This window comes from Alosa alosa, chromosome 3, assembly GCF_017589495.1.
Source record: "Alosa alosa isolate M-15738 ecotype Scorff River chromosome 3, AALO_Geno_1.1, whole genome shotgun sequence".
NCBI lineage: Eukaryota > Metazoa > Chordata > Actinopteri > Clupeiformes > Clupeidae > Alosa > Alosa alosa.
Window position 1 is genome coordinate 26,618,668 of NC_063191.1, and position 144,179 is coordinate 26,762,846.

At 41.1% G+C, this 144,179-nt stretch overlaps 3 protein-coding genes across 6 annotated transcripts; 1 reads left to right on the plus strand and 2 right to left on the minus strand.

Annotated features, from left to right (window-relative positions):
* The first annotated feature begins 28,258 nt into the window (after positions 1-28,258).
* On the plus strand, positions 28,259-100,585 carry uxs1 (UDP-glucuronate decarboxylase 1). The gene is given in 17 exon segments (XM_048239221.1): positions 28,259-29,194; positions 48,626-48,653; positions 50,106-50,154; positions 52,106-52,149; positions 54,787-54,847; positions 55,811-55,991; positions 63,784-63,813; positions 63,816-63,887; positions 68,692-68,751; positions 70,466-70,508; positions 70,598-70,651; positions 79,923-80,046; positions 81,706-81,749; positions 97,131-97,191; positions 97,752-97,809; positions 98,179-98,282; positions 99,564-100,585. Coding segments are annotated over 17 exon segments (1,236 nt in total). The 5' UTR covers positions 28,259-29,103; the 3' UTR covers positions 99,696-100,585.
* Positions 100,586-100,779: 194 nt separating this feature from the next.
* Positions 100,780-111,261, minus strand: ecrg4a (ECRG4 augurin precursor a). Of its 2 annotated transcripts, none has more exons than XM_048239220.1 (4): positions 110,902-111,261; positions 104,072-104,119; positions 103,061-103,224; positions 100,780-101,238 (listed from the first exon to the last, which is right to left on the minus strand). In XM_048239220.1, the coding sequence occupies exons 1-4, from the start codon at positions 110,972-110,974 to the stop codon at positions 101,089-101,091; spliced, it is 435 nt and encodes a 144-aa protein (XP_048095177.1). In that variant the 5' UTR covers positions 110,975-111,261; the 3' UTR covers positions 100,780-101,088. The 2 variants fall into 2 exon arrangements, with proteins under 2 accessions (XP_048095177.1, XP_048095176.1); XM_048239219.1 differs by having other exon boundaries at positions 104,045-104,119; positions 110,902-111,260.
* A 15,421-nt stretch (positions 111,262-126,682) lies between these two features.
* LOC125292531 (otospiralin-like) lies at positions 126,683-131,831 on the minus strand. 3 transcript variants are annotated; one of them, XM_048239883.1, is made up of 5 exons: positions 131,671-131,831; positions 131,418-131,493; positions 130,766-130,842; positions 130,454-130,489; positions 126,683-127,267 (listed from the first exon to the last, which is right to left on the minus strand). In XM_048239883.1, exons 3-5 carry the CDS (start codon positions 130,827-130,829, stop codon positions 127,062-127,064), a joined length of 306 nt encoding a protein of 101 aa, XP_048095840.1. In that variant the 5' UTR covers positions 130,830-130,842; positions 131,418-131,493; positions 131,671-131,831; the 3' UTR covers positions 126,683-127,061. The 3 variants fall into 3 exon arrangements, with proteins under 3 accessions (XP_048095840.1, XP_048095839.1, XP_048095841.1); XM_048239882.1 differs by having other exon boundaries at positions 131,418-131,567; XM_048239884.1 differs by lacking the exon at positions 130,766-130,842 and having other exon boundaries at positions 131,418-131,567.
* Positions 131,832-144,179: the final 12,348 nt, after the last annotated feature.

The following is a 144,179-nucleotide window of genomic DNA, read 5'->3' on the forward strand; positions in this document are numbered from 1 at the left end:
AGGAGACCAATTTAACTGCAAAGGAGTGAAAGATCAGAGAAGTGCAACTACAGAGGCATTGTGTAGCTAATATTATTTCCTGGGCAAAGATGTATTTCTTGAAAGCTCAAGTGAAAGAAAAAGTTCACTCTTCTTCTTGGGAATATCTCACTTGACACAAATGGGATTTGATTTTGGGAGCTTTACTGCCTATGCCTTCTTCCTTTCAGACAGACCGATTATTTTGAAAGGCATGTGAAATGTCAGAGGCTGAATAAATGCAGATGGATAAATTTAAACAGGCTTTCCCCAACATCACAAAATCATTTCCACTGTCCATTAACCACCATCAACCAAATCACCTGATGGTTGAAAAAACCCCATTAGAAATGGAGGATTACTTTGAAAGAAGACACTTTTGGGATACTCTTATGTCCCATCACTAACCTTGGGGCATTTTGGAGGGCAGCGCACAACAGTTGATGAATTGATAGCCTAATGTTAACCGCGAGTTGTAGTAGGTCTAGACCCTTTGCCTGTCTAACAAATTTTATGTACACTATTGACTTTGTTGTGATGATAACAAACTAGTTAATTAGCATTATTGAACTTAATTTGCGGTGTGGTGTTGATAATGCTGCTAACCTTTTGTGAACACTGAGCTGAACTGTCATTATGTGCTCCAACAATCTTGGATTGTTCTGATTCAAGTAGCCTGGAGAGTCTCCGTTGTGTGTGTGTGAGAGTGAGAGTGGGACACGGAGAGGCGGTGTGAGTTTTCTGCTGCTGCATGTAGCCCAACTAATGAAAGAAGACCATCTACTAGCCTAAAAATCTAGACACACCCTAGCAGCAGCAAATTTAATTAGCAGCCAGGGTAGTCTAGCAACTCTCCGTTGGCTTGCGAGCTGGAAAAATTAAACTTTGATCAGGCCAATCACATCGTGTATAGAGTCGGTGAAAGTTCTGCGTGAATTCCCTGCTACTTGAAAACAAAGAAGATGGATGCTGCTGCTGGCGAACAGTGGTCTTTGAATCGCAACTCGAGTTAAGCTTTTTTTAAATTGGCAAAAGTTTGATCGACTAGTCCGCTGGTGGGAAAATGCATGGGACTTATTGCGTGCAGAGGACATTTTAAAGACAACCGTTTATCCCGCTCCTTGGATTGCGCACTGCCAACGGTTCCCAGACCCTACATCTTGATGTGGGTCTGGCTCATCAGGCTACATATCTACGTGAAATAGCAACAAAATAGAAACGTAATAGCCTATGTGGTGGTCACACTATAGGGGGCACAGATTTTATTTTAGGGGGCACCGCCCCCTGTTATCCCCCCCGCGCGCCGTTCATGCAGTGGTCCATGTCTCTTCCGGATACAGGAAGTAGGTCGTTGGTGCCATCTGTCCAGATCTGCCTTTGACCCTTTACTGATGAAAGACAGTTTGTAAACTGCCTCAGCAAGTATGGCTAAAATCCTAGTGTCTTTCTTTGCCAGAGCAATTGGATCATTGTCATTCAGCTACACAGATTAATTGACTTGACTTTCCTTTTTGATCTCTGTTTGTATCAGGCGCATTATTTGCATTGCTTTTGTTCTTTGTGTGCATATGAGGACACAGTCTAATCTTTGATTCTCTTTGACCTGGCCTCATCAACTATTAATTTGTTCCAGACACTGAACACTTTGTTGTGATTTGACAAAACAATATTCAGCGAACTTGACAGAAACAAAACAGAAACAAGCCAGAGTGGACTCAACAAAACACAGTCACCTCTTGCATCCATGGATACAAGAATGTATGAGTTTGTGACACCTTATTTTCTCAATGTCTCTTCGGTTGTTGTTGCCCCCCCCTTTGTCCTTGTCTTTTAATGCTACGTGTGAGGGTTTTCCAATTTATTATTAAAGACATATTTCTGCATTCAAGTGAATAAAGAACACAAAGCTCTGAATGCATATTATGCAATATTTCAGTGCTGCTGTTTGTGCATCTATAACAACAGTGCCTTTAAAGTATAACTCCGGAGTTAAAACAAGCTAGGGTCTATTTACAGTATTTAACAACTTCAAACTTTTGATTAAGAGCAAAATTGAGTTAATTGGTGGCGTTTTGAACAAGACTGTTTATTTGTGTTATCACTGAATGGGCTTACAGTAGGCCCTTTCACACTGGCGAAATCGCCGCGATTTTATGTACCAGAATCGCGGAACGACTGTCCCTTTCACATAGACCGAGGCGGAACGGCGGGACAAAGTGTCTCGCCAAATTTACTACCAAGCCCCCTAGACATTTTGCCGAGTTTTTTCGTTCCGGCACCAGTGTGAATGGGTCAAGGCGGAAAGAGGAATCTGGGCGGGCATTTCGATGTCCAGCCCACCACAGGAGATTGCAAATCAATCTGATCAAAAGTGGCAATAGCAGAGACACCACATTATGTCAATCTATAAATTCACAAAGTCTCCAGTCATCTAGAGTTGACTGTAGCTTGGAATGCAATCAGTTGCCATAATAGGCTATCATAAAATCCAGCGAAAAAACAAAGCATGAACTCATGAGCGTCTGTCTGCCCTATATGTATATCCTCTGATTGTAATGCTACAGATATCTAGGCGATATTTGTAACATTTGTTTTGTATTTGGCCTGTTATAAAATCATGTAGACATATTGAACAATTTAAACACATTAGGAACCGCAAAGTTGGAGACATGCATAAAGACATTGCTGCAAATTTAAAACCGGATTACTCTGGAATGGCTAACTGTACAGGGGCATGCTTTACACCTTTGTGTTCGGTAAGGTCTGCTGTTTATTCTGATATATGGTTTGTCATGTGTTGAGGTAAAGTTCGCGAAGTATTCCACCAAGATGAAGACGGGCACAAAAAATATGATTAGATTAAAGTTACTTTTCTCGCGAACCGTTTACTAACCACTAACATTGTTTAAAAGCTGAGAAAAAGCTCTTTCATGTGATACATGTGATGTCTGTGATGAATAGGCTACTTCGCAAGTAGTTCAGCAAATTTGGGTGCGACAGAATACCTTTACAGAGCAGCAGCTCTGGCCATATAGGCTCTGGCTCACATGATGTACTACTTTAAATGCATTATCGCTTCACTACCCAACATGCGAAGAAAGAAAAAAAAAAGAAACAGTGTTTATGTCGCGATTTCCGATAGGCCCAGGCCTAGAGAAAAGACAGCTATGGTAACCTGTTAGGATTTGCTTTGCCTACACTTCTGTTTGGTTGTCCCAAACTTTGAGACGATCCATACTCGCATAAACTGAATCTTATCAACCCGAACTGCGATGTGCCAAACAGAGTGACAGGATGCAATGCCTAATAATCTCACTGCCTTCGGCATAACTGCTACAGTGCGCCTAGGCCTACTGTTAAACACCTGAAAAATATTAAGCTGCTGTTTTCTTTTCATGATATATATACTGAATGGAACGTTGCGTTTTTAAGCGCCAGAACTGCTTATCACGTCGTGTGACAAAGTTTACACCAATCATCATCTTCTAATGTATCCTTATGTTGAGATGTCCATTCTCATTGCCCTAGGCTATCATTTGTGCGTGAAGCATGTTTCAATTAAGACAATACACAATGTTGTAATATTGAATGATTTCATGAATAAATTGTATGCACAGAGCGTACAGGATTACGGCTGGCGGCGCCACTGACCAAGGCCACAGTAGCCTGTGAACCTCTGATTTTCAAAGGTGAATCACGACAAACGCAAGGGGCAATTTCCCTTCCAAATGACTTTTTATTGTCTGAAGACATCTATCGCAAGAATCTAACATTCTAACAGCAACAGCAAAGCAAATGCAAGCTAACTAAACACTCTAAAAACTACTGGGTTGGAAACGACCCAAATTGGGTGGTTTCTAACCCAAGTGCTGAGTCAGTATGGGACAGCAAACATGTTGGGTTAGAATGACCCAGCAAGATGGGTTGGTAATTTAACCCAACTTGTGGGTAGCTTAATCAACCCAGATATTGGGTTATTCTGACAGGGATATTTGGGTTACAGTGACCCAGAAAATGGGCATGTCCTTTTGACCCAATAATGGTTTACATTTACCTCTTTAGTTGGGTTCATTTGACCCATCAATTTTGTTGAATTATGTTATGCTCTTTTTTTAGCTTGTGGGTTATAAACATACAAGCCAATTAAAGAAGCAAACAAGTTCAAAGAATATAATACTGACCATTTTGAACAAATGACTACAAATGTACTTAATCATCATTACTCACGCAGTACATCTATCACTAGGCTACTAATTTTTACATGTTTCTTTCCAGGAGCCAAAACATTACACATTTACTCTCTACTAATATAATAAGATGTAATGAAGAGAATCTTGAATCTTCAATCTTAAATTTATTTAAAATGTATCAAAGGTTAAAAACCAGGAAAAAGCAGTCATCATACAAGAACAAATAGATTAAAATAAAAAAACAGAATAAATAGATTAAATAAACAGAAAAATAATAAAACAGAGCGAACATTTAAACTGAACCAACATGGGTGGGGAAAATTAACATCAAAAACCAAAAGCATAGAGGAGACTACTCTTCCAGGGCTTTTCCAAACCAAAATCACAAATGCCTGGGACACTGTCTTCATCTCCGAGGCAAAGGTGGCCAGAGGTCTGAGGGGGCCATGACGGGGGTCATGTCGGTAATAGCCATCATAGGTAGTGCCATCAGGACAGACCGACTTTGCCATGGACGGTTGGTGGAGCCCACTACACAATCAAACAGACACATGAAAAGAGGTGATACACTAAACAGTTACAGACACAAATACATGCACACATATCATAAAGCTATATGTGATTCTACTTGTGCTTTTTTTGTATGTGTGCAGGGCCGGTCCTACAATACGCTATTCTGGGTCGGGGAGCAACATCACGCACAAGGTGTCATTTGTAATTTTTAAATAATGTTCTGGGCCCCCCTCCAGACTGGGCCCGGTGCAGTTGCTCACGTTGCTACCCCTCCAGAACCGGCCCTGTATGTGTGTGTGTGTGTGTCTACCTGGTGAGTGAACTCTTTTGCAGGCTGGGAACTTCTTCCATATGGAAGTGGCACACATTTGAATATTCGACAATGCACTCAGCGTTCTCAGGGCAGCAGTCCTCACAACACAATGCCTGCAAACAGAGGGAGACTACAATTAATAAGTTGCAAAACACACAGAACATAAAAAGACCATCACTGAAGCACTACTACACTCACGCATCTTAAATGAACACATAGTTTGTTGCAAGTCAGGTACATCAAACAAGGGGCAAATATTAAATACAACTCTCATCTTTGTCTGTAACATTAGAAGTAGAAGCTAAGTTAATGCTAGCTTGCATGTGGCCACTTTAAATAACAGTTAACTTACTTGCGCCTGATATTTTATTCAAACTAAAACGACATTCACAATGACATCTCACACAGATGTATTGTTGGATATGATATTAACTACCATTCCGGATATTCAACATAAAGGTTAAGTTAGCTATTGAAAAAGTTAACATTAACTCAGTCAACGCAGAGCCCGGAAGTTTTCCGAGAGTGGCAGTTCTCCCAGAGAATGTCTAATAAGGGGAGAACTGCCACTCTTGGAAAACTTCCGGTTTCTGAACTGGTTGCAGTTCCTTCTGTGGTTCCACATGAGGGCGCTCGTCCACGAGTGCAGAATGCATGGAGGTCTATGGAGCTGTACCCCTCAAAATCCACTTTTCTCGGGATATATTTTTTTTTCAAGTAATTTGAGTATTGTATTCGAAAGGCGAGGCAAAGAAAATACACTTGGTTGAGTATTATATTTTTTAAAGTCACTTAATTGTTCTTAAAAGCCTTTCAAATGTGTCAATGACGTCATTCATTAGCACAATGCTAGCGTGTTATGTGCAACAACGACCCAACCTGTAAGAAATCAAAAGGACATAAGTACTCGTTCATTCAACTTTTGACCTATAACCCATGTTGAAGTTATACAAACTACAATCAAATCTGAGATTTGTCAACGACAATCAGGTGAAAGAGACAATTTTAGCCGTCTAGCTCCATTGACTCTCATTCATTCTGCACTCATGGCGATCGCCCCCAGTAGAACTCTGGTGGAACTGCATCCAAAATTTGGTACCATGGGACTTAATACGGAGTGGCAAGGCTCTCTGTAGACAGGCTCTGGTTCTCCCCTTATTAGACATTCTCTGGTCAACGTTAGCAATTCTTAGCTCGCTAACTTTAGCTCATTGCTAGCTAGTATTAACATGACTGTTGACGGTTTTGGTTAACATTACATTATAAAACCAATATATTTATAATAAATTCGCGTTTTCAATTGGCATACAGACATACTGTAATTCTTACCTTGGATATGATGATGGCAGAGTTTGTACAGCTCACACAAGCAGAAAAGTGATGGTTGAAGTCACTGGTGGATGGTTGGAGTTGAAAGTTAGTTTCGCCCCACAATGCTGTGCGGTTCAAGTCCAATTCAAATTGCTGTCAGAGGGTTAAAGCGGAGCAAACGGTCAACAACTTGTTGAAAGTGTCTTTTTATTAGCAAAAAATTTACCAAATGAAAGCTAGACAAAGCCAAAACTATTTCTTTACAACTAGACACAGTTGCACACACATGCTCATTCCTTAGAATGGTATTTAACTCTCAAAGAATTTGTTCAGTTCACAATTTTCAGTAGGCCTATAGGCTACAAAAGAAAGGTGACTTAATGTGCATGACATTTTTATTTTTCTCTGTCTTGAGATGATGACCTTAAAATGTTCAGTGAGTTAACCGATTACTTAGGCTACTGGTAGTTAAGTGACCCAGACAGTGGGTAGAATACCATGTATCTGTTGGAGATTAAGTTCCAAACCACCAACCCTGTGGCTGGGTTATAGAAAATAACCCAGCATGGGCTAAAATAACCCAATAAATGGTCAAACTGCCACAACCCAGTAATTGGGTGCAGAAATAACCTAGCATTTTTTAGAGTGAAGTGCAGTCGGTTCTCCCGCCATGGTTTTTGAAATCACACACCTGCTGTATCTGAAGCCCCACGCACGCATAATAAGGCCTACGACTATCACTCTACACGCCCCCTGTTGCACGTCACAATTTAATTTACTAGCTGATCCTGCCTCCTGGCTCCCTAAAATGCCGCATCATGTGAACAGATCAGCAGGCCGGCAAATTTTTATCTCGCTTTCAGACACAAAAAGACGGCAAAAAGACATCTCCTCTTCCCGCAAATTTAGCGGGATCTCTGAAAAAAAGGCCTACTGATACTCACAGGGCAAGGTGTGACATTGCTATTTTATACCACTAACAATGCTCAAAATATAATTACACTTCTGTGGTAGCGTGGTAAGGGTTTCTATACTGTAGACAAACCGAAGTATTATAAGCTTTAAAAAATTTACAAAGAGATTATAACAGGACCTGTGTCTGTAGGGAGAAAATTCCTGGCAGGGGCGTAGCACCTGGGTAGATCCTGGGCCCCTGCATAGGCAGTCCTGATGGGCCCCATGTTCCTCAACCCAGGTAAAATAAAATATATTCCAGACTTTCCAAGGGCCGATCTGGCTGAATCTTTCAATACAAACATGACTTACGTTTAGCCAGATCTGCACAGAGCCGTTCGATCGAATGTGCCTGCAGATTTGACACTACCGGACCAGGAAGCATAGGCGTGCATAAATAGACACTAGGTGGTGCTAAAGCACTAGGAAGTTTGTCCTTTATCAACGAAAATGCCCTTTTGAAACTTGAAACTTTTTTTTTTTTATTATTAATATTATTAAGATTTTACTGAGGTCGGTTTTGAAATGATCTTTGGAAAACCTGAGCCATTAAAAATTACTGAAACAATGCCCCGAAATGAGCCACATCCTTGCGCACACCCGACCAGCCTATCGCTCTTCCTTTGTCACATGAACTTCGCGCGGTCACGCCAGATGCGCAGCACCATAGCAGTTCAGTAAGTGTCTTCAGATAGCAGGCATGGTCGCTGACTATGAAGGTATATTGGGAGCAAAAGTGGCGAGCACATTTGACTGCAGATTTTGCATGTGCACACTAAAGTCATAAATGTGTAAAAGTAAAGTTGAAGTTGTACATATTTTTTTATATCTTGTTAACACAAAATAGGGGCTACGGGTTCACAAATCCTTTTTACAGGTACACAAATCCTATCCTGTGAGTCACAACTTTCAAGAATCATGCACTCGACACTTTTGCTCCAATCGTTGCAGCGCAGTTGGTGCGAAACACATTTGCACATCCGTGTTTCATAATCTGAGAACATACGCAACATTCGTGCGTAAATGTGAACTAATGCATCCGAAGTTGTGCATCTGTGAAATAATTTCTCATTAATAATATTCTACAGATTGCTTTGATTTTCTTGCACGACTACAAGTCAATTGATACAAGTGCTTGAATCTGCTTCTACGAGTGACGATACTTTTGCTCCTGGCTAGGTGATATAATAGGAGCAAAAAGATTTGTATGTGTGCACGTCGAGCGAATCGATCGAGAAAACAAGGCGGCCGGATCTGGATCCCGCTCAGACTACCATTGTCTGCTCATAAAGTAAGTAACCTCAGCATGTTTCCTTAATCAATGAAGGACACACGATTTATAGTTTTTCTTTGCACAAAGCGAGGAAAAAATATTTGTTGTGGTGTGTGGTGTTAAGTTTTACGACCTTATTATTCATAATGTCTGCACAGCAAACAATTGCTAACTTGCCTAGAACTATCCAATAGTCTTAGGTGCAAGATACAAGTCAGCTGTTTAAAATTCAAGATTGTGTCAGATTGTGTGTCCTAACGATTTTGGACAGGCAGTGTTATATTTCTGTACTTCTAAACTAGTTATTATGACCGCCGCCCAGCGAAGCGGCGGTCATATAGGTTTAGTCAGATTTATTTATTTATTTATTTATTTTTTTCTTTTTCGATGCCCAAATTTCCGTCAATGATTCCCGGGACACTGAAAGACCGGGTACACGAAACTTGGTGGACATGTAACCCCACATGGATAGCATGGAACCATCGTTTACGTTTTGATCTGTAGCCCCCTCCGCTGAATTGGACCCCCGAAGGAGGGTAGGGCAGACACAGTTTTCTGTGAATATCTCGAAAACCGTAGGGTTTAGGAGGACCATTTTTTTTTTTGTATGTTGATCTCAAGGGGCCATGTCAACCCATTCCATAACCACTCATTTCATGTATAGCGCCACCTAGTTAAACACAAAAAAGTAAAATGAGGTGGTGTAATTGAAGGTATCTGTGACCTAACATAGTCAAACTGCACAAAATTGGAAGTGTAGGATCATTATGACACCCTATGTATGCACGCCAAGTTTTGTGGAATTCCGTTCATGGGGGGCCACACAATAAATTAATTTATGTTACTATACACCAACTGGCCTGTAGGTGGCCGGAGACAGTTTTCTGTGAATATCTCGAGAACCGTAGGGGCCTAGGAGGTCCACCTTTTTTTTTTGTATGTTGGTCTTAAGGGGCATGTCAACCCATCCCATTACCACTTATTTCATGTATAGCGCCACCTAGTTAAAAAATAAAAAAAGCAAAAAAATGAGGTGTTTTCATCTCAATATCTCTGGCTGACAAGGTCAAAACTGCACGAAATTAAAAGAGTAGGATCATTATGACACCCTCTGAATGCATGCCAAGTTTTGTGTACTTTCGTTCATGGGGGCCTTACAATAAAATAATTTATGTGTACATTTAGTGGCGTACACCAACAAGGATTCCCCGACACTGAAAGACCGGGTACACAAAACTTGGTGAGCATGTACCCCCACATGGATAGCATGGAACCGTCATTTTTTTCGTTTTCATCTGCAGCCCCCCGCTGGACTGGACCCCCGAAAGGAGGGTAGGGCAGACACAGTTCTCTGAATCTTTTATGGTATGTTGGTCTCAAGGGCCCACATCAACCTGGCTCATAATCACTCATTTGTGATTTGCCCCCGGTAAAAATGAAAATCAGTAGGATTAAAAAAAGCCAAAATAAATATTCATCATCATCATCATGGCTGCATTTTCAGTATTGGCGAAGTAGTCGTTTGTCCACTAGATGGCGATCGTTGCAGTGAGGCGTAATTTTGTTGGAAGTTAAAAGTGGGTTGGAAAAACAATGGGCGCTTCATACAAGGACTGTAATTTACCGCAGCGAACATCTAATAAGGATAGGGCGATGTTCACATGAAGTGTAATTCCATTTCTTCTTGAAGCCGAAATAAATCTAAGGATGTTTCTCGGACATGTTACTGCAGGTACGTTAATCTTGTAATATCAATAAGGACCTAGGTAATGTTACCGTTAGCGTTGGTTGAGTGATGGAGGCATTTGATTGATTGCATTTGTAGAAAACTATAAATGCGGTTATACCAAAACAAATTGATAGCAGCACTGTTTGTATCTTTCGACTGTCATTTATTGCACGTGCTACAAAAAAATCATTCTGTGCAATGGAAGATTTACCAACGTTACACCGGTCTGATACAGTTTTGCCTATACATCGTGAGACTGAGACGCCTGTTTATTTTGTTTTAGTCGCGCAGGGTGTGAGAGGGGAATCGATGTGCTTTGATTACAGCTTGGTAGTTGTAGTCTGTGAAATTAAAAAAGCACGCGGTGTGAAGTATCCAAACAATGACACCTTCATTTCATTATGGCTGCTTTAGCAAAACACCTTAAGCTACTGTGTAGTGGGTCCCATTTAGAAGTGGCTACTTCATTCGCTTTCCTTGACTCATGGAGCTCGCGTGAATGTTATTACAACTTTTCGCCCGCGATATGACAGTTTAAGTCCGCTTGATACTGTAAAGCGAAGCCATTGGTTTCAAAGGAGATTTTTATTTGTGTAAGCCAGCATAGCCTATTGACAATTTATGTTGTCAATAGGCCTACCTTATAATCCTACCTGTAGCTTAGGGAAGCTAACAACTTTCTATTAGGATCTAGTTTGTTAGTTACCGTTTTGTCATAACTCCCTGATGCATTTTGCATTTAGAATAGCCAGAGCGTGTATATCTCAATCGGAAAATTAAACAATATCGGTTGCCTATGGACTAGGCTGGGTGAACCCAGCCTGATCTGCCCGCTATTTATTTTTTTGATTTCTTAAAAGATTGAGCTTGGTCTGATGAAAGCCAGACTAGCCATGGACCTCAGTTAAACAATGCAAGGGAACATGAATCAGCCTATATTTGCACTAACAATAACGGACAAAAGCTTTTCAACTTTGGCCCGTTAAAATGTGTATGAACAGTCTAGCGAAGCATTTCATCAAGGCCCATTTGGACATGTCAGTTATTTGCACCACTGGTTAGATGTAAAACAGCATTTCGTTTCAGACTAGGCTACTGTTACTTAATTTGTGCATTAACAATAACGTTTCAGACTACTGTTACTTAATTTGTGCATTGACAATAAAGTATTACATGAACTAAAGATGACTAAAATCTTATGTAGAAGAAGAAACATTCACAAAAATCCATCCATCCAAAAATGACCTTTGTTTTTTTGATAGCTGTTGAAAACGGCATGGAACTGACAGAGATGTTTTTGTTTATAAATACATAAAAAATAAATAAATAAATAACATTATGCTGATACCTTTTGCTTTTCCCAAATACAATGTAGCCTACAGGTGTAAGTGACCTTTCATCAATCCAGTTGCAATGGATGAACTGTGATGAACTGCCCTACTTGTGATTGTTTAGAGATTTTAAAGGTTTTATAACAATTCTACATCTTCTTTGGCTATTCTACAATCTATTCACCTTTTCAGCACCAGTAGGGTACTTTCTGTGCAGCCGCACACACTCAGGCATGCCAAACAAGCATACACAAAAGTTTCAAGAGTGGGGGATGGGTAAAATATGGAGACAAATTGAAGTGTGATTTATTTTCGCGGAACGGATGTACAGGACTGAGCGGCGGTCATATTTTGTACCGCTATGCGGTACATCTAGTTTATCTAGCGATAGCTAGCTAGCTTGATCTGGCACTTAGGGTTGCCACCTGTCCAGGATTTTCCTGATTGTCCAGGATTTTCATGGTCTGTCCAGGAAAATAAAAATCCTGGACACTGAATGTCCCGGATTTTTGTACATGATCTCAAAAAAATGTGTATTTCAGTTTAATTGAAGCGGAAACGTATGCACAGCCTTATTGGCTCTACAAAAATGACGTAGCATAACATGGGTGGTGGTGGTGGGGGCATGCACCGTGGAGGTTCATTAGAAATGGTAAGGTGGAGATGGAGAGTGTGTGGGACAAGGAGAGACAGAGAAAGGAAAGTTTATTCCACATAAGCAAAAAAGCAGAACCTAATGATGTATTCCCCCTTTTTTCTCAATACTGCCCCCCAGGTGTCCACAACTAAAAACTGTTGAAAATATAACAAAATAATAAAGGTCTGCTATTAAATAAAGCAATTAACTAAACAAATAACTAGAAATTGTCATTCTTACTATTTTTAGCTATACAATTGTCGCTTTAGAATGACGGTTTTATCTTGGGTTAGATAATGCGAAGGCTCCCTTTTTACAAACAAAAAGGTTGATTGGATGGTCAAAATGTCCAGGATTTTTGTCAGACACAGGTGGCAACCCTACTGGCACTGGAGGATTTAGCAAGCAGGTAAGCTAAGCTAAACATATCTGTCATGATAATGTAAACCAACAAACAAGATAACTTTCTTCATATTATTATCATCTTACTTACCTTATGAGCAGGCAATGGTAGTCTGAGCGCGATCCAGGATCCAGATCCGGCCGCCTTGTTTTCTCGATCGATTCGCTCGACGTGCACACAAATCTTTTTGCTCCTAAAGGGAGGGAAAGTGAAAACCAGCGCCCCAAGTGGTTGCGTTCCTATCGAAGAGCAGCTCCAATGTTAAGTCCCATAGACCTATTTAAAAAAATATTGTGAAGCCAAATCAGCGATGTTATCCACCAAAAATATTTTTCAGTGTCTATACAGTAATAGTGTGAAAATGTCAGACCCTATTTTGCCTTATTTAAGAAAATCGAAATTGCTCCTTTTGTTTCATAAACGAACTACAAAAGAAGTCACGTGGCTTTACCCTTCAACGTTACTCACGGTAACATGGTTTGTTTAATAGCCTGGTTAGCATTGACACTTAACACTTACAGCTACCTCTTCATGTGAGTAGAAGCACAACACCAGTTATCCTGACATAAAGGTTATCACCACGCGGTTTACATCACGTTCTGTTATTACAAAAATATGTTAAGCCAGTTAAGCAAATTGCGCATTGATCAGTTAGAGATTAAGCGCCCAAACATGTGACGTCACATGCAGCTGTAGTTCCTTATCACCGTGTTACACAAAAACTCAAAACAATTCAACTGATCCTAAAAATAAGATATGACCACTTCAACATATGGAAGGCATTAAATTAAGACCCCAATGTGCACCGAGATATATTTTTTCTAAAAAAAAATCCCATCCACTCCGCTAAACTCTAGGAACGCAACCACTAGATGGCGATGAGATTACTTTCCCTCCCTATTATATCACCTAGCCAGGAGCTAAAGTAGTCACTCGTAGAAGCAGATTGGAGCACTTGTATCAATTGACTTGTAGTCGTGCAAGAAAATCAAAGCGATCTGTAGAATTTTATTAATGAGAAATTATTTCACAGATGCACAACGTCGGATGCATTAGTTCACATTTGGGTTTACAAATGCACGAATGTTGTGCATGTTCTCAGATTATGAAACACGGATGTGCAAATGTGTTTCGCACCAATTGCGCTGCAACGATTGGAGCAAAAGTGTCGAGTGCATGACTCTTGAAAGTTGTGACTCACAGGATAGGATTTGTGAACCCGTAGCCCCTATTTTGTGTTAACAAGATATAAAAAATATGTACAACTTCAACTTTACTGTTACACATTTATGACTTTAGTGTGCACATGCAAAATCTGCAGTTAAATGTGCTCGCCACTTTTGCACCCAATATACCTTCATATCTGACAGGCTGCTTCTCCCGTGCCCCATCAGCCAGGTAACATACAGATCCAAGCAAAATCTTACAGTTTGCCCTCGAAGCCCAACATAATTTTGTTGTGCAGTAAAATGTCTCATTCAGCACCAAACAAGCATTTTTGCCGACTGGTCACGTGATAAACTAGTTAGATAAAGCTAGATAAAGTTTTACGCATAGCCCAAATCAATGACAGATAACGTGACGACCATATACAAATAATTTCGGTAGATTTAGCAAATTTATGTGTTAAGAAGAACGTTTTCTGTTGTATATGTTTTGTTAGGCAACATGTATTAACACATTCATTTGTGACAGAAGAAACGGAAGTTCCCCATTACCTGTGAAGATGCATCTGCATTCATGTAATGACAACAGTCAGTAGCCCACTATAACTCCTTCTCGTACTGTTTGGTCTCTTTATTGTCTTACAGATCAAGTAAAATCGTACAGTTTGCCCTCTAAGCCCAACGTGTAATCATTTTGTGCAGTAAAATGTCTCATACAGCATCAAACAACTAAGCATTTTTAGCCGACTGGTCACCTGATAAAGTTTTACGATAATGAAATGTATCAGTTATGAGATATCAGCATTAACTCTGAGCACTGATTACAACATTATTTGCTGGCTGACAAAGAACCACATTTCCATTATATTTCACTGACACTGTCAAAATACCTGTGTTAATTAACAAATCTGAACTCTGTCTTGCACCTTCCTTAAAATCCCTAATAACCTCCTCAATTTACTTTCCTTAAACATTTAGATGATGAATGTGCCTATTAACGTCTAGGCTGTTAGGTTGTAAGGCTCATTGACCAGCAGACACTAATTCACATGTATGTTAAAGTATCCCATTTGTCAGGAAAAAAACCTCAAGTCATTAACAATACAGTTGTGATAAAAATAACTCTTAAGAACTCAAGGCCTTAACCTCAGGAGACTTGGCCAAATTTATAACCTATTCTGTGTACAACTACTTAGCAAAGGCAGGTCCTTTTTTGATAGAGCAGTTCTAAAGCAGGTTTCAGACATAATCACAGATGACAGACCTTGTCAAAGTTGCTGATTACCTGTTTTTTTGCATTTGACAGTGGATGTATCTCAATACTCGCTTGTTTGTTTTGATCTTATTGAAGACTTTGAGCTACAAGTCAGCAGCTTCTACAGCTTATAGACTCAAACATGCTGAGGGAACCGCATGCTAAAGGCTGGCTGTAGTGTTGCCAGAGATGGATTACTGATCCATCCATGAGTGCTATGTGATCTTCCCACAACATATTTCTATCTCCTACACTTTCCTCATGCCTGGGGAAGATGACCTTGACTTATGATATACACAGCTATATACACAGGACAAAACAAAAAGCCCCTGCTTTGAGAATATACACACACACACACCCATACACACACACACACACACACACACATATCTGACTTTCTCCAACTTTTGCACATCTTCATAGAACTTTTTATTTATTATTTTTGATTTCTCCTCCATCTATCTACCCATGTCCTTGATTCCCTTTCTGCCCCCACCCCCCACCCCACCCCCACCCCAACACACACACACACAAAAAACACACACACTTACATCATCACTGTCATCACCTCACATACATACAGCACACTGCTTGCTACAGTAAGCCTCCTCTACTTGCTGCACACTGCCCCCCCTCCCTACATACACAGCACATTGTCTTCAGGACCTTCTCCAACACACATCCTCTACATACTTACAGCACACTGCCTCCACCTACCCACACACACACACACACACACAGTCACTGCTCCACCCCCTCCCCACCCACACACACATCTTCACTGTCATCACTCACATACATCATACATACAGTACTCTGCAATAGTAAGTCCCTTCACCATACTTGCAGTACACTCCCCCCCTCTCCCCTACATACACAGCACATTATTTCATCAGGAAGCTTATCCAACACACATCCCCAACATTCTTACAGCACACTGACCCCCCCCCCCAATACACAGCACATTGTATCATGAGGAAGCTTCTCCAACACACATATTGCACACTGCCCTCTCCCCACATACACAGCACACTATCCCATCTCCCTGTCATCCCCCCAACACACACACCAAGACCCCTGGCAGTTGGGTTAACCCCTTGAGGCTCGAGTTTTTCCTTGCCCCTGTTGCTCTTGGGTGCTCCTTGTTGGTGCCCCCATGAATCCCAATCCTCCCCCACCTTTCTTATGCAGCCCTTGCCACTTAATCTACTAAACCCCCCCTACTGCCCCCCCATAAATGCACAAATAGGCTGACACCAGACATAATTTCACTGCATTTCTTACTTCCAGTAACTATAAACTATATGCATGTGACAATAAACTTCCTTCCTTGTATCCTTGTATCCTTGTATATTAAACCTGATCCCTTAGATTCCAACATGAACATGAAAAGTATCTGTGGATGCAAATGTATATGCATCATGTCCTTAACTGTATTATATGATTATGTTAGGCCTACTGCTAATAGACCTAAACAGGACTATCAAATGGTGTGCATTAATGTTCTTGTGTACACATAATGACATTTCATCTCTGAAATTGTCTCATCTCATAGTATTTATTCAGTAGTTTGAAATACAGGTTAGGTTAGCTGTTTGAATGTTATGCTTACAGCAATGCCTAACTTTCATTTTCTTCCCACTCTATGCCAAGAAGAGTTCAGCTGTAGCAGCAGTTCAGTAAATTAAAACATGGGGTAATTTTCAGCAATCACCTGGCTTGTTCTGTGGATCTGGACCCAAAATCACTCATTTGTTGCTGTGTTGGCTGAGAGTCAGTGAAAAATGCATCAGGGTATCTGCACATGCCAAGATGTCATTAATTTTTATTACTTTGGCAGCATAACTGAAGCTGTCTAGGATCAGAGTTAAGAGGTGCAAGGGCACTCCCTACATTTTTAAAAAATGTCAAGTCCTGAGTTGATTTTTAAAAGTATTCAAGTATCCATTAGGAGTAATCTCTTTAGGTTCCTGTAAAAAGCACTGCCTGAAGTGACCGTGGCTTTAGGGAGAAACATAGTCCTGTGATACATTTCCTTCACTTATGATCCCTGGTGTCTCTGTTTGTTAGAAATAAATATTTTCTGATTTTACACTGGCTGATAAGTTGCTTGTATGGTTACGGTATAAGTGGCAGTGTATGATTGCAGCCTTATGCCCCGGGACGAAGAGGATAAGTAAGTAAGTAAGATAAGTTGCTTATGAAAACTTATGAAACCACTTTCAGGTCAAATGGAAGTGATATGGAATTTAAAACAGGTCTGATAAGCTACAGTACTATCATGTAGAAGAAATTATACATTTTATTCCTCATAGAACTATCCAGACCCAACATTGGTATTTCAAAGGCTATTATAATCTCTGACACATTCAGTTTATCGATTGCATTTGGTCAGCTTTAACGAAAGCTTTCATTAACAATTAAATACATCATCAACAATGAGAGTCAGAGTATAAGTTAAGTATTGTGACAAGGCAAAGAATACTTGCATTCTAGGCAGAATATTTCCAGCATTTACTGTACAGAGATCAATACACACAACTTGGAATGGGTCAGCTTATACCCAGTGGCTATACTACACAACCTGGGTGGCATCCCGTAACATAAACACTTTCATCCCGACAACACAACAGCCAGCTAGTTTACACACATACATAACAAGTCACTCACCGGTGATTAACACATAACATTAGGAAGCTTACCCAGTATCTTAGCTGTACATTTCTCATTCTCAGCAAAAATAAATCACACTTGTCACATTTGTCTCCATCTCCTACTCCATCCCCTCTTGCATCTTTTGTGTATGTCCAGTAAATGAGTGTATTTAATCAGTGGAATCAGTGTCAAGGGAATCGTTGACACAAAATTACTGAAGAAAAAAAGAAAAAGAAAAAACTCTGACTAAACCTATATGACGATTCGCTGTGCGGCAGTCATAATAAAATGTACCATAAACAACATTGGATGGCAAGACTTGACAATTTAATTTCATAAACATGCTTGGCTTCAAGAGGAATTATTGATTCTAATAATATGACAGAACTTAGTAAACATGAAATCTGTCTTAAGATAAATAAATTATTACCACTGACTTTATCAAAGAGAGTGCCAGTCAAAGTTTAGATCAGAGGCAGATGGGGGATTTTCAATGATATTACATCAGATTTTCAAAGGACAAGCTAGTCAACAGTTGTGTTGTTTTAAGCTACACATGCCAATAAAAACACACCTTCTGTCCATGTCTTTACCAAATACTGCATGTATTAAGGTAACATCTCAAGAATGTGAAGTGTTATTAAGACTTTTAAAAGAATCATAAATATGTATCACTGGTGCTTTTCTGATTTGGAGAACTTTCTCTTTGGAGCATTATGTGTGATATATGTGTGTATGACATGCTGCCATTTTTCCATCAGTCATTTGTGTTGCTACACAACACATAAATAATTATCTTCAGTAAACATATAAATATACAGAGTAGCCTCTCACAAATAGTCATTGAACAAGACTGTTTTCCAGAATAACGCCAAAACACAGAAAATATTTGTATTTCGTGAATAAGACCATGGATCCAGTTACAGTTGGAATGGTTTGTCTAATCCTACAAATGCAAAGGCATAGTCACTTGTCCAGAACAGACTTGATTCTTTTAACCGGTTCGTAAGCAGGTAAAAGTGTGGCCTGAGGGAGCCTCCGATGCTCTTCAAGACTGCTTTGACACAACAGACTGGGAAATGTTTAAGCAGGCAGCCACTTACAACAACAACAGACATAGAGGAGTATACAGACACTGTAACCTCTTACATCACCAAGTGCATCGATGATGTGACCCACACAAAATACATCATCACTCGGGCTAACTGGAAGCCATGGTTGACAGGGGATGTCCTCAGGCTGCTGAGGGCCAGAGACAAAGCCTACAGAGCTGGGGATGAAGCTGGCATGAGAACAGCGAGAGCCAACCTGTCCCGTGGCATCAAGGAAGCAAAAAAGGAATACACTCACAAGATAACCACCCACTTCAAAGACAGCAGGAACGCACAAAGCCTATGGCAGGGCATTCAGGCCCTCACGGACTACAAGCCCAGCCCAGAGCTGTGAGAGCAACATCCCTCTGCTCAACAACCTGAACCGCTTCTTTGCTCGCTTTGAAGCACAAAACAGCACCTGCCCACAGAAAACCCATCCCCCTCTACATGAGCAGCCCCTGTGCCTCTCTGCCGACAGCGTGAAGAGGACACTTGCTGCTATCAACACCCGTAAGGCAACAGGTCCAGACAACATCCCAGGTCGTGCGCTGAAGGACTGCGCAGGGGAGCTTAAGGATGTCTTCACAGACATCTTTAACACTTCCCTGAAGCAAGCCATCGTCCCATCATGTTTCAAAGCTGCCACCATCATACCTGTGCCGAAGAAAACTGTTCCATCCTGCTTCAATGACTACCGCCCTGTGGCACTGACACCCATCATCATGAAGTGCTTTGAGCGGCTTGTCATGTCACATATCAAATCCATTCTCCCCCCCACCCTGGACCCCTTCCAGTTTGCATACCGAGCCAAGCGGTCTACAGAGGATGCAATCTGCTCTGCCCTCCACCCAGCCCTCAAAAAAAAAAGAGACTCATATGTGAGATTGCTGTTTATAGACTTCAGTTCTGCATTCAACACCATAATACCACAACAACTCATCTGCAAACTTGACAAACTGGGACTCAGTACCTACCTCTGCAACTGGCTACTGGACTTCCTCTGTCAGAGGCCTCAAGTAGTACGCGGTTGGCAACAATACCTCAAGCAGCATCACACTGAGCACAGGGGCCCCCAAGGCTGGCGTGCTCAGTCCGCTGCTCTTCACCCTGCTGACGATGACTGCACTGCAACCTACAGCAACAATCACATAGTGAAATTTGCTGACGACACAACTCTGGTGGGTCTCATCACCAAGGGCGACGAGACTCAATACAGGTTGGAGGTCGACCATCTGACCACGTGGTGCAGGGACAACAACCTCCTGCTGAACGTCAGCAAGACCAAAGAGATTGTTGTTGACTTCCGGAGAGGTCACACCCAACACCTGCCACTGACCATCGACGGTGCTGTGGTGGTGGAGAGAGCGAGCAGCACCAAATTCCTGGGGTGCACATCAGCCAAGACCTCTCCTGGACCACCAACACTGCATCACTGGCGAAGAGAGCTCAGGCGCCGCCTGTACTTCCCTCTGAAACTCAGGCGCAGCAAGTGCTCCACCAGCCATCATGACCACATTCTACCGAGGCACCATTGAGAGCATCCTCTCCAGCTGTATCGCTGTGTGGGGCGGAAGCTGCACTGAATACAACAGGAAAGCCCTGCAGCGCATAGTGAATACAGCTGGAAGGATTATTGATGCTTCACTCCCCTCCTGAAGGACATTTACACCACCCACCTCACCCGCAAGGCGACCAAAATTGTGAGTGATGCAAGTCACCCCGCTCACAATCTGTTCGATCTACTGCCCTCTGGGAAGAGGTACAGAAGCCTGTGCTCCCGCACTACCAGACTCACCAACAGCTTCATACACCAAGCTGTAAGGATGCTGAACTCTCCCTCCTCCCCCCACCCCTCAGCTACATAACATCCTGGACATTGGACCCACAATGGCCGCGTGCACTCTCCACTTGCACACTTGCACACTTGTACACTTTACAACTTGTTGTTGTTGTCCTGAAAACACAACACTTCTGCTGCTCTTACATAACTTGCACCACTATGTCACTTTCTTTCTTACTTAGGTCAAACAGAACTACCCAAGCCTTTTATTGGCCTGACTTTGCACTAGTATTTTATTGACTGTCTATGCACAATTTCAACCAAATTTTGCTGCTTATTTTTTCATTATTATATGTGCCCTCTTATTTACTTACTTTTTTGTTTACTTGAATGTTATGTTTGTCTGTGGACTTAAATTGGTAAAATATGTCTTGTCTTCACCGTGGGATAGTGAGAAACGTAATTTCGATCTCTTTGTATGTCTGGAACATGTGAAGAAATTGAAAATAAAGCTGACCTTGACTTTGACTTTTGACTTTGATAAAATATTAAATACAAAATGCACAAATGTATTCATACCTGTCAACACTCCCGTTTTTCAAGTATTTCAAGGTCATCTCCCAGCACCCTCCCGTTTTGTTATTTGTCCCGGAAAACTCCTGTAATTTGCATGGCCATCAAACTTCATTTTAAAATCATTGATCCATTCAGGTTGCCAGATTGTGTATGAAATACACCCTACACATACACGATCACTTAGTTTCAATTTCAACCGTTTTGTCATAGGCTAAAACCTGGCAACCCAAAACCCAACTAGATGTACCGCAGAGCGGTACAAAACATGACCGCTGCCCAGTCCAGCACATGTTTTCCACAAAAATTAGTCACGCTGAAAGGCATATACGATTCTAACTGTCTCACTGAATTGCATTATGCACACTCAATTCTCACTGGTATCTGCTAGACAACAAGTACCAAAACATGATTAGTTCATAGATTTCACATTTAATAGACATTTTATACAACCCCACCCCCATCTTGCCTGTTCATAATTCAGAGAAATTCTTGAATTGTGTGCATGTGTGCGTTTACATGTTTATGTTTATGTGTGTGTGGGTGGGTGTGTGTGCGTGCATGTGCATGTGCTTGTGTGTTTACCTGTTTATGTGCCTGTGTGTGTGCATGTGCATGCATGCGTATATATGTCTACTGTGTGAGTATGTGTCATCACATTAGGATTACTGTGAATGTATGTGTGTGCGTGTGTATCTGTTTATGCACATGTGTGCATATGGAATGGGTTTACATGACCCTGGAGGCAAACATATCATAAAAAAATTGGTCATCCTAGGCCCCTACGGTTCTCAAGATATTCACAGAAAACTGTGTCTGCCCTACCCTCCTTTCAGGAGGTCCTGTCCAGCGGGGGCTACAGATCAAAACAAAAAAGGAATGGTTCCATGCTATCCATGTGGGGTTACATGCCCACCAAGTTTTGTGTACCCCGGTCTTTCAGTGTCCCGGGAATCCTTGTTGGTGTACGGTCACTAAATGTACACATAAATTATTTTATTGTAAGGCCCCTGTTGGATTCTCTGGTTGTTGCGTTGTGTTTTAGTTCTAATGTCTGTATTGAAGATGGTCAATAAAGCTTGACGGCGGGATCAGGATCGGCGATTAGATGATGATTTATTGTAGATGGTACAACAATGAATAACAGAACACAGGCTAAGTCTCAAACAGTAAAACTGTGCAGAGTCTAACAGTTGTGGTTGTTATTAGAAGCGGCTGCTGAGCCTTCCGACAGAAGATGCTCCTTGGGTTGCTTCCTCGATCCGTCTCCGTGTCAAAACCTAAGACAAACCCTGTTATACTAAAACATACAAACGTCAATCATGCCAACGTGGCAGGTGCCAACCAGTGTACAAAACCCGGCCCTGGCCAGATGGAGATACTAGCCCAATAGGCAGACATGCTGTCTCCCTCGCCCATGTTATCACGGATGTTCCTCGGATGTTCCTAAACATCGGCCTGTATGACCTTCCTGCTGGTACACAGGCCTAAGGCACAGTTATGTACAATAATATGGACCTCTCCCTGTTGTATACTACACACAGAAGTAACATATGAACACATCAGAATACAGTAAGAATACCCCAGAATTCTACACCCCCCATGAACGAAAGTCCACGAAACTTGGCATGCATTCGGAGGGTGTCATAATGATCCTACACTTTCAATTTCATGCAGTTTTGACCATGTCAGCCAGAGATGTGATAAAAACACCTAATGTTTTGCTTTTTAATTTTTAACTAGGTGGAACTATACATGAAATAAGTGGTAATGGGATAAGTTGACATGCCCCCTTAAGACCAACATACATAAAAAATGTGGACCTCCTAGGCCCTACGGTTCTCGAGATATTCACAGAAAACTGTCTCCGGGCCACCTACTGGCCAGTTGGTGTATAGTAACATAAATTAATTTATTGTGTGGTCCCCCATGAACGGAATTCCACAAAACTTTGTGTGCATACAGAGGGTGTCATAATGATCCTACACTTCCAATTTCGTGCAGTTTTGACTATGTTAGGTCACAGATACCTTCGATTACAACACCTCATTTTTACTTTTTTGTGTTTAACTAGGTGGCGCTATACATGAAATGAGTGGTTATGGAATGGGTTGACATGGCCCCTTGAGATCAACATACAAAAAAAAAATGGTCCTCCTAAACCCTCACGGTTTTGAGATATTCACAGAAAACAGTGTCTGCCCTACCCCCTCCTTTCGGGGTCCAGTCCAGCGGGGGCTACAGATCAAAACGAAAAAACGATGGTTCCATGCTATCCATGTGGGGTTACATGCCCACCAAGTTTCGTGTACCCCGGTCTTTCAGTGTCCCGGGAATCATTGACGGAAATTTGGGCATGCGGAAAAATAAAATATAAAATAAATAAATAAATAAATAAAAAAGTAATAAAACAAATCTGACTAAACCTATATGACCGCCGCTTCGCGGTCATAATTTGAAAGAGAAGTGATGAGAAAATTGTCAAAATAGGGGCTTGGTAGAATTCATGAAGCTATGAGTTATGAGTTAAGACTCATCAGAGAACACTACCTTAGCACTGACATCCTGACTTTCACAGGACTTTACAGGCAGGCTCATCTCATTATAGCTTGACTGGCAAATACAGCATCAAAACCAACAGTAGTGCAGTCTGTCGAACATAAAAAAAACCCAGATGAATTCTATAATGATGACACAGTTCTGAAACTGGAAAGAGTGATTAAGACTAGCAGAATTGTCCCAACAGTGCATGGGTTCTAATATCCATACAGTAGCCTATCTGGGTGTAATAGCATTATTGCTCTTACCAGGTGCTTGTCTCTGTGGTCCCATGCATCTGGGGAAAATGGCAACATTATTGGCTATTTTCACTTGGTAAAAATATCACTGTGGCTCAACAAATATATTATATAATATATATAATAGCGTTGTTTGCCTTTTTACTGCTCTAAGAATTACAGTACATAATTGTATTTTAAGGATTTGACAACAAAAAATAAAAGCCATCTTTTGAATGGTATTTATCATAGATATACTCTTTTGATCCTGTGAGGGAAAATTGGTCTCAATTGGTGAATTAGTGAAACATTGCACACTCAGCACACATTGAACACACACTAATCCCGACGCAGTGAGCTGCCTGCTACAGCGGCGCTCGGGGAGCAGTGAGGTTGGGTGCCTTGCTCAAGGGCACTTCAGCCGTTCCTACTGGTCGGGGTTCAAACCGGCAACCCTCCGGTTACAAGTCCGAAGCGCTAACCAGTAGGCCACGGCTGCCCCAAATAGGGCATTAGAGCTTTCTACAATAGTGTAAAAATATGACCAAAGCAAGGTTATACGTCCTCTATCTGCAGAAAATGTGATTGTGCCTTGCATCATACAGTAAACAGATACATGTAATCAGGGTAGGAATTTCACGGCGGCCACGACGGCCATGGCCGTCGTAGCCCCTTGCATTGGCCGTGAGGCCCCTTTGAAAATCAGAGGTTTACAGGCCACGGTGGCCTTGGTGCCCCCTTCTTTCAATAGTCTGCTTTGCGTCCTACTAATAGCGATTTTTATTTAGCCTGTGGCCTGTCAAAATAATCTTAGCATTCACAGCGCCAAATTAATTTAGTCTTTTACGCGGTGGAGAAAGTGACAGCAGAAAGAAAGAAAGTCGTCCAAATTCACCCTTTTTCAGTTGAACTACTGCGAAGTAGCCTATTCATCACACAGACATCACAAGTATCACACGAAAGAGCTTTTCTCACCTTTTAAACGATGTTAGCCGATAATTGCTGTGTTGAATGGCTTCATGAAAAAAAGTAAATAATATAATTCAATTTAATCATACATTCTACTGAAGGTTTTATGTCTCATGATCTCCCTACCCATTCATCTCGGTAGAATACTTTACGAACCCTTCTTTTTAACACATGACAAACCATATATCAGAATAAACAGGAGACCTTACCGAACACAAAGGTGTAAAGCAGTCCCCTGTACAGTTAGCCGTTCCAGAGTAATCCAGTTTTGAATTTGCAGTAAAGTTCGACATACATGGATGTCTCCAAATTTTGGCTTTTACACTGTTCCACATGATTTCATAACGGGCCAAATACAAAATAAATGTTACAAATATCGCCTAGATATTGGTAAATCAGAGGACAGCTGACTAAGAGTTTGTGAAAGTAGCCTTAATGATCACAAAATGCTAAGCATGCATCTAGGCTATTTGAGTTTCTTAAAGCTGTTCAAGCTGCTTCAAGCTTAAATTGTTCAATACATGTATAGTTAACTTTGGCCTTGGGGCCCTGACATGTGGCCTTTGTGCCCCCCACCAAATATGCCCAACTGAAGGCCAAGTGGCTTTGCCCCCAGAATGGTGAAATTCCAAGCCTGCATGTAATACAGGTGACTTCAAGTGTGATCCCAACAAGTGCTAATGAGAGTTCACAGTGTTTTGTGCATTCAGACTCACAGAATTACATCTACTCTGATCCATTTGGGGTTACATGCAAGTGAACTTGACATACTCTTTTCTTGGCTGTGGCTTTGCTATTTTGAGTTTCATTACACTTGACCTTTGTTGTGCCACTTGCGTCATTCTAGTAGGCCCTGTCATGCTAATCAACTTTAATGTCAAAGATGTATCGAAAAGCAATACAAAATATGACCGCCGCTCAGCCCTGCACATTTTCTCCGCAAAAGTAAATCATGCTTGTCAATTTGTCTCCATCTCCTACTCTAGCCCCTACTTTTGCAACTTTTGTGTATGTAAATGAGTATGTGCATAGTGTGTGTTTGCTTTTGTGTATATGTGTGCTTCTCTGTTTGTGTGTGTGTGTGTGTGTATGTGTGTTCGCTTGTGAGTCTGTACAGTATGTGGGGGTAATGGGGTGTGCGTGTTTGTGTGTGTGCGTGTACCTGCCTGATGTGTGTATGTTTTTATGTGTGTGCGCATGTGGGTGTGTGTGTGTGTGTGTGTGTGCGTGTGTGTGTGAGTGTGTTTATGTGTGTGTGTGCCTGTGTGTACGTGCATGTGTACTGTGCGCATGCTTGTGTCTTTAAGTGTGTGTGTGTGTGTGTGTGAAAAACGAAAAACAATGGTTCCGTGTTATCCTTGTGGGGCAACATGTCCACCAAGTTTCGTGCAGCCCGGTCTTTCAGTGTCCTAGGAATTGTTGTCAAAATTACTGAAGAAAAACTCTGACTAAACCTATATGACCGCTACACTAGCTATATCATAATTACCACTAGCTATATCATAATTACCACTAGCTATATCATAATTACCTATTATCCTTGAAAAGTTTAGTTTCTACTCAACTGCAAAACACAACAAAAAAAGAAAAAGCAACAAATAACAAAACACTATGGCAAATCACAAAACACAACATCAAATCAAAAATCACAATGGCAAATAACAACTGTTACTGTTAACTCTGGCAAAGGCACAAATATGGTACATGTCCACGCTCTCTGCAGGATGCAGAGTCAAACCCTCTGTTTATCTTTGCCCACTTTATTTTCTGCCTTATTTGATTAGCGTAGAGATACTGCAAAGCAGCTACTGGCAAAACTGAGGAAATGGCAAGATGTGCCTCAACTCATGATATGTCCCCACAATATTCAATCTCCACCCTCTTACTGGCATCCCATATGCCATATAACTGATGGGTTATCACTGTCTAATCTTGACTTAGGCAAGAGGTTAGATCACTGCCTTTTTATCTCACCATATTAGTCTGGTGCTTTCCCAAAGGTAGTACATCTTGTTACTTTACCCTTGTGACTATACCTGTGTGAGAGATGAGAGGGATGCAACTGCCTATCATGGACAGACGAGGTGTTCAGTAATTCTATTTTACAGAGCTCATATACAAATGACTTAAATAGCTGCATACACCAATCTGTTAGGATCAGACTTTGTGTAACACACTAAGCTCTGCAAAAATATGTGAAGCAGCCAAATAATATACAGCCTCCCTGTGTCAGAAAGGATAACATACAGCTAGTAAATACATTAATTTGTGAACTCTCTATGACTGGCCGTCACATTTTTTTCCCAACTCAGCACAGCCAACAGAGGGTATAATGATTTGCTCATGCAGTAGGCTACACAAATCCCCCCGTACCATGTCTGAGCAATGTTAGGCCTACTGTCTGTGTTTCAGAATATCCCTCAAGGAGTTCTCAATGGTCTCTCCTCTCCTGTCTACTTGTTCGTTAATACTGAATAGAATAATGTATGGAATGTTCAGAAGACGTTCTGAAGTGTTTATCCATGCTGATAAAACCATATATATACAGTCTATGGATGAAACAGCCATATACCATTCTCTTTTTTGGCTTTGCAACATCAAAATTCCATGTCAGCCAGGTTGTTGCTGACAAGAATTGATGCATAGTAGGCAGGCTAGTAGACCTACTGAGAAATAAAACACTATGGATATATGCCAAAAATCAAGCACTGGCCAGAGAGAGAGAGAGAGAGAGAGAGAGAGAGAGAGAGAGAGAGAGAGAGAGAGAGAGAGAGAGAGAGAGAGAAAGAGAGAGCATATAGCATTGACATCTTGCAGGTATTTTTAATGGAAGGCAAATGAGATTAATCCTTATGGTAGCTTTAGCCTGGTGCTGTTCCAGATACTGGGCAATATTTCACTGAAGTTTCCAATTGACAGTGACTAAGTTTCTACTAAGAAAAGACAGAAACAGACTGTGTACAAAGGAGACCACTCTGCCAGAGAATTCAGACTTATTAGCAAGGGCAATGATGTTGTCCAGTGGAAATTCACAGCATTACCACATAGTGCAAGCTCTGTTCTGCTTTCCCAAAGAGGAATGAATGACTGTCTGTTCTAATGGTTAACGTATCTGGTATTGATTAACGTAGTCTTAACAGATTGGCTTCAGGATAAAGTGTTTTATTGACCCCCTTTCATTTTTATTAGAGTTTAAGCAACTCTTAAAACATCATTAATCATCATCTTAAAATATCATTATCAAACATCATTAATTTACTTTCTGAGTAGCCTAGGTTATGGATCGGATTTTTCTGCAATCGCGGCAGGCTTCTCAGTCGATACAAGATATACTCGCTTTTGTTTTCTATTGAGGGGAATGGAACTCGGTCGAGTCTTTGCTTGTATTTTATTTTGTCTTATAGGTGAATGTGACAAAAGCCTAGGGTGAATTTCGCGCAATTATTTTTTTGACGGCCGGTAGCTTATGAAAGACTGAGCATAATGTTGACGATGAACAGGAATGATTGTGCCTGATCATTTTTCAGCTAACGTAAGCTGTTCACGTTAGTTAGCTAGCTAGCTAGCTAGCTAGGTAACGTTGCCTTTAGAAAGATGATACGCATGACTTGTCCACCGCTACAGTCTATTAATGCATTCATTTGTTTCTAATGCGCTAAGAGGGTGTTTTTAGCCAATAGGATAACGTTAAACGATAAGCGTTGTTTAGAAGAAAACGGGGACCTGACGTTGAAAACGTATATTTTAGCCCTATTGCTAGCGTTAACTAGCTGAGTTTTGGAATCCACCGGCACTATTGCAACCTCGGCACGTTTGCCTATTCTAAGTTACCCAGCTGACATACACTGGAACTTTTCCTGATGTCTACCTGCAGCTCGTTTGTAACCTAACGTAATGTGTTAATGCGTCAAAGTTAACTTATTCCAATCTTACATTAGCTAATACTGAACTGCCAGATATTGTATACTTTGATCGGGCACCTTTAACTTCAGACAGTTTATTTTGATGTGCTGTAGGGATTTCTTTTCTATGTCCACACACAAGCTGATGTTAAAACTCTAAAGTGCCAAAATCACTTCCGAAAGTTGCACATTGATTTGTATTAATGATGTGGCTATAACGGAGCACATGTGCTTCCGGGTTCGATGTTGCTGTTCTGTGGATGATGATGCGGATGACCTGGCTGATATCAGGAATCAATCGACGAATGATGAAGCTCCTTGTCGCCCTTGCCTTGATTGCCTACATTGCCTGTGAGTACAAACATAGCCTCTGATGTAAAGGCTGAAATTTCAAATACCCTGTGTATCATGTTGTGGTTGACCAGCCAACATTTTCTTGATACCCATCTTTAAATAGAACACATCTTGCACACTCCCACCTCCATGTCACGCCAAGCAATCTCTTCTAATAAACATTGTTGCTCAGGACAAGGCAAGTTGCAGTCCATCACTGAAATACAATTAAATAAGCAACTTTGTCTAGACTTACTGGGATATGGCAAATTGTGGACATTGTTAAAAATGGTTTAGCCTAATCTGAATGACTTTAATGCTACCTTTAATTTTTGGTGCCCAGAAAATATTAGAATATGAGTGTTATAAAAGGTCCTGGGTGTGTAGGTCCTTAGTGTGGCTAATTCTGGATTTCATGAAAATGTGTGTTCCTCTGCATCATCAGGGTAGTCTGAAGTACCTTTCATTCGGGGCTGATGTTTTGATTCATTGACCTATTTCCAGTAACTATTTGGATCTAGCCAAATTAGCCTAACCAGCAGTGATATCAATTAGGCTACATATCAACCAGACTCTAGCATACCTTTAAAGTAGGCTAAAAACTGCATTGTAGGAACTCTGCTACAATCTTCAGACTAATTACAATATTAGTTAGGAATAGGCCTAATAATAATAAAATGTATTTATATAGCACTTTTCAAGCACAAAGCACAAAGTGCTCTACAGACAAACAAACAAACAAAACAAAGCAAAAAACAAAACAATAGTAATGATAACAATAATAATAATAATAGTAATAATAATGATAAAATAGTAAACTACCAAACTACAAACTATCAAACACAAACTTAACTAAATATATATATATATATAAAAAAACAAAATAGGAAAAGTATACAGTATAGTACCCAAGACAAAATAAACAAACATAAATTATAATAATGATAATAAATTAGCAGAGACATGAGTGTGATCATTAACTATTTAAGGAAAGCAATTTTATATAAGTGGGTCTTTAGACTAGATTTGAAAACAGCCACTGATGGTGCAGATTTGATGTTATAAGGGAGGCTGTTCCAAAGCTTGGGTGCTCTAACTGCAAATGATCACAGTTTACTTTCTGGAACAACTAAAAGTCCCAGGCTGGAGGATCTGAGGGGCCGAGCCGGACAGTAGGTGGTTAATAAATCTTTTAAATAGTCAGGTGCCAAACCATGTATGCTTTATAGGTAATAAGGAGGATTTTATTTTAATACCCACTGTAAGGAAAAAAATAGAGAGAGGGAGGGAGAATTACCTCAAGAAAACAGGCTAGTGGTCTCTGGTGCAGTATAAGAAAATTCATTTAGGCTGTTTAGTGCTTGTGAAGTCCATAATAAGACCAAAGCATCATATTTCTTATGTCATGGTGTTAATTTCTAATTAAGTGAGTCAGTTTTAGTGCTTGTCAATAAGAGACAATTTTTACCACAGGAAAATGGCTGCAGACTCTAAACTATTGTAGAAACCAATCACAATGTATCACAGAATCACGGGACTTGTAAGAGTGGTGACCATCAACAACCATGTGTTGAAGAGCAGAGTTTGTATTGGACGGGGCTTGATTGACTGTCATCACAACGTCTGCTCCATCTGATTAGGCTGTTGCCATTTTCCAGAGTAAAGTAAAGTAAAGTAAAGTCATATAGCCTAAATGGAAAAAAAGACCAATATTAAGAATAGACTGAAGTTTAAAAGAATAATAACACTAACCCTAAATATATACAAACTGCTATTCTGTTAGGTGAATTAATTAGTTAGTTATGCAAGGTTAACAGCATTAAGTAAATTATAAGTATAGTATAAGTGTATATATACTCTTTTGATCCCGTGAGGGAAATTTGGTCTCTGCATTTATCCCAATCCGTGAATTAGTGAAACACACACAGCACACAGTGAGGTGAAGCAAACACTAATCCCGGCGCAGTGAGCTGCCTGCATCAACAGCGGCGCTCGGGGAGCAGTGAGGGGTTAGGTGCCTTGCTCAAGGGTAACCCTCCGGTTACAGGTCCGAATTAATATAGCAAGGTGCAGATCCAGCAAGTGTCTTGTAGGCCAGATTGAGGGATTTCAATGCTATAGGAAGCCAATGAAGAGTAATAGAGGAGTTACATGTGTCTTCTTTGGCTGATTAAGACTGTAAGGGTCTCACTACACAAGCAGGTCAGCAAAGAATGCATTGCAGTAGTCCAGTTTGGAAAGAACCGTGGCCTGCACAAGAAGTTGTGTAGCATTGTTAGATAATGTCTTCGGAAAATTCTATAGGATAAACTGTAAACTTTGACTGTTTTAGTCAACAGCCTTTTGCTGAGGGTTTTTGTCTACCAGTATAATAACCCTAATTTCAACCATTGTAAAAAATGATTAGGCTAACTCAATAAAAGCATATTAGAGTATGATATTAACATATCCCAGTGAAGAACACAAAAGCTCATTATTTGGCCTGTTTTAACAGACACATTATAATCCAGATATTATGGTAGTGTGACAATAGGCTATTTTAGCTCATTTTGGCACAATTAGCTTGTTTGTGTAATGTCAAGTAAACTATTTGAATCATCATATGTGCTAAAAAGGGGAAAAGTTCATTGTTAGTAAACATATTCCAGTAATCAAATTTGAAGGTTTATCTTTCATGTTATGAGGAACATTTCAGTATAGCATATGTGTTGTAGTGGCCCAATACAGTGGAATCTAATTTTAGACAAAATTGTACATACTTTTTAAATTTTTCCAATAAATAAGCTTAGCTAGGTTGAAGAAGGTACAATGTAAGTGATATTAATAAGTTGAAGTTAATGTAAATTTCCTCTGTTCAGTGTAGCTTGTCTCGATGTGGCTGTCTATATTAACAAATATAACTGTTAGTGTAAGCTATGGCTTGTATGCCCTCTTTTTCAGTAAAGCAACTCAGATTTTCAGAACAACCCAACTGTAGTCATCAATATAATCAGGAAATTGTTAAAGGGACAAGATTTTTTTAGACCAAAATGATATAGCCTAGCACTCAGATGGCATAATCATGGATGCTACCGAGCTACTTAGTTACACAGAGCTCACTATCCTCAAGGTCTGGATTCTGAATCCCCAGTCACTTTAATTAAATGTTGAAAGTCAGATTTGTGACTGTCTCCTTCTTGTGTGTAATTAGCACCGCTCTTAGCAGTCCAAACACTTACATCTGGTGGTGTACCCTGTATTAGTTTCACCCATCTGGTTGTGATATAATTTAAATATACCCAGCCAATTTGAATAGAAAACACAGATATTCACCTGCCAGTTTATTTTGTGGCACATTCTGTTCTGATGTTGCCTGGAAACCAACCCAAAGTTACGTCGCCCATAAAATGTGAGGTGGGGGGTGGGTGTGGTATTCAGTCTGGAGTCCATCCATTGAGAAGTCTGTATGCCCGGTTAAAATGTTTTCGGCCAGTTCAAATAATTTGGGTGGGTTTTATACAATGATGGACAGTATTTGCAACAGTAAAGCAGTCATCCACGTCACTTGAGCACACTAGAGTTTGTTTACATAAAAAAAATGCTGCTTTTAGAGAAGTGATATGTTTAGATTCCACTATTGTGTCTGTTAGGGCTATACGAGGTACTGACTGAGCAATAACTTTGAAAGATGAACAGAAAATAGTGATTAAGGCATTTGACCTCAGATTTTGTTGGCAGGGTAAATTAGGGTTGAATTCCGGGCTAGGTTCAAACATGCCCCATAATCAAACTCAAATGGTGTGTTACCAGACTTAGGCTAGTTTAGCTGGTCTTTAGAAATGAAAACAGTGAGCAACCAAGAAAAGCCCACAGAGCTACAGAGTGGAGGTGTTCACAATGACCGCAGCAAGGTTGAAATGAGGAGCAGCTCAGTGACAGTCAATCATGCTAATAGCTGCAGAGAGAGAGAGAGAGAGAGAGAGAGAGAGAGAGGCAGGCAGAGGCAGGCAGAGGCAGGCAGAGGCAGGCAGAGATAGACATCCTCTAGAGGTTTCTGCACAGGCCAATTAGACTGCAGTGTCTTGTTTGGATACAACTTGAAGCGTGTTGCCAATGCTTTGCAAAAGATCAAAGATTGAAGTGGTGTTGAGATCAATAAATTGCCATGGCTGGTGCTTTAAAAATAAATATATAAATATATATATATGAACGCCTGAATCATGTTGATCATCCAAATATACTCAATAAAATTCTCTCCATAGAGGTAAGAAAGGTCTTCAGAAAGGTCTCCTTTTCATGTAGCTTATGCACTGGTGCAGCACGATTCTCTAATTATGTAATTTATCTATTGAATTATTTCAAAGGTACCAGCAATGACATGCAAATCTCAGCTTATTCTCTCTCAGAATGCCATGGCCTTTGGCTAGCAGTGTCCAGGCCCCTCTGTCTTTCCCCAGATAATCCTCTCTGATGTGGGCCGCAACGGTGCCACGTAGCAATACCTACTAATTACAGTGAGTGTTGGGCTTAATTACCAAATGGACCATCACAAGCAGCCAAAGCCGATTGCAGCTCATTTCCGACCATCGATGCCATGGCCCTCATGGGGACCATGGCATCAAACTCTTCCCTCGTGGATTAACAAATCAGACAATGCATTTATCTAAGCAAGTTGTCATGAAACTAGGTGCTAAGGCTAGCAATGAATAGAGCCATGGGTGTTGTCAACCAAGGTGTTACATTTGTGTTGATCCACTGATGTTGCCATCTTGCTGCTTGCTTATCTGTGGGGTGGTAAATCGCTTTTAAAAGCTCCAACTTTTAATCTAGAGTATAGATACACAAGGCTACTTGGCCTAGTTGACGTCAGTCACCAGAGTTTTAGCCTTTGGAGAGCTGAGAACATGCATACACACACACCCACACACACAACCACACATACATTCTGTACAAAGCTGTGCCAGGGTGATAAGGGGATGAAGAATTGGGGCGACATTGAGGAGTGGCATTGCTAGATCCAGCAAACAAAAGATTTTATGTGAGCAAAGGGGTGGTTACGGTTAGATAAAGGGGCATCCCATTCTGTTGGTGGTCCCCATTGCCCCCTTAGGCTTTAAGAATGAGAACATGTTGAGCGGACGACCTTGCTGGTGGACTCCCAAGCCGCTCCAGAGCAAAAGACCAGACATAGATTTTTCTTTTTTTGGTCCCCCATCTATATGTTTTACAAAGACTCTCTGTTATATTTTTGTGTGTCAGAAGTGATATGGAAGATTGGTGAGTTGGAATATCACCTGTCGGTTGTGTTTTGGACATATAAAATAGCTCTGGATAATTTGCAGACCTGCCAACCTGTATGCATTTTGCATAGCAACCACGCATTTTCACATCAAAGTACGTACGCCGGTACGATTTTTTACTTAAAACTACGCAACAACGAGCAGACATCCAACTTCTCCAGAAAGCTCTCTGGAGCATGTGAATTAGAATCCCCATAAAATCTATTCCATGCGAGGATGAGATACAGAAAGTGAGAATGACAGGCAAAGCATAGTGGCCTCTCATATTTGTTTTTCAGCCAACGGTGGGTTAAATTACAAACTTGATGAGGTGAGCTTAACAAGTGTTCATTCGTGTTCACCCAGATGCCGTTTTGCAAAACTACAACATTTTGATTGATGTTATCTTGGAAAGTTATAACTTGTTCAATGTGTCGCTGATGGTTAAAGTTTTCATAACTAAAAGGCATTCAGGGATAGGGTTGCAAAGGGGCGGAAAATTTCCGGTAAATTTCCGGAAATTTACCATGGGAAGTTAAGTTGGGGAATTTTGGAAATATTCCAAATTGGAAACTTTCATGGAATTAAAGGAAATTATGGGAATTTACGGGAATTAACTGGGGATTTTGGGTAATTCATATAAACTGTTTCATGCAAACTCCTCACCTTTCGGCGAAATTCGCCGTTTTGAATCCAAAATGACTGACTTAAGTGGTTTGTGCAGAACCGATGAGAAAATATTTAGGGGGGGTCAACGTGAGCTGAGTTTACTATTGTGCAGACGCAAACACATCTTGGTGTTGCCAGAGCGCCATTAAAAATTTCCGCATTTCAGCAACGAATGTTAGGCTATGTGCGTTTACTAAACATCAGTGGAAGCTTGTTGCTGCAGAGGCAACGTGAACAGAACGCTCGCGCAAGTATAGCCTCCTTTTGTGAGCGCAGATAGGCCTAGATGCGTCTGAAATGTCAGCTGGAATGTGAGCACGGCGAGGAGAGGTGCCTAGAGATGTCACAGGTGGGCTAGTTGAAACTTTCAACTTCTGTTAGCAAAAGACGTTGAGATTAGTGTAGCAACGTAGCATTGGCGGTTTTGTTATAATGTTGTTAAAGTTAGCGATATGAGACAGAAATATAGACACAACGAGTTAATTTGATGAATAGGTTACGTGCTGTATTTGGTCTAGATCGGCAAAATGTGAAGCAAATACACAGACCTTATCAGTATAGCAAAGGCTAATGTGAATAACCTAAAGAATTAAATGTCTCCTAAACTGGGCTGTGCAAAACGTTTAACTCTTTAATTATTCACATTTAACTCTTTAATTATTCACATTAGCCTTTGCTATACTGATCTTTGCTATACTGATCTTGCTCAGAGACAAAATCAGTGTTGATTGACATGTCTTTAAGAAACGTTCAGTGACCTGATCAGAAGTAGCCTGTGCCTATAGGGTAGGCTACAGTTTAACAATGTAGTGTGAACACTATTCACACAACACAACTTTATTGGTTGGTTAAACAAACTAACTAGCACAATGCCACAATCTGTAAGTAACCTAGGCTGCAGGATAACACTTGTTATGAAACAGTGTGCCCTCCACAACACACCCACCCCCTCTCCCCCAACATTATAAATCAATTACACCATATTGCTATGTAGCTTAGTAATGTTATACACCATTTGAAAGCTTGGACACTTGGGAATCCATATATGACAACCTTTTTCATGTACAATCTGTATAGTGCTTTACATTGTCAGATTAATCTTACTATGTCTCAATTAAATTGTATCAAATTGCCCTCCTCCCCCTCCGGTGCTTCCCTACCTTCTAGCTGCAGTGTGTATCCTTATCAATAAGATAGATGCAGCAAATTGGGTATTGAAATAGGCACAGGAATCCATATTTTTATCCATTGTTTTATCCAATATTTGTTGTGCAGATGTATAATCCATCTTATCCACACCCATTGAACCAACAAAGAAAATGCAAAGACATTTCTGTAATTATTCCATAGTGTAGTCATTCCATCAGAACCTCTGACAAAGAATCCAAATAGTCCAGAAACCACACAGTAAGGCTTTTATTGTCAGTATGCAATTTGGGTAACCAAAAGTCCTATGGGGAGTTTCCATTGGGCATTTTACAAAACACATGAGCATATCTTAGCAAATAATGGTCTAAATGACTCATTTTTCTTTTTTTTTTATCTACTTTTGCACACGGCTTCACAAGACCTGGTTTAGACACAAAAATGCCCATTCCATAGGAAGTTAAAACATTTCAAATCGATTTTACAAATTAGTCTAGTCTACTCTATTTTATATAATGTTAGTCTGAAATAGTGTGTGTCTCAAGCAAGTTTCACCTGGTTTGGTTCAACAAATATTCAAACTTATCATCTTTATTCTAATACTATGCCTACTATGTCTTCATGTTCAATAGGCCTGAAATCTTCAGAAATGTCTGAACTTCAGGCACAGAGAAAAAAGAAAGAAAGAAAACTCATGTAGATTGCTTAGGAGGAGAGGAGGGCCATGCTGAAGCATGCTGCCAAACAGTGCAACGGGCCCCTCACACTTGAGAAATAGGAGAAGAAGACACTTTTTTTATATTCACTTATTTTTATCATACATATGATATTTTTGGCCACAACAAATTTTTTAGTGATTTTATAGTTTGTTTTCTTTGTAAATCTCTGGTTTTGGGCCATTTCATACTCCGTCGAATCTATGCACTATTGTCACTTCGCGTGCCCTTCTCACCTTTTTCACCCCTGACCAGTTTGCATGCCTGCATTAACATTTACAAACATTAACATTTTGTTTTGCAATAAGCAATATGATTTGTATGTTGCTATTTCCGCTTAGCTTAGCATACAAAGCTAGCTAGCATGCTAGCGGGAATCCAATTTTCTGCCTATGGTTTACTAGCGTGCTAAACTAGCAACACTGAACTGCCCAAGATACACCACACCACACCACACCACTCCACAACAAAAAAATCCGATTGATTGGAACATTTTTTCCCCATGCATATGAACGCACCATAGGTTTCCTTTATGTCTAGCAGCCTATGCCGATTGCTGTGTGCATGTGATTGACATATGTGCAGGGTAGAAATTTGACTGAAATTGTATTAAATCAGGTTGTTTTAACTAATATTAGACTGCAAGATGCGGTTTTGTCCACTACATTTAAGTTCCCTATAGACTAACTTGCCATATTAAAAATTCCCAGTTTATTCCCATTAATTCCCATTAATTCCCGTTTATTCCTGTTAATTCCCATATATTCCCATGGAAAGTTTTCCAACTTCCAACAAAATTCCTGGAATTTTGCAATCCTATTCAGGGAGTGAAGGCCTTTCCAAGGCCAAATGCAGCCATTTACAATTGAGTCCACTTTTGAGTCTAAAAGTGGACTTGCGCTTCTCATTGATTGTTCAATTTGTTTTTTCTTTGCAGCATATAAGTTATTGTTCTTGTTTATTAGCGTGAAAACAAGCGAGAACAAATAAGAGATTGCGCACAACTTTAGTTGGGATAATGTTATCATTGCAGCCTCACAGATGGCAGAAAGACACCATCTGAAAGAAACTGAGTGCATGTGCAATCAGTAATTTGCATTAATCAGCAGGTAATAATTGAATGTATTAAAAAAAAAAGACAACAAAACATGTAGGCTATTGTGAGTTAAGGGATAGACCGCACACTGACAAGAGCAGATGTCCAGGAGTCTCTATCTACTGTAGCCTATATTCAGAATATTGAATTAAATATGTTGGCATAACATGAGGGATAGATGTATTTCTTTACAAAAGAAATAACTAATAATAATGGATTGAAAAGAGGTAATAATAGACCAGACATGATTGAATAGAGACCACATATAAGAAAATGGACAGCATATCCACATCAGTCCCTATCAACACAAGTATTTTTCATAGGTCAGGATTATTGGGCTCTGGAACAGATTTTCAACATTGTAGAGCTGCTGTAAAATATTCAGTTTGCACTCATTGGATCAAATTTAGATAGGTATCCAACATTAAAGATAGGTTGCTATCCAAAATGTATCTTGTGTGCATGGCTACAGTATGTCTGTTTTTGGCTGCATGCATAAAGGCCGACGTGAGCATTTTTGTTCTCGACTCGGGGTGCTATTCAAAAAATTTCTTTGAGGTTGGCAGGTTTGACTTTGTTCACAAATCATGCATTAATGCAACAATAAAAGGCCTGATTTTGAAATCAAATGAATTGGCTGTACTCATTAGAAGAATTGTATAAGTGGTGGTTAGCAAGTCACTCATGGTTTGTGACTGTGTGTGTTGCTTTTTGCAGACAGCATCAGTATGTTTGGTTGTTCAGACCCAATTGGAAATGCCAAAAGATAAAGTTGCCCTTGGTTTCCTCCAGAGATTATCTACTACATGGAAAGTGCCTTCAGAACAGAATGCATCTCCCAGCACAGGAATCCATTTACAGATGGAAAGGGCTGCCTCTCAGGTGCAGGGATAGTCTGCTTATTCTGTAACACATCTCAACACCACCTGTGGAGGAGATAGACAGATTGGGAACAAGCTGATTTGCATAACCACACACACACACGCACACACACTCACTCACTCACTCACTCACACACACACACACACGGACAGAGAAAGAGAGAGAGAGGCTTCCTTTTAGTGCTTTCATTTACATCAGCGAGAGTTCAGGGAACACTCAGTGTTGACCTCTTTCTGCCTCTTGTCCTCAGGGAATACCTACCTTACTTTCCACCTGCTCATTTGCTTGCTCCCTATCTCCCTATCTATTGAGCTATTTTTTTTATTCAGTGCGCAATTATAAGATGAGATTTCAGGGAGTATGTGTGTGAAGGGTGGATTTGGTCGTTTTCACCTTCATCTCTAACCTTGACATTTTTAGGCTAACACCGACTTCCTTATAGTTACAGCTATGTGCAGAATAATAGCAGTGTGTTTTAAAAAAACAGATGTGAAACAATTCTCAGAAATAATGGTAATGCAACTAGATATTAGTGCAGTGATTCAAAGTAAAGCAAAATCTTGAGACATTTTTCAGTTTATATGGTAAATATTTGAGTTTGGAAATTAACAGCTATTCTAAGGATTTTGAGCTTTATTCAATTTTTTTAAAACACAATGCTATTATTCTGCATAACTGTACATGTCTGACAACAAATAAACACAAAGAAAGAAACAAGAAAACGAAGACTGGATTTGTTTAATCATGTGAAGCGCTGATATCAATAGGAAATTTCCAGTATCCCATGGGACACACACTTTTCTATTTCAACAGATAATTGAAATCAGTATGTGGACTGCTTCAGTAAATAGGCTACCCTTGTGTGAAATCACTCTATTATTAAGGCTAGGCTAATAGTCAAATGACTCATTGTTTTGTATTGTATGTAAGTTACAGAGACTCACCTGGGCCAGACACACATCCCTTTGCCATACCTGTTGAGACTAGGGTTGCAAAGGGGCGGAAAATTTCCGGAAACTTACCATGGGAAGTTAAGCCGGGGAATTTTGGAAATATTCCAAATTGGAAACTTTCATGGAATTAAAGGAAATTATGGGAATTAATGAGAATTCACGGGAATTAACTGGGAATTTTGGGTAATTCATACAAACTGTTTCATATACAAACATTAATATTTTGTTTCGTAATAAGCAATATGATTTGTATGTTCGTATTTTCGCTTAGCATACAAAGCTAGCTAGCATGATAGCGGGAATCCCATTCTCTGCCTATGGTTTACTAGTGTGCTAAACTAGCAACACTGAACTGCCCAAGATACACCACACCACTCAACAACAAAATCTGATTGATTGGAACATTTTTCCCCATGCGTATGAACATGGTTTTCTATAGGTTTCCTTTACTGTATGTCTAGCAGCCTATGCCGATTGCTGTGTGCATGTGATTGACATTTGTGCAGGGTAGAAATTCGACTGAAATGGCATTAAATCAGGTTGTTTTATCTAATATTAAACTGCAAGATGGGGTTTTGTCCACTACATTTAAGTTCCCTATTATAGACTAACTTGCCATATAAAAAAATCCCAGTTTATTCCCATTAATTCCCTTTTATTCCTGTTAATTCCGATATATTCCCGTTAATTCCCATGGAAAGTTTCCATCTTTGAAAATTCCAGGAATTTGGCAACCCTAGTTGAGACCAGTCTTTGGCAATTGGACTGATGGTTTGACCGAGATTCAGGATGTCTGTTAGCTGGTAGTATGTGTTGACAGCTGTCCTTGGGAACTGGACTGACTGCTGGACAGCTCTTTAGCCAGGACTATAACAAGAACGAGAGGTTTACATTATACATGCAAAAAAAGCAAATAGAATTGAAAATTGCATCTTTTCTTGCCAGTTTTTCAAGTGCCTATGTCTAATGAGAATTGTGCCTAACTTTTTTCCTAACCATTTTATTCATTATGACCGCCGCTAGCGAAGCGGTCATATAGGGATTGTCAAAGTTTCCCCAAGTCTGTAAAACCTGACAAACGTTGTCGGGTTTGCCCAACACGCTGCCAAGCATACATCCTCTATGGGGAAGCCCTGAAATAAAGCCCATGATGTCGACATTCCTCGAGTGGAATGGGCTCGTAAACCGACTGGGGGTTGTAACCCCTTAGTCGTATAGGCCAGGGCAATAGCCGCCACAATCCATTGTGATAGACGCTGCTTAGTGAGCGGTCTACCCAGATGTGACTTTGCACAAGACACAAACAGCTGTTCCGTTTTCCTTAACTCCGCTGTTTTGTCCACGTACGCACGCAACGCCCTGACCGGACAGAGCGCATTCAGCCACTCCTGCTCTGGGGAGGCGAAGGCGTTAAGCAACGCAAAATAGTTCAATCGGCCCGACCACGACAGTGACGGGTTGAAAACCTTCGGAATGAACGCTGGGTTGGGTTTTAATACAACCCTCGAGTCACCCGGGAAAAATTGCATACAGGCTGTATTCACAGATAGGGCATGAATATCACTTACGCGTTTAGCCGTAGCCAAAGCCACCAACAAAGCCGTCTTGAGTGAGAGCGCTTTAAGATCCAACTGTTGTAATGGCTCGAAGGGAGGGCGAGACAGAACATCCAAAACCATCGGCAGATCCCATGAAGGGGCCAGTGGTTTAGAAACCGGGTGGAGGCGTCGAGCCCCTTTCATAAAAATTGACGTATGAGAGGGTGCTGGCCCGCCTTTTTTTCCCCAAAGCCTACATGGCAGGCCCAGATGGCAACCAGGTAAACTTTGACAGTGGAGAAGGACTTGTTTTTATCCAGTAAGTCTTGCAGAAACGTAAGGATAACGTCCACAGAGCACTGGAAGGCTATCGTCCCTGTTTTAATACACCAGTCATTAAATACACGCCATTTGCTATCATACAACGTCCTAGTTGATGACGCCCTAGCGCTCTGAATGGTCGCTATGACATTGCAGGGCAGTCCTGCAGCTGTCAGATTCAGCCTTTCACGGGCCAGACCCAGAGGGCCAGGCCTCTGGATGAGGGTGAAATATTTCCCCGTTCGCTTGGGACAGCAGGTCCCTGCAGGGGGGCAGCGGCCACGATGGGGAGTGGAGTAACGGGATTATTTCTGCTAGCCAGGGTTTCCCTGGCCAGCGCGGGGCTACGAGAATGAGTGAGAGGCTCTGTTCCCGCACCCTGGCGAGCATTGGAGTGATCAGTTCCAACGGAGGGAAGGCATAGAGCAGGACGTGTGGCCACTGGTGTGCCAAAGCATCTATCCCTAACGGGGCTTTCTGATCGCACAGGGAGAAAAACATCGGACATTGCGCATTCTCCTCTGAGGCGAATAAGTCCACTTTCGCTCGACCCGTTCGCAACCAGATTTGAGCCACCACATTGCTGTGGAGTTTCCAGTCTCCGTAGCGGGGATTGCCCCTGGATAATAAATCTGCACCCAAATTCAATACACCGGGGACGTGTGTGGCTTTCAACGACAGGAGCCGTGTGCTGCTCCATAAGATCAGTCTGTGCCAACGTGTGCATATGACGAGACCTCAGTCCCCCCTGCTTGTTGACATAAGCCACCACAGTGGTGTTGTCTGTTCTGACCAAGACATGATGCCCTCTCAGGATGGGCAGAAAATGTCTGAGTCTTGAGCCAAACCGCCATCAGTTCTAGACGGTTTATGTGCAAAGATTGCCACCACGCCCGCTTATCGACCTGCCCTCGTGGGTAGCTCCCCAGCCGCTCAGCGAGGCATCCGTCGTTACTACTTTCCTGTGTAGGACAGCACCCATCGTAGTTCCCTCTGTGAGGAAGAGTGGGCGTTTCCAGGGCCTTAGCGCAGCAGGCTGCTGAGATTGCGACAGGGCAATGGCAGTGACGCGAGGGATTCAATCCCAGCGACGCCACCCATCGGTGAATAGCCCTCATGTATAAACGGCGAGGGGAATCGACCACCAAGGCTGACGCCATGAGGCACAGGAGTCTGAGGCAGACCCTGAATTTCACAGTAGCCCCTTTATGGAAAAAAAGAGGGCATGCACGGAACGCTATGACTCGTTCCGCTGACAGGCGCGCTCTGAATGAGACGGAGTTTAGAGACAGCCCTATGAAGGCAGGAAGACTCTGGGGCTGAGCGTAAGGCCAAATGGGAGGGCAAGCCACTCGTAGGCCACACCTCGAAAGGCAAACCTGAGGAACTTTCTGTGGGGCGGATAGATCGGGACGTGTAGGAACGCATCGGTCAGATCCACTGAGGTGAACCAATCGCCCGGGCGCCGGTGCGTTAATCGTCCGTTGGTTAGCATCCTGAACCTGTACTTTCTTAGGTATCTGTTCAGTGCACGCAGGTCCAATATCGGGCGCAAGCCCCCCCCCTTCTTTGGGACCAGAAAATACCTCGAGTAAAAACCGTGACGGATTTGCTCGAAGGGGACTACCCTGATCGCTTGTTTGTTTAACAGGGAAATTATTTCCCCCTGTAAAACACGGGCAGATTCCCCTGTAGCGTGGGATTGTACAATCCCATTGAACGGGGTGGGGGTGTAGCTTAACTGTAGGCGGTAGCCTTTAAGCTAGAATCTTTATTATCCAGTCTGACTTCACTTGCATCCGCCAGTACTGGATGCGCTCGGTCAGTGGCGAAATGACGCCATCGAGCTGGCGTGGGCTGCAACGCTAGCGTGCTTATGTTGCCCATTGCCCCCGGTGGAGCTTTGGCTCCGCCTGGTTGCGTTATTAGGGAGTGATTGCACGCCATTGCCACTGAACATGGCTCGTGACTTTTTGTGAGAACTTTTTGTTCATTTGACAATTTTTTGCATTCTTTTGACGGATACGCCCTCGGCCTGGCCTGGCTGCGACCGGCTGTGATTTATTTTTGAAGGGGGCACTGGTGTGTGCTTGTGAGACTCTGTTGGGGCTCGAACTGGCACTCCAGGTCTCTTCTCCGCTTCAGTGGGCTGTGAACTGCGAGCGCCTCTGTGGCCTCTGCATGCCTCTTGGGGGGCAGTGAACATGCCTCTTTGAACAGGCCCAGGAACGGGGCCGGTGTGAGTCGAGGAGGGGGGAACGTCTGGCTGGACCCGCCCCCTGCCCTGCAAGGCTGGCATTACAGGCGGCGCTTCTTCTTCCTCCCCCTGCGCTGGGTGGGGGGTTTTGCTGACCTCCCTGTGTCGCGTTAGGGTTAAAGGGCTTTTTAACCCAGGCACCTTTGAGCTCGGGGGTGTTACCAAGGCTCTGAGTGGCAGTCTGAGTCGGGAGCTGACGTCTCGGTATCCGGTACTGCGGCGGACGTGCCGCTGCCTCGGAGAACATCTGTCTGGGTGCTTTGGGAGCGGGGGCTTGTGCCTTTCTGGGGAGGCACAGCTGCAGCCTTCACCGTCCCCCGCTTTTCCTCACACCGCTTTTGCATAGTGGCCACGGCTGGTCCAAAGAGGCCTTTGGGGTCCACGGGCACATCTAGCAGCTGGGTCTTCTCCATGTGGGAGAGGCTGGAGAGGTTGAGCCAGCGAGCTCTCTCTTGAGAGACCATGAGGGCCATAGCCCGCCCCGCCCGCTTGCACCCCGCACACCTGTGTAGCCCGTGGGCAGAGGTCTGTGACCACACACATTTCGGCCCCACACAGCTGGCTGGTTGGGGGCGGACGAGAAGTCTTCCTCCAGCCTCGGCTTGGTAGGCCATGAGCAGAGATGAGGCATTGAGAGCTCTCACCACCGGGCGCCACTGCTTTGTAGCTTTTTTCAGTCACGGCGGACTGGAAATTGTCGGCTTTGGAGGGGAATGCGGGTCCCGAGGGGGTCATCGCAGACTTCTGGGTGGGGTGGAGATGGGAGGCCAGGAGCGGGTTCGACAGGGGCAGATGGGAGAATCCACTGCTTTCCATGTCTGGCCATTCCAGCCAGCCCTTGAGCCCTTGAGCCGGTTTTTCGCTGAGAATGGGCTGCTCCATGAGCGTGTGGCTTCCTCGAGGCACTCGGGAAGACGGGGAGTAGTTGTCTGGTGGAGCTTTTAGCCTTCGGGATCCTCTTTCCCTTGTAGCGAGAGGACACGGTCTCCTTCTGGGCCTCAGGCCAGGGAACGCCGAGCTTTGCAGCTGCTCTCTTGCAGACGTCGTGAAGGCCCACGCTTGCGGCTTCATCAGCCTCAGTGGCGGTGCTATCACTTCTCACGCCGCTCGGGCGAGCAGCCTGAGTGGCTGGGAGGAATAAGTCGTTCGCCATCCTCATCCCCAGGGATAGTAGGTCGACGGAGTCATCCTCTGAGATGAGTTCAGCTTAGCCAGTCGCACCTAGCATCCCCATTGGGCTGTCTTGATTAGTCGGATATAGGCGATAGAGCCGCCGAGCTGGTCGCCACACTTCCGGGGATGCTTAGCAGCCCCAGACTGTTCTCCAGCCGGTGTCAGCGGCGAAATCTTGTTCCCACACAAACTCCTGGGAAAGGGTTGCTGACTCAACTGTTTGGGAGGGAGGTCATCTACTGTTTGGTGACAGACTAGCTTTGGAGCCTAGCAGACTGGGGGTTTGGAGGCTACTGTTTGAGACAGGCTAGGCATGCTTGGAGACAGGGCTACGCCTGTTTGGCGACAGGCCGAGGGAAAGGCTACGTTTGGCGACAGGCTGTTCAAGTCAAACCAGTGCTCTTCGGGGATGTTAACGCGTGTCTGGGCCGTTGCAGCCCCAGACCACCAAGCCACACACACCTGGTGGGTGTCAGGGGGCGGAAGAAATCTTGTTCCCACACAAACACATCCCCTCCGGGCTTATGTCAGTCGTCCAGCCAATGGTGGCTGGCGTAATGATATAATGGCTTCTGGGAACTCGTGAGGGGGCGTGTCCCATAGTGAGATACTGAATGAATGCTTGAAAGAGAACTGTAAATGCGGTTATACCAAGCAAATTGATAGCAGCACTGTAATTGTATCTTTCGACTGTCATTTGTTGCACGTGCTACAAAAATCATTCTGTGCAATGGAAGATTTACCAACGCTACAATCGCCTGATACAGTTTTGCCTATACATGTGTGAGACTGAGACGCCCGATGTGCTTTGATTCCAGCTTTCCAGTCTGTGAAATTAAAAAGCACATGTGTGTGAAGTATCCAAACAATGACACCTTCATTTCATTATGGCTGCTTTAGCAACACACCTTAAGCTACTGTGTAGTGGGTCCCATTTAGAAGTGGCTACTTTATTAAAGCTTTCCTTGACTCATGGAGCTCGCGTGAATTTTATTACAACTTTTCGCCACGATGTGGCAGTTTAATTCCGCTTGATGCTGTAAAGGCGAAGCCATTGGTTTCAAAGGAGATTTTATTTGTGTCGCCAGCATAGCCTATTGACAATTTATGTTGTAAAAATAGGCCTACCTTATAAGCCTACCTGTAGCTTAGGGAAGCTAACATCGTTTTCTATTAGGATCTAGTTTGTTAGTTACAGTTTTGTCATAACTCCCTGATGCATTTTTGCATTTAGAATAGCCAGAGCGTGGATATCTCAATCGGAAAATTAAAAATATCGGGTGCCTATGGACTTGGCTGGGTGAACCCAGCCTGATCTGCCCGCTATTTATTTTTTGATTTCTTAAAAGATTGAGCTTGGTCTGGTGAAAGCCAGACTAGCCATTGACCTCAGTTACACAATGCAAGGGAACATGAATCAGCCTATATTTGCACTAACAATAACTGACAACAGCTCTTCAACTTTGGCCCGTTAAAATGTGAATGAACAGTCTAGCGACGCATTTCATCAAGGCCCATTTGGACATGTCAGTTATTTGCACCACTGGTTAGATGTAAAACAGCATTTAGTTTCAGACTACTGTTACTTAATTTGTGCATTAACAATAACGTTTCAGACTACTGTTACTTAATTTGTGCATTGACAATAAAGTATTACATGAACTAAAGATGACTAAAATCTTATGTAGAAGAAGAAACATTCACAAAAAATCCATCCATCCAAAAATCACCTTTGTTTTTGATAGCTGTTGAAAACGGCATGGACAGAGATGTTTTTGTTTATAAATTAATAAATAAATAACATTATGCTGATACCTTTTGCTTTTCCCAAATACAATGTAGCCTACAGGTGTAAGTGACCTTTCATCAATCCAGTTGCAATGGATGAACTGTGATTAACTGCCCTACTTGTGATTGTTTAGAGATTTTAAAGGTTTTATAACAATGCTACATCTTCTTTGGCTATTCTACAATCTATTCACCTTTTCAGCACCAGTAGGCTACTTTCTGTGCAGCCGCACACACACACTCAGGCATGCCAAACAAGCATACACAAAAGTTTCAAGAGTGGGGGATGGAGTAAAATATGGAGACAAATTGAAGTGTGATTTATTTTCGCTGGAACGGATGTACAGGACTGAGCGGCGGTCATATTTTGTTCTGCTATGCGGTACATCTAGTTTATATATTTATTTAGTCATTCATGTTCTAATTTTTAACTCTGGGGTATAAAATGAAGTTATAAAAAAATAAGACCAATATGAAAGGAAAAGGAGCAAGATGCCAAACTGGGCATCACTCCAGTTGGGTATGAATTTAAATAAAAAGGTAGTAGCTTTCCCTTTTTTGACATCAGCAAACCCAAGAAAATAATTTATCTTTTTCTGGAGTGCAAATTGTATTTGTGTTTACTCTTGGCACAACCTGAAGAAAGGTTGTGTGTGTCTGTTGTTGTCACTGGAGTATTGTGTGTAACTGCAATGGTGATCACAACAGAAACCTTGCCCAAGCCCTGCAGAAATAAAAGCAATGTGGTGCTTCATTGTGAGTTTCCCTGCAGCTGTTGTTTGGTTGGTGAAGGTTTGTGATCAGTGAGTCAACAGTCAAAAGTTTTTTTTCTTTTGTTGTTGAGTAAATTACCCACAGGCATTCGGCCGTGGCGATGATGATGTCAAGTTTCCAAGGTAACTTTAGAGGGCTACCTTTAGATGATCATTCTAATGACCATAGAATCTCTGAAGCGGACTCGTTCATATTTCAGGACAGAGTGGAACATGTATGCCTAATTCTCTTTTCCACCATAGATTATTTGATGTTGTTTATATAACTCTCCTTCAATTTTTCTCATGCTTATGAATAAAAACATTTCTCCTCTCTCCTTGCATTGGGCTCATCATGGAACACCCATGGAATTAGTCAGTAAGGCCAGGACTATGTATGTGCATATATATGATGGGAGTCTTTTTATGGAACATTGTGAACTAGCAGTGTAGAATAAGGCCAAAGGAATGTTATTCATCCCTCCACCTCCCCACTCCACACTTCCCAAGGGGTGTGTATCGGACATCACACATATAGCTGACAGGAGAAGGACAAGCCCAATTCGTCAGATTTATTTTAAGAAAACACCGCTTGAATCCCACTTTCTGCAGATGCCGTAGGCCTAGCGTGTGACATTGATCTGTACTTGTTGACCCAACGTCTTTGGATTGAGCTGCATCCGTATCCCCAAATCGAGGTATTAACATGAGTCGGGCGTTTCCAGTCCTCTCTTAAAAGGCCATAACCCCATTTGCTTGTTCCCAAAACAAGTTGACGGAGTTACAAGTTTTCATCAGTAAAAGTATGACCCTCTGTTCTGTAGGGACTAAAGTACATTAAGACATTAGAAACTAAATGTATATAAGCTATATGTTGACATTCTCTCATCTCTCTTTCAGCTGTCTGGGGAACCTACACAAATATGAGGTAGGTTATGATTTATTTATAAAGTGCATGTCTTCTTCTTATTCTTCCCACCAAATTTCTGCGTCTAATTCAGCTTCAACCGTTTAACGTAGAAACTTCGTTCAAACTTTGTAACATAGGTCTTGAAAAGGACACTTGAAGAATGTATTTTTCACTTTTGTAAACTTTATACTTTTTGAGATTTTAACAAAAAACAAGCTTATTTTTCCCCATAGACTTTGCATTAGCACTATGACATCACAATTGACTAATTACCTTGCTTTGCACCTGTATCAGCTTCCAGCTTCTCAACTAGGACCCATCAAAGGGCCAGTTAAACTGATTGCACCTGTATCAACTGCTTTCTGCTTAATTAGGCCAACTCTCTCTGTGTCTCTCCATTCTACAAGGATATAAGGCACATTCCATCCAACTTTCTATCCATTCATCCTCTTCAAACCATTCACTCATCCACCCATTAAACTATCCATCAACATCCATTAAACAATCTGTCTATCAACATCCATTCAACTTTCTGTTTATCAACATCCATTACACTATCTACATTTAACTTTTAAACTACCGGTATATACTCTGTCTCAGGGTTTAAGCATACAATCTGTCTCTCTTAAGACTACTATTTCCTCTGCCCACAACTGTTTCAAAATAAATGTCCTCACTACAATATTTCACTATTAAATAATTTAACTATTTAAACTACTCAACTATTTAACTGTTCAGCCATTTAAACTGTCAGTTGTTATCAACTATGACTCCTGCCAACTGTTTCCAAATAAAAGTTTGTTTGGTATTTTATGTTAATATACAGTATGTTTATATTTTCATGCACTGGTAATTTCCTCGAAATTACATTTTCTAGTTCATTTTAATGTTTCTTTTTTTTCAGTTGCATCATTGGCATGTTTAGGACCTTCACACAGATAGACATCTCCATAGGGGTAGTTGTGTTTCAATTGAAAATAATAATTATTCAGACCGTAACACAATTGCAAATGATTTCCATTTGTTTTTTGATTCATGTAGGGTGCCTTTGTGTTTTTCCTTTCAAATTCGTTATCGTCCTGTCAACTTTTTTTTTCTATTGTAACAGATGTATATCAGCTTCGCCTTGCTTACATGTCTGTGCGTGGGTGCATGTGTGGTGTGTGTGTGTGTGTGTGTGTGTGTGTGCACATGTTTGGTGGTTGTCAGTTGGAAGATCAGAACTTGTGCGTGAGCTGGCACCAGGGAGAGGACGCGTGCCTTGACTGCTTCCGCTCCTCTGTCAACATGGCAACATGTGGTGCTTGTTGACTCGCTGTGGAAGCCGTTTTTCTGCCATACTGTTTGCTCTCGGAGTATGTGTACATGCACGCTCTGGCTAAAGCAGTCATCTGTCTCTCTCCATCCTCCTCTTCTCCTCTTCATCTCCTCATACTCATCCCCCTCTTTTTACCTTTTCGCTGCACACAGGTCCATACAGGAGCAAGGAGAGATACGGATAGACCAGAAGATTGATGAGGTTTGTGGACCATGAGTATTGCATCTCTCTTTCACTCTCTCTCTCCCTCCCTTTCATACTCACGCTGTCTCTCTCCCCCCTGCCTCCACCCTCTCTGGTTCTCAGTCACTGGTCATTCAACTGCTCTTTTCTTATCAAGTTAGTTGGCTATTTTTTTCTCCATTTTTTTCTCGCTTCTTTATCTCATCCCAATCTGTCGCTTCTCTCTCACCCCTTCCCTCCCTCCCTCCCACGCTCTCTACACACCTGTCCGCTCGCTTGCTCACTCGTTCACGGTGAGCACACTGCTTTGCTGTCCTAGTCCAGGACCACACAAATCTAATTACACTTTTTTATTATGTAGAATAAAGCTCCTCACTAATTAAGGCTCACGGTCAGGGGACCAGGGCTCTATACTGTTGTGTTTCATGTTGCGTTACAGTCAGCTGAGCAGGGCTCAATGCTGTTGTGTATTATGTTGCATTACATGGTTGTGTTTTACTTTTGGGCAATTGTTGTTGTTTTTCTTCTAGCTCTCTTTTCATGTCAAAACTATTAACAGACATAGCAGGGTGCCTGTAGCGCCACACCAGAAGGAACACTAAACAAAACATGGATTGTGTTCTTTCTTTTTGCGTGTACACAAAGTTAAATTGTCTAGGCAAGGATTCACAGCTGGATTTTTAATTAAGAGATGTCATGTAGTCAAGTTAATGCATATGTTGCATTCCTCAGTTATCTAAACCGTTTGAAACAAATCTATAATGTCCTTTTGCCCAAATGTGTGGTTATTTTTTTCCATATTTTTATTTGAATAGCAGTCACATGCACGGGAACACACATGGATTTACACACACACACACACACACACACACACAACACACACACACAAACATAAACAGTTGGATAAAAAGCCTTATCATTGATGATCATTATCAGCTCATTATCCAGGCCCAAACACCTGCTTATCAGTGGCCATGAAACCTCATTAATTAGCCCCAGCCTTTCCTGCTATCTCCAATCCCTGTGACCTTATGGTTCAAAGTATGCCATAACATGCTGAGGCTCATTTGCTGGTGTCTAAGGAAGGTTAAGGGGAATGTGGTGACATTTTGCCTTCCTCTCCTACCACAAATTTGATAATTCATTAAGAGGTGGCAAAAAACACCAAATGTTTGTTGTCAAGGTACTGCTGCACTAGAGAGAGTAGTGTATTTTTTCTCCTGTTTTTTTGAGTGTGTGTCCGTTCAGGATATCGCTTTTTGTTGAGTCTATTTGTGCAACCAGATTCGGTGACTAAAATATTTGTTTGTGTGCACTGTTGGAAAATATCCATTATAAAATTGAAAGTAGAGCATTCACCCTCAGTGAAGCCTTAATTGTTTTCAGCAAATTTGCTGCTTTTTGGTGAAAGACTGGTTCCATCCTGTTCCCTTGACTGTGCTTCTGTACTGTGGAATTTTCTCTAAGCTCTCGTTTAGGAGGTTTAAAACAGGTGAACTTTGAACTATATATTGTTATTGAATTGGTTTATTGAGAGGAAACCCCACATACCTCCGGGGTCTCATATGGGCCTCTCTAATCTTCTGTAAATTCTGAAATCCCTCATTTCACCGATTGACTTGTCATTCTGTGTTTTTTTTCCCCCCTTTTAACAATATTTCCGAATTGGAATTCAATTTTCCAAAACCTGCTCATGCTTTTCCCACCTCCACATTTGCTCCTTCCTTTTCTGTCTTCCTTTCATTATTTTATTCTCTAAATAATAATATTCTGTAACACACAGTGCTCTGGCCATTAAATAGCCTTAGTTGCGGAAATGGCCTTAAATTAAACAAACGAACAAACAAACTCTAAATAATAATAAACGTTTTTATAACGCCATCAGTTATTGAGTATTAATATGTTATGTCTCTTGTCTCCTGTAGGCAGTTATTGAGTATTAATATGTTCTGTCTCTTGTCTCCTGTAGGCAGTTGCACCCTTAAGGGAGAAGATCCATGATCTGGAGTTGACGTGAGTTGTGTCTGAGTCCTCCTCTTAGCATTCTCTCTATCTCTATCATTTCTCTGTTTTTGCTCTGTTTTTCTCTCACCACCATTTCATTTTGAGTGGATTTTGAAAACACACCACCACAAAAACAGAGCCAGAGCAAGGGTTTATTGGCCACTTTGAAGCATAATCCCATCATCCAGGCCCAAACAAAATAGCAGGAGTGTGGTTGTCAGCTATCAGAGAAATGAGGACAGATCTTTCAGAAGTTGGAGGAAAGCACTTGGCATTAACCAAGATTTCCCTTTAAAAAGTTTTCTTGTAGCGTTGCTTTTCCAACTGATACAATGGTCTTCCTTCTCTAAGGCTTCAATGGAAAATTCATCACTCTCTTACCTAGTTATCATAAGCCCCATCTATTTCAAAATAGCTGTAGGTGGAATAGCTTCCAACAGAGTTACTGCTGACATCAGCTGACACCAGAGCTTGCAATGAAACATTGGTCCTCCACTCTCAACAGAGGAAGCTGGTCATTGGAGTAGGATGCTCTATTTGCTAGTGGGATACTAGATGACACAGGCATTCTTAGGATGGAGGGCAGAAATGGACAAGAAGAAAGCAGGTCTTCCACCATCATATCACCCTATCTTCAGTTAAGGCCAACAGGCTGTCTAACACACACAGGACATACAAAACCAATTAACATACTAAAATGGATGTTGATGACTCTGAGACTAAAAATCAAGACCTGGAGATTAGGAATGAAGCTGAAGAACAACAGACTGAACATGTTGACAATGAACCTTTAGAAGAAGACCATTCAAAGGAAATTGAAGTAAATACAGAGACCAATGGTGCCGCAGAAAAGGAATTAGAGAGAGGTCAGAGAACAAGAAAACTTACTGAAAAGGGTCAAGGACTCCATGATGACAAATTGAAAAGGCTTCAACATCACTTTAGTAAAACATATGAGAAATGGAAGGTTCTTGCTAAGGAGGCTAGGAAGACACTCAAACAACCATCCTCAAGCGATGTTCTACAATACCTCAAGACTAAAATTGATTCTGCTGATACTGAGGTTAAGCAAAGATATGAATAAAGTAGGCACTTATCTTTAAAATCCTATTTCCTGTAGCCTAAATGTTGTCAGTCATTCTTAATATTCACAATTGGTGCACTGGCATGTTTAAGTGTTAGCTGCAGTGTAATGTTAGATTATGTTTAAGTTAAGTACAGAACTGACTGTGCGCCCAAATTTTTGTCTGTGCTCCTAAATGTCTGTGTTGGTGTCTCACCTTGTCTGTCTTTGGCACAGAACAACGCCTCTCCAAGTCCAAGTTGTTGACTGAAATGACAGGTTGGCATCGTGCCACCTTGCGAGACCTTTCAAATGGCTGGTGAAATTGAAAAAGATGATTCGGTTTTTCTACTGAAGGCAGAATAAGAAGGTGGCTAAGGGGAAAAACAGAAAAATACAGGTGACATCACACCTGAGCTTCCTCCTATAGTCATTGGTACAGCTCTGCCATGGCTTCATTTCTCTCCAAATCTTAATTAGGAGGTCCACCAGTCCATTCTCACGGCCATCAGAGAAAATGCTGTCATTGCAGCCTTCAGTTTAGTCAAGATGCCTGTCCACTATTGACCATTTGTCGTAAAAAGCTCCTCTATCATTGCGACACACATGTGTGTACTTACATGAGTATGTGTGCGCGCATGCGTGTGTGTGTGTGTTTGTCCTCAGGTGTTCTTCCGATTAATTTATTTCGGAAGTCCTTGCACATCTCTGCTTGAGCCTCCAGTAATGCGTGTGTAATCTCCTTTCTAATTACTCAGCCCAATCAATTATTGATCCGCACATCTGATTGTTATTTAACTAAGAATTACCAAGTAGATTTGTGCCATGTCTGGAGACATGGGGTTTGCTGGTTGGCCTTTCCTTGCTTTGTTTATGGCTTTGTCTTAGCCTGTTCAGTCCTGGTTAGTACACAACTCAAAAAGCACTTGAACAGATGGACTAGTGAGTAGATACGGACAAGGCTAGTGCATTGACTACTTCACACTCAACTCTTGACCGGAGTCATCCAACTAGCATAATTTAGGTTGTAGTCAGGCTTTCATATGAGCCCCCATATTCATGCCCCCAGAATGCAGCACTGCAGCTGCCGGCTGCTCTAGCTGTTGACAGCATCAACTTGAGCTAGGTAGAACCAATCGTTTTTTGGTACCAACAGTACTCGGCGGAGCTCTCGAGAAACAGAGATCTATGTGATCAGTTTTAGATTGGATTAGATTAGATTCAACTTTATTGTTATTGAATCATAGCTATGGCAGATGGTGGAGGCAATCATAAGACAAACTAAGCCATGCATAAATAACTAAAAGTCAATCTTGCTAATTATAATCGCTATCATACACAAGCGTCATAGACAGAAGAGTAATAATGGCTGTGTTTGCCCGTATCAATGAAGGTGTTCATCTGTTGTGGTTTTGCGACAAACAGCAAGGGAGGGTGACATGAGCTTTCTGTTGGAAGGTTTTGATGCACTCTCCTGGACTTGCTTTTCTTTCCAGTGAGACTGAATTCTTCAGAAGTTTAGGAGTTGATCAAAGCGAATAGGTTATTGATCGCTCATGTTGTTTTTGCCCTTCTCCTCTCAGCGTGTCGCAGAAGTACCCCCCGGTCAAATTCCTGTCTGAGAAGGACCGCAAGAGGATTCTGGTGAGTTGTGAAAACACCACTCTTGAATATAACTGCTACCTTCCCCAAGCAGACACACACACACACACACACACACACACACACACACATACACATAGACAAAAAACACATACACGCAAACACATGCATGCACTAATCTTTACCTGTTGTGTTATCTCTGATCTTTGTCCTCCAAATACGTCATGTGCAAGAATACTACAGTATCATACCATGTTTTATTACATCATGCCTCTTATCATGATTGCTCTCCAGGAAATAACCATACAAAGAAATATTTCCGATTACTTTTTTTTCTTCAGCCAGGCAATCCTTTCTCTTGATTGTTTCCCCAAGATTTCTCAGTCTAAATCAGAGCACCGGTAATGACTGTGTTACCTGTGGCCCTGTTTCGAGACTGGGAAAACAATGAAGAAAAATGACTATGTGTCTAGCAGTGAGCTTTGACTCCTATGCTCTAGGCATATCGCCAGAAGAGATACATAGGTACAGAGACACATAGACAGGCTATGAAAAGGCAAGGTTCTGAACAGCCCATCCAAGTGATTGTACTGCTTTGTTGCTGGGTTGGTTGAGGGGAGGGAGGGGGTTTGTCACAAGAGGCAGCTTTCTCCTCCACTCTTTTACGCTCCGCTGACCATGAAGACGAGCAAGCAGTCGGCAAAGATGAACAAGCAATGGCATGCTGTCACTGTGCTGGCCGCACACCTGCCTTTGTAATAATTTTAAATAGAGCTATTTGTTACATTCCAGCTGATTTAAAAAGGAAAAATCACTTACCTTTCTAGGTCTTCTAAAATGACTTTTTTTTTTGTTGGGAAGATTGACTGCTTTCACTTCAATTCACAATCAAAGCCTTCAAAATTATAGAACATTAGAAACACTATTCAGCCTGAATACCCAGAGCTTTCTGCTTGACTCCCTCCTGTCTTAACTTCTCTACTCTGTCCACCCCATCTCTTCCAGATCACCGGCGGGGCGGGCTTTGTGGGATCCCATCTGACCGACAAGCTGATGATGGATGGCCATGAGGTTACCGTGGTAGATAACTTCTTCACTGGCCGCAAACGCAACGTGGAGCACTGGATCGGCCATGAGAACTTTGAGCTGATCAACCACGATGTAGTCGAGCCACTCTACATTGAGGGTAAGGCTATCTCCATGGCTCGATGTCAATCTGAGGCAATTTGGCGCATGTGTTATGGCAAGAAATGGGAAAGCATGCAGTGATCAGCTATACTATTCAGCCTGACAGAAGGTGGAACTGAATATAAACTGCACATTTATATTCCTTTAAACCATGAAATGACCGTACATACCAGTGACCGTAAGACTTACCAGTAGTGCAGCCAGAGCTTAATTACCCCACTGACAGTTGTGTGTGCAATGTTTCCCAGTTTAACAGGCATCACCAGGCTATAATTGCATTCCAAATTTTTTTTGAAAAAAACATTTAAAGTCATGAAAATTGTGACCATGAGGTGCTTGATTCTGATTCATTGGGCTAGTGGACACTGCAATTAATACATGGTTTTGTCTTAATTTGCATATACAATGTGGTTTGTACACAATAGGGCTGGGACGGTAACCGCAATACCGCAGTCACATGACTCATACCGCGGCAATACCGCTTGTCACCATCATTACCGCAAAAAAAATAAAAAATCTGTGAAACATGCACATGTGTAGTGTGTAATGTTGTGATGTGTTATGTAAGGGACCATCTTGCTTGTGCGTTTCTGAACTTCTGGAATTCTCCTTATACAGTAACTGACTTAACATTTTACTTTTGTTAGAGCCACTTTTGTTATCAGCTGCTTACAGTATCGTTTTCAGTATCTTTTACAACTTCTGGTATAGTTGAATAACAGTATATTGTGTATAAAAACACTTCACGTTCATGTTTTGCGATTGACTTTGCGCGTGCGTTTCTGAACTTCTGGAATTCTCCATCTAAATTTTGAAAATATGACCAATGATTCCAAAATACATACTAACCCCACAATGCAGACTGGTGATTTCACAGTCATACCTACAAAGTAGAGTTTTGGAGAGTATTGAGGCCTCTTTTCTCAGATCTTTCCTAGGAAGCTTGGAGAGCAAGAACATACCCATTTGAGAGTACCAATCCATAATACATGAATGTTAATTACAGGCTTTAGTACTCATGATTGTGTGAAATAAGGACAATATGATCTGTATTAGCAATTTTTCATTAGATGTTGCCTCGGTAATGTAATCACTTGAGGTAGTATGACCATTGATGAAACATGGCAAATTACTTTCTGGGAAAAGTGAGCTGTCATCATGCGCCAGGCGTCCTTCTCTGCAGCTGCACTGATCATATTCATTGAAAATCCCAAATGACATCATTGGACCTCTAAGAGCCAATTATTTGTCCATTTTTTTCACCTCTCGAGCTTTTAAAAAAATGTTTCGCCTCACACCTCTTGGTCTCGCCAAAAAATAGATAGCAGTTCTCTCTCTCTCTCTCTCTCTCTCTCTCTCTCTCTCTCTCTCTCTCTCTCTCTCTCTCTCGCTGTCTCCCCTCCAAAAAGATTGCAACCAGTTCCTGTGAACATTTACAACTTCAGCAGATGACAACCGACTCGTCTTTTGACAGAGTTTTCGTCAGCTCTGTCCTATGGGACTAGTGGGAGAGATAAAGGGAAGGGAAGAAAGGGAAACACACTGGATAGTTTATCTTTGGGAGTTGCTTTTTGTCCAGCAAATGTATGTGTAGACTGTGTATGCTTAATATAAGAGCCTGTAAATAGACGAGAGTCTAGAAGGAAAGGTTGTGGCTTGCCTGAAATTTTGATTTCAGTTCCTTGTTAGATAAACAGCCTTATATTTTCCCTAGGTCTTTATCTACATGAAAGGCCTGTTTTATTAGGCTAAACCTCACAAGTGGAATGAATCAGTGCTTGGATTTCACTTTAGAGGTAGCAGGGTCGGGTTAGCTTACAGTCACTGTATTTTCTTAGAACATGAAAGGCCAGTGTCCCCTTTCTTTTATACAGCTTTCTCATCTTAATACTTCTTGCTCTCCTCCCAGCTTTATGCTTTTGATGTTATTCTTGGTTGGAGAAGGAGTGCATTGGAATGTATGTTTTGTTAAGTCAGTTTATGTCAGTTAAATTCTTGCGATAAGCAGTTTAAATTCAAACCAAATGAACATTCTACATTTACCTAAGAACACTTTTTTAATGCACTGCATTTTATATTTTAACATCTGCTATATCATTCTTCTATATCATTAACATCTGCAAATTTAAATGTTTAAACTTACAGATGGAAAATTCATGGACGAAATTATTATTTCCCAAGTAGCATAGTTGACACACTTGACATTGACAGGAGGATAGGCTACATAGCAAATGTATAATGGCATTCTGGGCTCAAAGGACACCATGAAGAAAGAATATTGTTGGAATTGGCCCTTTTGGGGTTGGGGGATTCAAGGGAAGCACTCTTCAGACACAGGAGATGGGATTACGTCCCCATTGCCTGTCTTCACTAGGGTTGCAAAATTCCAGGAATTTTCAAAGTTGGAAACTTTCCATGGGAATTAACGGGAATATATGGGGAATAAACGGGAATTAATAGGAATAAACTGGGAATTTTTAATATGGCAAGTTAGTCTATAACAGGGGACTTAAATGTAGTGGACAAAACCCCATCTTGCAGTCTAATATTAGTTAAAACAACCTGATTTAATGGAATTTCAGTCAAATTTCTACCCTGCACATATGTCAATTACATGCACACAGCAATCGGCATAGGCTGCTAGACATAAAGGAAACCTATGGTGCGTTCATATGCATGGGGAAAAAATGTTCCAACCAATCAGATTTTGTTGTTGAGTGGTGTGGTGTATCCATGGAGGTATTATATATAACTGGAGAGAGTGACTAAGTCCCGCCCTCCATACAAATTAATGGCAGAGGCTAGTAGACTAGTAGTAGGCAGAGGCAGAGGCAATTCATAGTCAACGCCAAATTGAACACTGGGGATCCAGCGCCAGTCGACTCTGACCATGCGCCAAGTTCTAAAGCTGGAAATGACGCATGAACCAACGTCGATTTTTATTGGATATTCTGTAAAAAGAGAGTCGTCCTCCAGTAAGAGGGTGGCGATAATGCACATACTTTGCTTGCCACGTAACAAGAAGAAGAAAAAGTTGCTCGGGAACGCCGTGGAGTCCAGTGGAGTTAAGCCCTAAAAAACAACTTAATTTCATTGGATAACAGCGGCTCTAACTAAGAGCGGTCTGCCTGACGTCCTGCTGCTGCAAATATGCATTCAAACATGACGTGAAATATCCATTGTCGAACTATAAATAAACTATTCGGCTTTTAGTGCCATATGTAGCGCATTTTTACAGTCTATGATTAGTTTATTTTATTGTTTGCCAGCATGAGCGGACAATTACGTCCGCTGTGCTCTAATGGAAACCTTATTGCGTAGCGAAGTAGCCTAAATTGAGCTATTTTTTTTAATTATGCATGGTTTACTTTTATTAAATTTGTAGGCTGGAATGCCTCGCGGCAATAATTGTGTTTCAATGTAGTAGCCTACTGATTCAGCCTCTGGCAAGCTCAAAAGGGGGCGGCTATGGGTTGACAGCAACGTGTGACCATGGTGTAACGAGACAAGGGCTTTATGCCGCTGTTGTGTAATTTATTGTATTTAATCATGTTTAGGCTATTTTTGTTCGGGACAAACAACAACGAAACAAGATCAATACACTTTCTTTATTTGTCATATGATGCATAAATAACCATAATATACACGTCTTCTCATAGGCTCCTCAAGAAATACGCACTGAATAATGTTTGGCTGTAGCGCCCGGATAGGTACCGCCCACCAACATGTATGCGGCATGAGAGCTCGTGCCCAACGCGGATTTTCGTGCATGGAGCTGGTTCCAAATGCTCCATGCGGCGCCATACTTGAAAATGGCGTATGCTAACATGCCGAAGCTATTCTGCACGCTCTTGACCCCCTGGGTGTATATAGTAAACCATAGGCAGAGAATGGGATTCCCGCTAGCATGCTAGCTAGCTTTTGTATGCTAAGCTAAGCGGAAATAGCAACATACAAATCATATTGCTTATTACGAAACAAAATGTTAATGTTTGTATACGAAACAGTTTGTATGAATTACCCAAAATTCCCAGTTAATTCCCATTAATTCCCATAATTTCCTTTAATTCCATGAAAGTTTCCAATTTGGAATATTTCCAAAATTCCCCAACTTAACTTCCCATGGTAAATTTCCGGAAAGTTTCCTCCCCTTTGCAACCCTAGTCTTCACTCTATGCACTTGGTGTTGATGGACCCCTGTCCCCCCTTAACAACTTGAATAGTGCCAGAGCAATCTCGTGTGTGTGTGTGTGTGGCACTGAAGTGGCAATTACTCATAGCAGCCTTTTGTGTGTTATATGCATAAATAACTGCACAAATAACTGAAAAAATGGATGAAGGTGATCTCAGCATGGATGGTTACTTGAAGCTTGAGGTATAAAGTGTCTGGCTGATTAAACTTAGGGTTGGAGGGAGAGGTTCCACTGTGTTGCAACGCTGTGCATTAGTGATGGGGGGGATATAAATTTGGGAGAAGTGCGAGGCTGCTCCGCACAGCGACTTTAGGGAGGCGTAAAAACATTTCCACTTCCTTCAAGTGTGAATTAAAAAAGGATTAGGCACGATGAAGTAGATTAGATAAAACTGGGCTGTTGAAGAGTTTGTAACCACTGTCAAAGTCAGGTTGGTGTGCTGACAGGTTGGTGGAATAGGGAGTTGGGGGAGATCTGTGACTCAGGTGAGCCTGGAGTCAAGAGGCTCAGCCAAATGTACTCACCAGGTGCTGGAGAAGGAGGCAGGGAGGAAGTGGGACTGTGGGAGAGGCTTGATGTGAGGGGGTAAGGGGGGTTGATGGAAGGAGTTGGACTGCAGAAGTGTCTGTTTTTAGTATGAATATTGTATCTGTCTTTGGTGAGCTGAGGTGTGTGTGTGTGTGTGTGAGACAGAAGGCAACCTGATTATAGTGAGAAAAAAGCCTCTCTTTATGATTACCGATTGAATTAGGTAATTTCTTTTCATCCTAGCCTAATATTTGTGGTGTGCAGTCTGGGTATAAAGATATGAAGTAATGCAGGGCTCTACACTAACATTTATTTCCAGGAGCACTTGTGCGCCCAAGTTAAAAAATTTAGGAGCACAGACAAAATTTTGGGCGCACTGTCAGTTCTTTACTTAACTTAAACATAATCTAACATTACACTGCAGCTAACACTTAAACATGCCAGTGCACCAATTGCGAATATTAAGAATGACTGACAACATTTAGGCTACAGGAAATTTTAAAGATCAGTGCCTACTTTATTTTCAGTCTGTTCTATTTTCCTACATTTTGTTAATGTAAAATAGTATAATACATTGCCATATTTGCATTTAGCCTGTATATCAAGTATTCTGCCAAATGTAGGCTAATTTATTTATTTGTGAATCCATCTGTAGCTAATCCAAATATGCCCATGGTGACCTATCTGACTGCATACTGCCTAATACTACTACTAAAACAGTCAATTTTCTCTTCCACAAAACCTATATAGGCTAATCAAGGATATATATATATTTTATACTTTTACTTTTTATTTGAAATATCTGCATTGATGGGGGCAGTAGGCAAACGTTAGGCCTACTTTCGTTTTGCACTTCAGCTTGTATCCTATTCGGTGTTTAAACAAGCATGCGTGGAAGCCTGGAGTTGTCAGTAGCGTTCTACCTTTGAATAAAATGGGAGTATTACGGGAAGCTACTTTTGTGCCTGTTCGCTACAGCTATATTTTGCATATTGCAGCAAATACGTCAACTGGGCTAAAAGGCATGTTGGGTTACCTTTCCTTCTCTCACTGCATTCTCAGAATCTCATCCTGTTCCTACGATATCCGATGAATTCGGTGGATAGAAGAACTAATTTCTTACATTTTTGCATCTTGGCTGGCTAGTCTAACTTTCCACTTTTTCTGCGTGTTCTTGGATTTGATAGAAGCGACTACTAGCGAGTCACGACGCGAAACTGCTAACGTTGATGGGAGGTGTAGTTTTTATGCTGCATTCGCGACGTGATTCTATGGTTTGCACCAGTAATGTTTCTTGATGTTGCGGTGTATTTTGTAGACAAAGATTGACATGGTTAGAAGTCATTAGCACCAGTGCCCTAAATATTTTTGCACTTTCAAGCGCCATCATTTTTACTCGCATGTGCAAGTAAAATGGGCGCACTGTAGAGCCCTGTAATGCATAAATCATTAATTAATTCATGCATGAATTAATGATAATTCATGTACCCTTACCATAAAGTGTTACTGCAGTCTGCAGTACTTCTGTTAAAACATCACATTTGTGTGTTCTGCCCTTATCATGCACTGTCAGTGATTGCACCCAAATTAAAAGTCAGCTCCAAGAAATAAAGCAGAATTTATCTCGGGTGATGTTTTGAGCACATCGGTTATACACGTAATGAGTCATTCTTTATCAGATTACCCTGTTAAATTAAGAAAATATTTTTTTTTTCTGAAAACCTATACAAAACATATAGAGCTATTCTAAATATTGTTTTCTTTTTTAGTTTTGAATCTACAGCCCTTTGAGATGTAATTATTTTCATGTATTTGTATATTTGTTGATATGTGACTGTGACTGAAGTTAACTCTGCAGCCTTTAGTTTAGACAAAGAGCATTTGTCTTGCTTTTAAACAGACCTTTTGGAGTTTTCCTAGTGACAGCTACCGGATCCCTCAAAATGTATTCATTCATCGAGCTATCGATTTTGTTGAATTAAGTGGCAGTAGCGTTTGTTTGCACCATCAGTAGATTGCTAAGGGAATTGGGCACCGTGTTTATCTGGCTTATCATGGGAGAGTCCACCCCCACCCCACCCCCCAAGACCCCATTGAGTGGGAAATCTCTCATCTTTGGCAAGACGGTAGCAGCCCTGGGCCTGACCGAATTGGTGTCCAATCTGTTGTGTAGTTTGTGGAGGCTCACAATATCCAATTTTGATCCGAGTGTACTTCTGGCATGTCGGAAAGTTTGGTCTCTCAAGTGTGAGCAATCAAGCATAAAGCGTGAGCACAGCAATCTGATTGAAACGGTGAGCTACCATTTCGTATGCGACTGGAAAAGAATACTGTGTTTGTGCCAGTCAAAATACAGGCGAAGAGGTTCGCCCTAGTTTTCATTAGTCAGAATCAACCATGCCTTCAGGTCCTCCGACTGGCAATCTTTTTTTTTATTTATTTATTTATTTTTTTTTTTATTAAAGTATATTTTTTGGGCTTTTTATGCCTTTAATTATAGGACAATGGAGAGTGACAGGAAGTGAATGGGAGAGAGAGCAGGGGTGGGATCCGAAAAGGACCACGGGGCGGGAATCGAACCCGGGTCGCCGGCTTACGGTGTAGGTGCCCCAGCCAGTTGTGCCACAGCTGGGGCCTCCGACCGGCAATCTTGTCATCACTGGATTAAATGGGAATGGCCAGTTCTCTCCATTTTCTATGCTCTTATTTATGAAAGTGTTTTTTCATTATTTATTTATCTCTTACGATGCTCCGTGCTTCCTCTTCCTGTGTGCTGGTTGTGTTAGTTACCAATGCAGCAATCATTTTCCCATCTGGCTCGCACATTGCCTAAATAGCTTATCAGCTTGCACCCATATGTTTATTCATATTTATGATTTTTCCCCCCTATAATGAGCCAATATGACTTTGACCAACAGCTTGTGATGTTCCTATGTTCTCACTCAAGTCAATCACTCAAATTTTGGTTCACATCTGGTTTTACAAAGCTATTTTGTGTTATTCATTTAATTTTAACTTACTGTTTCTCTCTCTCTCTGTCTCTGCCTCCCGTTCCACTATTTCTCACAGTGGACCAGATCTATCACTTGGCCTCTCCTGCCTCCCCCCAAACTACATGTATAACCCCATCAAAACACTGAAGACCAACACCATTGGGACCTTGAATATGTTGGGTGAGTCCACACAGTGTAGTTAATGGATTTCCTTTTTGGAATAATTGAATTGGCAGAAGAATCATAAAGATTGAGACAAATCCAAATGAATGAAGTCATACAATTAGGTATATTTCATTAGCATAATTAACTGACAGTTTGTCCTGGCTGAGTTCTCTATGATTTGTTAGTTTAATGTGCTACAGTACATCAGACTCCAGAACCATTGTGCCTGCATTATGTCTGTTTTTAAATGGGTGCAAGATGTTTTGACTATACCTGCTTACATGTTTGCATAAGTACATACAGTATCTAATCATCATCTGAAAAAAGGCTAACTGCAGCAAAAAACAAGAACAATACTGAACAGAACATTGTTCGTGTACACATAGTTTACTAAAAAGAAATGTTTTGGACAACTCACTCCTTGACTGGCAAGAATGGCGAGCAGAAAAACCAAGTGAGTTGTTCAAAACCACTCTGCGTACAAAAACAATGTTCTCAATGCTCAAGTTCATGTGTAGAGACATTGATGATACTTCGATCAAAGTTTCATGTCTTCAAGCTTTCAAGCTTCGGACGTAATTATGCTTTTAAACGAAAGTTTGACTCGGATACATTCACAAAAACACCCTAGGATGCATTTTGGTGAAAGTTACGCTTTAAGCCTGATTTTGCAGCTGAAATTTTGTTTTGATAGAGAATTTCAGCAGTTGTGTTGTAGAAACCATGTCCTTTTTACCTGTGCTTGATCACGATTTCCTAATGATGGCCATTACAGACAGGGAAGGGAAAAGTCTACTTTGAAAAGCCCAGTACATCGACATATCTAATTTCAAAGCCAACAAGAAAAAATGTCTTCCTGTGGTTATTTAAACAGTTTGTTATGACAGTAGTATAGTGTATATGTCCATATACATGCAGGCATGTAGGCCTCTACAATTATTTATGTCTTGGGAATGACTACTAGAAACGTGTCCAGTGTTTTTACCTGTGTCCAGTGCACCTTTTAGTCATTCAAAAACCCAGACCAGTCATTAGCTGCTATGAATATGAGGTTATGTTTTGCCCAAATTTTCACATTTGCAAATTATCTTTTTAATGGAAAAAGGGCTATAGTTTTATTTCAGACTGCATTATTTTTGATACATGCACTGGTGGTGAAGTGTTTATCATTAATAACAAACAATTGATATCCTACAGTTGTACAGTGATTTTCTCTTGATCGATGTGTTTGTTCTGACTGAAAATGACACTGCCACATGTCAAAAGGTTGTAAGACAATGGTAGAAACATGGAATCAGAAAAAGAAGCATTTTTATCTTTTTGCTTGCAAAGCAGCACACTTATTGTTAAGTATGATTGCTGAAAGCAGCACACTTATTAAGTGTGCTTGCTGAAAGCAGCACACTTATTGTTCTTCTTAAGTTTTCTTATTCCTGTAAGCCCAATTTTTCGTCAGCTCCTGCTCCTAGACCTTTTGAGATATAAGCCACCGGTCCAACTCTAGAACGTCCGGCCGAACCGGACCGTGTGGAAATTGAAAAGGATGTCACTGACCCTTTTCATTCTTCCGCCATATTGGATTGAATAGAAAGCAAAACTAAAGTTTCACAGGTCACAAATTTGGTCCGAACTTCACGAAACTTGACGTACATGATGCTTGGACCAAGCTTCACAAAAGTTACAGAAAGGATTTTTGATTTTCAAAAGCGTTTGCCGTCACAGCCAAACGAAATGTCGGGCGAAAGCTCGAAACAGGAAGTCGTCCATATCTCAGGAACACTCACATATCGATACCAAATTTTGTATATGAACTCGGGACTCCAATGTGAGGGTGCATAAGCTAAAAAAAAAAAAAAAAAGAAATATTCCAAAAGTTTCCAGCATACCACCCACAGGTATTTGGTAACTATCACCTTTCGCCTTTGCAGTTCTATCACAATGCCTTCCAAGTATGCACAATGTCTCAGGGCAACCTTGCCCAATCATGAAATCCTTGCTCTGCCATGGGATAGTATGGACTTACAAACTGAAGTGGTAAGGAGAACATTAGCTATTTATTGCTGACGTAGTACAGTTATTTTCACATTGACGGTATTCAAATTAATTTTTTCATTATTGTTAAATATCATGATGGGAGAGTATTATTAAAAATGTTACAAGTATGCAAATGCATATGTTTACGGGCATTTAGGTTTTACTGTGTTGTTTTGTTATAAAGACATGCAAGGCATTCTGGGCCGTAATGAACAGTGGTCGGCAGCACTCCATAGGCTACGTATTAATATGAATAGGTGTCTCTGTAAACCTAGGGACAATAAACAGCTATCTCTGTTACAAAAACGAGCTGGTAATCGCTCATTGAAGAGGGAACTATGATAAAAAGATTGTTTTCCTAAAAGCATGGAGTTGACGAAAGAATAAGCAAGCAATGACGCTAGGTGGCAACGTTGTATTACATTTCACTAGGTGTGAGCTTCACAAGTAAGGAAGGTGCAAATATTATGTAATTTATCATGGGAAATTATTGGAAATGTTATTTCTTGTTTATTGTAATTGCAAACCACACACATCCCTTCGTAATCACACGTACACTTTTAATACCTTGAAAAGATTCTCATTTCGTTTATTTGATGTTGCCTAGCAACGGAACGTTCAGAGCAAAGATTCTAGAACAGAGCTTCAGAGAGACACGTTTTGAGTTCGTGGCCAAGTACCTAAAATATCGGTTTCCATGTGTATGTGCTGGATGGCGTGCTTCCTTTATGAAAGTAAGTGTTTTATAGAGTTACAGACATAATGAGTCATGTTGTAGTGGTCAACATAAATGTACCCCTTCTGTTATTAGAATGCTAAGCGGAGAAGCATGCTAAGCAGAGATTTAGTATCATTAATTTCTTGTGTGGCTAGCTATAGGGAGGAGATGTATGTTGCTAATTGGGATTTATGTTGTTTAGCGTAATGCCATGGTAATTTGATATGAGATGCTTGCACTCGTAACTTCGTCACTTGTAACTTTAGGACTGCTATTTAGCACTTTAGCCCTAAAAGTAGCACCTAAGTCTGTGACTGCTTAAAAGAAGTGGCGAGGACTCCTAATGCGATGTTTTGAAATGCGTCTCGTAACACCCCCAATTATCACCACTTTTGTTCAGAAATTCTAAAACAACGATGTTTTTTAACACTTCAAAATAGCATTTACTAAATGAACCTTACATTTTTCAGTAGCCATAGTTGTGTAGATTTGAACAAAATCTGGTTTGGTTCTTAACGGGAGCATTTACTGCCTGAAATATCCGATTTTGTTTACCACGCCGGAGTTATAGTGCTGGCCTGATGGGTCGCCTATTTACACCGCTTCAACGGCACATGGACGGTTAGACCGAGAATTCTGTCGTGGAAATTAAAATTCCACTGGAGCTCCAAGCGGTTGTGTACACGCAGCCTTACAACACTGTTTACAGCTCCTCGAGTCCGCGGTAAAATGTCATTTTGGTACATAGCCAATTTAGATACACCTATGTTGTGCGTGGTTGCGTTTCTATAAGAGTCCGCTGTCTTGGTTTGTATAGAAATGGATATTAAGTGACACATACACGCAAGACGGTGGAAATACGGGACCGGTGGAAATAGGGGGAGTTACGATACTATTGTGTAAAGGAGCTTCCAATCGCGAGGGAACTTCCATTGTAGGCATAACTAAGGGATGCAATAACACCACCAACAACCAAAACTAGCCTACTCATTGTCAACATGTACATTAAATGTAACGTTTCATGTGAATCAAATTAAAATGTTTTCATTGCAAACGTAGGCATAGGCATATGGTGACAGATTAATTTAATACTGCTGCTGTGTGAATCACGGTAAGCGCGAATGAAGTGGCCATTTCTTAATGGGACCCACTGTATGGAAGTGGGCTAAGTAAAATAGAGATGTTTTAAATAAGATAAGGTTAATCAGAATTCTACAATATGCCCGCTTGACAACGGCAGAGATAGAACTGGCCTTTGGCCATAGCAACCATCCATTTAGAATGATTGGCCTTCATAGCAACCAAAGATCTGAGCTGTGTTGCAATGTGAGGCAAAGGTGAAGGTGAAGGAAAGGTGATGAAATATACAAAGACAGGTCAAGAAATCTAGTGCAATGTAGACAGTAGTATACAGTTGATTTACAGATGGTGGTTTAGAGTAATATGAAGTATTCCTTTATTCTGAGATACATCTGAGATGGGCTACATCAATAGGCTCTCAAAACAACCCCAGGCTCACAAAACAATCCCAAACAGACATAAGGTCTTTATAGAGTAAATCCATATAGATTATTTGTCAAATAAACCAGTAAAACATAATTTGTGGAACGGAATATATAATATTCACACTCATAGCTCATATTTTTTAAAATAAATCAGTGAAAAAGTATCCTGACAAACAAGCAGCTTTTTAATGCCTTGGTCATATTTCATAACTTCAATTCCAATTTTTCCCTTCTGTACACTTCGGGTGTAATTCATGATTATGGTGAAATAGCATGATAGGTATTTTCTCAAGTGTTTGGATTAATTCATGGGATGCATCTCAGCCACTGTTGCTCAGTTCTGTCTGTTTTCTCTCTCTCTCTCTCTCTCTCTCTCTCTCTCTCTCTCTCTCTGTTTTTTATGTTTTCTGTTTGTCTGTCTCTGTCACTTTCTGTATGTCTCCCTCTCTCCATCCATATTTCACTGCAAGAATATATGTTTTCCTTATCAGCATGCTGTGCTCGGCTTTTGTCTCTTGGTAGAATAAGATGGTTGATTATTCCTCTCCTCCTTGTTTAACAGGGTTGGCCAAACGTGTCGGGGCACGTCTGCTTCTGGCTTCCACATCCGAGGTGTATGGAGGTGAGTTTTAACTCTGCAGGGTGCCTCTCTCTACAGGTAGACCTTTTTTTCATCATGACTTGCTCCCAGTACAAATGCACAGCTCTTCAGCCTTGGGTGTTTTTCTTTGAACACTTTGAATTTTTTAACAACTCACTTTAGGTACATTGGGTGCAGAACTGTCTTGGACTCACTAGTATTTGGACTCAGAATTGTCTTGGTCGCAGCTATTGGTCTTGACCGAGTCCAGTGGGCTTAAAAATATTTTATTTTTCTAAATTATCAGAATTTTAGTCTGGTAACATGCCCTTTGGATTGTAATGTAAAAGACGCCTCAGTATCGAGGGTCTCTCATTTTTTACTTGAAAGTCTTTGGACTCTGTCTAGTCCTGGTCTCAAACCTCTTTTGACTCCGTTTTGACTTGGTCTGGACTAGAACTGGTTCTTGGACTCAACCCTGACATGTTGTGCTAGTCTATCAATAAAAAGTATTTTTAATCATCTTGAAACCTAAACTCTTTTGATGTTTATTATAGTGGAGAGAAATGTGTGTACTTGTCTGAACCTGTTTGGGTGTCTGCAGCACAGGCTTTTTTTTTAATCAGAATTGACCAGGGTTGTTTCCTCAAATCACCACCTCACATCAAGACGGCAGACCTCTGCTCATGTTGTTTAGAGGGTACAGCATCTGCATCGAAATCTTAAGTGGCAAGTTCAAGGTTCAGATTTGAAAATGTGTTTCTGATTGCCTTTCACCCTGTCCATTTTCACAAATATTGTTTGATGCTTGTTTTTTTTCTGTAGTATACTTTCAAAATAAAATACTTCAGATATTAACATCAAACCAACAGCCTACCAACAAAATTTTCACATACCACGTAACATGATAATAACTGATATAGTTGTGAAATTTAACCACTAAGTTTTTCAGTCTAACAATTTTGTCCACTCCCATTTTCCATCACACTTTTTCCATAAATATGCTATAAAAAGTACATTATGTACAAGGATGCAACTTAACCAGTCTCACTTAAGTGATTTTAAGCCAAGGAACCGTATACACTACATACATTCTATGCAAATGTTTAACCTTATACTGATGGTGAAAACTAAATTTCTTTTAGATGTCACACACATTAAATATTGGCACTATACTACACTACACTATTAAAAAAAAACATAAATAATAATATTTCAATAAGGTTTCATTTTTAGGCCTCTTGAAACAATGGGCTTACCCTGGTTGGGAAACTACCCAACCTGAGCTCTGTTATGCTTGCCCTTATATTCGTTGGTGTGAGATGCCTCTTGGAAAAACATTGTCAGTCCACACTGATAACTTCAGGTAGTGTCAATTCCTATGCCTTCTCACCCAAGAGTCTGTCACCTTATACATAGAGCATTACAAAAGCAGGAGGCTTATGTCAGTCAGTGCATGCTACCCATAACCTACACCTAACCCTGCTTCTACGTGACGGGAAATCTTAAAACTCAGACCAACGTATGTGTTGGGCAATAACTCGGCAAGCTGCAGAGACAGGCCAGAATGCAATGAGGTGGGCAGTCGTGGTGTTTATTTAGTAGGTAAGTGACATCATCTGAACTCCACCTGGGGTGGACAGTCATGCAACTTCATTCACTATGTCGAACTCTTCTGTGGATCTCGGTGAAAACAGAACAGGAGCCTCTTGGGAAATGGAGTGGGATGCTACATATCTTTCTCTCTCTCTCTCAGACCCAGAAGTCCACCCTCAAAATGAGGAATACCCCATTGGTCCGCGTATGACGAGGGCCCAGACCATTGCTATGTCCATGAAGCAGGTAAGTTCTCTAAGTCCCTCTATGTGTAACAAGTAGCTAAAAAAAGACAAGGCTGCATGGCTTATAGGGGCGGTGAGACCATGTGCTGGGCCTGCATGAAGCCTGGTTGTAAATTCCGTTCCACCGTTGTGCTAAAGTCCCTTGCTCATGGGACAATGTAACAATATAGCTGACAAAAGACAAGGCTGCATGGCTACATCATAGCAGCAGTTCCCAAGCTTTTTTCCCCACGTACCACCACCTATATCCTGACTCGGCTCCCGTACCCCCACCATCTGACACATAAAAACGTCACGCATTCTATTGATGCATTCCAGGCATCATGTTTAATTAGCCGCCCTACATGATAACAAATAACAAAATTAAAATGTGCAACTGGTCTATGAGCTCTCACTAGAGAAACAGTGTAGAGAACAAAGTTATGAAACACAAAGAACAAAGAGAACATACTGTAGGCTTAAGATTTTCAAAAAAATATTTTTGACACCTTTCTGACATTGCCCTTTTCATCTTGCGTATCCCCTAGTGGAAGCTCACGTACCACAGATGGTACGCGTACAACAGTTTGGGAATCCCTGTACTAGAGAGTTAATTTCAGAAAAGTATAATAGATAATAGTTTATATTTGAATTCAGGTTTTTTTTCATATTCATGATGTTCAAGAATTGGCTCATTGTGACCCACCAATTGCTTCAAACTCTGAAACCATTGTCGCCCCATAAACACCACTGCACAGTTATGAAGGGTAAACGAAAGCTTATGCAAGTCACTAACCTCGCCTTTAAAAACTACAGTCTCTTAGCCAGTGGGTGCAGTTCCTTCTCCTTTGTTATAGTCCAGTTCAATACCAGAAATTGAAATGATTGCTAGGTTCTTGCATTGTCATACATTTACTGTACCACAATATACATTTATGAAGCTAATATTTTTGAAATTACATGTCATTTGTTTGTTTGTTTTTAAAGCAAAGAGATTTACCCTTTGAGCTATTTTACATTGAAGGAGGTATATGGGAAAATAACCCAGTTAGTTTCCCCAAAAAACACATCCATGCAGCCCCTCGACCACTTGTATAAACCGTGGTGAATATATTAGCTATCTAATAAGAAGACATTAACTGCTTATTACAGTTGTTAAATGTAAAAAAAAACAAGGAAAAACATTTGGTTGAATCATCTGCAGTCAGCCGTTCAAAATAATGCAGCAGCTGTAAGGAGAGTGTTCTCCACCAATTTTTAACCATCTGAGGAGTTGTGACCAGCTGTGTGTCTGTGTGTCAATCAGGGATTAACTGGATAAGAGGTACACTACAGTGCTTTGGTTAGCTGAGGAAGCCCTGCTTTGGGGTGCTAATGGTCAATTACTTGTGGCTGCCTTGCAACTACTGTGCATATCCTGTCAGTGCTGTTAACTTAGAGCAGTGTGCAAAGTGTGATACCAAATAGATGAAGCATCAGATGAAGCTGCAATCTGAGGAGCAGGTCAGGGCTTTGTTGAGTTCCTAGCTATTTGTGCAGCTTATGCTAACTTTAGCTGTAGCCTTTACTATTTACTTAGGAATATGTGACTCAACAGCGCACGTGCGCACACACACACACACACACACACACACACACACACACATACATACATACATACAATACATACACACGCGCACACACTCACACGCACAGAGAGATATACATACAAACACACACGCACATTTTGCATACACAGGTGTAAACTTGCGTAAGAGGTTAGTAGCACTTAGGGACTGTTCGTTATTTATTTAAGGGGCCACCGGAGGGATTTTGAGTGCTTCAGTCAGAAGTTGCATGACCCTCCCTCGCCTGCAATAATTTTGTCAATGACCCTGAGTCAGAATTTAAAAAAAAAAAAAACGTGACCCTCCCCTGCCATTTGTCAATGTCTTCCGCCCACGCTGCTTTGCGCAATGAAGACACACTAGGATAACATTCTTAAATCTACCTCTGCTTTCTGATCTTACACATCACACTCCACCAAGATGGTGGCCATTTCAGTAGATTTACTCACTAACATTGTTGTGGAAACACAATAAGCTTGGAAACTAAATGCACACTTCCTGCATAACTGCATTACTTCAAATAAGTTACTCCTCTAGTAAACTAGTATTGACATGAAATAAAAAAAATAAAACATTGAGACCATTCAACAAAGCACACTGGGTAATAACAAATTCAACACATGGTTGCTATGGACTCGTCTCTAGGCTTCCTCAGTCATTGTATATTTTAGCATAGGTAAAGCTGCCGAAGCTGAACATTATCCAAAACTCCATTTCTCAGACAAGCGTCAATTTGGGAGCTTGCATGCTACCACTCTTTCCTTCTCAAATGCCGTGAAAAGTTTCACAAATGTTTTACAAATAGTCACAGAGACCAAAACATACCTAAACATACCTTCCGGGTTTATCGCGTATTTTAACTTTTCCCCAGCTGTCTTGCCGTTTTAATATTTCCTGTAGAATATCCTAGATACTCTCATAACATTGGCCCTGCCATCAGGCCTGTCTCTGTGTTGCCCTGTTGCTACCCCCTTGCCCTTCCAGTGAAACAGATGTCTTCAAATCATCTTTTTGCTTGCTTGAAGGCGAACTTAGAGTGATGTTAACCTATTTAAGTTGCATAGTACCTATAGTGTTCGGCCGTATGTCTACGCGCGCACCTGTATACCATCAAGCTACGAGTAGATAAATAATTTCCCCTGTTTGTATATTCACTCCAAGTTGGTCTACCATAACTTACCAACTCTGCACTGTAGACCATAAACTGGCTATTTATACTTTTCTGTGAAATAACCAAATGTATTTGTTCAACTTTATGAAGCAGAATTACGCACTATAGGCTACTTCGAACGTAACACATTTTTGTTTGCGCAGAAGAGAGAATGACAGCGATTAACAAATTGCACTTGTTGCTGCATGGTTACCAATAAATACTGTATATTTTTTGCAAACAACAAAAACAGTAAGGATGGAGACAGCAAAGCTAGAGATGGGCAGGAACAAGATCATATGCTTGTCAAAACGTTAGGAGCTGGATGTGTGGATGAATGCACAAGTAGCCTAAGCATGCACACTGTTTAAAGTTACACGGTAAACTAGGCTGTATAAAGTTGACCAAATGAATATAGGCTGTTAGGCGTGAATAAAGTAGTCTACTTTGTTGCTATTGCTGCAACGTTAATGGGGACGAATGTTGCCATTTTCCTGTATTTTGGGTGAGAAACCCGGGAAATCTCCCTTATTTTCAATGTTCAATGTTGACAGCTATGGAACAAAAGAGAACGTAGTATGGCGCCAGAAATCACATTTGCTCTAGAATCTTTGCTAGTGCCTAGATGACCCTCAGTCTCCACTGAGTCTCTACGAGAGCCACAGCGCGAGGCCTTTTTTTTTAGTTCCTTGGCTAGGCCTAGGAAACGAGGGGTGGTGTGCAGAGGGGTGCCCGACGTGTGAAGACTGAGACTGGGAGCTACATGGAAAATATGCACCAAACAAGCCACTTTGAAATTTTGCTGTTTTCATGAATACAGAAGTTGGGTGACCCCCCCTCCTAGACTAAAAAAAGTTGGGTGACCCTCCCCTTAACAAAGAATAAAAAGACATGACCCTCCCCTATTTTCCTCCGGTGGTCCATTCCATAAATACTGAACGGTCCCTTAGTTACTTTAACCAAGTGCTGAAAATAATTTAAAAAACTAAAATAGTATTATTTTGATTTTGTTTGACAAGTTAAGATTTATATCTTCTAAGCGTAATATTTGTTAGAGTGCAGGACGTATATAAATAGATATATTTTGTATTACCGGTAAATGGCTCTAGATGTCTTTGCTCTATAGCTAATATTAAGGCTTCTATTGCCTTGAATTAGAAAATTCGGATGTGAAATGCTAGACAGACTTGGCCACAGTAGTACTTTCTTGAACCACAGCCATTTTAAATTCTCAGCCATTCGTGGATCTCTTCGTCTACCCATAAATTGGATCCATTCTCACATTCTCTTCCTTAATAGTGCATGGCCTTTCCCAGGTTGTCTGTCTCTTTCCCATGTATGGCGTCATAACACTACCTCTCTCCTATGACTGATTGACAGCAGCCTTTTGCTGTGTCTGATTGGATCAGTATGTCTGTCATGCCGCTGATGTCATTTCTGCTGCAGCAATCGCCTTATCTCGGTCTGTGCCACGCCCTCTCAATGCAGACACGTCAGCTGTCAACCTTCACCCGTGTGCCTGGGCTCACACCATATTCTTTCTGCCATTAACTGTCCATCACTGATACTGTTGGATTGAAATATCCTCAATTAGGTCTGGCATTTTCTTTTTTTTTTTTATTGAAATACAATGAATGACATTTGAAAAAAGAACCTGAAAAGATGCTTGCGATTTGACAGGAAAGAAAACGATCTCCTTGTTATTATACCTAAATTTTTCCCTCCCATGAGCTCACACATACACATAGAGTTGCTCATTCATTTAATCTTTATTTAGTAATTTTTCTTTCTTTCTGATATGCACCGGAGGTGTTAAATTTATTGGGCTATAGGTAGGGGACAGCGGCCAATCAACAACCAAGCCTATTTAAAATGAAAAACAAAACCTTTGTGGGCAAAACAAAACATCACCAACAGAGCAGCCTTTGTGAGCATTGTACTGGGGTTATCAAGCAGGCATCTCTTTTTGTTGAAATAAGCCTCCAACAACTCCAAAAGGCTTCTGTCCCAGACCCACCCCCCTACACACTCACAATGGTTTCTATACAACAATACCAACACATTCTTCAGTCATTCAATGAATCCTCATTCGTCTTCGTTGCTGTGGCCATTTATGATCCAATAAGCAACATAACCAGACAAACTGTAAGCCCTTGATGTGGCCACCCCCAAATACCAACACATTCTTCACTCAATCCTCTTCGTTGCTGAGGATGTTTATGATCCGGTCAGCTACATACTGTAACCAAACAAAACAAATACCCTGATGAGGGCATCAACACACCAACAAGTACCAGCAAATTCTTCAGTCAATCCTCTTTGTTGCTGTTGCTGTTTATGTTCTGATCAGCAACATAGCCAAGCAAAGCCCATGATGTGCCAACAAATACCAGTTAGTATCGAACTAGCCTGTCGCTATTTGTCACTCTGTTTCCCGTTTGTTTCTGTGTTTTCTCTATCACCATTCTGTTTGTCTGACCTTACCAGTCAGTACCCCAGGCAAGAGCCATGTTGGGATAGATGGACATGTTTATTAATAATAATAATAATAACAATAACCTAAGGTCACTTGACAGATATACAAATACAACAGATTAAAGAAAGCATACACACAAATACAAATCATAAAACATGTCATTGCAAAATAGGCATATTATCAACTAAATTATATGTTAGACATGTCATACTTTCATGTCATACTTTCTTTTTTCTGCTTGTCATCTGGCCCCTCTCCCCCTGGATTTATCTTTCTCCATTATCTTGTCAGACATGTCCATTTTTTTGTTCCTTTTATAACACCATGTTCTCATTCCACAAATCTTTTCTTGTGTCTTTGCCCACTGTATGTATAGGGATCACCTTGTATTGATTGGCAGGGTAGATGGTTGATAACCTCCTGACCTTCTCTATTACTCTGTCAAGTGTATATTCCCATCCAGAAGCACCTCCCTGAAGTTTGTTCCCAACAGATACAGAGACACATTCACATAGACCTTGAATCTAGTGCTGCCATATTCACAAGGGAGCATTAATGAGTTGTTGCCATAGTCATTCATCACCTGGACAATGTTTATTCCATTGCTGCGGGTACTCGTTCCCTGCTGGGTGGCCTGCTGGGTACCTACCTCGCCTGTGCTTGGGCAAATCCACTCGGCAATTATCCAGCCTGCTTCTTTAAGGGTACTTTTTTTCTGAGTGCAGCTCAATATTTGGCACTCCCAGGCAGGGGCGTTATTAGGGGGTGGACAGGGGGTACGTGTCACCCTCAACTTTCAAAATGGTGATGTTTGTAATCGCAAAATGGTGATGTTTGTGATCGCAAAATGGTGATGTTTGTGATCGCAAAAGGAAAGCAGATAGAAAGTACTGAAACAAATCTACAACATGCGTACAGTTTTTATGCGCACGGGAGAGAGAGCAGGCACAGGTCTTACATGATTGTTGGTTTCTGGTGACAGCCTTCTAATCACTGAAGAAACACTTAAAGGAGAATTCCGGTGTGATATTGACCTAAAGTGTATTGAAACATGATACCGAGTGTGAACGTATGTCTCATAGCCCATCTCGACTTGTCCCCTGCACTCCAAAATCTGGCTAGTTAGCCGATGCTACCAACAGCTTTTTCAGTAGTGGTGCTTGCATCGGGCTAACCATGCAAATAAATCACTGTTTTACACCCATTTACGAGGCTCAATGTATCTCCACACTTCATTGGTAGACTTCCGAGGGCCCTGACATTTAAAACGAGACATTGAGAACTTTGAAAAAGCACTGGTAGTTACTTACAAGACGATTTATACAGACAGTATCTTCACGAAGTTTAACGTTTGCAGCCATCTTGAATTTAGTCACGATAAGTCGAAGCAACGAGTAAGAATGAACAGGTATGATAAGGGATCAGATTCCAAAAATAATTCAGTGGAAATGCATGGATTCCAGTTTCTTCCAGTAGCAGCAACTGGAATCCATGCATTTCCACTGAATTATTTTTGGAATCTGATCCCTTATCATCAGTGATTTATTTGCATGGATAGCCCGATGCCGAAGCACCACTATTGAAAAAGCTGTTGGTAGCATCGGCTAACTAGCGCCAGATTTTGGAGTGCAGGGGACAAGCCGAGATGGGCTATGAGACATACGTTCACACTCGGTATCATGTTTCAATATCACACCGGAATTCTCCTTTAAGGTTATGGATATAATAACATTCTGAAAACAAAAGGAACTGCAGTCGCACAGTGCAGGCTACTCGGAAGGTACAGCAAATAAAAATATTCAAACAGCAAAATCATGCGCTTTTTAGCTCCGAGTATTCAGCCTGGCAAAAATTTAAAAATATGACCGCTGTGTAAATCATCATAAATAATACTAACACCAAACACACCTGGCTCTCACTCAAGCACACCACTGTGTGTGATCATGGCAGTAGCAGAACCTCCACGCACTGTTGGCTAATGCACTAGGCTGGGAAGCTGGTCAGATAGCCCTACATTTCTGCTTTTGTTAACACTATGATGTCCACACGAAATGTAATTTTTGTTTATAAAAACATAGTGTTTTGGGCAACCTATGGCCATGTCCATTTCCCTTGTGGGTTAAATGTTTTCCTGCAGATGTCTGGATAATAGGCGAGGTAACAGATCATGCATGCGTGTTTTAGGCATAGTGTAGGTCCTATTCTCTGACGGAAAGTGTGCAGAAATTGTGCATTTACTTAACAGTATTTGCTAAATTTTCCTAGGGGAATTTAATTTAAATTTAATTTATTTTATTTATTTATTTATTTATTTATTTATTTTTGGGGGATTTCTTGCGTGGTATACAATCCAAGGATGTTTTATGCAGGACAATGTTATATTACACTTCATTCTGCATGCACCATATTCCATCACATAATGTGTGTAAGCTAGAGTTGTAAGGTGTCTTAATTTTGTGACACTTTGCTGATAGGAATTAGCAATATTCAGGAACTAATAGCTTTTGTTTGCTTATCTCATTTTACACCTGTTTTGACTAATGGGGTTGATTAATTTCTCACTCAGAGGACATTTTCAACAGTTCTGTTCTTATATGAACATGATTTGTTTCATAGATTAATAATTAGCCACACCAATTTTCCTTCTTATATCTGCTTTCTGTAGGTAATTTTCACTCCTGCCGAAGTTGACTATGCAAATAAATGTACACACAGCACCCACTAACATAAATTCAAGATGTCATAGATGTTTACTCAAGCCATCATCCTAAATCTGTCATCATAACATCAAACGGTCATCAATAAGGATGTTTGCTTATGTCAGTTACTGTGTCCTAAAGTGTCCTGCTGCATATATCTTCATTTTATATGTGTAATGTTGGTTAATTTGTCTTCTGAGGACTTTGAGCTAGGATTTGTACAACAGCAGACATTATAGAAATGGGGTTGAGATGTATATCCTTTGCTGCATTATTAGGAGCGCCGATGGCTTCTTAGTCCACATTGTTGTGTAATTCCAGCGAAAAATTGACCCAAGGGTGTTTTTCTGCATTAAAACACAATAAATTAGCCGTGGAGACAGTCATTTTCATTGATCAACCACTACAGAGCTTGGCCTGGTATATGCTATAGCCCCAAAGTGCAAACAGTGCTATGGGCAGTAGCTATGGGTAGTAAGCTAAACGCTTCCCAAACAGCATTTTTTTCAACCAGTAATATTGTTCAAAACAGCACCAAACCTCATTAGTGGTTTGCTTAGGGTCTCTACACATAAAACGAAACACCAACGTAGTTGGCGAATGCAGTGTTTAGCACTTACCGCAGTCGCGCTATCCGGAGAAATTCTTTGGCCATCTCTATTAACGATTTACGGCTTCCCCATTGTTTACATGTGTTGAATGGATGTCAATGGGAGCTGTAAATCGTTAATAGAGGTGACCAAAGAATTTCTCCGGAAAGTGTGACTGCGGTGCTGGTAGGGAGACAGTTGTAAGTGTTCTTAACAGTCTTCTGTAATAAACTCGGGTTCGTTAACTAGGTTGTTGGTGCTTTGTTTTATGTGTAGAGCAAGCAAGCTACTGACGAGGTTTGGTCTGGACTGGGCTGGAATTACACTTTAATTGCCTTGTTTTGATGTTTGCTCACCTGTGGTGTCCAACCGAGCACTGCACTGCTCCCCTCCTTGTTTTCGCCGGTGTTAAAAGAGGAGAACCATTGCCTGCTTTCTGTGGGAGACTTCTTCATTTTCCAACCATAATTTGTATTCACACATTGGCTCAGATTGATGCTGCTGTTGTTGTTGTCGTCATTGTTGTTGTTGATGTTGTTGTTGTTGTTGCTGCGGTGGCTCGGAGTGCAGTTTCCATGGGGGAAGAATGTTTTTGATCATATCATGGTGGTTATTGAGGTCCCCTCTTCCCTGTGAAGCGCTTTGAGTGTCGAGAAAAACACTATATATAATGTAACGTGTTATCATGAATAGACAGCCAGTGCCCAGATTAATCAATGGCCACTTTTTTTTTTTTTTTTTTTTTTTGAGTAAAAAAATATTAAAGCATTGCTCGCATAGCTTTATCTCTGTCTTTAGCATCATACATTAGCTGTGATTCACGCATCCCTGTTGTCTGTCATCTGATCAATGGCCTGCTCTGTTCTTTTCTGCAGGAGGGTGTGGAGGTGCGAGTGGCCCGCATCTTCAACACGTTTGGGCCGCGCATGCACATGAACGACGGTCGCGTGGTCAGCAACTTCATCCTGCAGGCTCTACAGGGTGAGGGCCTCACGGTGAGCTTTATCTCCCTCCTTTGTTTCTTAGTTTTTTTTGTCATATTTCTCTCTCTCTCTCTCCCCTCTCTCCATCTCTCTCTTCTCTTTTCTTCTTCTGGTCTCCATCTCCCCTTGTCTCCACTGTATCCCCATTGTCTCTGTGATGCGTGATTGATTCTGTGTGGACTTGACAGAAACTTGCCTTACTTTTTCTCCATTCTGATGTGATTGGACATTGTTAGTAGGGTTGGGCACCGAAACACGGTTCTAATATGGCACCGGTGCCGACGCAAACGGTAATAACTGCATTGAATAACAATGTGGATTTTGGTGCCTCATTTCGGTGCTTAAATAGCGTTTTAAAAAAAAAAAAAATTATACGAGGCATCACTGCATGTCATGCGCCATCTCTAACGTCTTGCTCTGATAGCAACACATCCAGATACAGTTAGCTAACATATGATAAACACTGGATGTATAAACCAGAGGGGTGCACCACATAGGTGAGTGGACAGTGTTTGACAGCTTGCGTGAGCTTAAGTAGCTTACTTTAAAGCGATATCGCGAGCTCCTGTCAAAATCTAGCAGTGGGCCTAACTACACACAAGCAAAAGGCTATGAAACAACATCAACAGTAGGCTAGCCTGTACGTTACACAATATCTTTGCTAATGCGCTAACTGACATTTATTTGAAATGTTATCAGCAAAGTTGTAAGGTGAAAACTTTTCTTTTTTACGGTGTCATTCTTTTTTAACGACTTTTTTTTACGGTGTGTTAAACAACATAATGGCATGATATTAATCTTTCATGTGCATGAGGCCCATATAGCATCACAATGAATATGAAGATCATGTTAAAAGTTAGCTGGCAAAAACATAAATATGTAGGTTACATACCCAGATGTCACTGAGCTGTCAAAGAGGCTACGAAACCATCTCCGTACTTAAACTCAGCTAACTGGTGTTAGTGCATAGCCATAGTTGCTGTTAAAATGCCTACTAGGCTAGCGCTGGGAATCTAAACACTTTAACACCGACATGTAGCCTAGCATGTTCAAAACTACTGTGTGTTATGGGTTAAGACATGAAATTTCTTGAAGCATTTGGGAACACACTGAATTAATTGGAAAGTAGAGTCCCTGTTAGATTAGCTTGCTTGCAAATGCCGTTGTCCATGACCTGGCAGTTTTATGGCAAGTGGTTTCAACATACCTTATGGCAAATCGGTACACTGGGTAAACTTGAAAGCAGAGCTTACCATTGTGTGTGCATGCATGGCAAGCTGTTTTAACATTTAAATGTATTATTTGTAGGAGCAATGAGATATTGATAGTAAATTGAATATAACAGTTCAATTTCATGTTCAAATTTGTCTTATCAATAAAAAAAAAGCAGTTCATGCTTTAGACTATTTTAATTTAAAACATTTTAAAAACAAAGTACCGGTTCAGGCATCGTTTCAGCACGGCACCGTTATAAAAGTATCGATTTAGCACCGGTATCGGATAAAACCCAAACGATACCCAACCCTAATTGTTAGGCATCAAAGCAATTATGTGGTCTACAGTTCTCAACATCACCGGTTTAGTTTGTTTGGTAAATTTGAATTATATTCAGCCTTTCATGTTTATTTCATCTCTGTCTTTCTGTCTCTCTATCTCTCTCTGGCCATTCAGGTGTATGGTTCTGGATCTCAGACGAGAGCATTTCAGTATGTGAGGTAAGAGCTACCTTACTGTACATGAAAACTATGATCACACATGTGCGTGCGTGTGCGTGCTTGCGTGTGTGTATGTTCTACGTGCACGCCTCCTCTTCCTCAGAGGTAGGAATTGATCTAATTATCATCCCAGCTGTAGTCATAGCAATAGTGCTGCCCAAAGTAATTCTGTAGAACAGCAAAACTAATTTGACTGTACATAGTGCAGATGCTGCTGTTATTATGATGTCTGCAAGTAAATAAACATGGAATCAGTTCCTGAGTGGGGCGTGGCCAACAACAGCTCGTTTGCCTTTAAGGCAACAGGCCCCAGAAACAGCCTATTCTGAAAGGGACTGAAATTGGCAAGAATGGAGCTGCTGATAATGTGTAATCTGAGAGGAATTTTGCGCAAACAGCTTCAAGGACATGGTTTGTGCAACCCATAGGTCTATTTTGAGGTTTCCTGCTCAACAATAAATGTTGAATATCTTCAACCACAAGGACCATACATAAACATGGTATCAAATGAAAGCTAACACTAATAGGCTGTCTGCAGAAGTGTCAAAATGAAACTGTATTTTACAGTGTTAGTAGTTCAATAGTGAACTAGGTGTCCTGGTTGACAGAGTGGCTCCTTGAAAGACTAAAAAAGGCCCTGTAGCAAACTGACTCCTTGGATGAACGAAAATATCCATGACCTACAAAGATCCTGTAAGAAAGCTGAGAGAACATGGAGAAAAACTATATTACAGGTTCACCATGCCATTCTAAAAGATAAAATAGCAAACTATAATAAAGCTGTTCGGAGTGAGAGAAGGATCCACTTCTCTAAGGTAATTGCTAGTGATTGGGACGAGACTGCCTATGCCGAGTCCGAGTCAAGACCGAGTCTTTGAAGGGTCGAGACCGAGTCCGTTGGTTTTCAAATACAGTCGAGTCCGAGTCAAGACCCCGAGTCTTTGAGGAAGCAAATCCGAGTCGAGACCGAGTCCTTTAGGAGTCGAGACCGAGTCGAGACCAAGACCATAAAAACATGTCAGTTTTCATATTCATGATTTAATATCACCCCAGTTAATAATCAACAGTTAGGCCTACAGACTAAGCTAGATTGGGGTTTATCCGTGGTCCGGGTGCACAAAAGCTGGATAGGGGGCAGTAGGATATGTTATGGCAGCCATCACCACATGGCGGACCGCGGTCCGAGTCCGGACGTGATCCTATCCGGACCCAGACCATAATAGCCTAATTTAGATTTTCACGTAAGATTTCAAAGCTGCGCTAAATATTTCGTTGGTTAGGATAACAGCATTTACTTCTGGAGCTTCAGGAACCATCATTTCGCTTGCTGCTACTCAGCCAGTGAAATCTGTGAATTCTGATAAAGTCGAGTCAGTGAGTAAAGTAGCCTACTATGGAGAACAGACTGATAGCCTGAAACGAGCGAGTAGAGGAGACGGGATGAGAAACAATCAGATGGATATCTAAGTTAACGATAAGTAAATTATTTTCAAATCATCGATTGCTCAAAGAGGAGAAAGCTAGACAGCGAGAACAGAGCTTTATATAACGATACGGGGGCAATACCACGCAAAACTGTCACGTCCGTAACGCCAACTAAATATGGATGTGACAGTTTTGCGCGGAATTGCCCTGGACCTCTTCTATATATTCTGAGACAGGTGATTTTAAGCGCCAATTTGAAGCACCTCTACTAGACAAAGCATATATTTTGAGCAAGCATAGGGTAGGCTAGGCCCATTCAACAGTGAACTGAGACCACAGAATATTTTACGATTTAAGAAGGCAATATGATTGATCCACCACAATCTGGTTAAGCCTACATGCATTCACTGCCCAACGTGATATTCCTGGGTTTCCAGGATTTCGGGTCAACATAAAAAAAACTACAAAAATGAAATTAAACTTGCTGATTAATGGGTTCGAGGAACCAGCTGTGGAATATCCATCCTTGTCTCAGCTCAAATTTTATTTTAAGTTCACGTTAAGATAGCCACGGCTACTCAGTTTTTCTCCTCAATTAGGCTACTCTTATCTTGCCTTATTTCTCCTCATTTCGAATGTTGCCTTTTAGGCTACTTATTTTATTTCACATTAAACATTAGGCCTAGGCCTACAATCTTCTATTTCTTGAATTTCCCCTTGGGGATCAATAAAGTATCTATCTATTTATCTATCTATTTATCTATTTATCTATCTATCTATCTATCTATCTATCTATCTATCTATCTATAACTAGGCTCCATCCATCCATCCTAATATTATATATACATATACATAGCCTAAACACGCACGTTAAACATTATGATGCTCCGGACCTTTGCTTGAGGAAATTTTCCGTAACTGGACCTCGCTGAAGATTAATTGAATACCCCTGTGTTATGGTATAAGTTACCATGGAGATTTATTCTGTGGAGCTAGCCTGCTCCAGACCAGGCTAAGTTCCAGGATCTATTTAATCTCATCCATTATCTCAGTCAGCAGTCACCACAAATGGAAACCAATGGAAAGGGGTGCCTTTCCTTTTAATTATGTCTTTTACATACTCGCCACTCCCGACCTGCAATGCGGCAATGTGACGTCACGGGAGTGCTGTAACCATTTATTCTCGCGAGTCGTGGTCTCGACACTAGTTGCAATATTCTCCTAAACACAGGTGTTGCTGTTGTGAAAAGGCTATGGCTACCTACTTTACACCGTAGAAGAAGCAATGAAGCCGCTCTACTTGCCATGGTGAATCAGTGGATCTGTGATTGGTGGCGGGGTCTATTTGAGGGAGCCGTGAGTGCGCACTTATCCAGGATCGGTTTCACCTGGCTTGATGAATCCGTGTCTGCTCATCCTGGCTTGGTCTTTGTGCAACCAATTAAGCCTGGACACTCTTGTTTTGGTTTAGTTGGACGCTCAGTTCAGCTCGCGTCGCTCCAGTCCAACGTTGTGCAACGTGAGCTGAATTGTCACGTGGCTGTTTTCCCAAGATGGCGCCAGCCTGTATACGTGAACGGTACTGTTTCTAAACTATCTTTTTAATAAACTGACTGTACATACCGGACTCGAGTACATCACTAGTAATTGCTGAAAACCGTGGAAACTCTAGGATTTTGTTCTCCACCATTGATAGGCTACTACATCAAGCACCCTTTGACACACTCAGTCAGGCATCTTCTCTAAGATGCAAAGAATTTGCAGACTTCTTCAAAAACCAAGTAACTTCTATAAGGGTGGCCATTGGTTAACAAAGGTAATAATTTTGATAGCACACCCAAAAACAGCCCCCCAAAATTCATTTAACCAGTAATATTGTTTAAAACAGCACCAAACCTCATCAGTAGCTTGCTTAGGGTCTCTACACATAAAACGAAGCACCAACAACCTAGTTAGCTAACCCGGAGTTTATTAAAGAAAACTGTTAAGAACACTTGCAAACTGTCCCCCTACCAGCACCGCAGTCATGCTATCCGGAGAAATTCTTTGGTACCCTCTATGAACGATTTATGGCTCCCATTGACTTCCATTCAACACATGTAAACACATGTAGGTGTTCTTGCAGTGAGCAGCGATCTAGCTTTTGAGGCAGTAACGATTCTTTGCCATCACTCTGGCCTTGTGCTCACTTTTTTATGGATAATTGAGGATTGTGACCTGTTATTGCATCCAAATTGCATATGGAAAATCACATCCCACTATGTCCATTGGGATGGTTACTTAAAGAAGCACTTCAAAGTGCATTTGAAGTGCATTCAGTCTGTCTGTGTAAAAGACATGTCTATGAAATATCTATATGTAATGCCTCAATATGCCCTGTCCTGAAGATGAACACTTGATGAAGACACAATGTTTTGTTTGATGTTAACAGTGTTATATATTTCCAGACTGGTGGGAGATATGGGAAAGTGTGTGCCGGGTAGGCATTGTTTACCGGTTTGATCCAAGTCTCAGTGAGAGTCAAGAAGTCCAAAGATAGGTGGTTAGTATAGGCAGAAATGAAATCTGCCTTGTGTAGTACTTGAATGTAGTACTTTGAATTTCCCCTTGGGGTTCAATAAAGTATCTATCTATCTACTGTATCTGTCTATCTATCTATCTATCTGATTATTAATTTTTAATCTCATGCTTGCACATAAATTTGATTATATTGCAAATGTGCTGAAAATTACAGGGGGAGGTTTAGAAGAATAAGGAAGCACTTTGAAAAACAATCCGATTTTACCATTTTGGAGAAAACAGTGATAAAATGGGCAAAAAAATAATTTTTAATATCAGAGATGTTTTTGCATGATGCAGTTGTGTATCGATATAGTGGTCACATGTTTTTGATGGGATTATCAGTGACCCCATTCCCCATTCCTTCATTTGAGGCTATACAATTTGCACATAAACTTGTCTGTCAGGGTTACGGTCATAGCATACAATAAATTCCTGGGGCTGGTTGACTTGGACTTGGTTGACTATTGGGGATGTTAGTCTCCATGGTTACTAATAGTAGATAATAATAATCCAACCTCTTATAATAAGTACTATTTAAGGTAGTGTACTTGGGGGAGATCTTGTTATTATGTGTTATTTTCATTTCATTTTATGGGGTTGGTAATCTGTGCAGTTTTATGCATGACCTATTTATTAGTAGTTTATAACTGGTTAGTTAAACAAAACAGGCAAAAGTAGATTACTATATTTGCTTATGTAAATACATTTTTATCATACTTATATTAAACAGGACCACATAACTAAATGGCACACGTATGATGATTCCTTCCCTTTTTAACGTTTTGTCTTTTAACTTTTGAGAATATAATTTACAGTATATAGCATAACACACAAGGAGGAAGAACTATTGAGTTGCCTCCTGGTGGTTTTAGTTCTAACACTTGAAATGATTTTCAGGAAAAAAAATAATATCCACGTCAGAAAGTGAGCGCAATGGTTTCCATGTTACAGGCTTTTAGACTTTATTGATTCTGCTGATTTTCATAAATATGTTGTAGAGATGACTACACTGGATTGCATGCCTCAGAGTCTGTTCATCATTAAGAATCAAAGCAGGTTGACAAAACAATTTTTCTATCTCTCTCTACTTTCTATCTTCCTTTTTGTCTTCTGTATAATTGGATTGCAATAAAAAAATGTATTTATAAAATACCTAATAAAGGTATTCAGCAAGGTTTGCGCTCTCAGCAGAGCCGGCATAAATATTCACATTTGTGTTCTGTCAACACACCTTGTCTCTCCATATGCTCCTTTCAATTTCCTTCCTATCTTGCTTTGTGTAATTTGTTTCTAGTCATGGTCCAACAGGGCTTCCATGACTGCACTAGTGGACATGCGGATACACAATTTGCAGTTATGTATTGATCTGCTTAAAAACTCTTGATTGCAGTCCCCATCCTCATCTACAATCAGTGTCTGATTCAGTGGGCTGCAATTGGTGAGACACTATCACAGTTTGAAGCATCTATGCACCTGTCAAATCTTCACAGTAGCCAGGTTAAATGCAGCTTGATAGGAAATGCTACTCAACTATCCCGCTTGCTTGTGAGACTCAGTGGCTGTGTAGTGTGCACCCGCTTCCTTATTTGGTTTTGGGTTGCCAGGTTTTATGACAAAAGGATTGAAATTGAAAGTAAGTGATTGTGTAGCCTATGTGGATGTCACAGGAGGAGAATAACGAAGGATGGCATTTGGTAAGGAGGCTACTTTGTGTTCAACAGATTTAGCTCTCTGCCTACTCTGCAGGTTGATGAGGTAGGGAGTTTAGAGACAAGGACTCTAAACTTCTATATCATTTTTCAGAATGATTTAACAGGATTTTACTTTCAGACACTGAACCTCTTTTACTGCAGATGCTGCATGTATATTTACAATCACCATTTCCTGTTTAGTCGTTTTATCACCACCGATCAGCTATGCACAGTTGACGGTCACGAACTTGCCTGGAAGGCTTAGGGCCAGGACACACCAAGCCGACGGCCGACCATCGGCAGAAAAGCAGTCGGACTGATCAGTCGGCTCCTGTCTCCAGGAGTCGTTCAGAAAAGTGCCTAGAAACTAGAGATGCGCGGATGGGCTATTATTTCAACCGTAACTGCATAGCAAAATTATCATCGCTGGTTGTTTTAATGTATATGGGTGATGCGGCGCTGCTGACGTGAGGCTAGAAAGCTCTTGCCTGTTCTAGAAAGACTGATCCAATGCAGAAAATATATTAAAAGGCTAAAGTCCTACATTGGCTATGTTGTAGCCTATCCCCAGAATATCAGCAGCAAACTCGGTCTCTGTCTCACAAAATAGTCTCCAAATAAAACGCACATCGGCCTGTAGCCTACAACTTTATCATTGTAATAAAAAACGCAATTTGGCACATAATTTTAACATGCTGCTATTTAGCCTACTAATTAATGCCTATTGTACTTTCTTTTTTGCAAAAAGAAAGAAATCCTTAATAAAATAATAAGTCATTCACATTATAGGCTACTTTACACACTGTCATGTCAGGGTGACACTGACAAGCATGCTCTGTGAGACTCCCATTCATTTTGACTGCATGGGAAGATTCATTTTATACCAGCAGGCCGATCGGACAAACTATGGCGCCTCGATATTAAAGAAACGCGACTCTATTCATTCCGAAAGTCCACCGCACAACAGTGCAATGTGCATGTTCACATTTTTAGTAACAACCGCCAAACTTGCTTGCTTGCCTTACACATCTAAGTTTTCCGACTATTTTTCTTACCTTCTTTTTTCCGCTGTGGATGTTATTGAGCCTGTAAAAGTTTTAACTCTTGCGTTCAGAACATCTCACACGGCCATTGCCCGATGTCATTTCTAAGTCATATCACTCCATAATCTGTCTCTCTTTTAAATGCCTATTCCCTGAATGGTAGGCTACAATGACTATGTGTTTTATATATAATATCGAAACAAAATAACCCAGGCAGTCTCATCTACGAAATGTTTAGGCCTCCTCCAATACTGGCAGAGGCTCATAGGTTGCAGATTTGCTTAGTGGCCTACCAAGGCTCTGCAACGAGACGAGACATGGGAGATGAATCATCGGTCAACTTGCACTGTAGCCTATTCTACTTTCTTATTGCACACTGGAGAGGAAAAAATGCTGGTAGGCTACGATAGGCTACTTAATTTACACTTTTTGTTACCTTTAGTGTGTGTGTGTGTGTGTGTGTGTGTGTGTGTGTGTGTGTGCGTGAGAGGGGTTGCTCAGTGAAACATCGCAATACACCAATTCCGCAACACCATCCTAGGCCTAGACAAAGCAGCATGCATAGAAGCAACTAGGCCAAATTACTGCGTGAGGAAAATTTGACTATTTCAAAGTGTGCTCGTTTTTTTTTCGGATGTAGGTAATACAATTTAACAACTTACAGGCTATATTTTTTTTCATTTGATTGGTTCAACCACCACCCGCCCGAATTTAATTAAAATATCATATTTCTTCATGTCATCCGCCCGATCCGCGGTTTAACCGACGGAGTCCGCGGCTGCAACCGCGAACCGCGCATCTCTACTAGGAACACACCAACGCGACGCCAACAGCGAGCTTACATTCTGCCCGTGCGTGAGACGTAATACATTTCCGTAACAGCAGGCAGCGCTAAAAGACTCAGAGCCGAAAAAATTGTCTAGTTACCAAGATTAATCAAAGGATTCACCAATGGAATGAAATGCCACTAGTTCTAGCCCATAATGACTTCTCTGATTAAGCAATAAGAAAATATAAATATATATTGTGTACTATTTTATTGTTATTGCTTCTGTGTGATGCCAATGAAACACTCATTCGGACACGGAATAAATAAGCTATTTTTGCCAGTTAACCTAGCTAGCTAGCTAACATTAGCACAGTAAATGAAAAGTGAATGCTAGCTGGGTAGCAACTAAGGACTTGGGTTAAACTTGTATGTTGTTGCAAATTAACCTGAAATAGCATACGTTCAACAACTGTGTGGTAGTCTACTAGTTCTAGCAAAAATATATTAGGATAGTTTATCAAAATGGGTTCATAACTCACATCGCTGAATGTAGGATTAATGGTCATACTAATCCGAGATAATGTTTATAGTGCCTTCATGCCACATCGGATATTCGGAAATTCCGACCTCCGATAGAGGAAAAATGACTTGAACGCAAAGTTGGGTCGGATTTTTTGCTCAGAGACTCATGCGGAAGTCTTGTGCCCCGAGGTATCCGACTTGACGTCATTATCATATTCTTCAACCACTACAAATAGGCAAGATAATTTATTGCTAAATTAACACTACAGATAGAAACACTCACCCGAGACATTTTCCTTTTTTATGCATTTCCTGAATTTGTTTTCCAAGCTGATGAACACTATTTTTTCAGAGGTCGGGATTTTTAATATCGGGTCCTCCAAGTTTACAGTCGGCATGAAGGCAGTATTAGTCAAGGGCTAGCACTCCACCAATCAGGTTGGTCATTGAGGCTGACTGCCAATGGCTGATTCGACATGTCAAATCGGCTAAAATGAACGCCGACGGCTCCTCTGACGATGGCACGGGACACACCAAACAGACTCGAGTCCCCGACCTCGCCCGACTGTCCGACGACTGCCGATAATCGGCTTGGTGTGTCCCGGCCCTAGACAGAAATGTGCCACTTTGTTTAAAGACCACATTAATGGTAATCACTTTCAGGGCGTATTCACACTAGACTGTTTGGTCCAGACCCGAGTGTGTTTGGACCAATGGTTCTGTGATTTTATCTAATGTGAGCCAATCCAGGGTCTGTGAGGAAACAGTGGTCTGGGGTACAGTTTGTTAGAACTACGGTGCAGTTCGAATGCTATCTGTTCCAAAACCAGGAAATAACTGCCGTTTTGTGACGTTGGCAAGCGATATTGGTAAATAGAAACTATTGTTTATGACATAAACGGACCTGGTTCCTCAAACAATTTTTTTTTAAACGAAAAAGGGCTGGGTGGGGAGTAATTGCACTCGGGTACAGTCCAGTTAAACAGACCCAGTGTGAAGGCAACCTCAGTCACTTTAGATTTTGAGTTTTGTAAAGCTAAACTTTGTCATCTAATTGCTTGTACTCAAAGGTTCCTGTTTGTGCTGTACCTTGTGCAACTAAGGTCTGTTTCACACTGAGAGTAGAGAAAGTACTGTGTTTGAGAAAAATACAAAATGTCTTAATTTTCATTTCGGCACCCATGTTTACCGGTTAGAGTATTCAGACTGCCTGTGTAAGATGAGTATCTCAGGCGTGGCTCGAGCTGTTCCTGAAAATTAATGAAAAACTGAGACTTTCCACAGGCGTCACAGCATAGAAACAGTGGTCTTTTCTGAATTTTTTTTTTTTTTAACAAATGTGAATCGGTAGCCTATAGAGAAGAAAAGAACAGAAGTAGGAGCACCCCATACCGTCGTATAAAGGATATGTCTGCTTCATTTCCCTCTCAATGAGAAAATCCGCAAGAGGAGAACACTTTGTTGTGCATTCTTTGTCAACCTGACAGGAACTTGCTGCAGTTTTGAGTTTTGACATGTGACTTCAATATGAAGCATAGTGCCATGTGTATCACTTTAGAAAAGAGAGTTCTGTTAAGGACACCACTGTTTGACCTCAATGGAATGATATTTGTCCACCTCGTCATTTTCTTTGTGATTTAAAAATTAGGCTAATTGCCCCCCAGCCCCTGTGTGTGTGTGTGTGTGTGTGTGTGTCTTTTCTTTTTCTTTTTTTTTTGGAAATACACACACAATGACTGACCATCTTGCCTGTACATTTTTGGCACTTTCTTTATCATCTGTTAGCAGAAATGCACTTTTGTACCTCCAAAATGTCATCCAGAGACTCCAGAGAGTATTCATTTCAGGTGCAGTCTCCTCCTCTTCTTTTTTGTTTTCATTGTTGTTGGCCTCCTCGGGGTTTGGTAGCAGATAACTCCCCTAATCTCTCTTTGCCAGGGTCACCAGTCATCACCCAGTTCCCCTTTGGCTTCAGAGACGCACCAGACAAATTTCACAATAAAAAAGAAAAAAAATAAACTTTTATTTCTGTGTTCCTCTTAGTGCATCTCTACTCTGTCTGCCTCCCGCTGGTCTGTTCTGTCCAAACTCACTGCTCCACAGCTGTGAGCCCTCTCCGTCTTTCTATGCACGCAGGAGCGTTTTTAATGTGATGCTGGCTTGATTGAGCCTTCAGGCAGGAATTGTTTTGTTTTATTTATTTAGGAGGTTGTGTTTTTAGGGAGTCACTGCAGTGATTAGGTTTGTGAATGCTACCCCTTGAGATGTGGACGCTGTAGTGGAGATGAGATTAAAGCAGCCTGCGAGGAGGATGCAAGGCAGCTTAGTCGTGTCCCACTGAGTAGCGAGGTTCACGCCGGGAATGATGGATTACAAGGTGTTAGTGTTTAGATAATGGAATGGCCGCTCTAACAGCAGCCGGTCACATCACAGAGTGCCTGACTGTCTTCCTGAAGTGCCCCAGAGTTATGTCATCTTTGGTCCGAGTCTGTCTGTCTGTCTGTCTGTCTGTCTGAGTTGTTGTTAGCCAGAGTTTAGTCTTCTCCCCTATTTTGTAAGTGAAAAAAGGATAATGGTGCCTCTTTGTGCAAGACTGTAGTGATCATTACGTCAATCTCCTCTTTTGTGCTTCATAATGTAGTCATTATTTGAACAGGTCATTGTGAATTGCAATTAGCAGTTGACCTTGCACTAGTGGAGAAAATCCATTGTTATTTCATACACGGCTTGAGTAAAGTTCTGTGTCATCTGAGATTGTGAGTAAGGACCCTCAGCGGTTAGTGCATTCCATCAGCCTTACCTCATGTCATTGACATATTTCTTTGCATTTACTCCAAGCAAAGTACAGCACTTTAGCTTACGTCTTGCACCCTAGACTTTGGAGGCCTGATGACTGACGGATGAAAGTCTGCTTTTTATGTGCTTTTGTAAATGTACTTGGAAAAAGAGATGCTTTCCCAGCCGCTACACCATGCAAAAAAAGTATGCTTGCATGCTGTTGTATCAAGGTCTGAAAGGCCCCATTATATTAGGTTAGACTTGAGCTTTTCTACTCCTTCATTATGACCGCCGCTAGCGAAGCGGTCATATAGGGATTGTCAATGGTTTTTATCCTTCCCCCGTCATCTACTTCCTGAAATTTTGGTCAACGATACCCGGGACACCGAAACACCAGGGTACATGAAATTTGGTTGGTATGTAGCCCCACTAGACTTTTAAGGATGAAGAAATGTGTGTGGTATGTTGGTCTCACACACAGACAGAAACACACACACACACACACATCCACACAGACACGCGCACACACACACACACACACGACGCACACATATACACACGCACACACACAGACACAGGCACGCACATACTATCGGTATCTGCAATTAGAACGGCCAATACATAATTAAAAAATTCAGTAGGATTAATGGAAAACCAAATATTCATCATCATTTGGCTGCATTTCCAGTATTGGCGTTACGTAGTAGTTTGTCCACCAGATGGCGCATCGTTGCAGTGAGACATCGTTGCAGTGAGATTCCAAAAATAATTCCGTAAAAATGCATGGATTCCTGTTGCTGCTACTGGAAGCAACTGAATCCATGCATTTCCACTGACTTATTTTTGGAATCTGATTCCTTATCATACCTGTTCGTTTCAGACTTTCCGCCGAATTTATTATCGTGACTAAATTCAAGATGGCGTTGAACGGTAAAATTCCTTAAGGTACTGTCTGTATAAATCGTCTTGTAAATAAACTACCAGTGCTTTTTCAAAGTTCTCCATGTCTCGCTTTTAAATGTCAAGGCCCCCTCGAAGTCTACAAATGAAGTATGGAGCTACTTTCAGCCTCAAGAAATGGTGTAAAACAGTGATTTATTTGCATGGCTAGGCCGATGCCCGAGGCACCACAACGAAACACTGTGTTGGTAGCATTGGCTAACTAGTGCCAGATTTCTGAGTGCAGGGGACAAGCCGAGGTGAGCAATAAGACATACGTTCACACTCGGTATCATGTTTCAACACACTTTAGGTCAATATCACACCGGAATTCTCCTTTAAGACCACAAAAACTCTCAAAAAGCATCTGAGCTAACGTTCATTCCCAAACACCGCTACTTCAATCCTCTATTTTCAAAGGTGTTTCAAGTAAGGAAGAGCATGGCTCAAAGTAAAGTAACTAAGGCTGAGACGACGTAATTGACTACACTACATAAATTCGTCAAAGTGAATCATTTTTGTCAACTTGTCACAATGTAGATTTATTAACGCGCACCAGTGATGATCTACATCTCCATTTAAACCAAATGTTTTAGAGCGCACTTTGAGAGATGTATTCAGGGCAGGGCTGTAGGCCTACCAGTTGCACGTGCTACAAAAATCATTCTGTGCGATGGATGATTTACCAACGTTACGTCTGATACAGTTTTGCCTATGGCATGCGTGAGACTGAGACGCTTGTTTGTTTGTTTGAAGTGCGTGTTTTTGGTGTGAGAGGGGAATCGATGTGTTTTGATTCCAGCTTGGTAGTTGTAGTCTATGCGATTAAAAAGCATGTGTGTGTGAAGTATCCAAACAATGATAACACTTTCATTATGGCTGCTTTAGCCACAGACCTTCAGCTACTGTAGCCTACAGTGGTTTAGAAGTGGCTACTTCATTCGCGCTTTCTGTGATTCACGCAGCTGTGTGAAATGTATTACAACTTTTCGCCAAGAGGTGGCAGCTTAAGTCCGCTTGATACTGAAAGCCAGGGGTTTTCGACCAGTGGTCTGCGAGGACATTGCTGGTGGTCCCTGACCATGGATTCAGTAGTTACAATGTGGGAATCAGTGTTTTTCCCACAAACAATAACGATCGCAGCTCTCAACTTGGCCCATTAAAATGTGAACAGTCTAGCAACGCATTTCATGAAGGACATGTTAGTTATTTGTACCACTGGTTAGATGTAAAACTGCATTTCAAGAAGTAAAACTGATACCTTCTGCTTTCCCCAAATACAATGTAGCCTACAGGTGTACATGACCTTTCATCAGTCCAGTTGCAATGGATGAACTGTGATGAACTTCCCTACTTGTGATTGTTTAGAGATTTTAAAGGTTTTATAACAATGCTACAAATCTATTCACCTTGCAGCGCCAGTAGGCTACTTGCTGTGCGGCACACACACACACACAGGCATGCCAAACAAGTTTCAAGAGTGGGGGATGGAGTAGAAGATGGATACAAATTGATTAGTGTGATTTATGTTCACGGAACAGATGTACAGGACTGAGCGGTGGTCATATTTTGTACCGCTATGTGGTACATCTAGTTTTGAATGTGGTTGCTTTCCATACCTTAAATAAAAATTTAAAGAACACCAGTTACATAGCTGCACCTCAGATGTCCACATTCAGAGATTGAACTACATGCTGAAATGCAACATACTTTTGAATCCATGGCACATCTATGCACTTCTTCACTAACAACCATCCATTTGGTGCCATTCTGCCATTCTGCTTTTCATGTTTCATGCCCCAGAGATGCTGTGAAAGGATAAATGTCCACAAGCTGTCATGTAGTGTTTGTCCGACACTGCAGCTTTGCTTCCAAAGCATTTCATGTGCAATGTTTCAACACCCCAGGTCTAAATCTTCCTTATTATCTTTGCCAAATGAAGACATCATTTGTTGAAATGATATGGATATTAGATATTTTGGGGAGCAAGAATCCTTAGACTTCTGTGGAGAGGTTACTACAACCTATCCGACTCAACAGAAGTCAATCAAAAATAATTGAAGTGGGCCGAGGACATAAAAAATATCCTCATGCTGTTGTCTTCAGAGACCAGGAGGATCTATAGTCCCTGTCATTATATTTTTTTAATGACTGAGAAGTTTATATATGCACCCTGACTGGCTCATTAGCTGTTGATTAAAAAAAAAACATGAGTACCGGTATCACCATGGGTTTTAACTGTGCATCTGCACCTGACTCTGTCCACAAGGTCAAAGTTTTTCGAGGAGCGTTGCGCCACATTCCCAGCATGCAACAGTGGGCAACTCTTGATGAAAGACAATACAGGGCCCTAAGAAGAAGTGGCCCTGGATGCATCCTCTCTATACGATGAAAGGTGGAGACCCATGGCTGTCAGAGCTGAGGCCTTCCATTAATCATCAAAGGACCAAACAGCAGGGGACATCAGCCAGGCTATAGGAGGATTGTGTAATAAGGGGCTTGGTAATACTATGTGTGTTGTTATGAATTTGTGTGCATGTGTGTGTTTTCATCTACAACCCACGCACAGCAACAAAGATAAAGAAGAAGGTTGTGGTGTCGGGATTGCTGGGGAATCTCCTGAGGGGATCAGGGACCCTTCTTCCTCTGTGGCGGTCCTAGTGCTGCGTCTCTAAGAGTGTGTGGGTTGGGTGGAGCCCCCCTACTGAGGTGGAGGCTGGTGGTTTGGGCTGCCCCACCCAAATTCTCCACCACCCTCCCACCCCCAGGCCTCACAGCTGCAAACGCTGGTGCTCCAGCCAAACTAACCTGGAGACCAGTTCGTTATTCAGCGGCGAAAATCAAAGGGCCTTGATGAGTTCTGGAATTGTTTTGACAGATTTTGCCGTGATCACTTACACCGTGTGTGCACAAGTTATTGTAATGTCCTTGGATCACAAGTTGTTTTCTGCTTGTATCTCTGACAAAATAATTAAGAAATTATGTAAGTAATCACATGTTGACCACCTAGTGTTGAGCCATTATAGTGTTAATACAAGGCTTAGCACAAATATGGAAATGTGGATCACATTTTCATAGATCTTTCTCAGATGAATGTATTTGTGTCTAACCCACCAGAAAAATTAAGAATAGTTATATGTTTGACTGGAATAAAATTTGTGTACCTGGGACAGGATGTCTTCTTGTGGCAACAGTAATGCCAATTAGCGACACACTAAATTCATATTAATGTTTGGATTTGGTGGCAAAATCAATCCGAATATACTTGTTCACCGCCAGAGATCCCCCAAGGTGAAAATCAAGTTTTTAACCTTTTCACATGTCAATATCAAACATGAGACATGTCAGTTTGTTTCAATATCGGAAGTCAGCATCAAAGAGCTTAAAAGAAACTCCTTTTCTGTTCAGTAGACTGCGTTCACATTAGCAAATATCACCGAACCATTGGTCCAAATGAACTCTGGACCAGACCAAATGGTTTAATGTGAATGCATCCTAAGCCTCAGGGTACCAGTGGAGGTGTGTGTGTGTTGCACATAGTATGGATTGGTTTGAAGTCGATGTTGTGTTCTCTGTTGCCTCTATAGGCAATCAATCGCCTAGTCTCCCTGTCTATAACCTCCCTGACCTAACTGTGTCTGTCCCTCCACAGTGACCTGGTCAATGGGCTGGTGTCCTTAATGAACGGCAACATCAGTAGTCCTGTCAACCTGGTAAGTCTTGCTGTGTGTCATTCTTAATCGTTGACATTTTGGCCTCTAAGATGTACGTCAAGCTTTTAGGAAAAGAACGCTTGGTCACTGTTGGGTTGTTTGATTCCCTCATGGGTCTTGATGTTTTTTAGATGTTGGCCTGTTTACTAGTTTTAGGTTTGCACTCATGAATCTCTCTCTTTTATTTAACTTTTCTTGCATTTCATGCCCTCTATATTTTATAGGTTTTATGTAATTTAGTCTCTTTGCTCTTTTTTATCATTGTAAATTTTCATTGATTTAGAATGGAAAGCATTTTGGTACAACTCCTGTTGTTTTTAAGTACAATATGCTGTGAATATTCTGACCACGATTGTATTAGACTACTGATCTTGCACCCTAAGGTTCCAAAGCTAGCTTACGTTTCAGTAGACTTGGGTAGACGTGTATTGGCTATGTTATTTATGATATTGTTTGTGGTTCAGTGGCCCCGATCCCTTAAGAGGAATCAAATTCAAGAGAGAGACGTTATCGGCATTTTAGCCATTTTGTATTGATTTTGTTCTCTCTTTTTGTGTCAGGGAAATCCTGAAGAGCACACCATACTGGAGTTTGCACAGCTTATAAAGAGTCTGGTTGGTAAGTTGCAGGTGGACCTTGAATATAACTGGGCTGGAATATCTCTCACCCACATTTCTTAAAAGCCATTCACACCAAGAACGATAACTATAACGAAAACAGCAAAAAAACTATCACTCTAGCTAATATGAAAGACAATGTCAACACACAAACTATAACGATAACATCATGAAGAATGTCATTGGGGATCACTTTCAGAGCGATTTTGAATGATAAAAAACTCAGAGCCAATCAGATCCATGCTGGATTCTTTTTTAAAGTTACAGTTATCTTTATAGTTATCGTTCCTGGTGTGAACAGACCTTTGTCATCTCTTTTAAATCCCAATTTAAACATTCCAAACTGTTCCCTTTCTCTGACGTTAACCAGGGAGCCGCAGTCAGATCCAGTTTCTCCCAGAGGCCCAGGACGATCCCCAGAGGAGAAGACCCGACATCCGCAAGGCCAAGATGCTGCTGGGATGGGAGCCAGTGGTACATGCTTTATCTTTTTACTCTTCAATCGGGGGGCACAAACGGTGATCTAATGATGATAAATATTGTTGGGAACATACTCTTGTAGTGTGGCTGCTCGGGTTAAAGAAAAGGTTTGAAAGCTGGACAGTTTTGTTCAGGCACCAGACAGGTTCATACTCCTGCCAAAACGAACTGTTTATCCCTACAGCTATGGGCTGCTACCACATTGCAATGGGGAAAACCATAAGAGACCTTAAGCTTCATAAGATATAAAATAATGTTGTAATTATGTTGTGACTTATAATAGTTGAATAATGATTACAGATCTTCAATATAACATCATTCCACAGTTAAGTAAACATCAACCATCAGACACTGACTACAAGCAAATCTCAGAAAAAACATGAAATGCTCATAGCTCAAAAACACTCAACAGGTCACTTTCAGTAATCAAATTCACAATGAAGCATTAAGAAGAAGTCCACATATTTCCTGTAGTTCATTCATAAATCAACAGTGGACAACAGGTAGGCCCAATAAATTATTAAAACAAAAAGACTGAGATCAAAGAAGTGGTTTGTGGTAGAACTGGAGCCGTGAAGATACAATAATGATTTGGAGAAGTTAGCAAAGTTACAGTACCCATTAGAGTTGCAGTGCAGGGACCAGAAAAGAGAAAAAAGTGTGTGAGCCAGGAACATGGCAATAATCCAGCAAGATTCATGAAGAGAATTTCTTTCAGTTGCTCTAGTATGCACACTGTTTCAAGTTTTTGGACACCATCCACAGGATCCTTCCTCACATTTTGCACTCCTTGCCAAATCCAGAGGAACATTATTTTACTATGTTATTTAACTAAACTTTGATACTCACTTTTAAATACCCACTGCTCTTTCGCCCTTGGCAACACGTCTCCTGACTGAGCAAGTCGAGTCACGCTTCTGTGTGGCGTGTGCCCTGCTCACTCTCCTGACCAGATGCAGATGCGTTTAGTGAAAGTGCTCTCTGTATAAATTATGAAATAAATGTTAAATGGATGCAAAAATGTACAGCATACATGTTTGATTAAATATCAACCTTTTATTAAAAAATGATGTGCTCTGCTACACTGTATAGTGTGCCTATGTGATTTGTGAGTGTTGGCATGTTTATGGTGGAGGTGGACGTATGCGTTTCTTGTGTCTTTCTTTCTTTCTGTTTTTTTTTTCTTTCTTTCTTTCTTTTGTGTCAACTGCTTGTGGACATACTCTGTCTCTCCTGTCTATCTGGTGTTTGACTGTGTTTGTCTGGGTGCCACAGGTACCTTTGGAAGAGGGTCTGAACAAGACGATCCAGTACTTTGCCAGAGAGCTGGAGCACCAGGCCAACAACCAGTACATCCCCAAGCCCAAGGCTGCCCGCATGAAGAAAGGCAGACCCAGACACAACTGAACACGTCTGCACAGTGGAGCAAACCTCTGTCTCTCTCTCTCTCTTTCTCTCAGGGACGCTCTGGGAGACATTTTAAAGCAAAGGAAAACATGTTTCGAGGGACAGTCAAGTAAATATGAACAATGTGTTTCGGTTTCTGTCGGTCTTTTTCAAGTCTCAAGTAATTTTCTGCTTTAAAGTGTGACGTGATCGTCATGGAGCATTTGGCTATCATGCTGAGGCTGGTTTGCCAACAGATAGACAGGACTCAGAGAAGCTACAGACAGAAGACGAGTACGAAAAACAACAGAGCCAACAGACTTTGCCTTGCACTACTGTCGTGTGCGTTGTCCGCTTTATTTAATGATGAACTGAGAACTTCATGAGCCATTTTTATCTTGATGAAATGTCACTGTGCAGTACGTTTTCTTTGTTTTTTGTTTATTTTGTTGTCATGAATCATGCTTATTCATTGCCATAAAAGCTATGGGTGTCTCTTCTTTTGTCCTTTTTTGGGCAGACATCTGTTGTAAATGTAGAGTGTTTATACCATTATGCAGACAAGTGTTGAATGTGCTCCGCTGGATCACCTCTGGTCATCTCACTTGACCTTCGAGGCATCCGCCAGCTCCAGTGAAGGGTCTGAGCAGAGGAAGAGTTTTGAAGCCATTTGTTGTCAATTTTACCTTTGTAAGATGATCACCTGTGTGCATGCAGGCACACACAGACACTCACTCTTACAGATAAGCACACAAATACATACATACACACACACACTCACTCTTACAGACACAGTTTTAAACACATAAAAACCCACACATGCAGTCACAATTTACAGAATTTTAAACCCCGGATTTGATTTCAAAAGGGGGAAAGGCTATTTTAATAAAATATTTACAGTGTTTGTGACATTTGTTGTGTTGTCGCATCATTCTTTCTCTGCCTGGACACTTTGGTTTTAAATGACCCACACATAGCACACAGCAGAACAAAAACATCTATAGAACGGCTGTTAAGCTCCTCACGTCCCTCACTGAAGTTTTCCCTCACATGCTCTTTATATACACACACACACACACACACACACACACAAGAGTTGCAAAAGTCCTCCCAAAGCACTTTACTTTATTCAAACCACTTTGAGGCTGTTAAAAAATGATGTACTTGTGATGCCTAAATGAACAGAAGACTAAAACTGCAGAGTTTTCCCACAGAAATGACTAACAATGTGTACCTGGAGGAGAGAGAGAGGGAGTACAAAGGATAAAGGCAAAGTGATACACTGGTGTTTGCCTGCTGTCTCTTACATCTGACATTGGGATGTAAGTTAATCTTCCCATGTCAGGAGAGCAAAGGGTGAGTCACAGTGAAGAAGGGGCCACTGTGTGTGTGTGTGTGTTCCAGGTCCGACAGGTTAGTAGTAGTCGTAATTGACGTTGGCCCCGTGTCTGTACCCGGTGGCATGGCGTGGACCCAGCGCGGCGTTCTCGTCATAGTGGTGCTGCCGACCCTGGTCATTGGCCTGCGCCTGGTCCTTCCAGTAGGCGAGATCAGCCTCCAGCCTCTGTGGAAATGGGAAGGGGAGAGAGAACACATCAAGAAATGTAAGTGGATTACAAATGCCTGCTTTGAGCTACTTGGAGCTGGTCGAGCATCAGTGCTTCTGAGCTGGGGTATAATATTTGATAAACTAAATATGCCCCAAGAAGTAAAACATAGACTACTCGTTTGTAAGTTGTAGCATAATATTTGATGGGAAAATGAATGTGCCCCTAAAAGTAAACCTTTAAAAAGTATATAAATAATTTATTTATGTAAATGTGCCTTAGATCCATAGCCTACTTGCAAATAGCAACACAGAACAGACATGGCATCTCTTATGGATAATGAATGATTGCTGATTGAAAGGAGTTGCACACACAGGTGTATCAGAGATTCAGACTTGTGCAAGGAATCTCTACCACCTGTGAAAAGATGTTTTCATTTTGTTTAGCATGGGGAAACCAATAGACTTTGGGGACTTTTAATGACATCTGTGTTAACTGTTTTGCAAAAGGGTGTGAGAACTGTGTAAACCAATGAGAATGTGTGAACACATTCGCAAGAGATGACTTCTGCTGTGCAAAGAAAGTGTTCATGAAGACCAAGTGGATCCCAGTTTCCTTACACAACACATTATTTTTCCAGATTGTTTTGACTTCACCAAGGAAAACTACAATTACAGCTTTGACATGGCCAGGTTAAGGGTCCAACTGAATGCTGAATGAAACCTATACAAGACACTGTGGGTTGATCTGAAGAGCGATTCCCACATGATATCATAACAAATTACTGCCATTGTATCTGGCCCACATGTCTGACCAGCAGTCAAAAGAAGATGTTTAGTTAATGTCATTATATCCCAGGCTTCATCCATCTTAGAAAACAGCAGTATACTGTATGTAATAAACTGTATGTATTTGTTAAAGTATTTATGACTAGCCTCCAGAAATAATTCATAACATACATCTTTCACCGGAAGCTAATTCTCATTCCCATTGCATGAATGGACACTAGAGTGTATGATGACAATGTTTGCCAGAACACAAGGATCCATGCATGTTTCAGTGATGAGTTTGGTTGTCCTCACACACACATGTATAGGCATGTGATGTGTATACATGTATATCTCATACTGTAGGTGTGTGTGTGTCTCCTCATCTCCATTTCTTTGCTAAAACCATATACATATTTGTATAGGAACACTTTGCTATTAAAACAAAATCATGACAGTGTGTTGTTTTGTCAGGGCCATTTTGTGAAAAACTCCAATATTAAGCCATTTGCCATTGATTTCACAGTTTGGTGAACATTTTACATTTTATCACTGTGGCCGTCGATCTATTAATATTTCATTACGTTCAGGAAACGAGTGTGTAATCTGGACTCGGAGATAGTGAATGACAAGAGAATGACTCTTCAAATAATATCTTGCAAATTCTATAAAATGAGAGGGTGGGCAAGGGATGCAATTTCAGAAGCGAAGCGCTCAAGTGACATTTTCCGAGAAATATCGCGTTGGTAGGTGTTGTTGCAGTGCCCTTATTGTCTAAATGATTGCAAGGTTGTGCAAACACTACATACAGATATGTTCTAGCTAAGATTTTCTTAAAATTACATTTGTGTTCATCCCTTGAATGACCAGCGTAAAAAAAAGATGTTATATGTCTGCTCTCCTGGGTCAGGCTTTAGTGACAGCAATCTGCATCGTATTATTCTGAGGCTCTTAACAATAGATTTGCCAACACGGCCGGTATCCAGGCAGTCATGCTAATAAAGCAACTTGAACTGAACGGAACTGAAATGAATCCAAATGGAGTGGAGTTGACAGAGAGGAAAGGGCGCACCGCTTCGTCATAGCCCATCTGCATGAACTGCTGGATCCACTGCTGCACATCGGGCCGGCTGCGGTCCCACAGGTTCCTCTTGGGCCTCTTGAGGGAGACCAAGAACTGCATGGCTTTGGAGGAGGACACTACCACGCTGGAGGAGGGCGCCTCACCGCCCACCACTGGAGTATGAGAGAGAGAGAGAGAGAATGTTCTGCTTTTATGAGACACCATAGCTCTTTAATTAAAAACATAGCAAACAAATATGCATGAAGCTCATAAAATCATGGCCAACAAGCTTGAGCAGTGTGTAAAGTACTTACTTAAAAGTGCATTCACATAACAGCAAAGCTGAACTGCAGCTTTGACTCCAATGTGCCACCTACCCATCTACCCACTAAGTAAGAATATTCCCTAGAAATCTATAAAAAGATCACAGAAGTGATATATTGCATGTCTTCTGTGAAGCCCTTCTACTCTTACGTAGCAGTGCATCACTGGGTAATGATTTCAAATGAATGGTTCTGGTGAAATGAATGGTTCTGGTTCTTTGTGCCTTTTATGACCACCACCACATATGCTTACAGACTGGACAGAAAGGGCCGTGTGAGCTCTCTCCACTGAGATGAATGGTGTGGGTCTGGCCATTTATCACTCTCTTTTTCTCTCCACACATATGAATAATGGCACTATGATTTCATAGCCAGCCTGTAATGATCCTCTTCATACTCTCACATGTCTCACATGTGTCCAAGCCGTGGCCTCGATATAATGATCTCCATAATGGCCTCGCTTACTCGATATTATATGCTCTGGTCACGCATATTGTCTCCATACCCAAGCCTTGCTGTAGTCCTTGCCCAAAATGTGTATGAATGGTGTGAGGCATGCACACCAACAGTGACGCATTCAGAGAAGCTCGAACCTCCCTCGTGAAGAGTGTGAAAAATGAGTCCCTTCATTGCAAATGTGTTGTGTGGTGCAGTGACGCTACTACATTACCCATGCTTGGGGACAGAGCTGAATCACCTTCTCTTTTCTTCAGGATTTTTTTCAGACCTCCTTCACCTGAGGTACCTGTGGAAAGTGGGGATTGAGACAGTGGGTTATTTGTCTGCATTCAGCTGCATGTTTACCAATCCCCATAAGGAGCAGTCAGAGACAGTGCTATGCGTCACATGTTCTACATTCCTAATCTCCACTCCCACTGTGGGCCTGTTGCAGCCTCTGTGCTTTCCCTACTAACTCTTGTGTGTTTTGGGAAGGATTTGCAGATCACATGCAGAAAATGTACCCAGATGCACACACACACACACACACACACACACACACACACACACACACACACACACACACACACACACACACGTTGCATTAATAGGGGGTGGGCAGGGGGGACTTCCCACAACCCTCAACTTTCAAAACAGTGGTGTTTGAGCAGTTTTTATTTCATTTTTTTATTTAAACCTTTATTTTACCAGGAAGGTCCCATTGAGACACAATGTCTCTTCTGTCAGGGAGTCCTGGTTTATGCTCACGGGAGAGAGAGCAGGCACAGGTCTTACATGATTGTTGGTTTCTGGTGGTAGCTTGCTAATCACTGAAGAAATAGTCTTAAAGTTATGGATATAATGAACATTCTGAAAATGAAAGGAACTGCAGTCGCACAGTGCAGGCTACTACAGCAAAGAAAAATATTCAAACAGCAATATGCACTTTTTAGCCTGGCCCCAAAATGCCACCGGCCCACCGGGAATTTGTGAATTCTCCCAACTCATTGATCAAGGCATTGAGGAGCAGGATAGCAGTGGAGGACTATCCTGTTGCTGTATCAGCAGATGAGAATGGCCTTAGTGTGCCACTGACGTGACTGGCCAGGCTCATAGTTTGGTGAAGGAGAATGCTTAATCGGTGCCAGCTAGTTGAGCACAGTAATTATATGCTTTTGTGAGAAAGCACACTATTTATGAAAGCAAACATTTCCCTGTCAGATCTTTACAAAATGTGACCGTTGTGTAAATCACCATAAATACCAAACACACCTGGCTCTCACTCAAGCACACCAGTGTGTGTGATCATGGCAGTTGCAGAACCACAGTCTGCACGCACTGTCGGCTAATGCACTGGAAATCTGGTCGGATAGGCCTAAATCTCTTTTTTTTTAACACTTCCCTTGTGAGTTAAATGTTTTCATGCAGATGTCTGGATAATAGGTGAGGTAACAGATGTTTTAGGCATAGTGTAGGCCCTACTCTCTGATGGAAAGTGTGCAGAAATTGTGCATTCACTTAACGGATATTACATCATTTTCATGAGGGTGACACCCCCAAACCCCCACTGAGTTTTAGGCTTTTAGGCTTAAGCCCTGAATGTTTTTTTTTTTTGGGGGGGTATCTCTGAACATGCTGCCAGGCCTGTCAAGCGCACACACACACACACACATACACACATACACACACACACACACACACACACACATGGACACACAAACACGGACACACAAACACACACACACAGTATTTGATTCAGTAATGCAGCAGAATCTAGGTACAGCCTGCGATGCCGTGCCGGTGATGACTGAGGCAAGTCAGCCGCCAAAGAGCTGTGAGAGAAGCAGCCTCAAGCTTATCTGAGCACATGCTTATTTGAGGAAAGCCACGGAGCACAGTGGGGGTTGGTATCCATACAGGGATTGCATCAGAAACTGGCCTTAGCCACACACACACACACACACACACACACACACGGACACCGAACACGAACACACACACACACACACACACACACACACACGGACACACGGACACCCGAACACACACACACACACACATACACACACACACACACACACACGCGCACGCACACACATGGACACACATGGAAGGGAAGGAGCAGTAAGTCATTTAGGCTATGTTGCTGTTCAGGAAATAGTAGAAAGAAGAAATAGTTTTGTGAACATGCATAGATTTTCATATGAAGAAGGCTTTGAAACAAAAACATGGTCTTATCGAAAGACTAGAATTCAGCCATCTTAGGAAGCACAAACAATTGCAGCGAGCATTGGAAGCTACAGAGTGTAAATATTTCCTTATAATGTCAAGGTCTCCCCTGTCCCTGTCTTTCTCTCTCTCCCTCTGTTTCCCTCGCTCTCTCTTTTTACTCGCTTTTCTCACGGTTCAGATCTTGGACCACTTATCAACATGTTGGGACCAGTGGTGAAATGTAACGAAGTACAAATACTTCGTTACTGTACTTAAGTAAATTTTCCACGTATTTGTACTTTACTTAAGTAGAATTTATAGTGCATACTTTTGACTCACTTTTGACGACGTTACATTTTACAGCAATTATCTGTAGGCCTACTTTTACTCCGCTACATTTCTACAACACCATCGTTCTTTTTTACGATACATTTTATTTATTATATTCATTTAATTTATTTATTTATTTATTTTCTCTCTGACAAAAACACTTTTGTTTTACCAGGGGGCGGGGTTGCTAGGCTATAAGATTCTGGAGCGCTACGTGCCCAGCTTCTAAATCTTTGAAACATAAGCTTCTAGTCTAGACCAGGCAAAGCGTGAGCTTGTAGCCATCTGCATTCGTTAGGCCAACAGGGCCTCCTCTCCGATGAGATTGCTATCCGCGGATCAGCGAAGTTACAGACGCCCATGCTTCTCACACGTCTGATCATTTGCGGCACAAATGAATGGTAGACTATTATAGAACCGCTGGCCGAAAAAATCGTAGCATTTTCCAGATTAGGAAATATTTCTTAATTGTGTGTGATCAAATAAAGGGGGTAGAAATGTGAGCGCTCATTCAATGTCTATGTGCGTCTGCGCAAGTGAAACTGAACCTAATCATAAAGACACCTTTCTCAGCAACTTTTCTGTTCAATCAGCAGAATTGGCATACGATCCACCCGACGTTTCCCTTGTCTACCCCATTAAACTTCAGGCTCTCGTGTTTTGCTGAATGATATTTTACTCAGCAGATCACCAGAATTACAGTCTCTAGAATTGTAGGTCAGAATGTAAACTGGGCCAGAGATGGTAAGCACAATTGCATTAGCTTAAAACTATCTAGTCGAGTATAACCTAAAACTAATTAAAATGCCACAGCCCATACTCATTTTTCTTTTAGATATAGATATTAAGAGAATAAATCATTATGCAAATACTTTTACTTTTAATACTTAAAGTACATTTAAAAGTAGGTACTTTTTACTTTTACTTAAGTAGGTTTGTCATTGTGGTACTTTTACTTTTACTAAAGTAAATATTTCTCTGTGTATTTGTACTTTTACTTAAGTACTGAGATTCAGTATTTCCTCCACCACTGGTTGGGACAGGCAAAATAAGAGTGAAAAGTTTATCAAAAATGTTTTTTACTTATGGGTATAACAGGAGCATTCACCAGAAGATGGGTCATGGGCCAAACACTCTGAGAGAATTTAGAATTGCTAGAATTTCTCAGCACAAGATTGAAAATAATGTATTTCTTTCTTTCGCAACCTTCAAGCCCCCAAAAGGTATTACATGATAAACCATCATATTGCCAGGATATTGCCACGTAGGTGTACTTCAGAAAACCTTACAGTAGTCACTTCAAACAAACCAGCACTGTGTCACAAAATGGAACTCTAATATCTATTACGCAAGGAAAAAGCCACACACTCTGTGCAGTAACATCACTAAGCTCATCTCAGATGAAAGTAAAGACAGCAGATGCGTATGCTGTGGTCAGAGGAGTCCATGATTTAGCTGGAGTTGGAACATCGAGGAAACATGAAGTTGCCAAAGACCAATGGACTATTATATCAGCTAAAGGTACAAAACCCAAGACCTGTTATGGAATGGGGTGCATTGCAAATGGATTCACACATGTGTGAAGATACAATTGAAGGTTCCACATATTGTCTATATGTCACCTTGTGTTGTCCTAATAGTCTGATCCTGTCCCACTGTCTTGTCATGTGTCTGTTTTTCTATCACTATGTTTTGTCTTTTGTTTCTGTCCCACACTAGATCTATGTATGTTACCCTTGCACTTTTTACAAATATCGTCTTGCTAAAATATGGTAGGACAAGTATTAATGAGCTGTATTAATAAAGTTGTAAAGGGGGATAAAAAATAAAATTAAAAATATATGGCAATGGCGGCAACCTGTGACATGTCGGAATCCAACAAATCACCGACGTGGTGCGTTTGTGAAATGTACATATTTGATGTGTGTGCTATTTAGGGCCCGAGCACCGAGAGGTCATGTTAGGCATGAAAATTACACATGTGAATATCATCACAATAATGATATCCAATATTTAGCAAAATTTCAGATCAACCAATATAGGCATTACCAATTTCTGGCACATTTTCCTGCTTGGCCAGGTGGTGGTGCTATGCCAGGCAGGCCCATAGGGTCTCTGGATATCAGCATAATTATAATATCTATTAACCTGAGAAGTTTCAGACCATTCATTCAAAGCATAGAGCATTTCTGGCATATTTCCTGTTTGGCCAGATGGTGGCACTATGCTAGGGATGTGAATTATATGTGTGAATATCATCACAATAATGATATCCAATATTTTATAAAGTTTCAGATCAATCACTTAAGGCATTGTCCATTTTTGGCACATTTCCTACTTGGCCAGGTGGTGGCGCTATGCCAGGCAGGCCCATTGGGTGTCTGAATATCATCATAATCATTATATCTATTAACCTGAGAAGTTTCAGACCATTCATTCAATGCACTGTGACTTTATGACACATTTCCTGTTTATATGGTGAGATATTAAAATCATGACATATTACAACATATCAAAAATCCCTTCGCAATTTAACATCAGCAACATCTTGGCATCATATTTGCCAAATTTCACATGAATCTGACAAACTGTCCAGGAGGAGTATATTAAAATTGATCATGTGACATCAGTGTAATTGCCATTCTTTCTGTTGCCAGGTGGTGGCGCTATGCCAAATATCCATAAAGGGCATGTGAATATCATCACTCCCGTGGTATTCAAAGACCTGTGGAATTTAAAACATTTCAAGCCATGCATGGTGAATTAAGACACATTTATAGTTTATGTGGAAGGGTATTAAAATTCATAGTTTCGCCATTTCGTCAAATTACAACATATCAAAAAAAGCTTCACAATTTAGAATCAGAAGCATATTGGCATCATGTATACCAACTTTCACATGAATCGGATCAACTTTCTAGGAGAAGTATGTTAAAATAGATCATGTCCACAATGCACAAAATCCCAATTACCTCACTTCCTGTAGGCGTGGCTAATGGCATGTTAATACAAAAGTTGATTGTTTTTGGGAGTTACATACACCCACCAAATTTGGTGTGTGTATCTAAAACTATATGCCAACCACAAGTCACAGTGACATAAGTGGGCGCTATGGAGTTCCTGGGCCAAGCCCAGTGCCAAGGCTTTTCCCCTGTGTATTCATGGTACCTCTTGATGTGTGTGCCAAATTGCATGCGTTTTCACCGATGGGAAGAACCTCTTTTGGTATCACAATTCATGACATTTTAGTCCGCACAAAATCCCAAATACCTCACTTCCTGTTGGGCGTGGCTAATGCATTGTACATAGTTGTTCATCTTGGGGAGATACACACACCTACCAAATTTGATGCATCTAGCTGAAAGTATGTGCCAACCACTGCCTCAATCACCTAAGGGGGCGCTACTGAGTCCCTGGGCCATGCCCGGGGCCAAGCTCTTGTACCTAACTGCTTTGCGTGACACCTGATGTGTGTGTCAAATTTCAAGACTTTTCGACCATGTTAACCACCTCAAAATATATGCCAACCACAGGATCAGTCACCTAAGGGGGCGCATTTTGAATGTTAACCACTTCAAAAAAGGAAAGCAAAAAAGTAGAATAACAATAATAATAGCCCTTACAAAAACAATAGGGCCTTGCGCCCTTTGAGTGCTCGGGCCCTAAAAAGGTTCCACATATTGGAATTTTTAGTTTTTAGACACATGCTGCCATGAAGGCAACATCTCTTCCTCATGTCATCAAAAGACAATGCTAGGCCTCATCCTGCACTGCACTGTCAACAGTATGACTTCATAGACACTCTGTGTGTGTGTGTGTGTGTGTGTGTGTGTGTGTGTGTGTGTGTGTGTGTGTGTGCACTTGACAGGCCTGGCAGCATGTTCAGATTTGTCTCCTATTAAAAAAAAGCATGAGGAAGGGGAGTATCAGACAATGGCCACTACAGCTGCAGTCCTTAACATCTAGCAAGAATTCCAATTCCAAAACTGCAGCAATCTGCATCCTCAGTTGCTATTAGTAAGCTTTTGCAACAATTAGTAAGTGCAATTACAAGGAAAAGGTGATACACAATGTAAGCATGCCTCTTACCCTACTTTTTGAGTGTGCTGGAAGTATCAAATCCTATATTTGCTTATATTTACAAAACAGTTAATTAAAATTATGGAAATCTTCTTGTGCTCTGCTTGTATCCTTGCATTTCTGACAGACATATAAAGGCTCATCATCAAATAACAGATTTTTATTTTTATTGCACTTAACAAAGTATGCCAACTTTTTAGCATTCAAGCCGTAACTTTTTTTTGTCTTATACAAGAATGAAAGAATACACAAGAATGTGCACGGCATCGTAGGAAAAAAATGCCACTGGAAAAAAGTTTCCCTTATCAGGCCCCTTCTGCTTATTCTGATAGTTTTATAGCCACTGCAAGCTTTCACGGATGATTTCCATTTCTTTTTAGCCTACTTCCAATCATCTGCATATGAGCGATAGAGTGAACAAGGGACAAGAGAGAAAAAAGGAGAAAGAGAGCTCAAAGAGGAGGTTACCTGTGAACTCCAGTGTGGCCATCAAAGTTGTGATTGCTAGCAGTCGCAGACAAAAGCGGAGAGACGCCATCATTATCCTCTCTTTCCTACTTTCCCTTCTCTCACTCACTCTCTCTCTCTTTCACTCCCTGCACTCTTTTGCCTCCGATACAGGACAGTATGTGCAGCTTGACAGAAAGAAAGAGCTGAAGGGTAGAGGGGGAAATGAGGAGGAGGGGGAAGGAATGGGGGGATGGAAAGAGCCCTGGAGGAGAAGAGAACTCATACACTCCCTGTGGAAACTTGTCTGGATGCTGCTGCTACTGCTGGAAGAACAGTAAACTTGGAGCCAGCCTACATACAGCAAGCTGACGAGGCAAAGGCTGTTTTTCTTTTCTTTTCTTTCCCTTCACTCTCTCTCCTGGTCTCCCAGCTTGCCTCCTGAGCCAGCGTTCATCTGCGGTTTGAATAGTTTTCCACGTCTGAGCGCAGACGACTTGCCAAAATGACACTGATTTTCCATGGATTTTTTTTTTTTCCTGAGGGATGAATTCTGTTTGAGGTAGTTTCTTTTTGTGTGTGACTAAAAATGGACAAACCACAGACATCTGCCTTGTTGAGCTGCTTATGAGGCCAACATTGTGAAGTTATGTGATCTTACATTCTGTGTAAATATGTGTTCTTACAACAACATGCTTTTCTTGGCTTTAACTAACATTGTTTCTAAGCACGGTCAATCAGCTGAACGAGGAGATCCAGGTTGTTTGAACAGCCTTCACCTTTGTGCAGTGATTTGACCTGGCATTGATTTTGACACAATGGTAGGTCACATAGAATGTCTTCAGGAACTGAAGAACTGAATAACAAAGCTTAGGTGCGGACAGAAATGGGCAATTCCACGCAAAACTCACATAACGCCAACTAAATACCATGGCATTGTGTTGGCGTTATGGATGTGACAGTTTTGCGTGGAATTACCCAAATGCTACTTTGCTGTCTGCTTTGTTTGGGAGCATTCTAGGTGATGCATTAGGAATTAAGCTTTAGTCTCCAAGTAAAAAAAGAAAGTTACATTATAGACACTGAAGAGAGCTTTCTCCCAAGTGCACCTACCATCCACCCCCTCAAAACACAGGAGAAAACTGTGTACACATGACCAGTAAACCAATAGCCTGAGTGTCATTCTCATCAGGATCAGGCAGCAGCAGCAGCAGCAGCACAGCTAGCTCATCTTTCATCTTTCATCCCATAGCTATTACCATTTTAATTAATGACCATCCTTAGCGGTGGAACCATTTGACCTCAGACTTTTTAAAAGGTGAATATAGTCAAGAATTCTTACAATTAAATAAAAACATGTCCATCTCTACAGTACAAAGAGATAACAATAATAGAGTTACTATTTATGAGCATTAGTAGAGCAGGGGTGTACATAACTGAAAGAATCCCATTTCAGTAATGGTTACATTTCACTTCCTCTCCTCATTTCCTTTCCTTAAGTTTTATCTCCTCCTGCTCAGGAAATGAGAAGGAAGAAGCCAAGACAATTATCAGCTTCTGTATGAAATCCATCAAACCCTTTAGTCCGATGCAGTACTTCATGTGGAGGGATTATCACGTGATTACTTATCACTTATCTGGAGAAATCTTTATCTTTAACTAAGACTAATTAATAGCTTTTGGCTGACTTTAATACTTAATGCCAAACAGTGTTTTATATAGTCTGTGCTCTGTGTTTTATGGAAGTTGCATAAATCCACGTCGTTCTATTAAATGTCGTTTCATAATTAAATAGCCTTCCAATAGGCTGAAGCTTAGCTTTGCTACCAACTTCCCCACGCATGCATTGAATAAAAGCTCATACCACGACTTAATTCTATGCCTCTATGTTTGATGACACCAAACAAGTATTTCCTACTAATTGCAGAAATGTTTGTTTTCTTTTTCTGTCCTTGATCAATTGCGCAGCAAATTATCAGACGATGGCCCGGGAATAATTTCACTCTGCAGACCATTGTCCACATTGCGGACTGTGGCCCATAGTTTGATGCTGCCATATTAAGGCCTTTTTACGGTGTGTTTTAGCCGGGTTTTTGCGTGGAAGGCTCCGTTCATCAGGCAGTAGTAATACAGTACGTTTAGTTCACGTTCGCTCAAAATATGAACGAGTTCATGAACTTTCGTTCAATGAACGCGTTCAGGCACAACACTGGGAAGGGGGGTAGCTGAAAGCTGACATCTGCCCTCATAGACGTAACTGAATACTGATGAATAATGAATCCAAGGTCCACTTGTGGCGCCGCAGTGAGTTCGTGGGCTACCATTGCATTGTGGGGAATGGAGTATTGGTGCGTGCAAAACAGCAGCCGGCGGCTGTGGCCTGCGGGCCGGTTCTAATACTAATCAAATATCATTCCGGGGGCCGTAGATAATTCATTCTTGACTTTGACATGTCTGGCCTATAGCAATGGTTCTTAACTGATCTGGCTTTGGGACCCACAATTTCCCATGTTCTTTTAGTCGCGACACATATATATTTTTTAGCTTTCAAGCCAACGGATATGGTGAACTACATGGTAAGACACGCAAAGTGCCTGTAGGCCTACTTGTTTGGAACATGATGTTTGGCATTGTATTTGTGAAGTCTTCAACTCCTGATGTCACCTTTCAAAGTACTCGACAGGTTTGCTTTTGACAGGGCTACTAAGTTTCCATGTAACATTTTTGTTTTAATGGTTTCATGCTCTCATGTGCCAGCAATTCACTGCACACCACACAGGGGTTTCAGTCCCATTTTGTCCTCAATTTAAGTGAATCTAAACATTGTCTATGTCCATGGCAATGACTGATATAGTCTTAAAGGTCCATTAGATCTGATAAAGTAGCACTTAAAATGGCATTTTTTATTTTTAACCCACAAGCACCGCGAACCATCCAGAACTGTTCCACAACCCACATTTGGGCCCCGAGACTCCCGACCCACCAGTTAAGAAACACTGGCCTATATGTATATATATGACTCTGTAAATTATGCAATTGGTCAATATTACAAAAGGTTTTAGCTTCAGTTTTTACGCAAAAATCCGTGGAGTAATACAAATGAAAAAGGAAAAACACAACAGGTGGATATTCGGATATTCCCCATTTAACCTGTGATTGCAATCCACTATATCCTTGATTGATCCTTAAATCCTTGAACATCTCTTGAAAGGTTACATTTAGACAACAGTAATAACATATGAATCAGTTGATGGACAGGCAAAAGAAATCATGGCATCCTGACAAGCTATTAGTCAATGAGCAGCTTTATTGATTTATTTTGTAATCAACTATCAAGTCTAAATATTTGACCATAAACACAGGGGCAAGACGTCTCCATCAATAACACATTGGCAGATTCAGTTGTGTATTATTCTTGTCAAGGTTGCTGTGGACCATATTCCCTGATCCTCTGTTGGTATAGCTTCTTCTACAGAAAGACAACAGATCAAAGAGGACATGTATGTTTACATTGCAGGTATTGAGCTATTCATCAGTGCTATCGGAAAATCAGTACAATGATGGATGACACTCTGTTCAGAAACCCTGCGCAGGATGTGATTTACATGCCAACATGTTTTTTTCTTTACTTTACAAAAAAGATGTGCTTGACATGCCAAAATGTTTTTTTGCACACAGCTTTTTCCATCAAAAATATTCCATCAACACTTCAAACATTCTTCTTATTAACTTCTTACACAGTAATCATGAAATAACTTGTTTTAATTTAGAGTACACTAAAACACAACCACTCCCACCTTCATCACTTCAGTCAAAACAAAGGGATTCCAGTATGCAACTGTCTAAAATCCATCTATATGGGAAACAATTGTATTTTAAGATGTAACCTACATCAAAACATTCAATAGCTAAAAAAAGCACCATTAACATCGCTCCGCTGAACCTCCGCTTTTACTGCAAGACTCGTCCACCCCCGTGAAGCACCGGATTGTTATCTGAAGCACAGTGGAATTGGACTAGTATTGTGTTTTTGTATGTATTATTGTAGGTTTTTCTCACCTATATTTTTCAAAGGGGCTCATGACAGTGAGAGTTTAAGACTGCACAAACAGCTGAAATCCTCCTCCAACTATATCCATTTCTCTGTGGTTCTCTCAGTCTCCGGATGAAACATATGTTTTATCACTCGGGAGCCAGCGGCAGGGAGTGGGTTGTGATTGATTGTGCTTTCAGGCAGAGGGAGTTGAATGCTGAAGATGTCTTGGCTGAGCTATGTTATGCTGTTACCTGTCCTTGATCATGTATAGAGAGTAGGCCTATTGTAACAGAGTTAACAGATTCTGCTCCAGCTCAAGACAGTTCACACAATACAGAAAAACTGAATTAATAGCGTAGGAGTGAGAGTGGGGAAAGGATAAAGGCATCTGGGCACAATCTGAAAAGCAGCAGATGTGTACAGCAGTCACTGAAAAGACGTTATACTTTATACACTGCTCAAAATAAATAAGGGAACACTTTTTCATAGGAGCATAGCATCAAGTCTATCAAACTTGTAAGCTATTGGTCTGGCCAGTTACATAACAGAGGTGGTTGTGAATCAGTTTCACCTGCTTTGGTGTCATCAAAGTTAACAACAGGTGCACTAGAGGGGCAACAATGAGACGACCCCCAAAACAGGAATGGTTTTACAGGTGGTGGCAACTGATAATTTTTCCATCTTTATCCTTCTTGAGTGATTTTTCACAAGTTTCGCATTTGGGTAGGGTCAGTGTCACTACTGGTAGCATAAGCCAGTACCTGAAGCCTACAAAGGTTGCACAGGTAGTCCAACTCCTCCAGAATGGCACATCTATACGTTCCATTGCCAGGACTTCTGTGTCTCCCAGCGCAGTCTCAAAAGGAGATTCCTGGAGACAAGCAATTGCTCTAAGAGAGCTGTGCAGTGTGGTAGAAGATCCTTTACCCAGCAGCTAGACCAGTGTAGAATTCTGGGGTATTCTCACTGTATTCTGATGTGTTCATATGTTACATCTGTGTGTAGTATACAACGGGGAGAGGTTCATATTATTGTACATAACTGTGCCTTCCTATTACCAGCAGGAAGGTCATACAGGCCGATGTTTAGGAACATCCGAGGAACATCAGTGGGCCAAGGGAGACAGCATGTCTGCCTATTCAGGCTAGGCCCAGGGCGGGTTTTGTACACTGGTTGGCACCTGCCCATGATTGACGTTTGTATGTTTTAGTATAACTTCTTAGGTTTTGACACGGAGGCGGATCGAGGAAGCGACCGAGGAGCATCTTCTGTCAGAAGGCTCAGCAGCCGCTTCTAATAACAACCACAACTGTTAGACTCTGCACAGTTTTACTGTTTGAGACAGCCTGTGTTCTGTTATTCATTGTTGTACCATCTACAATAAATCATCATCTAATCGCCGATCCTGATCCCATCGTCAAGCTTTATTGACCATCTTCAATACAGACATTAGAACTAAAACACAACGCAACAACCAGAGAATCCAACACCAGTATCTGCTCCTTTGTGCAAGGAGGAACAGTAGGAGCCCTGCCAGAGCCCTACAAAATGACCTCCAACAGGCCGCTGGTGTGAATATCTCTGACCACACTGTCAGAAACAGACTTTATGAGGGTGGCCTGAGGGCCCGATGGCCTCTAGAGGGACCTGTGCTCACTGCCCAGCACTGTGGAGCTCCATTGCCATTTGCCATAGAATACAAAATTGGCAGGTCCTCCATTAGCGCCCTGTGCTTTTCACAGATGAGAGCAGGTTCACCCTGAGCACATGTGACAGACGTGAAAGGGTCTGGAGATGTTGTGGAGAACATTTTGCTGCCTGCAACATCATTCAGCATGACCGATTTGGTGGTGGGTCAGTGATGGTCTGGGGAGGCATATGCTTGGAGGGACGCACAGACCTCTATGGGCAAGTCAACGGCACCCTCACTGCTCTAAGGTATCAGGATGAATCTTCAGACCCATTGTTTGACCCTGTACTGGTGCAGAGACCCCTGGGTTGCCCCTGGTGCACAACAATGGCCGGCCACACGTGGCGAGAGTGTGCAGGCAGTTCCTGGAGGATGAAGGAATTGATAGCATTGACTGTCCCCCACACTCCCATGACTTAAATCCAGTGGACATTGTGTTTTGGTCCATCCAACACCGGCAGGTTGCACCACAGACTGTCAAGGAGCTCAATGATGGCCGTGTCCACATCTGGGAGCAGACCCCCAGGACACCATCCGCCGTCTCATTGTCAAGCATGTGGGGTCCATACGAACTACTGAGTACCATTTTGATTTGCTGCAATGAAATTTAGGCAAAATGGACTAGCCTGTGGCATCATTTTTTTCACTTTTTTCATTGATTTTCCTGGGGGTCTTTGAATTCAGCCCTCTGTACTGTAGGTTGATCATTTTCATTACCAAAATAATGTGGCATCCTTTACCCAGTACACATTACCCAGTGCATATCAGTATAGATATCCAGCATGAGTTTTTTTCCCATTGAGATCTGATGTGTTTTCAAAGTGTTCATTTAATTTTTTTGAACAGTGTACTTTGGAAACTCAGTCAGGATGTTGTTTACAGTTTTCTCGATTGCTTTTACCTGCTTAAGTAAACTGGAACCCACATGATCTTCATGACTACATTCTTTGCAGAGCAGAAGTCATCTCTTGCAAATGTGTTCACACATTTTCATTGGGTTCACACATTTCTCACACCCTTTTGCAAAACAGTTAACACAGGTGTCATTCAAAAGCCCTAAACTCTATTGGTTTTCCCATGCTAAACAAAAGGAAAACATCTTTTCACAGGTGGTATAGATTCCATGCATAAGTCTGAATTCCATGCAAATGTCTGTTCTGTGATGCTATTTGCAAGTATGGATCTAATGCACATTTGACAAAGTATTGTATTGCCTATTTGGTGGAGAAAACAGTACAAAAGGTCTTTACTGTAGGTTTATTTCGATGAAAGTTGTAGTTCAAGGAAATTTACAGTATCTATCTATAGTGTTTTGCTGTATGTCTTACATGTCAATGACAGTTACATCTTGGGAGGAATGAATAAATTATTTTTTTATTCAGTACATTTTGTCTTTTCACAGTTTTTTTCTGATACCAGAAAAATGATAAAGTAATGGAACAGACATAGCAAAAATGCTCATTTTGAGAACTAGATTTTGCATTTTGTTGTCAAGTGTGTAATGATTGATTACAGTTTTTCTCGATCGTTTTGATACCTGTGTCAACTGTGACATCACGTTCTCAAAACAGTTAACACCCGTGTCTGAACAAAAGCACTCTGGACAAAATGACACATTTTGCTTGCAAAAGGCTGTTACTCTCTCAAAACACTTAAAACATGCAGCAAAAGCAAATCTTGCCTTCAAACACTACAACTTGTTGCCAATAGTCAAATGGCTTTGTCATGTTTTCATTATGACAGTTCTCTCAGTGTTTCCCAATGCAAAAAAAGGTCAGAACTCGGTGACACTACCTGAACATGCTCAAGACAGCACTATACAGTACTTGTACAGCCATTGCAAAACTACAGTTAAGTTACATTGCTGTAGTTAGGTGAGTAAGTGAGTACAAGACACTGAATAAACACAATATAACAATACTAATATTAAGTTAACACATTGATAACACATTGATAACACATTGATAACACATTGATAACACAATATAACAATACTAATATTAAGTTAACACATTGATAACACAATATAACAATACTAATATTAAGTTAACACATTGATAACACATTGATAACACATTGATAACACATTGATAACACATTGATAACACATTGATAACACAATATAACAATACTAATATTAAGTTAACACATTGATAACACATTGATAACACATTGATAACACATTGATAACACAATATAACAATACTAATATTAAGTTAACACATTGATAACACATTGATAACACATTGATAACACAATATAACAATACTAATATTAAGTTAACACATTGATAACACATTGATAACACATTGATAACACATTGATAACACATTGATAACACATTGATAACACATTGATAACACAATATAACAATACTAATATTAAGTTAACACATTGATAACACATTGATAACACATTGATAACACATTGATAACACATTGATAACACATTGATAACACATTGATAACACATTGATAACACATTGATAACACAATATAACAATACTAATATTAAGTTAACACATTGATAACACAATATAACAATACTAATATTAAGTTAACACATTGATAACACATTGATAACACATTGATAACACATTGATAACACATTGATAACACATTGATAACACATTGATAACACATTGATAACACATTGATAACACATTGATAACACAATATAACAATACTAATATTAAGTTAACACATTGATAACACAATATAACAATACTAATATTAAGTTAACACATTGATAACACATTGATAACACATTGATAACACATTGATAACACATTGATAACACATTGATAACACATTGATAACACAATATAACAATACTAATATTAAGTTAACACATTGATAACACAATATAACAATACTAATATTAAGTTAACACATTGATAACACAATATAACAATACTAATATTAAGTTAACACATTGATAACACATTGATAACACATTGATAACACAATATAACAATACTAATATTAAGTTAACACATTGATAACACATTGATAACACATTGATAACACATTGATAACACAATATAACAATACTAATATTAAGTTAACACATTGATAACACATTGATAACACATTGATAACACATTGATAACACATTGATAACACAATATAACAATACTAATATTAAGTTAACACATTGATAACACAATATAACAATACTAATATTAAGTTAACACATTGATAACACATTGATAACACATTGATAACACATTGATAACACATTGATAACACATTGATAACACATTGATAACACATTGATAACACATTGATAACACAATATAACAATACTAATATTAAGTTAACACATTGATAACACATTGATAACACATTGATAACACATTGATAACACATTGATAACACATTGATAACACATTGATAACACAATAAATTAGATACAGTAATTTTGTGCTTTGCTTTAGCTCCCCCTTTTATCTAGGCTTTTTGCTGTTGTTTTTTTGTTCAGAATGCTTTGTTCATTGTAAGCAATACTGTAAAACCTTTTCTGTTCTATCATACTGTAAACAGTATTTCTACTGTACCTCCTGTAGTAAACAGTAAAGGGAAAAATAAACAGATTTGCTTTTACTGGAATGCTTTTGAATGTGAACATAACATGTGGACATACAGTTCCCAACCAAGAAATGTAGTGTAATTATTGCATGCAAATACCTGTAAAACTGAAACCTAAAAGTCTATGCAGTTTTTGTAATGTCAACAATAGCCAGTATTTTGAAACCTGGTGTACTTTGATTGACTGCATGTACCTTGTGAAGTGAAAACAAGTGTTATTCTTTGACAGAATAATTTCATTTTGAGTCAGATTTCCAGTGTTTTGGTAAAGTTAGTGAGTGCAGAGAAATATGTGTTAGTAATATATTTAACAAAATGTGTTTTTGAGAAGAAAATGATCCGTTTGGCATATTGTGTTTTGTAGGTGTGAGTCTGTGTTAAGAGTTTAGAAAAAGTATCTGAAGTATGGGTAAGCGCTTGTTAGCGATTGAAAAAACTGTAATCAGGAGGACCCCCACTTGCACTTGGCCAAATGTTAGCAGCCATACACAGCAATGGGAAGTCCCCGAGCAGGAATGGGAAAGCCCCCCATTCCTGCTCACCTAGTATCTACAGACAAAGAATCACACCTGGGAGGTCTAGAAAGTCTCCCATTGAATTCTAACCATTCAATTATAAACCAAAGGATATAGGGTTGCCACATTTGAGTTGTGAAAATCCGGGACCCCCAAAAAAAAAAAAAAATGCACAATGTACCATATAGCCTAAGTTCTATATATATATATATATATATATATATATATATATATATATATATATATATATATATATAACAATATATATTAAGTTAACACATTGATAACACAATATTAACAATACTAATCTACTTCTCTCCAGTCTCTCTCTCTCTCTCTGGTGCGCACTCAAGATGCGTTTCCCAATTAAGTACTGTAACATTCAAGTTAGATGCTGCTGCATGATCATCCTTGCATGTAACACAAAGTTGGTGCATTCTGACATCGTAAACATTCTCGAGGAAAGAAAAGCAGTTAGCAGTAAAGCTATTTATTGGCTACATTTTGGTACCCCCTCTGTCCCTTGGTGCCCTTGTGCGTGATGCGCGTGGTGAATACAATGTTTCCTATAGTTTCTTACCTATATTTGCCCTGATGCACTCACACACACACTCGCTTATCCCTTTCTATAGCCTACAGAGCAACTAGGACAGGTGCGTGTAAACAATGAGATAGATAGATAGATAGATAGATAGAAGTACTCTACTCTGCTCCCTTCACTGGCTTCCCGTAACTTACAGGATCCTATTCAAAATTCTCACCATAACCTATAGGGCGCTACATGGTCAGGCCCCTGCTTATCTTGCCATCATAAATCACCTACACACCCCCTCCCGATCTCTCAGGTCTATCACCCAAAATCTGCTATCCATGCCATGCACTCGTCTGAAGACATGATGGGTTAGAGCCTTTGCCGCTATGGTACCCAGACTCTGGAATGCTCTGCCTAATCAAACCTAATGCTGGTTGCATGAGAATATGGACTATGGATGTTTTAAAAGACAAGTGAAGACTCACTTGTTTAGGCTAGCTTTTGGGTAACCTCTGCCTTTTATTTATTGATAATTTTATCTGTTGTATTTTTACTTTTTATATATATATACTATGCTTTATTGTCTATGCACATTGTAAAGCACTTTGTGACCCTGTCGGTGAAAAGCGCTGTATAAATAAATTTGACTTACTTACTTTCTTACTTACTCGTTAGAGTGCATTTAAAGATCACAGTCACAGTCATGGCAGTTGTGTGCATTGTTAAACCCATTAGGCTCATTTTGGTGAGTTAACATGAAAGAGACAACGCAAGGATAGATTCAACAAACAATTAAAACAAAGCAACTATATGCAGTCAGGATCAGTGTGATGGAAGATATAAGAGTGTATTAGCGGTACAAAATATGGTGAATAAATCACGCTTGTCAATTTGTCTCCATCTCCTTCTCCAATCCCTACAACTTTTGTGTGTATGCTTGTGTGTGTGTGCCTGTGTGTGTGTGTGTGTGTATGTGTGGGTGCGTGCCTGTGTGTGTATGCTTGTGTGTGCGTGCCTGTGTGTGTGTATGCTTGTGTGTGTGTGCCTGTGTGTGTATGTGTGTGTGTGCGTGCCTGTGTGTGTATGCTTGTGTGTGCGTGCCTGTGTGTGTGTGTGTGCCTGTGTGTGTATGCTTGTGTGTGCGTGCCTGTGTGTATGCTTGTGTGTGCGTGCCTGTGTGTGTATGCTTGTGTGTGCATGCCTGTGTGTGTATGTGCATGCCTGTGTGTGTATGCTTGTGTGTGCATGCCTGTGTGTGTGCGTATGTGTGGGTGCGTGCCTGTGTGTATGTGTGTTGTGTGTGTGCGTGCCTGTGTGTGTGTGCCTGTGTGTGTATGCTTGTGTGTGTGCGTGCCTGTGTGTGTGTGTGTGGAGTGCGTGCCTGTGTGTGTGCCCGTGCGTGTGTGTTGTGTGTGTGCCTGTGTGTGTATGTGTGTGTGTCGTGTGTGTGTGTGTATGCTTGTGTGTGTGTATGCGTGTGTGTGTGTGTGTGTATGTGTGGGTGCGTGCATGTGTGTGTATGCTTGTATGTGTGTGCCTGTGTGTGTATGCTTGTGTGTGCGTGCCTGTGTGTGTATGCTTGTGTGTGCGTGCCTGTGTGTGTATGTGTGGGTGCGTGCGTGTGTGTGAATGCTTGTATGTGCATGCCTGTGTGTGTATGTGTGGGTGCGTGCGTGTGTGCCTGTGTGTGTGAGTGTGTGCTGACCTGTGTGTGTGTGTGTTTGTGTGTGTGTGTGTGTGTTTGTGTGGATGTGTGTGAATGTGTGTGTGTGCATGCGTGTGTGTCTGTGCATGTGTGATTATGTAAATTTGTCTCCATCTCCTATAGGGCAGCCGTGGCCCACTGGTTAGCACTCTGGACTTGTAACTGGAGAGTTGCCAGTTCGAGCCCCGACCAGTGGGCCACGGCTGAAGTGCCCTTGAGCAAGGCACCTAACCCCTCACTACTCCCCGAGCGCCGCCGTTGTAGCAGGCAGCTCACTGCGCCGGGATTAGTGTGTGCTTCACCTCACTGTGTGTACACTGTGTGCTGTTTGTGTTTCACTAATTCACCGATTGGGTTAAATGCAGAGACCAAATTTCCCTCACGGGATCAAAAAAGTATATATACTTATACTTAGAGCCTGACAAATACGAGATTTTGAAGGCCAACATCTATGTCAATATTTGAGTTTTTCAAAAACTGATAACCGATATATCGGCCGATAGTAATTTTTAACACAATATAAAAATGTTCTCCCTAGTGTTGTCAAACGATTAAAAATTTTAATCGCGATTAATCGCTGAATTCCTTTAATTAATCACGATTAATCACATATTTTATCATATGGTTAAAATTATATTATTTTGCATTTCTGACCTTTCCAGGAGTCCATATTAACAATAAAGCAATCATTGTGTATCTTGATTGGGATTCAAATGAAAGCAAAGCAAGTTACTTTATTAACTGAACTTAAAGACGTAGGTCTATTTGATTATTTCAAATCAAATTTCAAAAGATGTGCAGCAGACCGAGGCAACACAATATTCTTCAGAAATGTAGCTGATATAAAGTGAAATAAATGCTGCCGCAGAAGTGCGTGCACAAAATGTAGGCCTACACACATTATAAAGGACATAACAAACTACTATACTATACTATATTCATTATCTTTGAGTTCAGTTGAAAATAAGAAAGTTTTCAACATGAGTGCATTGCCATTTTATAGGCCTACAGTCTATGGTGCACTGTCACTTGCCACACACATCAGCGCCCGAAGTTTTTTACCGGGCAAACACTGGACTTAACAATGGATTTTTATGGAGCAGCGTCGACCAAATATAACTGAATCGATTTACACGCGGCCAAAGTCGCGATGCTGGTGTGCGGAATCTAATGTAAATGAATGTCGAAAGCAGAGTGCATCGCAAATAGTAGCAGCCAAAGAGAAATGTTGATAACAGAACAAGTGACGGTGAAAGAATCTTTGGCGGCACACATTTAATGCGTCAGCCTAGGCTAGGCTTCTCTTTGGCCGGCTCGTAAGCCCAAACAAGTGTGTGCAGCATGCCTTTAACGTAGCCTACTAACGGGCATCATCATAAAGATACATTTAATCTGCATCACGTCCCATTTTAGAGGAAAACAAGTTAACATTATATCATTGATAGACAGCTAGTAATCACACGTTGACGTTACATCTATTTTTAATTCACAGGATATTCAATCATTTTACTAACACGGCAGTTATGAAGAATTTTATTTTCATAATTTTTAGTTTATGTAACTTACTCATCTCGAAACTATGTACATTATCAACCTAATTCGTTTGCAATACCCCATGTTGAGAACAAATTTAGCATGTACACTTACCATAATATCCCATGCAAAACGGTTAGCTTGCTAGCTAGCTAACTTCAGTATAACATAGCCAATTATCTCACCTACTGTAGTTGTAGGAAATAGGCTACGCTCATATTACAAGTGAATGAATGTGAATGTTTAGTAAGATGTTATGACATTAAAGTTAAGTTTGCTGAACTTGACATAGTCAATGGGCAGTTTGACTGTGCCTATCGATACATTCGTGACACTCCTGCAAACTAGAAAGAGCAAACCATAGGAACATGGTCAAACACACAGATAACTTACACCAACCTTATTTTGTGCCTTTTATTCACGTTTGTTTCAAGATTTAGTAAGTATAAGCCCTTTTCGCTCCCCACTTTGATGCAGCATAGGTTTCCATTATATCAGTCATCTTTTCCCTAAAAGGGGGCGTGTACATGCAGCACATACAACGTTCCATTTCATTCGTCAGTGCGTATTGTTTAGTTTCCAGTCTAGCTAAATCCAGTGTGGTGTTGTAGTTGTTCTAACGTTACTAGTTGTTGCAACAGCATGTGAAAAAACTACAAAGTTTGTTTAACCAAAAAGAACGTTAATCTCGCGTTAAAAAAATTGACGCCATTAAAATAGGTTTACGTTAACGCCGTTAATAACGCGTTTAACAGACAGCACTAGTTCTCCCATAACACGGTTCTAATCAAGGTGGGGCATTATGTATTTGAATAAGCCTGAGTTTACTAATGAAAGGCTTTTCATATACAGTATTTTTTTATTTACATAATGTTTGAATGAAGAGGTAAAGCAGCACAGTGGTAAACATGCCCCCATCCCAAATTTATTTTAAACAAGTTGCTGGCATCAAATTTAAAATTAACATATATTTTCCAGGAAATAGTCAAAATTTTCATTTACAACATATGTTGTTATTATCCTTTTTGCAGCTAAATGTGAGATTTGTATGTTATCACATTCTGTTTTTATTTGCATTTTACACAATGTCCCAACTTTTTTTGATTTGGGGTTGTAGTTTGAGGTGATGTACCTAGTTGATATACCCCTTTCCTTTCACACTCGAAAATCTCTTCATCACGTTCAGTTGCAACGTGGTCTGGTCGTTATTGCAAAGTGCTAAAACATCTAACCAGCGAGTGACATGAAAGAGCAGGACAAAGCAAGCTTTGCTTGGGACTCAGTCCAAGCGCTGTTTGTCTGGCAAAGAACAGTAAATCCATAGGATTTTGAGGGGAGAAATCCTCACGCATTTCAAGATGGCATAGAGTGAAGATTAAATTAGCAAAGGAGCAGTCAGGCTATGGTTGGGGAGGGGGTGTAATCTCCCTATATCTCCCATACTTTTAAAACCTTTCTAGGAATAATGTAAACATTTCGGGTTTATTCTTACAAGAGGACTTATTTTCTCTTTGACTCCCATGTTGTGGTCTAGCGCGGGGTAAAGCCTCAGCTGGAGTGGATGCGGGGGGGGGAATGCTGTGACTTTGTACGGGGGAATAACAGGAAGGCGGCTGTGAGGTTATGGGGAGGGCAGCCAGTCTAAGAGTCCTCGTCTCTCGGTTACGCACTCTCGCCGTGACCCATTGCAACAGCTCGGATGGTGGAGGGAAGGTGGCGTCTCCCACCTGTCACTGCAGCTTTCTTTCAGTCTCACCAACACACTCTCTCCTACTTCCTTTCCTTCTCTTACTCTCATCTCACTCTCTTTTTCTCTTTCTCTTCCTCTCTCTGCATGTCACCTTCTCTTTCAATCTCTGTTTCCCCCGTCTCTCTTTCACAAACACACACACACACACACACCTTCCTTAGTTTCTATTCCACAGAGACACACTGTTTCTCTCTCTCCCTCTCATCATGTTGTCCTCTGTCTCATCCTGTTGCCCTCTGTCGGATTTCACTCACCTGGCTGGCTGAGTGGCAGCCTAGGGGTCTTGACTTTAAAAGGAGGTCACTATTTTTTTTTTTTTTTACACATGCTCACACACATCTCTCTCTCTCTCTCTCTCTCTTTTTTACACACACACATCAGTGCATGTGGAAACGAAACCTCAGAATCCTGAGAAGCAATAAGAAAAGACACCTTTGTGATGCTTGCCGATTTTACTGATAAAAACATATTGATCAATACAACAGAATGAAAAATACACTGAAAATATTTCTACTGGAGTACAGGAATAATACCAGACATCAAACATACTCATGCACTCTGACTTATGAAAGACATTTTGGACCGTATTTTTCTTCGCCAAATGCAGTCTATAAACAAGCAAAGTTGTCATGCATGAATTATAGCTATCATGTGGGAGCATTGGGCTAAATCATTGCTGCTTGCGGTTAAGGTCTTGCCCGTGGTGTTAAATTTCTAATGAGTTATTAAATTCATGTCTATCAGACCTAAGACTTTGCCATTTTCCCAACATTCAAGTTAGGGCCCTATACGTGTTTATTCGCTGGCACTGAAGCTCTGTGCCTGATGGCTTAGTCCTCCTCTGGTTGGCCAGCGTCTGGGGTGGAGTCATAGCCCAGGTAGCTGGCAATGGGGAAGTGGGCCCAGTAGGTGCGGGCCAGATCCTGCAGCGTGTCGTAGCCGGCCTGGGCTCGCAGCTCCTCTACCCAGCCGTAGAAGTCCGACGCCCACAGGTTCCAGTTGGGCATGCTGCGCTTGCCACGCACCAGCTGCTCTCCTGAGGACAAGCCACGGCAAGAGCAGGGAGAGCAGAGGTGTGACCAGGGTGGCAATGTGCAAGAGAAAACATTTAGAGTCTCTGTGGATACAGTAAACTATGGGAAAGGCTACAAATAGAAGGTTCATGGCCAAAGATAAGTAAGGGATAATGTATAACGCCGGTCATTATTGGGAAAACTAGATGTACCGCAGAGCGGTGCAAAATATGACCGCCGCCCAGTCCAGCACATTTTTTCCACAAAAAGAAATCACGCTGAAAGGCCTATATGATTCTAACTGTCTCACTAAATTGCATTATCCACACTCAATTCTCACTGGTATCTGCTAGACAACAAGTACCAAAACATGATTAGTTCATAGATTTCACATGTAAAATTCATTTTATACAACCCCACCTCCATCTTGCCTGTTTATAATTCTGAGAAATTCTTGATTGTTTGTGTTATGTTTATGTTAAGTGTGTGTGTGTGTGTGTGTGTGTGTGTGTGTGTGCGTGTGTGTGTGTGTGTGCGTGCGTGCTTGTGTTTGTGCCTGTGACATTACTGTGAATGTGTGTGTGTGTGTGTATCTGTTTGTGCACATGTGTGCACATGAAATGGGTTAACATGACCCCTGGAGGCAAACATCTGAAAAAATGGTCATCCTAGGCCCTACAGTTCTCAAGATATTCACAGAGAACTGTGTCTGCCCTACCCTCCTTTCGGGGGGTCCAGTCCAGCGGGGGCTACAGATCAAAATGAAAAATGATGGTTCCATGCTATCCATGTAGGGGTCCATGCCCACCAAGTTTAAATGTACCCGGTCTTTCAGTGTCCCGAATCCTTGTTGGTGTCGTCACTAAATGTACACATAAATTATTTTATTGTAAGGCCCCCATGAACGAAAGTACACAAAACTTGGCATGCACTCGGAGGGTGTCATAATGATCCTACACTTTTAATTTCGTGCAGTTTTGACCTTGTCAGCCAGAGATATTGTGATGAAAACACCTAATTTTTTGCTTTTTAATTTTTAACTAGGTGGCGCTATACATGAAATAAGTGGTAATGGGATGGGTTGACATGCCCCTTAAGACCAACATACATAAAAAGGTGGACCTCCTAGGCCCTACGGTTCTCGAGATATTCACAGAAAACTGTCTCCGGCCACCTACAGGCCAGTTGGTGTATAGTAACATAAATTAATTTATTGTGTGGCCCCCCATGAACGGAATTCCACAAAACTTGGCGTGCATACAGAGGGTGTCATAATGATCCTACACTTCCAATTTCGTGCAGTTTTGACTATGTTAGGTCACAGATACCTTCAATTACAACACCTCATTTTTACTTTTTGTGTTTAACTAGGTGGCGCTATACATGAAATGAGTGGTTATGGAATGGGTTGACATGGCCCCTTGAGATCAACATACAAAAAAATGGTCCTCCTAAACCCTACGGTTTTCGAGATATTCACAGAAAACTGTGTCTGCCCTACCCTCCTTTCGGGGGTCCAGTCCAGCGGGGGGGGCTACAGATCAAAACGAAAAACGATGGTTCCATGCTATCCATGTGGGGTTACATGCCCACCAAGTTTCGTGTACCCCGTCTTTCAGTGTCCCGGGAATCATTGGCGGAAATTTGGGCATGCGAAAAAAAAAAAAAAAAAAAAAAAAAAAAAAAAAAAACAAATCTGACTAAACCTATATGACCGCCGCTTCGCTGCGCGGCAGTCATAATAATTTTAAAAGACCCATTGTGTGAAGTTTCTTTTCATGTTTTGGCAAGTAGCCGTATAATAAGTGGGATAATGTATTGTCTGCCGGTCATTATCGGAAAATAAGTCCCTTCAGGAAGAAGCAAGATCCCTCTGCTGCGCATTCAGGGTTCTGTTCGCCCTGTCAGGACTTATTTACTGATAATGACCAGCGGACAATACATTATCCCTTACTAACATAATGGCTGATGACACACAAAATGACAGTGAGAATGGTCTTAAAGGGGAACTTGGTAACTATTTCAACGTAATAAACCCGTGTAGAAATCATTTGGATGGTTAAATGACCTGTTCCAGTGAAAATGGGGACTTTTTCCGCTGCCCCTAGCGTCCCCAGGCGGAAAACCAACCTTGCAACATTGAGACTACCGTCCCGGAAAGAAAGGTGAGAAACAATAAACTCATTTTAAATTGTGTTTCTTACCTTGTAACATCCACATTGTCTGCCGAACTTATGCTAACCGTTTTGCCAGCTTGTAAACAAATCCATGTGCTTTATCGTTACCTTTTTCCACAGTTTGAAATAGCATAATGCACAATTTCTCCAGCAGCGGGGGAAATCCTGCCAAGTTTCCCTTTAAGTAGGCTACTCAGATAATAGTGAACTATGGAATGACAGTTGACAGATATGTGACTCGTGTTGCCTTTTGTTTAGCCTGACCATTTCAACAAGATCCATTATCTCCTGGGCAACAGAATGTGTCAACCTACAAATTTTTCCATACCATAAATTCCATCTATGTGCATTTTCATTTCATACACTTACAAATTTAAAAGGATTATTTTGTTAAATATCATTATCATCATTTTGCATAATAGTCATTTCAGGACTTCTGCCATTATTTCTGTCTTTTCTTCTATTCAGTATACAGTATGGTCTTCTTATCACTAATGTTGCTATAGTAACACATTACCTTGCACAGGACTTGATTCAAGTCATTGGATCAGCACTGAAAATAAAACCATGCACAACATTTCTACCACAAGCCCATTTTCTGGCGATGGATACCAGCGTTAAACAAAGCTGAAATGCACGTCTAAATGGACAGAGACACTAGGTTTAGCGATTTAGCTGTTACACTGCTGAATGCCATTAGTGTGGCCGTGTCCTTGATGTATCTGAGGATGCATCCCATTACTCTGTCACCACCACGAACAAAAGGCCTGTGGCTAAAAAGCCAGAGGGAGGATTTTCCATTTGCCATTGACTCACTTTTACATCTTCTAAACACCACCACCTCCACCTGCTTGCCCCCACCCCCACCCCACCCCCCATAGCCACCATCCTCCCCATCTTATCCTCAGGCACCACGGGGTAAAACCCTCACCCAGCCCCCTCCAGACTGGGCAGCCACATCTATGGGGCAAAAACAGCGCCAGTTGCACTTCAAAGTGCTGGCGTGGATCACACGCAGCGGGCCACGCTCACCTTTCTGCTCCTCTAAGGCAGTCATTTCCTCTGCTCCTGAGGAGAGGGGTGGAGAGAAGAAAGAGGATGGGTTAAAACGGGATGGACAGAGACGCAGGGAGGGACACTCAAGCAGGGAGGAGAAAGAGAGAGAGAGAGAGAGGATAAAGGGTAAAAACGAGGAATAAATGGAGGGTCACAGGAGACTACAGAAAAGCGAAGAGACACACATGCTCTTATGAATACTTCAAATCACACACACACACACACACACTTTTAAGAATCGATGCACCTGTTTGAAAGCTATTACAAACACACAGACATTGAAAATACCTGATAAAAAGACAGATCCAATCAATAACATGCAGGCAACCAGGAGGTTACAGAGACGAGACATGGTGTTATAGTGTCTGCAGAAACGAAAGGGACATTAAGACACCAGATAGGATTGCATCACACTTCAAACACACAGAAATATGTACAGTAAGGGCTACAAGTGCAATTGTTTACTACAAAAGATCATAATATGAAAATCTGGCAATGTAAAAGTATTTTTGCATCAGCAGGACATGGTTTGTGTGGTACATAGCGAGACACCAGCCATAACGGCAATACATCAGATACACAGAAACATGCAAGGACATGCAAGCAATTTCACTTCAGAAGAGAATGTAAGAGAATCTGGGCATGTCAATGGCCTTTTGCAACTGCAAGTAGAGCAAAAGACTGGAAATTCCTTTCTGCTCAAGCCATTAAAACATGCCAATAAAGCAGCTGACAACAGAGATGAAAAAAGACTTTGGGTCCTAATTTCAATGATGGGCAAAGTGCAAAGTCTTAGTCTATCTAAAGCTTACTTGCCGTAAGAGAGCAATAGTTAAATTGCTTGTTTATAGACTTTGCACTTTGCTTGCCTTTAAATTAGTGCCCCTTGTTTGTAGAGATAGAGAACTCAAGTGTTAAAAACCAAGAAGACCAGTCTTACCTGTAAGTGCGACAGCATTGGACAGCAAAGGACACTGACCAGTTGGAGTGACTGGCCTCCTCTTTCTCAGTAACACCTTCCTCCACAACACACACACGCACGCACGCACACACACACACACACACACACACACACACACACACACACAAGCTGTCTGAGACAAGTTCACAAGTCAAAGTTTGTTTGCATTTCATGGGGTTCTCTAAAACCTGGCGTCTTTCCAGGTCCAATTCCTGTATATATTACATCTCACCTCTCTCCAGAAATCAGTCAAGTAACTAAAAAAAACATACACTGAAAACAGGATGAGGAGAGAAGAGCAGACAAGCGCTCTCCAGCCAAAAAACTTGAAAGCATTTGCTTAGCAAGGGAAAAAAGTGACACTCAACAACTAAGTTGCCTCAAGGCCAGAGGCTCCTCTTTTTGCATCAGACGGGAGTGAATGCAGTGACTGTTGGGTCCACTGGACTGGAGGAAGATCACATGGGGGGTGGGGGCGGCCAGACAGCTGGGCTGGCAGATGAGAGCGGTGAGGGCAGGACATCCAACGCCACTTTGGCATCCTCCCTCCAAGCGTCATTTACCCACTCACTCATTCATCTCAGGAGGGTGTCAGTGCACGTCTTTTTTTGGCCACAGGACAGAGAGACAAACACAGACAGACAGAGGCACAAGAAGGGCAGACAGGCATCACAAGCTTGCCTTGCCAAGCTTCCAGGTGAAGGCAGGCACTAAAAAAAAAATAAAATCATCAAAATGAAATGTAATAATCAGACTTTGCCACAGGACAGACAAGACAAACACACACACACACACACACACACACACACATACACACACACACACAAACAAGCTGTCTCTACTGCACTGAGATACAGATTGACAACAGTCACAACTTAAGTCAATACCAAAGAACAGCTGTTACAGTTTTTCTCGATTGTTTTGACCTGCTTAAAGAAACTGGGATCCACTTGGCCTTCATTAACACCTTTTTTGCACAACAGAAGTCATCTTTTGCAAATATGCTGACACATTTTCATTGGGTTCACAAATTTCTCACACCCTTTTGCAAAAAGGTTAACACAGATGTCATTCAAAGACCATTCAAAGTCTATTGGTTTCACTGTGCTAAACAAAAGGAAAACATATATTCACAGGTGGTAGAGATTCCTTGCAGTCTGAATCTCTGATACACCTGTGTGAAACTTTGCACAATTCTTCATTCAGCAATCATTCATTATCCATAAGAGATATCATGTCTGTTATGTGTTGCTATTTGAAAGTATGGATTTAAGACACATTTAGAGAAAGTAGTGTATTGCCTATTTGGTGAAGAAAATAGTACAAAAGGTATTTACTGTAGGTCTATTTCAATGAAAAATGACAAGTTGTAGTTCAATAAAATCGGTCTTGTATAGGTGCTTAATGTAGGTCTTAGATGTCAATGACAGTTACATCTTGGGAGGAATGACTACAGTACCAAAGCCATGACATAGCATTGTCAGGGCAGCAATTTCACTGGATTGTAACACCCACCAACATAATAACTTCCCACCAACGTAATAAACCACCAACGTAATAAAAATCTGCACAAAATCTGCACATTTTAAACGTAATAATCCTGCCAACGTAATAATTTCCCACCAACGTAATAACTTTTGCCTACTGCCAACGTAATAACCAAATTTCCCACCAACGTAATAATTACTACGTTTGCAGGAAGTTATTACGTTGGTGGGAAGTTAAAAAAGTTATTACATTAACTTCCTACCAATGTAATAAATCACTGATTTAGTGATATTATATCTGTTTTATCAGATGTAAGTGTAGTTGTCAACAATTGTCACCATGTAAACCATCTCATGACCATAAAACATGGAACCCCCTCCCCCTTTACTTTACTTATACCTTTACTTATTATTCATCGCCTTTACCAGGAGCCAAGCAAAGCTACATAGACACCCCTTGTGTTTTTAGGGGTCCAAGTAGCGAAGCTTTGTTCTGATGTTTAACCCATTCATGAAATTATGTTTCTGCAGCAAACCGTATCTGCAGCCATAACTGTAATAGGTACAGACACCAAATGTTCACCTTAAGTCCCAAATCAGCGCATGATCTCACAAAGAAGAAATGACCGAATTCCGTCCATAGGGGGCGCTATAATAAGCAAATTTACGCTTTTGTTCGTATTTCAGGAACGGTACAGAATGGACAATGGAATAGTTGCATGAAAGGCTCTCGTGAGCTAGTTTGTTTCCTGTGGAGCCAGGTGTGTTTGAACCTGCCGCTAATCCTTCTTTATGGTAACGTGCTGATTCACTTGGTGCCACACCCAACCGGGTCCGTGTAGACAGTAATTACATTCAGAATAGCGGCATGTTCAAACACACCTGGCTCCACATGAAACAAAGGAGCTCACTGAGAGCCTTTCGTGCAACTAGTCCATTGGACAAATGTCCCTCCATTTTCAAAAATATACAAAGTGAAACTATTCTATCTCCTCCTAGACCGTTGTTCCGATTCCCACGGAATTCGGTACATGTCATCCTACTGGCTACTGGCTTTTTCCGATTTTGATTCATCACTCCATTTGAAAGTCAATCAATCAACTTTTGTATATTGTAATGGTTGAATCCAATTCAAACTTCATACACATAATCAACACAACATCCTTTGGCGGCACACTGAATTTCATGAAATTCTGTCCATAGAGAGCGCTACATTAGTGTCTGCAGCCATAACCATAATAGACAGTGCATTTTTACCATAGGTCCCAAATCAATGCATGATTTCACAAAACAGAAATGACCCATTTCTTTCCATAGAGGGCACTATAAAAAGCAAATTTAAAATTTTGCTCATATCTCCAGAACCGTATGGAATTTGTGACAAATTCTTCTTTCCATTTGTTCCTTCAGATCTCCTGCATCTAACAAACTCAGCCACACCCATTTCCATCCTTCACATTTCCCCGCCATTTTCCAAAAACTCAAAAGTGAAACTAATCCATCTCCTCCTTGACCGTTGATCCAATTCCTACGAAATTCGGTACACATCATCTTCAGACCAAGCTGAATATGTTGGCATTTTTCAATTTTTGATTCGTCATTCCGTCTGAAAGTTACACATCAATCCAGTTTTGGGACATGGCCTATAATGATTCTATGATCTATATTGTATCTTATAAAGGTCCAATCCTGTACAAACTTGGTACACATAATAAATTCTACATCTTCTGGATGCACACCAAATTTCAAACAATTCGGTCAATAGAGGGCACTACAGCCCCCACCTTCATTCTACTAAAGCGCACTTCTTGCCACAGCTTGGACCCCGACAATCACCGCTTGTGGTCATATTTTGTTATTATTTCACTTAGATAAATGCCATAATTGCAGTTTGTAGCAGCCCTAGAACCGTATACAGATTTTGGTAACACTTTAGAATAACTAAACCCGCCTTAAGACTCTCTAACAAAATAGAGCGCTGTGATTGGATGACGTCCACGGCGTCAGCCAATAGAAATCCCTATGGTTTGATACTAGACGTAGAGGCTGAGCAAATTAATTTGCCGCCACTAGGGTGCATCTAGATTTCTAGGCTAGGGTAAAGCACAATAATAAGTAGAGGTATAAGTGGTCATAGGCGTGCATACATAGACACTAGGTGGTGCTAAAGCACTAGGAAGTTTGCCCTTTATCAACGAAAATGCCCTTTTGAAACTTTTTTTTTTTTTTTTAATTATTAATATTATTAAGATTTTACTGAGGTCGGTTTTGAAATGATCTTTTGAAAACCTGAGCCATTAAAAAACGACTGAAACAATGCCCCGAAATGAGCCACCTCCTTGGCGCACACCCGACCAGCCTATCTCTCTTCCTTTGTCACGTGAACTTGCGCGGTCGCTACAAGCGCAGAGCACGCCATATGCGCAGCACCATAGCAGTTCAGTAACGGTACCGATCCACTTGCACGTCAAGGTGACGTCAAGCGACTTTAACGCGCCCGCAAAGCATTCCAGGAAGGCAGCGCTGCATATGAAAATATGTCGAGCGCCAAAAAGCTGGTCGAAGCCCATCTTTATGCAAATGAATCCGTTGAACGCGAGGCGACTCTCCAATGAAAGGACGAGGTTGTAGGTCCTTTGTTCTACCACAACGGTGCCTGTGAAACTTTGGTTCCGCTTACAAGACAAATAATGTTTTAACGATCTCTTCCACGACCACCTAGTAGTCCATAAAACAAACGAAACTAGGATTTGGATGAATATATTGACTGTTGGTGTTTCTGGTAAGGATTTGAGATTGCATTGAGTAGTTTAAATAAAACAAGATTTCCAAATGGCTTGCATAGTTTGTTTAGGCTATTAATGTGTTGTATACTGTTAAGTACATGCCTAAAATTGTGGTCCATTTGTGGAAAAACACTTAAGATACGTTAAAACGAACTGAGTATGAGCTGGTAACTGACATTTTAAACAAAACGCCCACACACGACTGAACGTGGGGAGGCAGCGCGACATCTATGCGACACGACAAAATGAAGTGTAGTGCAAGTGGATCGGTACCGTAAGCGTCTTCAGATAGCAGGAATGGTCGCTGACAGGCTGCTTCTCAGCCAGGTAACATACAGATCAAGCAAAATCTTACAGTTTGCCCTCTAAGCCCAACATGTAATAATTTTGTTGTGCAGTAAAATGTCTCATTCAGCACCAAACAAGCATTTTTGCCGACTGGTCACCTGATAAACTAGTTAGATGAAGCTAGATAAAGGTTTACCCTGTAGCCCAAATCAATGACAGATAACGTGACGACCACATACGAATAATTTCGGTAGATTTTGCTAATTTATGTGTTAAGAAGAACGTTTTCTGTTGTATAGGCTATGTTTTGTTAGGCAACATGTATTAACACATTCATTTGTGACAGAAGAAACGGGAAGTTCCCAAGTGCCCATCTGCATTCATGTAATGACAACAGTCAGTAGCCCACTATAACTCCTTCTCGTACTGTTTGGTCTCTTTTTTGTCTTACAGATCAAGTAAAATCGTACAGTTTGCCCTCTAAGCCCAATGTGTAATAATTTTGTTGTGCAGTAAAATGTCTCATACAGCATCAAACAACTAAGCATTTTTAGCCGACTGGTCACCTGATAAAGTTTTACGCTGTAGCCCAAGTCAATGACAGATAACGTGAGGACGACCACATAGGCAAATAATTTCGGTAGAGTTTGCAATTGCAAATCTATGTGTTAAGACGAACGTTTGCTGTTGTAGGTTTTGTTAGGCAACATAAATTAACATATTTTGGTCTCTTTATTGTCTTAATTGTATATTGATTTACTAATTGCAGCACAAGTCAAATTTCATTCAACATGTGCGTGTAATTTTTTTTTATAATTAAGTGTTCCATGTGCGCTAAAAAGTGAGGGGGTCCATGTTTTATGGTCATGAGATGGTTTACATGGTGACAATTGTTGACAACTATACACTTACAACTGATAAAACAGATATAATACCACTAAATCAGTGATTTATTACATTTATGGGAAGTTATGTTATAACTTTTTAAACTTCCCACCAACGTAATAACTTCCTGCAAACCTAATAATTATTACATTGGCAGGATTATTACGTTTAAAAATGATGTGCAGATTTTGTGCAGATTTTTATCACATTGGTGGGTTATTACTTTGGTGGGAAGTTATTAGGCTACATTGGTGGGTGTTATACTTGATCTAAACAAATCTAACCATACAATTACCATAGCGGTGGCTTTCTTAATCTATTTCAATAATTTTATAATGTTTCTAAGACGTTAGTATTTTTTTGTTACACTGTAGGAATCACATAGCCTACTACAACATATATGCATACCAACATGATCAAATTCGTGACGAGAGTTTTATTTTAGCATGGGTTTTCTCAGTAAAAGAGACCTGCATGTAACTTCACAGCATGTGGTTAAAATCCTTATCGGTCTCTGACAGATGACGTAACAGTATTATCCGAATCCAATCATCCGCCATTTTGCAGGTATTCTGAGGTAGTAGCTGAGGAGCGTTAACGTGAGCTTGTAGTTTGTAGTTTAGTGTTGTGGAAAATGGGTCGGTCGTGTTGTGTAAAATGATGCAACAATACATCTCACAACGGAAAAGGTGAGAAAATTAATTATGAGGCGAGATTCAAGTTTCCCACCTGGAAAAAGAGCCAAGTTTTGGATATTACAAAAAGGTGCCTGGGTTGCGGCGGTGAGGCGAAAGGACATCACTTTCGACAAGATATCTCCCTTCATGACTCTTTTAATCCAGTGAGGGAAATTTGGTCTCTGCATTTATCCCAATCCGTGAATTAGTGAAACTCACTCAGCACACAGTGAACACACAGCAGTGAGCTGCCTGCTACAGCGGCGCTCGGGGAGCAGTGAGGGGTTAGGTGCCTTGCTCAAGGGCACTTCAGCCGTTCTTACTGGTCAGAGATTGTTGAGCCGGCAACCCTCAGGTTACAAACCCGAAGCCCTAACCAGTAGGCCACGACTGCCCCCATGGGTAAAGACATGACATGTCTTGACTTGTCCAATGGGAGAAATGAAGGTGGATGAGTTAGGAAAGAAAGACAAGAGTGGAGGAAAAAGGGAGTGTGTGTGTGCATCTCCTTTGCCTCTGTGGAGGTCAATTTGAGAGCTGAAAAAGGTGTATTAGCATGTGAACAGATCAGCATCATGCTCCAGTCCTCCTTCGCTCTGTTCAGTGGTCATACACAACAACCATTGCACTACATTCCTTTTTTCATCACTGATGCTGACACACACACACACACACACACACACACAATAATAGTGCTATTATTATTATCATGTGAGTGAATAATTCCAAGATTCACCGCACTAAACGTGGTATTTTCGGGATAGCACACAACCTTGAGCACTCAAAAATATTGTTTCTAACCAAAGGATATACATTGTGTGTGGTACTGTGTATTGTGTGGAGGTGCATTTTATGAATAGGGGCAACATTTTCTTCATAGTTCAATGCCTGCAGTTATATATTTAGGTCATTATATAAATGTACTTGTACTGAACATATCATGAACATATATAAAGGACTCCTTGAAACAACAAGACCTCCTCCTGGGATCCTCTGCATTATGGATTGTTCTGAGATCTACTGTGTGATTGCTATATTAACTGCAAACAACGTGTTCTTTGCTTTGAAAATAAAAAATGTGGCCTCTATGGTATATGGTAACATAGAATGACAAGCAGCCTATAGACACACACACACACACACACACACACACACACACACACACACACACACACACACATTAAACACACACTAAACAAATATACATGGACAAATGGGACAATATCACCTTGACGTCGTCATACTCAATTCTCTCTGCTCTGCACTCAATTGAATAGACCTAACCAATCAGAGCAACGAAATAGGTTACGTGAGCTGTAGGAAGAACACCCGAACCATCCTTCTTCTCCACAAAAAGTTACTCGAAGCGATGTTACGCGGTTTCTAAGCCAAAACATTTTTTGTCACATCGACCTACAGTAAACATCACCTCACGATCCGCTAGCTGCTTGCTGACTGAAGAACATGTCACAATACAAAAACGCTGTTTTTGGAGTTTTCCCACATGTCCACTTTATTTTCAGAAGTAATTGTTTTCACTGATACAACCTCTGTTGTATTAAAGGCCAAACCGGATGGAAATATATGCATTTTTCCTACGTGTAAACAGGGTCTTAGAAGCCCTCTGTCTAGCTTCTTGCCACAGAGTTTTTGTTTGAAACAAAATCAACTGAAGCGTGCTCAAATGACGTGATAGACAAGCCACTGTTGCTCATCTGTCCATCATCGTATAAAGCCCAATTTTATTGGTCCAAACAGCTCTGGTTCGGGTGTAGTTGCTCCACAACGGAACAAGTCCTGACCGAACCTCCCGAACTCAAATGTTGTGGGTGGGGCTAAGTTCGGCTGGCACCCACACTAGGACAATATGGCTTTCACAAATGAAATACATCAAATTACAGCGATGATAGTCCATCATAATTGGAAAGTACTTCTTCATAACTGTAGTTCCATATGGCAGTAATTATTGCTTTTTCACTCTGTCACTTCACTGTGCTAACCAGTTTTAGCTCATAAGCCAGTTTGTCCTTGTCAGTGGTATTAAATCCCATGGTGTTCTCCAAGCATCTATCCTTGGGCCCATTTGACATCTCAACACATTGGCAAATCATATCAAATGTCCGTAAGTGACTCAATAAAACAATGTTCTGGCAGCAATGTATCCTCAAATTAAACTCATCTAAGAAAGGGACAGGTGACACTGGGAGTCTGTAATCTTTTGGTAAACAACAGAATTTAATTTCCTCTACTGCCAATGACTTTGATATAACTTCCTCCCCACCAAAAAGGAATTTTCATTTTCATTTTCATGTCATCTGTGACTTGTACATTTTGACAAACATCAAACACTTTTTTTAAGTCTCTACCTACCACCTGTGACATTGCCAAGCAACTGATCATTCTAGTCCCTACCTAAAGCCCCTGGCCCGTCCTTCGGATGAGACGTTAAACCGAGGTCCTGACTCACTGTGGTCATTAAAGATCCCATGGCACTTATCACAAAGAGTAGGGGGTTCCCCGGTGTCCTGGCTAAATTCCCTACCTGGCTCATTCAATCTGGCCCCCTAATCATCCTCCACTGTAATTGGCTCATTCACTCCCTCACTCTCCACCTCAAGCTGGTGTGTGGTGAGCGTTCTGGCGCATAATGGCTGCCGTGCAAACAACTGAGCATTCCTAAAGCAGAGAGGTCATTTCATATTTTGTGATGCTCCAGACATTTCTTTTGTCTGCCTGAAATTAGATAAAAAATATGACCGCTGCCCAGTCCTGCACATTCTCTCCACAAAAATAAATCACACTTGTCAATTTCTCTCCATATCCTACTCCATCCCCTACTTACATGTAAATGAGTGTGTGTGTGTGTGTGTGTGTGTGTGTGCATGCATGCATGTAGGTGTGTTTATGTGTGTGTGTGCGTTCATGCGTGTGTGTGTGTGTGTGTGTGTGTGTGTGCGTGTGTGTGCATGCCTGTGTGTCTTTATGTCTTTATCTGTGTGTGTGTGCGTGCGTGCGTGCGTGCATGCGTGTGTGTGTGTGCGTGTGTGTAGATGATATGGTCCCCCCATGAATGGAACTTGGCATGCATTCAGAGGTTGTAATAATGATCCTACTCATAAAATGGCATGCCGTTTTGAACATGTCAGCCAAAGATACCTACAATTACAAAGCCTCGTTGTTTGCTTTTTCTAGATGGCGCTATACCTCAAATGAGTGGATATGGGATGGGTTGACATGGCCCCTTAAGACCAACATACAAAAAAAGTTGGTCATCCTAGACCCTACGATTCCCGAGATATTCACAGAAAACTGTTCCAAGCCTACCCTCCTTTCAGGGGCCTGGTGCAGCGGCGATGGGTGGGCGTCTGGGCAACGGATCAAAACGAAAAACAACGGTTCCATGCCATGTCCTTGTGGGGCTACATGCCCACCAAGTTTCGTGCAGCCCGGTCTTTCAGTGTCCAGGGAATCAAAATTACTGAAGGAAGAAAAAAAAATCCTGAGGAAAAAAACAAATCTGGCAGCGGTCACAATTACCTCATGGAGGTCTCTCAAGCATGAAATACCCACACTCACAGAATTACACTGGCTAAACCATTTGTGCAAATGCATTGATCTCCAAAGCCTTTTTGCTTAATTCAATTACACTGCAAGCTATTGTCCAATAAATACTGTTACCACTTCATCAAATAACTTAATCAACCCCTTACCCTTCATCAAATAACTTAATCAACCCCTAACATCACGTCTGCAGCAATCTGTCTCTAACTGAAGAGGGGCCTGAGTTTCATGAAATGTAAGGCTACTGTCACATCCCACCTTTATTTTTGTGCAGGAAAGAAGCTCATGACATCCTATTTGTAAGTGAAGTCACATGTGTACAGTCAAAAGGGAAAGGATGGATATGTGTATAATATAATGTGTGTGTGTGTGTGTGTGTGTGTGTGTGTGTGTGTGTGTGTGTGTGTCTGTTTGTGTGTATCAGCCTTGGACCACCGAGCATTACACATGCATGCCCGCCTCCAGATACCACTAGCACTGATCCTTTTGGCTGGATCTGTGTTCAACAGTGCTCGAAAAGCACCACCAAACCCACAGTCGATTTGCCACACTTCATTGCATTCACATCATGCAACAAGACATAACGGTCACGCACAGTGCAATACACAGAATGGGTCCAGCACTGTGAGCTATCTCAGGATTAGGCAGGTGTGCTAGAAAGCTAATTAAGCCACAAGATAGGGCCTCCAGGTAAGATTCCGCCTGTCAACCAGTGTGCTCCTTATGAGAAAGGCAAAGTTCAGAAATATGTTGTGTTTTTTACTGCTTTGGTTTTAAAAGCATTAAGCATGTTTGAATTAGCTGTTCATATTTTATTACTATCCTATTTTAGTTAGACCCTTTCTTTTGTTCTAGTCTTTGGTGTCCAATAAATCATTGAATTAATGAATTATTTACTTACTGTTATATATGAATTTACAGAGAACCACCTATCAGCCACTACTCTCATGAGGATATCACAAGTGGACTGTTTTTTCACGGCTTATGTATTTACAAAAATACAATACTGACTATTTGTCGGTGAAATTCAATACTTGCTTTCTCTGTCTGGGAGCATTCAGTACTGAGAAGGTCGACCTCGCGAAGCAGACCCCAATAAACTCATGCAAAGTTTTTAGAAGATACAGACATGTTGTGGTGTGCTGAGGGAGCCACCTACTGGTGATGCATATCAATGATGAATGTTTTTTTTTCTGACTTCAACCTAACCCTTTAAACCCTCGCTCTAATACACTGTATTTAAAGCACATAGTTGGCAGTAACCAGACATAGAATGTGTTTTTAGAGAAAATGTGTCTTAATGGCAGAGGGCTAATTAAGCTGAAGAGAAATTATGATATAATCAATTGGTGTTTTTGGCCATCTGAGATTGTCTGTGTTGTTCCAGTACATGGAATGTAGACCTCAGTGTCAAAGGTTTTGTGTTCAGGAATTCAATTATCCACATCAATCTCAAAAATGTTAATGCACCTGTTTGCCAATTCACAAGGCAGTTAACCAAAGTTAACTAAGGTATTCACTGGCTAATAGAAAACAACATTTTCCTTAGTGTAGAAAAAGTATCATCATAAGCTATCAGCCCAAAAGGAGCGTTGGCCCACCGGGAAAATGCCCGGTATGCCAGATGGCCAGTCCGCCCATGTCTCTGGTCTTATTGTTTTATGAATCAAAAAATATATATAGTTGTGCCCCACAATCCCTGTCACCCTGAGCACTTTACTGTCTACATGGGCAATCAATTTGTCTCCATCTCCCACTCCATCCCCTACAGTATCGTGCAACTCATGTGTATGCAAATGAGTGTATGCATATGTGAGTTTGCTTTTGTGTGTATGTGTGCGTGTGTGTGTGGGGGGGTGTTTGTGTGTGTTTGCCTGTGTGTGTGTGTGTGTGTGTGTGTGTGTGTTTACCTGTGTGTGCATGTGCTCGTGTGTGTTTGCCTGTACTGTATGTGTGTGTTTGCCTGTGTGTGTGTTTATGTGTGTGTGGGTTTATGTGTGTGTGAGTATTTGTACATGCGTGTGTTTGTGCGTGCATGCTTGTGTGTGAGTATACTGTATGTGTGTATCTGTGTGCATGCATGTCTGTGTATCTTTGTGTGTGTGTGTGTGTGTGTGTGTGTGCATGTGCATGCATGCCTGCTGTGTGTGTGTGTGCTTTTTATCATCATTCTCCGGCAACATCATCTACAGGCTGATTGGTGTGTAGGCTACAGTCACTTAAAGGAACCATATGTAAGAAATGAATTTCAATTAATCATAAAATGGCCCTGTTATGTCACTAGACATTAAGAAATCATGTTAATTTCAAATACTTATATCACTGACAACAGTAGTCCGGCCAGGATATTGTCATTTAAAAAGTGAAGTTGTAGCCCTCAACTGATGTTGATGTTGTGTTGTGCAGATTCACTGCACTCTCGCAGCATTAAAAAACGGGGTTTAAGCAGCCTAACTGACGGATACTGTCATTTAGGCCTGCTATGTGGGTTCAATTCTTTCCTGCTGCTCCGTTGTCGAAACTCGAAATCGAAAGCATAACGGCTTCTACACACAGTTGCGTGCGTTGCAGTGCTGGAGACGCATCCCATTCACTTTACATGGGCTCACGTCATCCGTTGCGGAACTGAATTGTGGGTCCGTTGCGTCGCGTTTCTCCCGTCGCTTGCGTTGAGAAGTTCAGCTGTTGCTGCACTGACAGATGGCACCGGCCAATCAAGCCAATTGACGGACAGCACCAACCAATCAAATTTCGGTTATACTTCAAGTGATTTGCATAGCTACCGTCGGGAACACCTACTGGCATGCGTTGACGGAATGCAACTGTGTGTAGAAGCCGTAACAAAGGAAGAGGACACCTAAGGCTACTTCAGATGTAGTGCCTTTCTAAAGAACAGATGCCAGCTAGCATAGCTGTGCTACAGTATTCAGAATCCAGAAACTTAAAATCATCCGTCTTTCAGTTGTGTATGTTAAGTGCTCCTTTTGTGATACAGAAGGCAAAACTGATGAATATCCCTCCTGCATTTCCTGCGGGCTTTTGCGCGGGGGAGCGAGA

Bases quoted from the DNA above. Each gene is read 5' to 3' on its own strand.
- ecrg4a (XM_048239219.1), bottom strand. From the start codon at position 110,974: ATGATGGCGTCTCTCCGCTTTTGTCTGCGACTGCTAGCAATCACAACT. The intron at 104,120-110,901 runs GTAACCTCCTCT...CACTTTCCACAG, and splicing joins GGCCACACTGGAGTTCACAG to GTACCTCAGGTGAAGGAGGT. The intron at 103,225-104,044 runs GTAATGTAGTAG...CTCATACTCCAG, and splicing joins AGCTCTGTCCCCAAGCATGG to TGGTGGGCGGTGAGGCGCCC.
- LOC125292531 (XM_048239883.1), bottom strand. From the start codon at position 130,829: ATGTCTCGTCTCTGTAACCTCCTGGTTGCCTGCATGTTATTGATTGGA. The intron at 130,490-130,765 runs GTATTTTCAATG...CCCTCTCCTCAG, and splicing joins TGGATCTGTCTTTTTATCAG to GAGCAGAGGAAATGACTGCC. The intron at 127,268-130,453 runs GTGAGCGTGGCC...GCTTGTCCTCAG, and splicing joins TGCCTTAGAGGAGCAGAAAG to GAGAGCAGCTGGTGCGTGGC.